The sequence below is a fragment of the Anopheles marshallii genome, chromosome 3 (genome assembly GCF_943734725.1).
Source record: "Anopheles marshallii chromosome 3, idAnoMarsDA_429_01, whole genome shotgun sequence".
Lineage (NCBI taxonomy): Eukaryota > Metazoa > Arthropoda > Insecta > Diptera > Culicidae > Anopheles > Anopheles marshallii.
In genome coordinates this window covers 5037267-5181445 of record NC_071327.1, presented here as the reverse complement: position 1 = coordinate 5181445, position 144179 = coordinate 5037267, and the positions used below count along the sequence as shown (strand labels likewise).

The window sequence follows — 144179 nt, the reverse complement described above, 5'->3', positions numbered from 1 at the left end:
AAAATCAATAATCATTTATAATCATTTTATACAAAAATAATTCCTTCAGGAGAAAATCAACTTAATTTTTTTTATTATCATCTGAAACGTAAAACTCTGTTCATCCATTAGCCACATTTGTCAAGTTTACGCTCCTATTACACCATCCCACCAGCATGCAACAAACTGTCTTTTGGTAGTAAAATAACCTCTCCGCGCATCTGCAAACCCAAGCCAACAGCAGCTGCCATGTGCTCAACAATGTGGCACAATGTGTACCTTATCTGTTGCTGCTCGTTGTAACTATTAGTGACGGTGCATTGATAAACTGAAGCATAAATTAATACGGCAAAACAAAAGCGACGCCGGTACGTCGTTTGGTTTTGCCGAAAGGTCTGCCTTTCGCTTATCTGCAACAGCCAAAAACAACGCTCGTAATGCGCAATGCGTCCTAATGATGGCCCGTGGCTAATGGAAACAATAAAAAAACAACCAACAGGAAAATAAAACCTTCTATATCCCCCATTACTATCCTTTCCTGGATGGTTGAGTACCATATGCTAAAATCCTTGCGTGTATGCCAAGGAACCACACATGAAGAAAATCATCACGATCAAGGAAGAAAGAAAGAGTGTGCGTGTTGGTCTAAGTGGCTATCGAGTTTCGGAGACGGGGAAAAACGACTCATCTAGCGATCGAACATTCTTTCGCTGTTGGAGAAATTGATACCCTTTTCCTGTCGGGCTCGATGTGACAATGGCATGCGCACTCGATTAGTAACGCCCTACATTTCTTCCTCGCTTTTTTTTGTCTTCGACTCACAGAACGATGAGTGGTTCGATCAAGCATTCAAAAACAAAGTACAAACCGACGTCATAACGGAAGGAAGAAAGCCAATCGACAGACACTCTATGAAAAAAAGGATATTCGAACCAAAAAAGATACGATAAGACGTAGAAGCGACAAACGGATCGTAGGACACACAGAGCGATGCTATTGGAACACACACATGCATGCAGCCCAACGAAAAGGACATAAATTACTCTATTACTTCAAGTGTTCGTTTGCGTCAGCAAAGGACCTGCGCTTGACGGCCAATCGACACGGCTATCGAGCGGCATCCATGAAAAGGGAAGTGCCGACTGACGAAGACTGTTTCTGAATGAAGTGACCCAGAACGGCGAAATGAAACATTGGGAGAATACCCGTAAAACCCTAATCCAACCCTGGCCGGCCAGTTAACGAGCGGGACACGCTTTTCACCGACAGTTTCGACCCATTTTTTTTTTAGTCCATTGGGTCCGAGAGCGTGATGATGTTTGGGTGATGTTTTAATTTACGAGAAACAAGAGACCGCGCCCGTACGCTCACGAATTGAGTTGCGTCCGTCTCAAGGATGCAACTCGTAAAAGCATTAGCCGAGTCTAATTGCCCTTTTCGAGTCTGCACTGTGTGGTCTCCTGTGCCCGGGCACTCCTTAGGCGCCATCCGCCTTACGGAGCGATTTTCTCCCGAAAAGGAATTACCGTGTTCCGAGGGCCCAGTGTAGCAATGTTGAACCATGGAACATGGCGCTCAAGCGGGGTGCTATCGGTGGAGAATATGTATCTAGAGAAAACACGCACACCACACACATACAGAACACCGCCGACACGCAAACGAGCGAGAAAACGGAAGCTACGAAAGTGACGAACGGTTCGTCGCTTACGGTTTTTGCTTGTTTTACACCAAACGGTGCACGGCACGCGATCACGCGATCAAGCGATCAACCTGGGATTAAGCTTTTTTTTTGTCGTTCTTACTTTTTGCACAACTGCAAACTGCACAGGCGGAAAGAAAATCGTATCTGTCGCCACGTACAATGTGCGATGTAGTGGTTGAAGCAGTTGCATTTTTAATTAACTGCCTTGCGCCACCACACATCCTGCTGGACGGACGGTTGACCGTACGGTGGCAAATTGCAGTCCCATAAATTCTTTACCCCATGTGCGCACGATTACCACAAAACGCACTTGTCGAAGGCACACTACGAACTACGAAATTAATAAAAGCTCCGTTAATTTTTTTTTCCTAACCCAAGCCGTAGAACTACTTGTGAACTGCTTCCCGGCACGGTATATGCTTTTGACATGTTTACGGCGTTCTATTTCATTTTTCTATGCGTGTGTGTGCGGTTTTTGCATTTTTGTTTAGATTAACACATGCGCACAAAAATAGCAAAACTCCGTCTCGGTGCTAAACATTTCAACCCCCTGGTCTGGGTGGTCAATTTGCAGGCGGGAATCGTGTGGGATAGTGAACACAAAATGGAGATCGACCTGTGCCTCATTACGCGGCTACTGCTCCAGGCTCCAGCGGTGAGCAGAAATAAAGTTGTCAAGTGGAACAACATTCGCCTTGAACATGGTACAAAACCCATGGTTTGCGATGCACGACGAGAAGATCGGGATTTTCATGTATTATTTCGACGTGTCAATGTGTTCTGGTGATGAAGCTTTTCCTTCCAATTTGGTACACAAGAGCATTCGCATTAAATAGGCATCCGTCATTTCGTTCGCTTTCCACCAGTACGAACTGTCTGTGTGCCGGGCGGAACAAACGCTATGCAATAGCAAAATGGCGCACTACACCGTAAGCTACGCTCGCAGACAGCTGTTTGATTTACGAGACGCCACGAGTTTTCCCTTGTACAATCGTCTCAGGCTGACAAAATGAAAATATTTCTCTATCGCTACCCTAATGGATGAAGCAATAATTAATAATACCCGGGTGTGTTAGAAAAAAACTTCTCTCCCAAAAGCTCCATTTTGTTGGTCCACAGATTCAAACAATAAACAAAACCGTCACGCCGATGATTTGACGGCAGCAATAATGTCCGCTATCAGACCACCAGTAGGAACGTCATCATTTTCTTGCTTGCTTCCGTCCAGATCAGCTTTATGTCCGTTGCTTCACATTCAATGCAGATACGACCGGCGACTATTTATACCAAAACATTTTACAGAAACAACTAATTAAGCATAATATTTATACAAACCAGCCCCACATCTTCTCCTGGAGGGGAGAGAAAATAATCATTTCCACTTACTCTAATCCCGTCAGGTGCTTCTTCCATGATTCAACTCCTTCCCAAAACACTTTGTACTCCTGCCGGTTGCGGGAGATTTAATGCTTTCCATCCATTTTTTTTGGGCAGGGTAGAGCCATCCATTCATTCTGCATACAAACAGAAGCATCCACTCGATCTGGGCGATCCTCTTCTTTCTTCCAGCTCACCTACCCACCCGCACCCGAACAGTCAGCGTAAATTAGATCTTATCTCTAATTTAATTCAATCTTCCTTCCATCAGCTAATTTTACTGGCATTTTTGGTTTTCTTCGCGATCTTCGGCAACTTCCATGTCCACTTCCCTTCAAAATCATGTCCCCCCTTCGAAACTAACAAACTTTCAAAACATTAAAAATGAAACGCATAAAACGCTCGGCAAGCGGTCGGTACTTTCTTATCAGTGGAAAAATAAGCTGCCATACACTGCGCCGGAGCTGGGTTGGGAACTAAATAGGTGCATACAGACAACCAAGACATACTGCTGCATAAAATGTACTGTTTATTAATAACATTATTATACGTACTGCTGGCAGCACAAAGTCGCGAAGGGGAACAAGAAAAAAGCACCGCAAGTATTAACCGAAACTAAACTGGAGGGAGAATTCATAATTTCTCAATTAGGAGAAGCTTCAGAATGGAGATATAAACGCATCATCCTATCGCGGCATGGGAGGCTCATGGTCGGGAGAAAAATGTGAGGGGTTGCAAACAAAACAGATAAATATATGCAAATATATAAGTGTAGCGCGTAGTGAGGAAACGTAAAATGCTTCTAAGCAATGTTTCGTTAATTTCCCACAGCACACAATATATCATTAGCCAATAAATGACAAAATGGATTCAGGTTTATTTTTCTGCTGGTTTTATGTGTGCTTTTTTTGTTATTATTAAGGCTTTTACGGATGAACTTCATCTTCACAATAATCAAGCCAATTGCTGTATGATTTTCCCAACTAAAAAATAAAAAAAGGCTTTACAGGAAAAAAAAGAAATGGACTTTGAAGTAGCAGACACTTGCAAAGCTTTCTAACATAATCGATGCGCCATCCGAAACGGTTCTAAATAGTATCCACTTCAATGTCACATGATTCTATTTAAATTGAATTTCTTTTCGATTTCTAGTAAAAAAATGGTTCAAATTTGGCTTCAATACTGTGACAAAGTGCTACAAGAGCTTTCAGTTTTTATTTTGTTAATGTACTAAATGGCTGACCATGTTCAGTGGATCATTTTTCATGAGCTCTACCCAAAACATGCAAATGTATTCGTCGCTCATTGCCCAGCCACCACAACGACGACGGGAAGAAGCTACTGTCCGGGTGATGTTTCCTGCTCGGGATGACTAATTGGGTTGTATTTCGCACATTTAATCTGCTGGCTGCCTTTAACGTACCGTAAATGCGAACCTGATTTGACAATCCCTGCAGCTCAGCCGCCATATAAAGATGATATCTTCCTCTCATAAAACTGTACGCCTTCCCATAGCTTTCCTCCGGGGGCGCTTCCATTTGTTTCGAATATCCGAGACGGAAAAAGCGATAGTTTGTAATAAAGACATAAATTATTTAAATATAAATCTCACAGCCAAACGATTTGCCTGCGAGGCAGATGCGAGGTGCGGGCCAACACGATGACAGCGACCCGGCTCGTAAATGGCTTTCCGCGAGCTTCATTTCTAATCGGAACATTTCGCTGTCAGCCAGCGCAACGATTTAGATCGTAATCCGGGGTAGAGCCATCCCCATGCTTCGGGAAGCCATAGCCATAGCCAAATGTTTGACCATTTAAGTCGAATCAAAACATTTCTCAACACATTCCTGGGCTCGGTGTGCGTGTGTGTATCGGTTTTGTTGTTATGTAGCACTACCTCTATCTCACCTTCTGAACTTCGGAAATCTGATAACTATAAATCAGACTAGGCGCGCAGCCGGGCAGCAATTATCGACGCTAAAAACCCATCCATGGTTAGGTCTCTTATCCTTTAGTTGTTTCGCTTCACTCGCAACACCTGGGATACCTGAGGATGGGTCCAAAATTGGGGACGCACGGTCAACGCAGTCACCTCAGGGGTCCACAAGCAAACCCCGGCCGGGCGGATGCGGATCATTAGTAGACCCGATTTTTATCTCACTCTAATTTGCTTTGCGTAGTAAATTTTTGATTCGAAGCTAAATTATATACCTCTTTCATGCCGAAATCGCTGGTCTGTGAGGCGCGCTAGAACTCATTCCCCCCAAATAAAGCACCTTCAGTTTCGAATCGATTCGATCGTTACACTCGGACTGTAGAGTTCAAGCAAGCTTCAAAGTCGAAATACCAGCAAAAAAACCTGCCCCGCTTTGCCTTCGCATGTAATTAATAAATCAAATCAATAAATCTAAACATTTATAAATATTTCATTAAACGTGTCAGAATGTTAAGATTCATAGCGATGGTTTGGACACGAAGCAAGGTGTGTATGAGGGCAAAGGTATTAACATTTTTACCCCCCGAATCGCTACACAACTAGCAAACGTATCGTATCGAATTGAGATAGCAAAAGGGTAAAGCATTGAAGTATGGATTGAAATGTTCACGAATTTCTTAGTTCAGTCTGCCACCTCCAGGTTTTTATTCCTGAACCATTACTAATGAAGATTCTTTTGTATAATCTTTCTCGTTTCTTTTACTGCTTTCAAAGTGTCTTAAAGAAACGAGAAATGCAAAGCCTAAATAGAGCCATGAAACGTTTCCAAAACACTCAAAACACCAACATCAAAACAACGCTCACTCTTTTCCATTCGCGTAAACAAAATCAAAACCACTCACTCGCTCCTTTGACGTGTTGCTCCGGCGCATTTGGGGTAAACAGAATTGACAGCTATAAATTTCCGGATTAGTTTCGCTTTGCGAGTCCCGGTGCGAGGTTTTGCCGTGCTCACACATTAACCTTACCGGTGCATGAACCGATCTCCCCCGAACGGTTCCCTCCCAGTGTGCGCGGCTTGTTGTGACTGGAGGTTTTACTAATTTAGATAATACATACCGATAAGGTTGAGACTTTGAAAGGTTTGCACCAAAAAAAAAAAGCAAACCGCAAAACTGAGCGTTGCCCGTTGGGTCCGAACGTGGTACAGCAGGTTTCTCCTTGGTGATAATTTATTTCGCTCCACGGAAAACAACATTGAAGACAAAAAAAAGCTACTTCAACTACTGTCGGGGCTACAAATTTATTTTGAGTCTTATAATTTTTGCAACGATATGGTTTCGTTTTGGACAACGGAAAACATTGCATGTTTAATTCTCGTTGGTGGTGTATAATGGTTTCCCCGATCGTGGGGGTTCGTCGCTTAAGGAGATTTGGATTTTTGCATGATTAATGCCACAAGAACGTATTATGGCAGAAGCTGGTTTAATTGGATTGGGAAAATAAACATGGCGCGCAAAACGCTGCAGTACGGTGATTGGTTACCTATTTGGTGATTAATAACGAACATTTTGTCATTTGTTGACAGAATGCTACAGTATTTTATTGTTAAAAATTGATGTGTAACATGGAAAAAAAACATTGAAACGGCCAGGTTGTATCGATTTATTTTACCACGTAGTCGGATAGCCGGTCCTAGCAAAGGGGGAACGGTCCGAATGGGATTTTTTCTCAATCCTGTCGAAGGAAGATCGGCGCCGTTACAACACACCACCGAACCGCGCCAAAAAGTTTACATTAGTGTATACACACTTACGCCATTTATCTCCCTAAGGAAAACAATAACTTTTAAAAAACAAGACCTACGTTTTGTAAAGCAGAGCTGGTCGGCAGTTTTGAGGTGAATGAAAAATATATATTCTTGTAGTGCTAGAGTTGCGTTCAAATAATTGTGGATAAACAAAAAATGAATTTGTTCCTAAAGCAGGTGTTGGAGTTTGCTGGCATTTAGTCCAGATTGAGTTGAAATTTTGAAAATAGCTCCTGAACAAGATTACAACTACGAAGCAAATAATTTCGGTCTTTGTTTTCTTTACTGAAACAGGGCTATTGCAAATGAATTAAAATTCATGAAGAGAAGAAATACGTTGAAAATAGAATTGCAAAAAAATGCATTTATTGTTATGATTTTCAGCTTCTTTATCAATACACACTAGTCAGTTTTTTGTACCATGCTGTACCATACTGCTCGTCCCGAGATGTTTAAACATTCTTGAACAGTCGTCGGTTATTGAACTAATCAAAAAAGAAAACAATCATTATATCACACCGGTTATGACTTTTGAAGAATGTAAGTAAAGTTATGCATATAAAAAAAAGATTTAATTTAGCAAACCATCAGCCGCCATAAAGCGTGTTTTATAGCATGCTTCTGTCCTTTATTTGCGCACCACACCGTGCCTTCAAATGATTTTCTATCCCGCTCTCTGCCCCTCTGGTAGCCACATTTCGAATGCCGCCAAAGTGAACCGTTCCGAGCTCATGTCTTATTCAAAATTATAATCCGAAACTGTTGAGAGTCTGAATGATCGCAGTAAATATCGTATTCTCTTCGGATTGCAGCTTGCAGCTAATGAGTCACCTTGCCCCGTACACTTTCCCGCCATGGTGGAATTTTCAACGCCATATCATCACCGCTGGCTGCAACCGAAACGAATCCGCACATACGCCTCGGTACCGAGAACGGTAGTACCTAATAGAAGATGGGCTTTGAGTCAAGTTGTTTGGCGGCGTATAATTTTGATATATGGACGTGTTCCTTCCCTTCCACGCCGTGTCACTGTCTGGGCGTGTTTTGCTTGCTCCCGTCTTGGCATGCAGATAAAATTTATCTCGGGAAGCGACAAGCGGCGGTTAGGTAGATAAAATCCTCCAAATCACATTTCGCACTCGCCATAAACACACTCACGCACGGGAACGCAAGACAAGACAGTGAAAGGCGAAATAAAACAGCTCATAAGCTTCATTAAGTAACCTCTACCGGTTCCGTTTGACCGTGCAGCGATGCAACGGTACGCAAATCTGGAAGGAGCGAAAACAACGAGAGCGTAAAATAACACAGCCACCACCGAACGCACCAGTTTACTGCCATAGACAACTTAATTGACCCAATCGAAGGCAGCACATCGTAATCACAACACTGCTAACCGCAACCAATTTGGCGGCGACGGGACAACCAAACGATATGCCGCCATATGCCCGCACGGGATCAAGTTGCGGAAGCTGATCAAACTAACGGCGTTGATCTTCGCTCTCCCGCCTCCCACCACCTTCAGCACTGTTTTTTTTTCTTCCCTTTTTCTGCTAAATATTTTCGAACCGGTTCGTCGCTTGCTCTAGTCCAACTCTTTCGTACCCGCACCCGGCGGTATGAGCGATCCCATTGGATTTTGGCACGGTCAGGAACCGTATCATGGAATAAAACATCGCAAGAAGGATTTTTGCTTCGTTGCCTCCAGTTTCACCATTTCGCTTCACGCTTAATTTAGTGAGCTCTTGTAAAGTTTGTACTTTATACCATATTTTCATCAATAAATAATGCGACGAAGCAAAACTCCAAAGAGCGGCTTCGAAAGTGCAGATAATTCAGTGACGCATCCTGCGGTTTTGTGGTGTCCCCCGATGGGACTACCTTACCGTACTGCATGTAGTTCGATGCATTCTGAGTCTTATGATGCATCTTCTCACCGGCTGTTGGGTGGCTGGTGGAAATGAGATTCGGAAAGGAGAGCTCACCGGGGGACGATAATCATGATCGCAGGCAGAAACAGCTTTATTAATCTCGCGAGAAACGGGACCTTCCCGTGTGCGACCGGTTACAACGGACGCACATTGAGGATTGGAACTTTGCCGGGCAATATTTGAAATACTGTGAATGTGAGTACTTTTTAAGTAAATGAGGATGATATTTTAAGTATCGCCATGAAAAATGTCAAAATCGCTCGTTGAAAAGAGCATTTAAATGAATTGTTATATATAACAAACTGGTATAAATGAAACATCAAATACAGAAAAAGGATTGATTAGAAATAAATAAAAAGCTAAAAGTTTCAGTAAGAGAGTATTAAATGGTAATAGTAACAGAAAAAAGGTAGAAATAGAAAGTTAATGATGGAATATTACGAAATTATTACAGTTTTGAATCGTAAGCATAGGAGTTTTAAAGGATATTCATGACGTTATTTTTCTACATTGATCAAAATTGGCCTTAATTTGTCAACGTGCCAAACGAAAACTGTCATCGAGTAGGATCAAGGAGACAGCAGAGATAAACTTCCAACCCAAAAAAATGTACCCCGATCGACATATCAAGCGACTCCAAAAGGAACGATCACCGTCGTCTAACATTGAGGCTTAATGGATTTATCTCAACCCTTAAACCGAACGCACCCGCTCACTCGTCCATAACTGCTTTATCAATCTTAGCCGCCACGTTATCGGCGATCAGACGGGATATAGGATTAACAAATTTATGAATTGTGTGAATATGTTTTGTCAGTTTCTCAGTTTATGTTCCACCACTCCGCCGGCCGCGAAACATCCCATTGACATGCACCCGACTGGCCGAACGCAACAAACCCATCCACTCATGCATCGTCCACTATACCACAGCAACAACGAGGCGATCGATCGAGTTGATCATACGTGTGGAGTTTTGGAATGGTTTTATTTTATTTTAATTCATCGCTTTTTATTTTTGTGCTGGTTGGCAGGTTCCGTTGTCTCATGGGTGCGTGAATATGTTGCCCGCGCTATGCTTTATCTCGTTTGCTCCTCTTGCCCTGAAGGTGGCATTCAATGTCGGTGTCTACATGTTTGGAGCACTTAGAGCTTTTGATCCGTGAGCGTTTTGACAGCTTCGGCAAACCTTTTTGGGGTCCCGCCGAAGATGGAACGAGACGGGACGGTGCAAACGAAACAAAACTCTCATACGAACTCGACCCGCATGCGAACCTTCCTTGCCTTCTGCGAAGCACGATGATGTTATTAGCTGTTTATATGGATGTCCACATTTACATACGCATTGACCCACACGACCATCGAGCAATGGAAATGGAAGAACGACGAAGCGGGCATACGGTAGGTCAGGTAGTGGGAAGTTGAAAAATTGGACAGCAATCGACGAGGAAACTCGGCAGGGGAACACTCGATCCATTTCCATTCCGATTCGATCCGGATCGCTACAGTTTAATACACCCGGTAATGGGTCATTTTTTAAGACATTTTATTTCCAACGTCCGGCGGCCCACCTTCCACCGTGACCCTTTCGCCATTGTTATCCTGCCCCCATCGTTCGGCAAACACAAAAGAGCAACATGCTTTTTGATGATCCAACAAATGGCTCCCGGGACACACAATAGATGACGGCGGACGTGCGGTCTCTTCGTGCGCTTTAATCCATCCCTCGGGTAACATTAAATTATGGAAAAATTAAATAAAAATAACAAAAAACCCGATCGACAACACGACGATCGAATCGATCGGTGCGATGCTGGCAGGTGTTGGGGAACGTTTGCCTTCAAAACAGTCCACCAATTTCACACCAGACGGTTGTGCTTTTGTTTTGCCTTTTATTTACGCTGATAGGGCGATTGGTGACGAAAGGAAAGCTATCATCCCACGGCTTTGAAACAAAAGACGCTACATTAAACTCCCGGTTCAAACGAAACGCAACGTCAGCGGATGAAACGGTTGCATCTGCATAGAAATTGCTCACAGCCGCGATAAGCTTCATCCGCCTGTCGTGGTCTCAATGTTCGCGAATGCTTCGCTTTGAAGTTTCTCGCGTATAAACACACACGCAGCAGAAGTAATAATCCACTTATCTTAGCACTGCAAACGGCGGCTGCAGACGAACCGGGTGCCGTTGTCTACCGGTAAATAAATAATACAATTAATTAATTGAATTCCATTTCAGCGTATCCGTGTACGTGCCCGGGCAAGGTGACTTTGCTTTAATAAACCCTTGCTGTTGTTGCCACTGTATTCATTTCTTATCAGCTGCCATTTGCTGTGACTGCTATCCGGGGGAAACATATCGCGTTAATAGTAGTAAAGCTGTCTCGTTGGGAAACTAGTGCGAAGATACGCACTGCAAGGGGTTCTTTGTGTGCGTATTCTTAAACCCCGCCACTTTTGTTGTTCCCGCCGCAAGATGTTCATAAAGTTCTGCCTGAACGGGGTTTACTTAGTATCACTCAATTAGTAAAGAACTGTATGCCAACAGTAATAAACTAAGCGATTTTATGTCGTTGCAGATAGTTGGATGATTTTTTGTTTTAAGAAAAAACATTTGCCCCTATTAAAAGGCCAAAGAGCAATACAAAAAACTTAATTTGTCTGATATGAACACTGTTCCAAACAAGCAAACAAGTTTGACATTAAATACTGTTTCATTCTCTATTATCATTCTATTGCAATTTTTGAAAAGTTTCACAGCAGTGTGACAAATTTGCAATGCAATTTTAAAAATCATTAAAGTCTGACTGTTCTGAAGGAATTAAATGTGTACCAAGCAACTTCTTGCTATTAATTTTCTTTTGTTGTATTTCTTTATTGTTAATCATTGTTATTTCATTCCTTTCGTTATGTTAAATATTTAATTTCTTACCATGTTTACAGAATAATAAGTAAAAATTTATTATCCTGAAAAATTTCCTTATTTTAAAAACTTATTCTATTCGAATGAAATATCAAGCGCTTTCTTTAAATCTTTTACAGTAAGCAACTATAAACTATTGCTTTAATATATACGCACATGTACTTAATTTCCTTTTTCAAAATAAAAGTTGAGTTTAAAATTTCCCCTTTGCTGAAATACTATAAAAAAAACTGGTGCGCTTTCTTCCATGCGTTCTCATGCGTGATTTTACCAGCCATATGAAATGCAAACTCACCACAGCGCCATCATTTATCCATATGGAGAATGATGGATTCCTGCCCCGAGGATAAGTTGCGCAAACAGATGCCCGGATGCTGTCCATTTTGGTTACCCTGTAGACCAAACATCGACGGCACGTTCCGCTTCCGTGGCAGAAACAAAGCTACAAAACAAACAGCAAGAACCAAACCACTGGCATTGAGCATTGAGAACAAAAACCCAAGCACAACGCCCATGCCGTCGGCAAAATTAAATTGAAACAAACGATGTGATAAGAATTATGCTTGCTTTTTCACGTTTCCACATCGCCACTGCTAAAGGGTGGAAGCTTGACGTACGTATGGGTGCCCTAAAAATGCTCTCAAGACCAAGCCATTTTTAAGAGGCGGGATCGTTTATGTTTTTTATTTATTCTCTGTGCATGCTCGCTGCTACCTTTTGCTTCGCCTGAAGGCTTCGGCTGTAATGGAAGGAAATGTTTTGTGTGTTTTCTTCGGTGCGGCAGAAAGGATGCACTCAGAAGATCACACGCATGGAAAGAATCCATTTTTAGTGAAACCACACCGTAAGGCGCCTCGTGAATGGGGTTAGTTTTAATTTCCACAAGGTTTTTATTATAACCCGAAAATGATCACCCACCGATCGGTGCGATCGGCGTTAGAAAAAAGAACAACCAAGTTGATCAAACAGAGCTTAGCATTGCTCACCAACAGCGTGTATTTCCAACCACCAGAACCATTTCAACCGATCCGTGGAAAACGGGTAGCGCACACTAGAAAACAAAGCAACCCAAAAATAATAAACCACACTGCAAAGGAAAAAAAAGGACATCGAGTAGCGGAGTGCGAAAGTAAACCACAATCCTTGCTTCTTTCAAATGCCGCGAACTGGAACGAATGTCTTGCAATATCGTTCGAATGAAGCTACACGGTTTTATTGTACACGACCTTCTGATCGAAAAGATCTATCCCAAAGGGATCATCTTTCTTCGTGTGGATGTGGGTGCTATGGAAAGGATATATTTTTCTTCGCAGTTCTCTGTTCGATATCGTTCAGGTGTGCAATTTTGTCTTGAATGGCATACACCCAATTTTTCTGTGTTTACCAATCTTCTATTCTTTCGCAAGATCACAATCGCACCCGATCAAACCGATACAAAAGAAAACACAATATCTCAGGAAGCTTCGGAGATCTTGTTCGTCTGTTTGCGTGTAGAATTGCCATGAGACTTCTGTTTTTGCAGAAGACAAAACATTTTGGGAGAACTAAAAAAGCACTCAACGACATATCGCTGCTCACCGCAAATCAACCGCGAATTTTGGTACAAAAGGGTCTAGAAATGGCACGATCCTAAGGATGTTGCTCGATTCGGATCGTCGCATATAAATAGAGCATCAAGATACAAGTGATCTCCGATAAAGGATAAAGTTTTCGAAAGGTCTTAGATGGCCTTTTGTGCTGTTTTTAAAAGCTCTTTTGCTAATGATAGCGATTATTAACGAAGAAAGCCTTTTATAACGTTCGAGTAAAAGTTATATCGCGCTATACTGTGTGTCTGTAAATAAAATAAACTCTAGTATTTATCGATCCTTCGCTAAAGCGCTGAGGCGTTTGCGAAATTTAGCACATTACTCATCTCGTCGCACGCCCCAATTCGCTACAGTTGCCCTAAAGAAAAACGATCGATGTAAATCACGTTCTAGCACCGACTACTGCTGCGGCACCAAATGGCAAACGGCGCCTTTTTGCCAGCCATTATTTATTCATTAGCTACAAACGCACTCACCACTTCGGGCGAAAGCTAGCTACTTAACAGCTTCTTTCTATGAGGCGTGTGCGTATGGTGGTGTGCCTGTTGGGGTTAATAACGGAGCCCCAGCGATGAAAAAGATCAGTTGCACACTGGTTGTCTGCGAGTAATTGCATTCGCCTGGAATTAACCTCGCATCCCAATCAGCCACCGAAACAAACCTTCTGGACACGTTCGCTCCGTTGACAGCTCATCTTTCTCCCGTTCGGTGAGGCTTTTCTCGCATCCCTTTTGCGTGCCAACCGAACCATTGAAGTCACCAACACGTTGCCTCTTTATTTACTTCCAATCGAAGCAACATATAAATAACAATGCCACTACGAACGCGTACGGGCTCTTTAACGTTCAAAAACCCTCCCGATCGGAAGCATGGTTAGTGTACACACCGCTGTACACCATTCTTCCCCGAACAAGTACACAAAAACAGGGAAACGCGAAAACTCGAAACAAGATAATTTAAATGTTTACACGCAAATTTACACCACATGTGTGTAGTTTGATTTGATTGGATTTTATTATTTATGCTTACCAACGCACACCAACGCACGCACCCAGCATTCGGTGTTTGGTAAGCGAACCACCCTTTGCCAACCCTTTTAACCCCTGAACCACCCCACACGCTGCACTCTTCTGTGATAAATCGTTTTAATGAGTTTTCATTATCCCCACGCTAGGGCCGTTGTGCGTTGGCGAGGTTCGTCGCTTGCGCGTTCACGGAATCACTACCGCAAACTCAACACGGGAAGCGCACCTTTCAACGGTGGTCACAGGTAGTCCAAATCCATGCGCCTTCTGTTCCTCGCGCTCGTAGCCAAAGTTCAACCAGATTGCCGCCAACATCCACAGTGCAGTGGAAAAAGTTCGTCTGTTTGGTGAAAATTGTTTCGTTCCCGTGGAGTATTTTTTTCTCAACCCTGTTGGTGATCAATATTTTAGCAGCAAAACACGCAAACTCCGTGCTCCATCTGTTGTCGAAACGGGAGAGGGAAAGTATGGAAAACTGTTTTAAAGGGAACAACGCAGCACGAGACGGAATCGTGTGGATTATGATGACAAGTGCATGAATTATAGCATATTTGAAAAAAATATCGTTACCCGCGCGGCACTTCGGTACGGTTTGTTGCTGGGAGTCACGTTCTCGTGGGGCTTCCAAACTCTAATGGTGTTGATGAAGAGTGGTTAGCAGTGAAGGAAAGTTATATCTTAATTGCGCACTCAGATTAATTCATGATGCTGACCCGGAAGAAAATTATTGAATGTCTCTTGAGGACACCGTTTTTGCATGCACGGATTGCTTTTGTTTTTCCTTTCTATATTTAAACTTTTTCAAGATACATTGCTTTGGTTCTTTACCTAATGTTGAATACTATTCAACTACAAAAATCATTATTAACTAAAATTGCATAACTTCAGAACAAATTAGGTTTTCTAGCACATGTTTGAAGAACTGAAATGAGCTTTTGAATGTGAGTAGATCAATGGTTACATAGTTCAAGATTAAAGGAATTGTAAAAATATTAAATATTCAATATATCTCAAGTGAAAGCCCTCGGCAATAGCAAATTGTTTTAATTGAACCTTCTTCTAACGAAGATCAGCAAACAAAGAATTACTCTCAATTTGAAATTAATACTCGCGCATTTAAAGCTGCATTAAATCGCTACATATTGCTTCAACGCATTCTTTTATAACACGATGTGTTCCACAATAAAACACCATCATCAATCTTTTCGTTGAACTACACAGGCTTTTTACAGCCAAGCCCGTTTCGAATTCCATCCGTTAATGATCCTACTCACGGGCCCGACCTCGCCCGCTAGTTCGCTTTCATTTCTCCCAAAATATTCGCGGCTTCTATTTCGCACCGCTCTATGCCCATCTAACTGGCTAACTGGCTTCCCATTACCCAGGGGGGCTGACGCTGACAGGTCGGTTGGCAAATAAAGTCATAAATCCGTTTCTGAGATCTCAATCAGTGGCCTATACCGATACGAATGCGCATAATCCTCTACCGGGTATGGTGCTCCAATCAATTCCAAACGGCGAGGGTGGCGCAAATACGGGGAAGGGACAGCAAAGCCTGCTACAATGTAATTCAGCAGCCAATTCGATTGCAGTCAACACGGGCTAGATGCTCGTAAATTTTCACCCATACGATGTCAAAATAATAACAAGCAACCAATAACGTGCGCCGTGCGCGATCGTAAAACCTTCCAATACTTTTTCAACCCACAGCGCTGGTTGTTTAGTTGGCAAGTGGAAAATACGTTCCTGCTGGAGACGAAGCAACAGCAGAGGGAAGGCTGTGAGGGTGGAGAGGGGTGAAAACATCAACGGGTTTAATCATACCTGGTACACATGCCCACAGTGCCCCGATACGATACGCGCGCCCGGACCGGGGTATCATAAAAACAAATCAAGCCATCGATCGCTCGCAATCGAAATAACTCCATTTACAACAATTTTTATTAGCACCGAAACGATCTGACGACTGATCGCGACTTCAAATTTTGCGCCGCTTTGTTTTTGTATTATTTTTTATATTGTCCGATTCCTTTTTCTTTGCCTTCCGACTTTAATCCTTCAGAATCCTTTCGCGGTGGAGCTGGCACCAGTCTGACAAGCGGGCACAACACTCGCAAACGGAAGCCGCACACACCACCGCTCCTTGATCACCCGTCCGCCGACTAGTAGAGTGAAAATTTATTTCGATTTACATAAAATAAATAACAATAAAATGGTAAAAAAAACCTTCCTTCTTTTAACGTATCAGCATTCCATCGGGTTGAGCTGGTTGAAGGCGTTACTTTGCAAACGATCGATCGTTCGGTGTCGAAGTGCGATTTTTCCACCATTCCATGTTTATAACACAATATTTCCGATTACCTTTCGTGTTTTTTTTGCTGTTTCTACTATTATTGTATATCGTGTGTGTATTTTTTTTTTCAATTCGAATATCGATTTCAATCCCTCGTTGATAATCGTACAGTAAATTCGACAGGAATGTAATGAATGCCCACGAATAGAACAAACTATAATTTGAAATGACCCTTTTAAGCCGATTTTCTAAGGATATTTACTACTAGCTAAAGCTGACATTTCTTCAGGTTTAGAATGCTAAACATACATTCTAAGCCAAGTTTCTTATTCATGATTAACGGTCAGGCGGGATTGCTATCTATGTCTTTTTAGTAATGAAAATATTCAGCCCACGCGTACTACAAAATAAAAAATACAATGTTATGTAATTCTCCCTTTATTAATTTTACAAAATATTTTCAAAAAACGAATCTTTTTTTTTAGTAGAGTGATAAATTAATCTTTTTACTTAATATCAAAAATAATATAATATTTTCTAAAACGCCAACCCAAATCAAAAGGTTGTTTACAAACATTAGTTCAGAAATTAAACCATATAACAGACTACATAACTTCACAATAGAAAATACTTTAATATCAAAAATTTTATTATCAATATGTGTACAGAACTTTCCGATTCACCTTACACATATGGATCATAATTATAACTACTTACCTCCGAGACTTCGGCCCCCAACGACTCTCATTGCGCCTTACTACATCACAAGCGTTGCATTCACTGCAAACTTGAACCATTCAACGATTTAATCCTTCTCCGCCCATCCCGCCCATCACCTTTCCCCATTCGATCGACAACCGATCGACAGCTTTCTGCGATCACGATCGTAACATCAGAAATTTTGCTACAAATTAAGAGGCGCGTTTGTGTAACTCAATACACTACCATTCCCTCCCGAGTGGTCATACTTTTTGCCATAATTCGAAGCACCTCTCCAACCACACACACACACCCTGCCGGTGTGCCCGTCTTATCTGGTATGTGGCAAATTGATATAAAATATATACGCTTTTTCTGTCTCAGAATCCTCAAACCCTGCGAGAATCATCCTTTCCACCAGGGACGGTGGTAGCAAAAATTGAAATGTTTTAATAATAAAATTGCAATTATAATCAAGCGTCAGCCACGCTGCCCCTCAAGCAAGTTGCTACCTGTTGCGAATTGCACCCAAAGCACTCGGCGTTCGGATGGAGTTTCGTAGGAAGCTCTCTGTTTTTATTATTCCTTCCTTCAATCAACTGCAACCGCAGCTGAACACCCCTTGGGGAGTTTCCCTGCTTTGCCCCTGCCACCATAGAACGGTCGGCCGCTTAAACGACGATGAGACGATTAAAGTTAATGCAGCCGCAAATGCTGGATGCAGATGAGATGTGACTTTGGAAGTAGCACTCTGCAGCAGAAGAGAATCAGACAAAAAAAAGAGAAACAACTTGCTGGAGCAAGCGGAACGCTCGGAAGACTCCGAGCGGGCTTATAAATGTTGTTGCCATTGTTGATGCTGTTGATTGCATTTATGCTGCACGGTTCCACCGTTCCGACCGTTTACCCTGTGCTAATCGTTTGGCGTTTCGCAATTGTGCCGCATGCCTTCCGATTACGGCTTGGAAGCGGCTTGAAACAAACTACTGCCACAGCTAATCGGTTCTCGGATGGGAGAAATAAACGGAAGCAACTGGAAAGATGCTTGCCACAGCTGAAGATTTTGTAAGAATTTTTGGAAGTTTTTTTTTACGAATATTTCTACGGGTGTAATTGAAGCAAATCATTATAGCGTCACCTTTATGCACCCTGAACACACTCTACAAGTGATAAACAGAATTCAAGCTCTAAGGCCAGAAGCAAGGTGTGAATACGTCCAGCGAGGGCCCTTTTGCGGTTTTGCGCCCCATTCGACACGAAAGCAAGAATTTCTTGGTAGGTGCCGCAATCGCTTCCTCGCCAACCTATGCAATGGGCTGGTTGTTGCATTAAGGAAATGGATTAATTTATTCCATCCTTTCAAAACTTCGCGGTGAAGCATGTCCGCGCTGTGAAGGTGAGCTTTGGGCTACACAAACTACCCCCACGCTTCGGGATCCCGTCCCGCTTCCAAAGATTCTCACCTCCTTGTGGCATGTTTTGCCACAACAAGGGCCGGCAGCATTGATCAACATCCTTCACCGTTCGGGGTAAGTCGAAGGTTGCGCGAAGCTGCGATTAATATTTTTCTCAGCTTACCCAATAAAAAGCTCCTCCGAATGCACCGGGAGCGGAATGCATCCGATTGAGTGTTTGGAGTTTGGGGAGTAAGATATAACAGAAAGCAGCAAGAAACACATCGCTCCTCCAACACGGCGGTTTCGGGTAAGTCGAGAGATCAAACCGCAACCGGGACATCGGCGGGCAAAGCGACAAAAGCGAAAACCGCCACCATGGTAATGGCACGATGACGAAAGGATGGAGTTGATAGTTTATGATGCATAGAAATTGTTTGAAATTACCACCTCCCGCAGCAACAACATTTGCGATCATTCGCGATCGTTCGGCCTGGTGCAATCAAAATGACCACATGCACGATTGCCGTGCCGTGTGCCTATTTGTGTGCTCGAGAACATGCTGGCCGAGAACAGCAGTAGAGATACACGAATAAATGTAGCTAATTTTCGGTCACACAGAGATCGGCAATCACATGTTTGTAACGGTCATTTCAAAGCGAGTTAAAATAGTTTTGAGTCAGAAAAACTTTAACCTGCCGGCGGGATCAATTTCAAAACAATTGAGAATAAAAACAATTAATTTCAATGATTGTTATAAACGCTTAACAATGAAGACCGATTTTCAACACATGTCACTGACGCTCAACGATAAAAGATTCCTTTTAGGTGGGTGAAAGAAAGGTACAATAAAAGAAGATCAATGTTGATATCGAAGCTAATGATTGATAGAAACATTCTTTTCCTTTGTTCCGATTTGAATAAGAACCTAGTGGAGCAAACTACGCAAGTGAGAAATGATGGATCAAATAAAAGTGAGCTTTTAACTGATGAAAAGCGTAACAATTATTCCTCTTCCGCAGGTGAAACAGGTAACTGTGCCATAATCGATAGAACCTTTTAAGGAGATTCTACCAAAGCAATGCATACAACATTTCTCGTATTAACGTGATATTATTATTAAACTTCCATTCCATTTCCATCCCAGCACACAAAGCTACAAGCACACGATTGCAGAAATTTCTACCCAATTTATTATCATCTGTTATCTCTATTTACATGTTTTTTTTCCCAGCGCTGTTCCAATCACGCATCACAATGTTTTTCTTCGCTTCGTTTTATGGCCACTCACGCAATCATCCTCACGTTGAAATACCATAGTATAGCTATTTCCCGGTAGCATTCCCCATTCTATTTTCCCCAACTTCTACAAAACTCCTTCCTCATCTCTTTACCAGCTTCCCAAGCCACCTCAACCAGGCTGGCAGAAGCTGGTTGCGGAGTGCGTAAAACGTGCCGCTGACGGGTGACGTTTATTAATCTGGAAGTTGATGCTGATTTCGTGAGCGTTATTTGATCACCTCGCGCGATGAAAGTTTACCTTCAAACGAAACCCCTTCCATCTCCCCGTACCAGGCACGGACGCGGCGAGGCGCATCTGTAAACGCGGTAAAAAGGGCAGCAAACAGAGCAACGGTGAGGAACCAACGTCACACGGTACACGGGTGTGCACAGCATCGGAAGGCATCAAAACCCGTCGGATGTCCCGCTGAGTGCCGCATTTTGTACTGCGAAGGTATTGCTGGCTCGGATAAATCATGCGCAGGCTTAAGCCGACAACAGAGCACCCGACGTCCTTTCCTGTGCCCTATGCCGTCCCGATCGGGCACTCGCTGCTGAGCTCCCGAAACAGCTCAATCGGTTATTTTTGGGACGAGAAGAGGAAGAGGTCGATCAGTCGGTCGGTCACGGTATGTTCCAAAGTTCCTGCCGACGTCAAATATTACTAAGCAAGGGTTGTCGAGAGCGTGGCGATGGGGAGCTCAAGTTTAAGAATCTTCCGGGACTGGGGCAAGTTTCTCGTTCGGTTCAGGTCTCCGTGATTGGTCATTCACGATGAAACTCTCCGCGAAATTCTCGAACAAGCGAACGAGATAATCAGCGAGATGACATTTTCATAGAAAGCCGTTGTTATAAAGATACTCACCATTATCTTGGATGGAAGAATTTATAAGTAGTTATGTTAAAAACTTTTACTTTATGGCCACATTAACTCTTCTTCTGCAAAATCATTTATAAATTATCTTGTTTTTAAATTCATAATTCCAATGACTTATCAATTCGTACTTTCATCGCACCCCGTGCCGGCCTCGGTGGGAGACAGATGAGGAATTTGGTTTTGCGGTTACCGTTCACCTGGTTAAACCATGGCTCCACAATCCCAAACACCCAACCCTCGGTCCCCAAGTAAAAGGGTTGTTTTGTTTTCAATTTCCATCTATTCCGATTAGATTATGGTTCCCGACGATGAGGCGATTTGACTACCAGCGGACCCGTCGCCCGACCCGGTGCCGTTGATGCCGACATTTTATCTAAATATTTTTATCTGTTTATAAGCTACAAGTTAATTTCCTTCCACCCGGGCACCCAAACCGGGAGAACGATGATCGCTTTCACGTGGTGCGAGTGATTTTGAGCCCAATTCCGTTTCGGGCTGTCGGTGTTTTTTTCTTTGCGCTGCAGGCCCCATAATCCGTGCCCGACCTTTGTTTCCACCCCGGACATCATTTGGACATCATATCTTTTTGTGTACGAATCGATCGTGCCATCGTGCCTTCTGACTTTATTTTCTCGCTTGCGAAGATAGCATTGCCGTGGTCGGATATAATCATAGAGCCCGTTAAGCATATCGCTCATTTACATATCCTTCGTGCAGTGTGCCCGCCCTTCCAGAAGTGTTTTCCGATTGGTGATATCTTTATCACACCGTAGTTTTATGGCAGTTGGGTTGTTACATTTTTCTGAACGGGAAAAGGAATCTGATAGATGTTATGCTGCTATTATATGGTATGTATACTGGATAGAGGTGAAGAATTATTAACGATCAATGAACCTTTGAGTGAGGTTAGAAGCATTGGTGATGTTTGGGAGATTTTTCAAAAATTACATTTTAATTTTATTTCATTTGCCTAGCTTCAAGTATAATTTACGTATTGAATAATTTAATATCATTATGTACAGACATTTCCACTAGTGTAAACACACAACAATCGATCACCGTACACACACAATCCATTACAAAACAAGAAATAGATTTACACACCTTTAACATTTTGCTAATATTATACTTTTCACCAGTTCTACTTGTTTGACTCACCTCAAAAACACAACTAACATGCTAACCACAATGTCTGCAAAACATGTTTTACACCCAAAACGGCCAAAATGACGCTCACCGATCGCACAATCCGCCCTGTAATCGGAACCAACTGTCCTCGTTACATACCATTTGCTACAAAACTGAAGAAAGGGAAAATTCTTTCCGCTCGTTGCATTTCTCCGATCTGATAACAGCAACATCTTCATTACGGCACATAGCACCCGAAAAAGGTCAAAATTTACCAAGAAGAATGGAAAAAAGCCATCCCGACGTAATAGGAGATTTATTTCGAAATCATGTTCCCGCTTCTCACTGGCTTTCCGCACTTTACGGATGCTTGGTACTTTGAAGGACTTTTTCCGACCTAAAATCCGGTAGCCGGCAAGCAGCTCACCATTCGGAAGGAGAAAGCAAAATATCAGATATCAAGCTATTGCGCCACGATGATTTTCCTTTTGGCTACAAATCAATCCTTTGCAAGGATGGAACAAGAATGGAACGAAAGCCGCCCATTACCACGATCTTAGATCTTCCGATGCCGGGTGTGTTGTTTTGTTTATCCTTTTCTCGATGTGGAATGTACTTTCAGGGCAACAACAAAAAAGGAGTCATCAGAATGCGTTATCTGCACCGAAAAAAAACCCGGTAGCTCCGGTACAAATAAGTAGCCCAGCTCTATCTACCGCGCTCGATTATCTGCTCTGATCGTGTTGAAGCTAATGCAAGGGATACAATGTTTGAGGGCAACGAGGACTTACGAGGGCCACCAACAAATCATAGTCCCTTATTGTGGTGGGAAACTCCTTCAAACAGCAGCTCATTGGTTCTTCCACAAGAATGTCATTTAGATTACGGGACCGAAACGGTCACCCATTACATTCCGCTGGATTGTGATTTGATGAGCACGTATGAGTCATCGCGAACAACCTGCGTGAAGGTGTTTTCCGTAGAACCCACACCTTAGGTAGCTGCGAGACCTCACGGCTAGTAGTAATTAATGTTCGAACCCATCAGACTAGCTCGAGATAGCAGCTTAACGGGTCACTTGGAATTAAGATGCTTTTGAAGCTTCTGGGTGGTAATGCTCTACAGGTGGTCAATGTGTGTTTTGGGACTTCTAGCAGTGAGGATATCTTCCAATATGAGTTATAAAAAATGTTCTTCGTGAATCACTTCAACTGTTTTTTTGGATATGATTCGTGAAAATCTCGCAACCTACTTAACATACTTTGAGCGCAGTGTTTCATTCTTCAGTTTTGTACCAGACCGTTCCAGAAGTCTCACTATTCAGCTATAGGTAAGACAAGGAAAAACTATTACTCACCAGGGTCTGTTAGGTTGGTCACTAGATGACAATAGTATCAAGCAACATCTATTAAAACTGATAGAACTCAACTGTATCAACTAAAACGTAAACTAAAATTAACCAAAAGTACAGAACATGAAAAAAAACACGTGCTCACAGTGCAAAGCACCTTGTAATGTAATACTTATTTTTGCCGCACACTTACAATAACGGTAAATCCTAGAAATCCTCCCAACTCACCCACCACAATACAGATCATTTAATTACAACACCGCACAGTGCAGTAGCGCAGCATAATTGCATGCCGCAGCAAACATTCAATTACCGATGCCGACGATCGGCGTCGTACTCATTTCACCTTATTCACCCGCTACCACAGAACGTTGTTCACACGGGTCTCAGCATAAACATACACAAATACCGCAAAAAAAGGGTGAGCCGCCTTGCCGTAATGTCAGAACATAACATTGTCTTCCTGTTGTACCGCCCACTGGAACACATCCAAACCACCGTCTTCCCCACCTTAACGCATGTTTGTTTGTGGATTCGTGCCAACGTCTTAGCGCCACCTTCACCCGGTCCGGTGCTTTGTGTGTGCTTTCGGCCGGCACAGTCACCATGGTCAGTGTTCGCTTGTGTGCCCGTGTTCTTAATTAGTCTATAATTTGTATCAGGGGAGGCCCCCATTTCCGACCGGTGTAACCGAAACTCGGTCGGAAGGGATCGAGGAAGAACCGTTCCACCCCACAAAACAAAACCATCCGACTCATCCTCGCTAATCTCTCGCCTCGATGCGAGGATTTCGCTCCGCTTCAGCATCGAAAAACGGGCCCAGTATGGTGTGGGGTGGGATACAAAACTAACGGACATGATAAACACCGGGACTGGCGAGTGAGTTGATATTTTCCCTCTCCCACACACACACACAGTGCACACGTTCGATCGACGGACGACTTCCCACTATTTTCCCGAGCCGATCAACGATCAAACGGTGCGCGATCGGCTCTCGATCGGACTATCGGATTGATTATTTTGTTGTAGCGTTGCTCCTGAATCATGTAAATTAATGACCATAAACCGAATGCAATTTAGTACAATCAGCCGCTCGAGAAAGGGAAAAGCGTCGACCGTGCGGTGTGAAGAAGTGAGCTCCAAATCCGAACCAGCGGACCGAAAGTGATTTGTATCATGCTTCATTAAAGGAGCAGTATTTCTTATTGATTAATATTGTGCCAGCTATCATCTAGATAAGAACTTTACGGCTCCATTTGAAATTCATAAAAATTTATTTAGAAGATAAATCAATGAAAAAACTAACTTTCCCTACAAACAAACCTAATTTCTTGCAAAGGTTTGTTTAATATCCAAGCTCCTTACGTCAAAACATGATCGATGTATTTTTGTATGATTAAAATTTTTCAAGATTCCGGAAACAACTGTCCGATCCGTCATCGAAATGTCACTCTTGCCCCATTGTATCTTACTGTTCCTTCATTTCCGTTCACCAAACAAACTCATCAACCGTAACCCACCGTGTATCGATAATGACATTCTGATCAAGGACATTCACATTGCCACCGCTCTTTAATCCTAATAAATTGATGTTTATTTTCTAGAACTGTTTCTACCGAGGAAGTTTACTGGATTGTTGGTACCAGCAACATATTGCACCTTTATTTGAACAAAGCTTAACTTTCGCCAACATGAAAGTCCGCTGATTAGTTTGTAGCTGGAAATTCACAGCAAAACGAGCCCATGGGAAGTAAAAGATTCTTCGCCTGACATTGGTACAATGTTTGACTTTCTGAAACTTGGTCCCCAGCTTTGGCAAATATGGCAAACAAAGAATATCACATCCACTGTGTTGTTTTATTTACTCACATCCCATTCCTTGTGTCCCATTCCCCTGCAAACTGCTCTACCCATCCATTCTGATCCTGCGACAAACCAACGATACCGTCCGAATCCAACAATCTGTTTGATCAACAAATTGTCAATAATTCGATCACCTCTCATCCGGTTGTTCCGGCAGTTGTAACCATTTATCATTATTATATTACCTTTTAATATTGATTCCGAACCGTCGGTTTTTTCCCTTTTGCACCTTTTCGGATTCGGTCACAGTTCACCGAATGGTAAGCCCACCTTTTTCCCGGTCTTAATACACGGTTTCAATGACAATTCGCTTACCGAGCTCGTATCCCTCGACCGCTATAGAGGCTAATTCCTTTTCTAGCACTCACTTTCGGTTAATCCCGGTGCTTGCTGTGCTGGTTTCGTGCTTGTGTTGTTTACCCCTTTTTCCATTTCCTGAGAGATAGAAAGAGAAGGAGAAACTAAATAGTCCCAGCTATAGGAAGCGAACCCTAGCAGAAGTCCCATCGCTGGAGACACCTTTTCGTTAAGTCCCCGTCATTACCTTTCCACAACGTGTGATGCTTCCACCCTTCCCGGTACGGTTTAACACGCTTTTAATTCTTGTTTCAAACTTGTTAAATGCTCCAGTTTTTTATCCCTCTCGTCAAACCATCGTACCATGAACGATCTCATAACGAGCTGGTATCGAGGAATTTAAATACTGTCTGGGGTCTTAAGAGCACACGCATACGATTGGTGCCTCTTTTTGGGCAACAGTTCCATTTTAAAAAGCGTAATAATTTAATAATCTCACTAACACTCGACACACATAGAGACCTCAAAAACACCTCCGGCTGTACTTCTTGCCATCTGCCTATAAAATTCGCTCAAAATAACCCTCCAACAACCTTCCAGCAGCGGAGTGCGAGTTCCAAAGCCAGCACCTCGGTGACCATAATCTGTACACCTAGAAAAACCCGACCTACTCGACAAAATTCCACCGCTTCAGGGGATGCTTAGCTGGTTAGCAGGCAACTAAGCCACCAACGGACGGGCTTGTGACGGTCTCAAGTGGTATTATCATGCTGTTCCACACCACCATCAGCAACACGCCCGGAGTTCCTGCAGGATACGGTTTAACCTTCACAGCATATCACCAGCGTAAGCACGTTAAAGCTCGCCAGAGTACATCACCATTCTTTCGTAACCCTCATTCTCAATTCTTGCCCTCTAACGAGCCTTGCCCAATACATCAAATGGGATTCGATTCTCAATTAGTTTTCTGCATCGTCGAATCTTAACGACACACGAGTGCATTCAAGTGCAACCTGCAGAACGCACCAGAGTTGGCTTAGTTACAGCAACATCAATGACATAAGACGACAGAAAAACTCGCACACATCCGGAATTATTACTCAAGATCTTCGGGAATTGGTGTTCCAGGAATACGTTGATGTCCTCAAGGCCCGCAGCTCATAATGTGCTAATCCAGTTTCAATGAGGGTGTTATGTTTACCTACCAATTGCTTACAATTGCCCTAATTTCTTCCACAAATTCAAAGACTCCCTAAAGAGACCTCAGATCAGCACTGTATATTGGGTTCGTGGCTTTGAGAAAAAGCTTCAACGAAAATGTATTCAAATGCAAGCAACAAACGTTGGCAGAGTGGTTACATTTGAAGCAATGCGGGTTGTTTATGGTTGAAGTTTTACCCAACACATTGCTGTTCTAATCTTTAAATCCTACCAACAGAGCAGAGTACTTGAATATTTCGATGATGTCAGTGAAAAAAAGGGCGCAATAAAAAGGTGACAATGGCTTCCGTTATTGCAAATTTAAGATTTAACGATAAAGTTATATAAATCTTTAGTCTATAATCTGCAATTGTCCTTTAAAATCCATATACAACCCAGCAGTATCTGCAAACGTGCTTTATTTACCCAAAACACTCACTCTTTTAAGTGAATAATCAAACACGAACAAGTTTACCATCCCACAACATAATGCTGCTTATGATTATTCTTAGCCGTCTTCATTACAACAGCTCACGAATCCAAACTTCTCCCGTGCGCAGACGGCTTGCGCTGCTTCACTTTCATGCGCCCGACAATATGCAGTTGACTGGTGAAAAAAAAAAACCCTAATACCCATTTACAGTAATATTTTCTACTCGCTAATACTATTCAAATTGCATGCCACATGTGAGCTCTGATTTCTTTCGCATACAGTGTGTGCAAACGAAAGAAGCGCGTGTTTACCGGCACAACATAACACACAAAGAAATGCAAGCAAAACCTTTGCGAGAAGATTGCACAAGGCAATTGCAAATAAGAGAAAACTAAAGAAAAAACACACCGTCTCATGACAAAAGCTTATTTATTTATGTGGAAATGTTGCTTTATGGTGAATGATCATGAAGCAAACGGGAGGTGTGTGTGTGGTGGACGGATGTGTACTGGAGCCCTTCATGCTTGCCCTCACGTACTTCTTCCTTCCTTCGCCACGGGTAAAAGCGATGACAAATGGCGTCGTGGACGGAGCGAAACCGCGACACCTTAGAATATGCAAGCAACACAGAGAAATAAAGAAAATAATGCAATCAAACCGGACCATCTCGATGCGGAGGATGGTCCGCACAAGCATGGCAAAAGGGAATAAAGGCGAACAAAAGCGAACGACTGACCGGCCCGAGGTTGGGCCACTTCCTTCACTCACCGTTCGGATTGGTGTTGTTGTGAGAGAAAATATTTTCATTTAAATTTACATACATTTCTTCTACCCTGCCCACCGTTACTGTTCTGTAACGCTTCGCGAACAGGAAGTCCTTCGTAACTCCGGCCGTGCATGCTAAGGCTCGCATTAATGAGGATTAGTGTACCGAAGGGCCTCCTGTTATTTTATCCATTCCACTGGCCGCATCATTCTCCTACCTTTTCTTACCAACAACCAAAACCACGCGAATGCGGTGGAGCATAAATTTATTGTGAATCGAAACATACACATGATGGCGCAAGTACCTTCACTATTGTGTTCCCGGTCGGACACCCAACCATTCCAACAAAGAAACCGTGGAATAACACTTCGCACATAAAAGATATTGATAAATAAACAAACAATAAAAATATGCAAATCAGTACCAACAGTCCCGGGTCGGAAGGTGGAACCCACAAAGGCACCCGTGACACGTGAAGTTACTGTTCGGCAAGGGGGCTCCTGTTTGGGAATCGTGCGTTTCGTACTTGACACGATTAGTTTTATGAACCCGAAAACTGTTAACACTTGCGACGAAACATGTCCTCCTTTCGAGGGTTGTAATGAGTAGAAATAGAACGCAAAATGAGTGGAACCGTCGAATGTTCTTTGGGTTTTTTTTAGTTCTTTTAAGGTACCTTGAATTACAAGGTTCGTTTCGCTTACCAAATTTAGTTTGTTACCATACATCATTCGCACCTTGGAGAGGTGTCATAATTTATTTGCTACATTAACACTAACACCACAGGGTATTATGGCCAACACTGGTACAACTGCGTCACAACAATAGAACTAGAAACGAAATAGAGCAGCTTTCTATCTTTATTATGACAAAACTACATCGCATTTGACGCCATTTTCTTGTCGGTGTTTCTGTTCCAATCGAGTTTTACCACGCGAAGGCGCGGTTTTCATTCCTCTTTCTTTTTGTCCTTATCTGCACTATGCTTAGTTTAGCAAGGACATGCAGAAACAAAACAAATTAATGTCAAGCAAAAAATGGAACAAAATAAGAGCAAAAGCAAGTAAAAATAAACGCGATTTTGATTTCATTTGTTATGGCCAACAAAACGTACCGAACAAAACATGGAGTTGGAGTGATGAAAAAAAAACACACAGAACAAAACACAACAAGCAAACAGTTTTGTCCACACCGGTCAAGCAGGTGAACGAAAAGAAGAAAAAAAAACACATCGAATTGTGCAAGCTGTTTAATTGTTGAAAAACCCGCGGACGAAATAAAACCCGACAAACGAATTAAAACGAAACCTACAACAAAGTGCGTACCGAAGTGGCAGTGTTGCCAGCCAGTATTGCCCATGTAACCTGTCCTCTTAATGTGCAGCCGAAACAAAGCAAACAAACTCGTGTTCCTCGATTTAGCCATTTTCTTTTCGCTTCCCAGCCGAATGCTGTCCATCTTAAGTCTCAGCGGAATACAAATATAAAACAAGGAAAGGAACAGAAATCCGTCAAAAGGGAAAACCTCAAGCAAATGACCAAACAACACACAGCACACGAAACCGGAAGTCGCACTGTTGTGGTGTGTTTCTTCTTTTGCTGCTTTTGCGCCTTATGATACAAATCAGGTGTTTGAAGTTTTTTATTATTGCACACGACAAACGCGAGGACATAAAATGGTTTCCTTTCTGTGTAGGAACAATCGACGATGTATTCCCGGTTTCGGGCTCGCTTTAATGAAGTGCAACTCACTCCATCCGTTAGCGGTCAGCTCGGTGCGGTCAGAGATACAGGAGCGTTTTGCTGCAGACCGGAACTTGCTGCCGGATGATGCTCGAATTAATTACTTCCTGCAGCACTTTGGTTATCAATGAAGGGGGGAAATTTGGCACACAAAGACCCAAGCAGAAGGATACCAACAGGATGGGATTTTTGTTCCTGCTTTTCTCCAACGAAACCGCACCGATTTTGTGTGGTTGAAACAGGGTTTTTTTCAACGATTTGCAGTACTATTTTTATGGGCAATTTTTCATTTTAATTTTGGTTGGAAAATTTTTAATGATCACATTGCAATCGACTCCTCCTATCGAATGTGTCATGTGCTTTCCACAAAAACCTTTGAAATCCCATTTATCCATGTGAAAAACGTAAAAAAAATGCGATAAAATCCACACAATGCAACACACTCGTTTACCGCACTGCCGAACATATCGATAGAATGCGCTTAACTTTCCTATCGTGTGCATCCACCAGCACAAGCACGTGGCCATGAAAAACGACCATTTCTTTTTTATATTTTCGTTACAAAACTAATAAAATTACCCGATAAATAAGCCATCAAATGCAGCAAAAGTGGTTACATGCTGGGGTCCAGTTTAGCAGCAGTTGTGAAGGGACATTTTGGTCCATTTTTGCTTTCGTTTTATTACCCAAAATTGAACCAACGTTTCAAACGGCACGGCGATAAGCGATGAACCCTGATTTACCGAATGAGGGAACCGGAGCCAGTAAACACGCCCGTTTTCAATCGCTCCCGTGCTTGTTGCAGTCATATTGCAACGGGAAACTTACGAGCCACACGTTCCGAAGCGCATCACCAAACAAACAGAACGAAATATTGCCAATTCTCGCCAATTCCCCCGATGTGCATGGTAACACATTTGTTATTGTTCGATTCTGGTTGTTCGAGTCACCAATGGCCTTCGGTTGCTGCAACTAACTTATCAACTTTACCAGACTATGCCTGTTCCCCTTGACTCAAAGCGAACTGGTCCCGTGTCTCCGTAAGCCCTCGAATTATGACACACCGTACCCAATACAACAACGGATTTGGGTGCTGCACAGCTTTTGGCTATGGAAATATTGTCCCGACAAGAACCAACGTTTACGGACCCTTCCGTGTTTCTATCTGTATGCGAGTTCTTATTTTCACGGGCTTCCTAAATTTCCCTCTCGCTCACCATCCACACACAACATCTCGGTGATTTTTCGAACCACCGCAGCACTAAACTCCGCACCTTCCATTTAACATCTTAATCCGGACGGGGAAGCTGTTTGATAATGGCCGCTTTATTCGCTACAGCTTCGTGGTTAACTGTTTGCCATTACGAAAGGACCTTTTCTTTCCATCCAGCGCAAGGGCCAATACAAACAACGGTACCACCACAAGCATCATAAATTACTATCATCATCATCGGGATTTGGGTGCGTTGTGACGTTGTCATCTCCCTGCCAAACGATGTACGATGCGCCGGATTTGCACACACCGTGTCACACATTTTGTGTGGAAAAAGATTGATTTTTTCCGTAATGGATGTTTCCCGGCTGGGTGTTTCACGTACCACAACAACAGGAAGCAATTGTACAAATATTGTCCTGCTCAGCCCCATTGCCAAAAGTGCATCTCGCTGCCCATCAGTCCCATCCAGGATATGCAAACCGTTACAAATTCGCGAAATTAATTTTTCCCGTTTTTCATCCTATTTCCTTTCTGGGTGATTCTCTTATTGTTTGGTTCCCGAGGGTCACGCTTACCTTGGTGGTTGGGTTGGGAATCTGTTACCCACTAGGCATGGTCCTACAGATGGTTTAGAGTCAGTTTTATGAAGGGATCTTAAGCGAAGGCTAGAACCCTGATCGTAACTAATGGCAGTTTAGCAAATGCTGTGCGGCACTAATTTTTTTTTTTGGCCTGATTTGCATGCAATTTGTATTTTTTGCAGATATAAATTTATACTTCAAATAGTTCTTATACACCAACAAATTGTGTATCATTTAATATTATGAGCAATTCTATAATTTTTCGATTCTTATTGCACAACTTGCCTAACTTCTCTAGAATTTCACCAAAATGTATGTTAACAAATTCGCAAAAATAAAAAAAGCTAATCGTTGGATTATCTCGTCCTAAAAAAAACTCTTTAAACCGTCAGTTTTCACATTGTAATTCTATGAAATTGAGCTTTTTCTCGCCTTATAAACCATGCGCAGCTCGTCAAAAAGGATAATCTTTAGATACAGCATCATCTAACAAGGAACTTCATTTTAACTGTACTTTGATACCACCCTTTGCGGTTCAATCAATATGTCAATATACAAAACACCAGACAGCTTCCTTTCGCGTGAATCCTTCCACTCATTACAAACACTCGCCGTAAACCGACCATATGATATCTTCATTATTTATACACATCAAAACTATACGCACCCTAGCCTAGCCACACAATTCAAAAGGACTCTACCACTATAACGGCAGAATAAAGCCCCTCTAAATCACACCAAACGATCATCGTTTTCGATCGACCTTTAGCAACAATCGACACGGGTTTTCTCGGGTAAACGATTAATCATTTGCACCGGCGTAGCGATGCACCGCTTTTTCTCTCCTGCGTTGACAACCCAGAACAAGAGGATCGCAACCAACAGTCTGTGAACATGTGTGTGTCCGGTGGCCAATTCGGTAGCCATTGTTTCCGGCCACAGTGCCGGGTGGAACTTTGTGGTATCTCTCCGTGTAACACACTCCGTACCGCTTTCGTCGATGCTATTTGTTTCGCTTCGTTGTTTCACCTCGTGGTATGCATTTAGGTTTGCTTTATTCCGCTCTATATCTTGAGCTTTTGTTCCACATTGGTGGACGGCTGCAAGCCGGCACTGGATAAAGGTGTGCTGCCTGACGAGGAGACCGTTCCGATGGGCTATAATGTTGATACAAAATGGCGCAGCATGACCTCGGGGCAATCGGGGTTTTGAGTGCAGCCCATCAGTAGCAAGGCGACAACAGCAGCTGCTTCCGAAAGGCGAGCGAAGCGAACGAAAGAAAATCTTAGTTTAAATTAACCTTTCTGGGAAAACTTAGTTGAGAAGGTTATTATTGATTTTATTGTTGTCAACTTTAAGAACATAGCGAAGCGATTAAGTATGACAGTAATATTAAGTTTAAGTAATATTTAAAACATTTTTGTGAATCGTATATTTTTAAAGATCTTTTTTCTTCATCTTTTTTCTTAGATTTATGTCTTAAGGCAACCAATAAGATAAATTTCATAATCTTTTCAACTATGAACAACCAGTTAACCTAAATACCTAAAGACCTAAGTCAACAAGTACTCTGTTGATTTTTCATATTAACATCTCACTAGTCGCTATCAGCAGCTTAATCTTTGCTCAAATTATCTAATCGTATTGCCATAACCTATTCTAGGACACACCTTCCAAACGGTAGCTTCTGTTGATTTAGGCACTTCACAGCTGCCACAACCATAGTTTCCAATTTTCCGCTCTATTGCCAAAGATTTCAAGTCTCTTACCGGTCTTTATGGTTGCATGGTCTTTTAGGATACTTCAACTAACCTGCTCTACTCCTTGGCAAAAAGAGCCTCCTTCCGGCTTAACGTCCAGTAGTGATCAAAGCTTCTTGCGTTAATGAAGCTCTAATTTTTATCACACGTGAACCACACCGCTTGGGTAAAGTTGAGCAACGTGGCTAACTGGGTTACGGAAGCCCGACAAAATAACAGACCATTGCGTACCGCAGTTGGGAAGTATGAGTAATTATCTAATTATTTGCAACTACGTAGCTACTCTTGGGGCAAATCCTTGGTAACAGCAATGATCTTTCACTGCTCCTAATCTTCTACCGTACCATCCGTAAATTATCGTTCTTTCGACGCGTTGAAGCTCATCTTTCACTGGGTCGTGGTAGGTAGAATGGCTTGGGTAACTACTGGTAACTACTGGTCAATTATCAGCTTATCTCAAGTGGCTTGCTGACTGGTCACTTGAATGAGCAGAGCAAAAGGCGCAATGGTTTGACGGAGAGCACAAAAAAAAACCGCACACTCACTCCTCACGAAACAGGACATCTTCACTGACCACATTCAGAAGCAAAGTATCATGTTTGCTCCTGAACCGAACCAGTGCCTTATCGGTGCAATACGATCTAAATCCGTTCCACGAAGGCACTGCTACAATTCCGTTTCCTATCTGCAAATCTTGCACCCAAGATGATCTAGAAAAACACGTTAATTATGGACGGTTGCTACCGTCCACGTTTAATGATCCGTTTTCCACCTTCACCAGGGATTAGTTGGCGCAAAAATAACATCAAACCGAATCCTATTGGCACTCCGCAAAAAGGGAAAACAAAAGCACCAAAAGATCCAGTCGTAAATTGAGCATCTTCATGTACAGTATGGACACTGCCACGAGTCCTTTTCAAGCCGCGGTTTCGGTTGGGTTTTTTTATTTGCTTCTTAGCGTTCATTGGCACCGCGCAACTGCCATTAAAGTGCAGCATAGTGCGTAGTTTGCGCATGTAATTTTATCCTCCAAGATGCTTCGCATAATGGGAAAATTGAATAATTGAGTCGGAGCTTCCTTTTCATATCCTTCACTACGTTCGGTTTTATTGCGCTGTGCTTTATGCTTTATGCTTTGTGGCACAAAAACTAAGCAGCCTTTTGTCGTGTAAATGCTTCAATAAATACACGAGCACACATTTTGCTTGTCTAGCCGGGTCCGTTGTGCGGATGCGTCAAAACAGTTCGCAGCTAAGCTGCCGGTACGCTACAAACGAATTCGCACACAAAACCTCTGCTGGACACCGTGCTTAAATGGGTTGTCTTGATGGGCACAACTGATCCAGCGCCAAACAGAGCAGTTTATTGAGGCAAGCGAAACCGAACGAAACCTGATCCGCACTGGCCAATAGATTTAGGAACGGGTTCGTCGTTTGTGTCTGCGATTTGCGTTGCTGTCACCAGTTTGCTCTGCTTCCATAAAGGGGATATAAACAAGTAAGATAAAGCCTGCGTGAAAATAAGCAACACCAAACAAACTAAGCCGCCTGGGAACGATCGTTTGTGGGATTCGTGTAGAGAACATTTAAAATGAAAAAAGTATTGCTTTGAGATGTGATTTTTATTGTTCGAGCACTTCAGTTATTGAAGATTCGATGACAAATAGCATAAAAATGTCATCATATGAAATTGTATTGCGTCATGTTTCATTACGTGCTCTCTTCGCCACGGCTTATTGTTGCCCATCACACCCCATAACTATATGGTTACATTTTCACAACCTAGTTCCGAAACACCACAGGACCACTTCCTTATTTTGCTCTGTTGTCATACACACTAATTTTCGGCACATTCTTCTCACCGTTTGCTTCCGTCAACGGATCCGATACACGCTGTACGCTGCTGAGGCACAGTGTGACATCAACATGATATCATAATTTGTCCATCCTTCTGCCGCAAACATCCAGCCCGATGGTAATTTTACCTCCTCAATTATGCTCCCTTGTGTGGAAAATGGACCTGACGACAAAAAAAAACGAAGCACGAAACAATCCACCAAAGGTCGCACAATGGCTACCCACCGATTACCCCCAGGGCTTGTTCTCTCAGTTTTCCGTCCAGAATAGTGTGGAGTTGTTGTGGTATGTCAGCTCCCTGCACTGCACACCGTAATGCTCAATTTATGCTCCCGGCTGTAGGTCCGCCACCAAACACCGCGGCTGGTTGTAATTTCAAACCGCAAAACATTGTGACTACGTTGCCGCAAACTTACCCGCCTGTGTTCCCGAAAATCGCCCAAGGGCATCGGGTCTTCTTGCAGTAACCACCATCGGAACAGCGGACCGACAAGCTGGAGGTAAAATCTGTCATCATTTTGTTTGCTACATTCCATTCATTAGCTGATAACTGTTTTCCGACACCGGTTAGAACCTGAACCCGCCATTCCCGACACATTGCATCCTACATTGCGCCAGATGAGCTGAAACTCGAGTGAAGTGCGTGTACGGATTTGCGGAAATTCTTGAGAAATACCCCATTGGAAATTAGAAGCTATACAAACAAAGATGCCATCCCGCAAACACTCACCCTGGTGAGATTATCCCAAACTTCCTGGCCACAATTGTGTGACCTGCTGTTGAGCACCCGGAAGATATCGTACGGCGCAACATCGTCCTGATGCTTATCAGCGTAAGCAAACGTCCGCAAATCGGGGGAATCTGGATCGACTTCGTAAATGGATCGTGAACGAGCAGTCAGCTCGGTGATGATTATCTCACGGACCATAACCACACAACATACCACGCCACGGCACGTTTTTCCATTTCGAGCTGCTTATTGAACATTCATTGCAGTTCCATATCCCATTCGCACAGATTTGCACGTGTCAAGAAGGGAAGTTCTGACTGCTTTCACACAGTGCTGACTTTTGCAAATGATCTATCGCCCTTGCTAGCGCGTTCACGCGTCATGTTATACGATAGAGAGCTGATGCACAAATAACAATAAATGGTAAGATATCGAGCAATGTTCTGCTGTGAATGCAGGAACGGTTACTGATGGAAAATCAATAACCTACAATGCTATGAAAAGCTTGGCAGGGATTGGCATTGGACAACTAGATACACTCGTTAGCAATACGTCTCTGAATATTTTTAACATGTCAGAAACTCTAAAAAATTTATGCTTTTATTATACATTTAACAAGAATTTTGAACTTAACGTTAATTGGCCTTCAAATACATTATTGTCTCAGATTCCTTCCAAACTGCTCATAAAGATTTCAAAGATTCTACCGTTTAACAAGAACTCACCTCCGCTTCAACTCCCCATCGATCAACACAAGATCGATGGAGATACTGAAAGCATGCCATTCAATAAACAAACAACCGACACGGAACGTACATCGGAATGAAATCGATCAACCGACAAAACATGCCCACAATAAACTCTCCACTTGTGCATCACCAAGAAGCCAGACTGATCACTTCTTTGATCATCACACACCATGACGTGGAGGACCTTCCGCGAATGTTTTCGGCACAAGCTCGTCCACCACCGAACAGGCTCCAGGCACACTTTTCTCTCGTTTGCGTACATGCAGACGATTTGACTCGAGGATCGATCGTGTCTCCGGGGTACGTAAGAAAGGCACAGTTTGATATCTGTTCACATTCATCATCCTCACCAAACACTGGTCAGTACTGGTACTGTGACCTTGCAGACTGTGAGACCCCGGTGCCTCCGTACCCTATATGGTGTGACCAGCCAATATCAGCATCCCATGTACAGCCAGCATAACGGGCATGGTGGCTAAGATGATTCCCGATAACTACCAGTTAACTCCATACGTGTGTCTGTCTCGTTGTGCTGGTCGTTGATGGACGTATCAGTTCTGGAAACAATGAAAAGCGTCAGAACTTACAGCACAGGGAATGAAGTCTCCCGCGGGATATCATGTGGCGTTCTTAACCCACAACGAGCACCTCGAACCAAGGCAAGTTGTGTTAAAGGCGATCTTTTAGAGAGAAAAAAGATCCTCAGCCATAAACCTGATACACCCAACCACGCACCTAGCGCTGTGGAATTCGTTGGAGAAGACACGACGACAGTGTCCTAATATGACCCCTATGAATGAAGGATTCATCATCCGGCTGTCAAAACTATCCATTGTTTTGTCTCTTTCCTTCAATCAGCATTCTTTGGAGGATCATCTTCACATGCTCGTCTTCATAGAGATTAAGAAGTCTCGAGCAAAATGAAGCTGTTCTTTTCCTACTGCACGATGTCACCTCACATCAGGCGGTCCCTCTGCACACCGCTGTTTGCCGTTCACCAGCCTTTGCAGTAACTGTGTGTTCCCACTTTCACCTAAATAAACATGAAATTTGGCAAAAAAAAAGCAGAAGCATCACCACCAGCAGCAGCTCCCGGAGATGACCCATGGCTTTTGTTTACCCAACCTCCCGCTGCTCATCACTGCCTTCTCAACTATCTTTAGCATCCTCTCGGCACATTTTAACACGTCGAGGGACCTGCGTCCCGGTGGTTGTAAATTCGCTCCGTTGACATCTCGCCCGTCAAACGCGTGATCGTTCCAGGAGTAACAGTGATAACGAAAATTGTTTTTAACATGGAATTGCGATGGTGCATGCAAATTGGTGTTTCAGGTTGGTACTCCAGGGTGCAATGTACAACCGGGTGGGCTCTAGATTTTTTTTCGAAAGTTCACAGGACAATTACAACTCACCATGGGAGGAATTCGACTTCCGACTGTGAGGGCGTGTGGCCAAACGTTTCAAAACTTCTAGAAAGTTGTAAACCTTGTGCAGAGAAAGTTTATTTCTAGCAGACCACTGTTTGTTCAACAATGTTGTTTGTGAATACTCTGTTGGACAAACAAAAGCAGTAAAACATTACTGCTTTTGTTGAACTTTGAATTCTACACAAGAATGTCCAAAATAAATATTTTTACAGTTTAAATTTCAAACTAAAATGAAAATCATAATCGTATCGTGTGAAATTTCTATAGAATTACATATCATTGTAGTGCTCTAGATTGTACATTACAAATTCCCACCGAGAAGGTACGTTAATGAAATTTGAATCCATTTGCTTGTTATCTTTGATTAGATTTGCATCTGAAATCCGTACCAGCTAGAACCGGATAAACAATGGTACACATAAATCAGAAACAATTACTATAAACTTGTTGTGCTGCGCACATGGGGTGCCAGCGTCCTTCGAAACCTTACCAAGTAAGGATATCTCATCGTACTACATGCAATTTTTATTTACGATCGAACTGATGTAATACGATCTCTTTCGGGAGAAAATAACAACAACGGACATCAAGCGAAACCAGTAGCAGCATGTGTGAGGATTTTATTGGCATCGAACAATTGATACATGAAGTCCATTCAATATATTTTTTTCCTAGAGCAACTTTATCAATTGCACAGATCATGTACATTGTTCTTTAGAAGTGAACCCTCCCGTAAATGCTTTAAATAAAACAGTAACGTCCATCTCCATATGGCGAAAAAATATTAAAATAGAATAGATTTGTTGTATAAAGTATATAACAGTAAAACAAAAGCATTAAAATATTTTTTAAAGTGCATGAAAGATCAAGTACAAGATAAACGATGCTTCAAAAAAGAGCTCTCTGTCTTGGAGATGCTGGGTATCGATCCCAGTACCTCTCACATGCTAAGCGAGCGCTCTACCATCTGAGCTACATCCCCGGCTGCGAAGGGAGGTGTTACAACGTGTTAAGTTTATCCTTGACAAGGATTACACTGCCATTACCTTTTATTAAAAGAAATTCAAACGACATGGGGTATTTTATCATTTGTATGACCCAACTGGTATGTGAAGCAAAATTTTGATTTTAATTTTACTCTTATTTTACAATAAAATTCCTACTTTACCACAGTATTATTGTCCTCCTGGTTTCCCCTATCCCATTCAAACACCTAAAGACACAATCCAAGCGTTCCCTTATTCCGTTGCAAACATCAACATTAGCAGATTGTTTCATGGTCACGGTGCCCTAACCATTTGCCCTTGGATTATCGGCCAGATAAAACTAGCCCCGATTGAAACCCGATATCCGTCCAATTGTTTGTTTTCTGTCCACTCGGCTACCAAATCCCGTGGCAACCCCTCATTTTCGTCACCATAAATTTAACATCACGAGGAAAAACGTTACCTTTACGTTACCAATCCAAAAAATTAAAACTCTGCGAGGGAAAACGGAAACACAAAAACCCGTCATTCGTAATCAGCTACTTTGTATCAAAATTTATATTTATTATTCTAACAACCGTCCAACAATTGCCTCACTCTAATGTCAACAAGGGAAAGATAAGGGATGGTCCTAGTTGCTGAGTTTGATTTGTTATTTTTTTCTTCCCGGCTTTGCATTACATCCAATATCAACCGAAAAATTACGAAATTTTGTTACAATGTCACCAGGACACACAGTTGCTTGCTGTTGTATGACACACACACACCCATCGTATAACCCGGAAAACTCGTTCCGGAAGCACCGTACGGCCAAACGGTTCCGGTATAGAGATGGCGCCGCCATCACGCATCATGCGGCACGTTTGCTTTGTAGTCGAGCTTCACCGGGAAGAGCCTTTGCCGCCACAGTTGGGTGACACAATTCGGCAAAACATGAAAGCGCAGCAGTTCGGAACGCATCAAGAGCGCGCGCGACATCCGATCACGATCGGATAGTAATCGTACCGAAAGTATCACATTTCTATTTTCCGTTCGCTGCTGGGAAGAGAGAAATTCTTTCAAGACAATCCGTTCGCAATCCGATGCCCGTAGTTCTACGCTTTACGCTGCCTGCAAGGACGAGTAGAAAAATAGCAATGAAGCGAACTAGGGGGAAAAATCAAGGCGTTGTATTTTAAACCGATGTTTTGTATCATACATTCGAGTTTAATTTGATACTTTACTGTTTTTTTTTATTTGGTTTACTTTCTATTTAAACTTCAAAGCAGAAAATATGTTCATCTTATCATCACAATCTTCGCAATGTAAAGATCTTTTTTACTATTTTATTGCATTATTTTCAGATCAAGAATCGTCAATATTTGTGCCAGCTTGTTTCCCTTCTTAAAGTTTATTGATTCTATAAGATTTTTGATCATTCTTCATTACAAGAAAACGAGATTTATTTCTACCAAAATTCTTTACTATCAAAATTTTCCAATGCTTCATCAACCACAGGGTTCGGTGTTCCACGTAAACGTTGCAACCGATCGTTTTATTGCCCCCAATCAAGTGTGATTGGCCTGCAGGCTTTTGCAGAACACTCCTGAACGCCTGTAGCATAATCCACACGTATAGGACACACGTCGCAGCATGATACAAAATGCGTAGGTGTCTGTTGTCGTGTAAGTCCTTCCGGTCCGCATCTCCGGCCTGCCACCGGTGTGAGGTTTTATGGTGGGGTCACTTGCATCCCAGGAGAAACCCCAATCAAACAAACAATCGATCGTTCCCTGAACGCACTGTTACAGCGTATACACGAGAGAATGCAACTAAAGAGCGATCCCAAATACGTTCCAATCTGTCCAACAATTCCAATCCTTAGAATATCCATAAACAACACATATTTGTTCAGATGAATTCCTGAATTCCCTGGACAATGGTGCAAAATGCCGTGTTTTATGAGCGGTTGCAAAGGAGAAAAACACAATCCGGGAACACGCCAAAGGAGAACCCAACGAATTCTCACCTCACCTATCCGGTTGTTGTATTGTTACCCAACAGTCTAACCGATGTGCATCAAACAGACTCAGGTGCGTCACCTTCCGTTGCCATGGTAATTTTACAGTGTAAAGCGTGTTTTAAGCACCAGCATGATGTAATGTAGCTTAAAGCGTTCTTTCTGAAAAGAAATGCTTCTAAGGATGGAATGGAAACGTGTTTTCTACATGAACGATCATCTGTCATTTGAACAAACAAACACACGTAAACAAATTCCATGCATACGGTGCAGATTATGAATGGTCTTTCTACAAATAACGTCAAACATAAAACACATTCCACGCTAAACAGCTTGAGATATGCACTGTGACGTATTAAGCTCTTTCTGGTCCATTCTCGAAAGAGCCTAAACTACGCTCTGTGTTCAAACTTTTCTCCCATGACTTAAGATGAGAAAAAGAAGGTCAAAAACACATCATCTCCTCAATCATTTGATTGCAAGCACTAGCGCGCAACACAAAATCCACACAACAAACGGATAGTTCTTTCCGTCGCAAGAAAAATGATGATTGAAACATCAAACACGCTCAGCTCACCTTACGCTCGCATCGTTATTTTTCACGCAACCGGTCGTGTGTGTTGTCCGAACCGAGCGAACCCGATGTCGTTGTTGACGAAATGAGAAATTGAAATAAAAACGCCATATATTATGACATATCGCTATTGTTCAGTTTAATATTTATGATGTGTAATTTATCTTGCACTCCTCCCCATCACCACCCTCCCGCACATCAACGCCTTCCTGAACAAAAAAAAAGCGCTTAAGGGTGCGGGCGAGCGCACAGATTTGTTGTTCCGCTCCTTATTTTCTCGCACCTTTTTCCTGGGCTCGAAGTTGACGGCATGACTTTTATTGATAAGTGCGCGCGGTGTCGTTCGTCTCGTCTCGATGACGTCTCCGTTTGGTTTGTTTGTCTTCTTGGCAACCAGTTTGATGGGAAGAAAGAAAACGAATCCCTCTGTTCATGGTTCCCAAGGAGCGCACAGCGTGATCTCCGTTCTTCGCTCGAGATGCAAGAATAGACGCGCAATGCAACAGGTTGCTATGGAGACCAACGCAGAGCGATAGCTTGCTCTATGGGAATGTATCAACTCAGTTCATAGCCGATTCAGTTGATTTATGGTGGACGGTGTGTAATTAGATTTTCCACCCAAGGTATTCAGCTGGGAATTATGATTCCGAGCTGAAGGAGATAAATAAAACTCCAGAAGCAGACCGTTTGGAACGAATCATTATACTTTCACGACCTAAAGCTCATCTCTATTTTGTGAATGTTTCTTCGATCATCAAATTTATCAATCGCATTCATTGTCGGTTGTAAAATGAAATCTTCTATTATAAAGCATCCTACTGCAATAAGCGTCTTAAATTGGTTTCAGATATAATTCAATTTCTCAAGATAGTTTAGAATAAATTATTAATGTATTTCTAAAATAAATTTTATGCATGCATTTTATATTATACCAATTCCACAAAAAATAACATTGTCCTATAATTATTTAAATACATTTGTACTGCAGCACGTGTTTTAAGTAGGAAAGATATTCAATCATTCGTCTGTCACGCTTTGCGAATAGAAATCATCCAACCATTCCAACTCATCCGCACAATGCTAAACCTTTGAAATGCATTCATATGCCTGCAGCAAACAAGATACATCGGTAGCATTCTGACCCGCCTAAACCGTTTTGTGTTTGCGTCAAGAAACACAAGACGACGAACCAATCATCTCGTGCTCAATCATGTGTCTCAACAAATCAGTTCCTTTTCAATTCGCTCTCATTGCACACTGCCACGGAGAATCAAAAAAACCACAAGAACCACCGACCGATCGGAAGCTGCCTGCCGATTGAACCTCACCTTAAATGCAGATGTTGGTAGAAGTATGCATTTGCATTTGCCCATCCGTCAACCGACGATACGTCTCGATCATCATCCATGTTTCTTGCTTTTTGATTTAAATCACCCTGTTCGATCCGACCGGACGCCTCCCTGCGGTGTAAACGGATCCTGTTTTGCAAGCCACGACGGACAGGCTACGAAAACCGGTGTATTTTCTAAAATGGAAGGACAAAACAAACGCGAACTACAACAAATTCGCCCACCAGATGAAGGTACCCGAGTGGCCGCACTGTGCAATGCATCAATCGAACTCATTCACTCCCTGCAACTCCTAACGGTGACAAGCATACAAATAGCTTAGAGAAATGTGTCATCGAATCCACTAATGCACTGTGAAATGGAACGGATCAAATCGGTCAAATCGGACAGCAGGATGTGTACCTCTTGCAAGGATTCTGCTAAGTCTTCTCTAACAAGTGAGACATCTTCCTGTTTTTTGCACATCGCAGAGCGTGAAGATGTATCACGAATCCCTCGGGATGGGACCTAGCACCGCACAGCATAGATGGACATCTCAACATGGACGCCTGTCTCATCGGTTTACCAGGGTTGAATTCTCGGTAGCAACGAATTGTTTACCTGTCATGTCAATGCAAATTACCACCGATGCACAAGACACGATGATTGAGTGCCTTTGGGGGCATTTGCAAAACGGGCAACGCAAAACGATTCCGGAATGTCGATTTGCCGACCATTTAGAATGGATTTACATTCATGATATAAGATGTGTTTTTTTTCTTCTAGATTATTGTCATCAATATTGAAAAACATAAATATAAAATGTTGCTTTCAACGTGAACGAGAACGTGAAGCAGAACATTAAAAAGAAACAACTACTTTCGTACAAGCAATTCATTTAAAGCTCGCTTTTAATATCCTTTTCATCAATCCTCAATGCTCCGCAAACCTTCATCATCCTGTTTCATTCATCCCATAACGTGTTCGAGCTCGTTCGCGGGGTATCAAATTTTCTTGTGATCTTCGGCGTCGGCGGCGCATTCATTGATCATACGCGATTGGCATTTATTTTTGGGGCTTAAATTAAATGAATTTATCTGAAAATTATTTTTTTAATGACTAAACTTAATTAAATAAGCAATTTCTGTTGCAGCAAACAATCTTCAAGAAAGAAAACACTCATTAAATTAATTTGTATTAAGTTCCACAGAAATTAAACCAACATATTTGAGTGAAAAAGTGAACAAAGAATCTAAATTATCAAAAGGAACTGTTCTTTGTTCAGTTTGAAATCCCATCCGCACGACACAACACCTGAGAATCAAAAATTGTTTCCATCCTTGCCGGCGCCATCATGAAAGCAAAAACCGCGCCGCCATCGTCGGTAATTATCAATATTTTCACAACAACGTAAACCCATTCAAAGGTACATTTCGGTACCGTGTCCCCGCACCAATCGGTCCGAACGCTTTCGGCACAGCTGTACCTTCCAATTCAATCTCGGCCGCGTAAAGAAAGCAGCAAACTTTGCCCTAACCGCCAAACAACACAGGCCGGACTGTAGTGTAAGAAGCAATTGTTCAACCAGTCCCGCGGTCAGCCTTCTGTGTTTCGCTGCCGAAAAACCGCTCACTAATTTGTGGAGCAAATGTTGGCCTCTCCGGGTCCCGGTTGATCGGCAATGATCCGTTGGGGGATGCTACCAATCGCACCTCACACCCGGATCGATCACCCATCTCCCACCCGCTGTATCGATTTCTCATCCCGTGGTTTACAATTCATTCATTCGTTCGGTGGTCGAAAAAAAACCCCCCATCACAATGGAGCGATACAAAGGGCGAAAAATTACTACGAACGTGAAGCAGGAAGAGAGCAAACGTTTGCCTTATGCCGGTTGCACGTAGCAGGGCACCGCGATATAACAGAAAATTACACACCGAAAGTGTTATACGCCATTTTCAAAACATTAATGCCATATAACAACAAAAAGATGCTGAAGCAAAACAACCGCAACCACTGTTTGTAAGTGAGATGCGGCGGGTGAGTGGGAAAGAGAGAAGGGAAGCCGAAGATTTGCAAGTAAACCGAGTGAACATAGTGAAGCAACCGTGGGTGCGTACGGTGGAGATCAGTTGCTGACAATCTGTAATCAAGCACTATCTGCCGCCATTGCCGCCATGATCCGCGCTAGAAAGTAAGCTGTACGCCCACTGAACAACTTTTGGACGGGTAGGTCTGCGATGGGACAGGCAGACAATGGGTTGGGGGTGCCGGTGGTGTGCCTGGTACGCCCGGAGGAGACCGTTGACCGTTGGCAACCCCACCGGTGGACTGCCGTTTGCCGAGATGGTTCATTAAGTAATGGATCTTATGATTAGGACCAACGAAAGCCACCGTTGCAGGCCGCGAGTTGCCAATAAGTCCACAAACAGCTACCCGCAGCAGTGCCCATCAACTGCTCCCTTTTCATCAATGAAGTTTAAATTCCGTGTTGTGAAAGGGGTTGCGAGTTCGGGCCGATATCGGGCGAAGAAGAAAAGGAAAATCTGTTTTTCCTCTGTGTCCCCCACCGGTGTCGTACTTGAAACCGTTTCGATACCGTACCATTCGAAACACGGGGCACACTATCACGGGGTGTGTTGTAAGCATTTGAAAGTTTGTAATAAATATAGCTCACTTCGCTTGCTTCATTTGCGACGAATGATTAGCATGATGTTAAGTTTACTCTAAATTAGTACACCTCCACCATTGGATTGCGTCGCTTTCCCGATGGAAGGTTTCCCTCCATCTCATCCGTACAGTCGGACTGGCGATTTGGGATAATTGTTGAAAGTTTCTCCGACCGGTCGACTAATGATAGTGAGTTATGACACCGTTCTTCACTCTCAGCGTCTGGCTGAATCGTGTGTTGGTAGGGAAAATGTCTCCGTCTCTAGACACCGCTCGCCCTACCTGCACGGATCGGATCGAAATAGGCAAATTAAAACGTTCGATTGATACAACAATTATCCGACAGGCTTGCATAAACATCGAAACGTTATGAGTGTTTCGGCGGTAGTTTTTTTTTTGCGTTCCCTCCATGTAACCCCATGCATTATACATGGTTATTATTTAGCCACTAATTTGCCAACACCTTTGGCGTTAGGTCACACGGTGTGATTATTTTGCAGTTTCTAATTCAACATCTGGGAGGTGGCGGAACGATAGATTTATATCATTACCGTTCAGCCGGCTCTATTTCGACAGCTCTTAAAGGACAAATTGGACTAATAGCGCGTTGACATGATGGGGTCAGCAAATTGCAACTGAAAAAGTACAATTTGGGTTATGGTGTGCAATGGAACCAACTGGAAATTTTGAATTCAAAACAATTATTTTGGTTTAACAAAATCTCTGGTATGAATTTTCGTGTAATTCTATCACATTTTCGAACAGTTTTTTATACAAATGAATGAAATAAACTGTTAGGACAATAAAGAATATAGTTATTTATCTAAAACTCAAAGTATGAATAAATACATCACTCATTTTGAACAAACAAACTCCAAGCCACATAACAATTCAAGCAATTTTTCCTTCATTAAGACTCCCAACCGAGATGCATGTTGCATCTACTTATGGCCATACGTGCAGTTTTATTTTGAAGATTTCCCATACTTGCAATTTCCGCTTCTATTCCTTTAACAATTACTGCTCAAACATCCATGCGCAACGTTAAAACATGGATATGGATCACTTAAGACGTGGGTAAAAAAAACACACACAACAAATTCCCAGTCCGCGAGACCTTCAATCGATCGATCCTTCGATTGGTGGTGTTCGATTTCTGTTCCCAGGAAACTACTCATCCACGACCTCCCACCGGTTCCCGACGATTAGTCGTACCCCAATAAAAACCACTTAAGCGTTCCGACTCGTCAACGCGACATACCGCACTCCGAGCTACATCAACTAATCACAACGCGCGAAAGGTCCTCGCTCACCTTAACGACGGAAATCTCGAACGTGGCCCGGATTTGAATAGGGCGCTCGGGTTTTCCCAGCTCTCGCTCACTGCTTTTCATCGATGGGTGGCCCCCCATCGTGTCGGCGACTTCTTTTTTTTCTGCTCGTAAGACGACGGAAGACTTTCCCCGTGGTCCCGCGGTGAAGGGTTTATGGACCGATTGCACAGCAGGGACACCCTCTTCCGGTGATCCTTGATTTCTTCATTTTTTTTTGTCCGCTGCCCGACATTGTGTGTAGTGTTCAAGTGTTGACAAAACCAATTGACTTCTCAACGACACGCTCCGGTCCACGGTGTGATACTGGACGGTGAACGCTTTAAAGTCATTCCTGCACGGGGTTTTACTCGCCATTGTGATGCACTCTTTACCTGCTGTCTCAAGAGAGATCTTAAGCACAAGCTTCTTCGATAAATCATTGGAAAATATTATTGATTTGTTTATTTTATTTTGTCTTTAGTTCATCTTAAAGCACAAAATCTTTTTTTTTCTACTCTAGCGTCACGCAAAACACCCCACGATTAGTTGCAATTTTGAGGAACTCACGTCACAATCCACGTCACCCCGGCACGACTATAATTAACCGATCACAAGTGAACGCGCAAAAGGGAAGCAACATTCGACGTTGGTTGCGCCTTCACGATACGCGTTGAATTTAATTTTGAACATCAAATTATTTATTCAAAAAAAGGAACTGGTAGTAAACCATATAATTTACCGATGGTTTTTCAAGATGGTGTGTGTGTGTGTGTGTGTGGATAAAATTATAATTTTAACCTTTCTTTGCTACACCTTTCTCCGACTTATGCCCGATATCCTTTCTCTCGGCTAAATCGAACGACCATACCCAGAGCAAACCACCCTGACGTGTGTATTTGCCGCTCTAAAACTCCTTCCGGCATTCTCCTGGTTGGGTTAGCCACCCGAATCGTTCTTGAGTTTTGGAGGACTCCCCTTCCCCAAAAACCAACCGACCCGGAAGGAGACAAAAAATCAGCCCGATAACTTACCAAACAATAGCAACATACTTCACTGCGGTCGGCTTGGCTCTTTCCAACTGTTGGCTTCCCAGTTTTCAACTCTCCAAGTTTTAGGTGGCTACCAAACAAAAGACGCCGCCAACCACGATTCTATCGAACGGATTTCGTAGCCACAAGAATAGAGTGGACTAGCTTCCGAATGGAGCAAACATCAAAAAAGGTGTTTATTTATGCACCCAACCGGATGGCGGCGACGCCACGAACAATAGCCACCAGTGATGGACGTTAGGTAGAAAACGGCAGGAATTGCAACCGCGTCCTATGCCATACAGTGTAGGAAGGCGGACTCGATCGCACAAGACACTCGTGCCCAAGCTGCTACTCAAACCAGCACCGACGAAGCCAAAACTAAAGTGGACAGTCACAGTGTGCCAGAAGCACCCAGACGCTCCCGTGGGACTTGCCGACTTACCAGCGGCGACGGGCAACCCGGTCGGACCCCGTAAACCTTAGCGCCTTTTGACTCTTTTGACTTTGTACCGCGATCAGGGACGGTGGAAAAGGCGCTCCGTCATCTTGTTTAATTCGCACCTGTACTTATCTATGATTTTTCCTAAAGTTTTGTTTACCTAAACGTGTTATTAGTCTGATACGTGGTTTTTGTTTTCTGTTGTCAGCGGTGGTAGCGGCCAAAGGCTTTCTTTGAGGTGTTGTTTTCGCATTGTTTTTGTACGTGTGTGAACACGCAGCGCACGCAGCTGCAATCAATGTGTTAAAAGTAGAAGCTGAATCGGGTATCGGTAGCTTTGATGTTTCAGTTCTACATTGAACAGTAGTTTGTTGTACAATAGTACATGTGAAGGTGTTGTATTTATATTCGCGTAAAACTCATGAGAAAAAAATTATAATACGCTGACTCAACTGATCGCAAAACGTAATGTCGTCAGCATGATTAGAAATTCGTGGAGGGTAAATTCTTCATCAAGGACTTCATCGACTGTATTAGTATATCTATGTCATTTCTGAGTCTGCATTAATCTCTTTGATGATCAAGCAATTGATGATCATACAACATTCAATTCCTCGTCCTCTGGTGTATTAGACCAATAGCCGCATCACAGAAGGACGGGACCCTTGGAACAGATCGATTGTCTTGTTCTCTTTCTCCCGGGAGGAACTACATTTTGAACGGAGAGAATAGACTAGGATACATGTTTAAAAATACAAGGTTCTACATGTTAGTATAAATTAAGGGCAATGCCTCTGGTGGACAGAATCGCCTGTTAAATGAATGATACATATAGGATCATCTTGCTGGGAGATGACCAACAAAATGAGAACTTCAATGCAATGTGGGGTGAACGAAACCCACACATCTTGGAGCAGTTTTACAATATCAACAGACTTACCATCAGTTTCGGGGCAGACATTTTAATCCCATCTAGGACATTCACAATCGTCTAATACTTACCATCATCGATTAGGATTCAAACCGATTTCGAGCACTCTTCGTTTTATTGTCATCAAGAAACTCCACAAACAGCTTCACAATCAGCTAATTTGAACGTTTCAAAACTGCTTTTCAAACTGCTTCCTATTCATCTTCGGCATATTCGGGCATGGCCGTGATCTTCCCGGAGTCAAAAGCGTATGTGCGTGTCTTCCGCCATCGCTCCCGAAAACAGGAACCGAACAAACGCACGAAGGGGAAAGCGAGCGTTACAGAATTAAAACATTATTGTGCGACAGTCGCACATAAATCAAGTGCCATAATTCGATTAAAGTCGACCCACCCCGTATCACGAGGGTTTCGCACCCGTACGTCGAAGGATTCCACCAATTCCGGTTCGGTTCATTCGCTCGTGTACCGATCACTTTTCGATACCGATGCAGATGGATGGTTTTCCGAACGTGGAACCCCTTTTTCGGCAACGAAGCTGAGTTCCCCGGGGCCGGGGCTTTACGGGTGAGGTCGCATTGAAACGTTGCAGTAACGTGTAATTGACGGCTGCGGAAGCAACATTACGGAATTAGGATGGCAAGCAACCCCTCACGATGGAACAGTTTCAGGACACCCCGGGAATGGCGAACGGAAGAGAAACTCCTCTATTTTACACCACTTAGGGAAGGGCTACACTGTCATCCCGTTGCTCGCGTTTTCCCCTCGATGGATTACAACACGGAAGAGTCCCTCCGCTGTAACAACACGTCGGATGCAGGGAAGTAGCATGTTTTCCGTTTTTGACAGCGACAACTTTCAATATTGATATTGAACAAATTTCAACCAGGCACCATTGCCGGTCGTTCACGCAAAAATCGCTTCGTTTCTTTCCGCGCGTCATTTGAAGACAATTAATTATTTACCCGTGCAATCCGCGCGGCATATTAGAACGATAAATTTCAACTTTGAATGTATTTAAATGTGCTTTGGAAAGATAACACATTGTACCGATTGGTTCGTCTTAATATCACTTTTGCATGCTGCGGAACATCAATGGTTGAACACCCCGACCTGAAACTACAACAACAGACACAATCGAAATGACACCCGTGTCATATGGTCTGGATGACTTCTAAAAGCGATACAAACTGTCCATCACATCCATCAACCCATGACCAACGCACTTTTTCTCATCCTTTGCCGTAAACAATCGTACGTGTGCTGTAGATGAGAAGAGGGTTTTTTGTTATATTTCGCGTTTCGTTCCCATTTATTACAACAAAAAAATGGTGCCGAGGGCCTGCCCATTCACCGGTGACACACCGGACACATAACGCATCTAAAAATACAGCCAATAAAGCGAACGAATAAACGACTACAAGGGACAGAAAGCTGTTGGGAAGGAAAAAAAACCCCTTTCCAAGCTGTTTCTATCCACAGAAATTGAAAAGAATTAAAGTTTCCGTTCCCGTCTGTCAACCAGAACGGATCGCGAGCACTTCAAACCAAACAAATATTCATAAATGGTTCCAGCGAGATTGAACCGCCCGGAACAAAACTAAATCCTTTTGCAAAGACACCAAAACGCGTTTGACGCGCTCAACGCCGATGCTTGCTTGCTTCCCATGGAACGTACCGATCGGGCAAAGGTGCAAAACAGTTGCTTTTGAATTCATTACCGTGTTGAAAACAACATGCATCAAATGTGCCATCCATCTTCTCACTCCTGCTGCCATCCAGGTACGCCGAAAGGATGCAGATTTATGGCAGCAACAGCAGCAAAAAAAAAAAACAAGGATAAAGTAAAGCTAATAAGTGTGAAAATGCGGACACGCTCGGTTTCACTTGTAAAGGCGCTAGAAAATTGGATAGCGGGTACCTACAGGGCAAAAAAGGTAGGAGTAACACTCGCACTATTTTACTTAAACCATTAACAGGAACCACTCGAGAACAAGCTCCTTTTTTCCTTCTCGTTTCATCCAAATGAATAGTAAGTGCGATCAGAGTGTTGGTTTTTTCTTACTTTCCCAGGTGACGAAGCTTTTCCAGGTGAATGCAGAATTTATTTGAAGCGTGTGTGAATATTGGTGAGCATCACCACTGAATGTCCTTGAGCCTACAAATTAGTTTCCTGCGTTTTACAAAAGTCCTTTGCATATAGATAAATTTCTATATTTTTATTCTCTTGAAAATCCCATCTGATATAGCTCCAAACATATAACAAGAGCATACAGTTTATTATGCTCTCAATATGCTCTCTTAAAGAGCCGCATTACACAATTTTAAATCTCTCATAAATTCGATTAACAAAACCGCAAACGCAATTATACATTCGAATTAATTATTTTTGAACCACATTTTACCACTTATCAAGCAGCACTTTCGTACTCGTACGTGATGAAATCCAACCAATCTCTTCAACCATGATGAGGAACTCGAAAAGTTACTCAAAAGAACGAATTAGCGATCAAGTTCCTACATTCCGGCGCGCTATTCGATACACATAAAAAATTTCAACGTTAAGTATAATAATGTCCTAACGCGCTACATTTCTTCTATGTCAAAATGCTCGCCGCGTTTCAGATGCACCTGAAAATCCGACCAGTATATCGCCATCGGGGATTGGCGGCATTTGGAAGCAACTCGTACAGGTTTGTGATGAAGAAAACAAAACATACTGGACACACGCACACAATATCAAACGAGGCCGGTTAACAATATTAATGAAAAGTCAATAAATTATCTTCCTTCCTTTGCGGCAATAATCGTTTGATCTTTGGAGCCTTTGGCACGAAATAGGCAAAACCTCCAGCGTCACTTTCTACGGTTTTTCTCTCTCCGCTTCTCAAAGCATCGGTCATGCTGGCTTCTTGTTAACAAATCACATGCGAGAACTATTTCATTTTGTTTCTTCTATTTCTCACCGTACAAATGAACCGATCATGTCGGACGGAAATGAATGAAACAGCGAATGATAAATGCAACGACACACCAACAACTACGCAAAGCGGAGATACAACTCAAACGGGAATAATACGGGAAAAAGTTGACAAACAAAACTTTAAACCGATCACACTTTTGAACATGTCTCGCTTAACAATGATTACCGTACGAGTGCCGAATGTTGGCCGAGACCTTTTGGCGACGTAGAAGAACATGAGAAGTGAACGAAAATACACACTCGTCTTAGCCGAGAACTATTAAAATGACAAATCCTTCGGTGCGTTGAAATGCATCCAATTTTTCTCTCCGGTTTTGCTCGTGAATCCTTAGTCTCGTCGGTTCCAGCTTTCCATCCTCACCACTCTGTATAGTGAGATCGCGATCTGTGCGAGGTGAATTCAAACACTCACCGCGGTGAGACATGAAGGTGAGCAGTGAAACAGCATCTCTCACGCTACCTGGCGCTGACGGCGTATCCTTCTGTCGGCAAAGTAAAATGCTTTCCTTCAGAAGCCTTTCACTCGTTCTCTATTTTTTCGATCCCGCTTTTGATCCTCGAGCGGTATTTCTATGCCTTTCATCGCACACGCATCTCACTCGCAGTCGAATGCCTTTTCCCAAATGCCGACCAACAAAATCGAATTGTTCTCGTGAAAATAATAGAAATGGGACACTGCGTTGTCGGTAGATTTTTTTTTTATTTCGTTCTGGTTTACACTTTAAAGCGGATAAAACAGAGCACTGGAGAAATTGAGACCTTTAGGAACTTGTGCTTAGCAGGCACGTCTTCTCGAACGGATTGTTGTCCCTGAAAAGTCACATTTGGCGGCATCTTTGACGCGATCTGCACCGGCACAATAAACAACGATAAACTATCGCCGTCCATCCCGGGCACAGGTCCTTTTTCGGAACGTACGCTAAATGCAGTGGCAGGTTACGAGGTCACACGTCAAGGAGAATAGTTTGTTGTTTGTTTAGCATTAGAACATTTCATCCACAAGCAAACCGTGCTGAGAGCAATGAAGATATGAAGGAAATCAAAATGAATGAATTAATATTCCAAACCATTCCTTGGACGATGTTGAAAATGGGATAAATGACTCATCGTAAAATGTTTGTCCTTTGATTCAGCTGTTAGGGTGTGTCGATGACTTTTATGTTTGGCTGAATGTTTGAGCTACATCAATCTGACCTTGGGTGAAATTATATCCAGAACCTTTCCCACGCTCCGGATTGTCAATGGATTCGGAAAAGCTGTGAATGAAGCTGCAAACCACAATGAGCCAAACTCATTCATACGTTATCGTGAGATAAAACTCAGACACAAGGTTCTGAAAAAGAAAGTGCTCTTTTATAAATTAGTCCTTAATTTACGATAAACCTTTATTCATCACATCCCTAGAGGGCCTCCCATTGACATCGTTTTTTAAATCTTTTCCTTGGAGGGTAGCTTAACAAATCGTAAGCGCAAGATCGTTGATTAGACTCGATTCAACACAAAGCAACTCCATCGCTTTAAATTGCACTCATTATTAAAACATGAGTTCCAACTGTTGCCAAACTTCCCATTCATACTCATCTTCATCACATTCATCACCGTTGCTCTACACCCCTGTAAGCACCCAAGTAGGAAAACCCGGCCCGAAACGATAATGAAATGGATTTCGAATGAAATGCTACACAGTTTGTCATCATCAGCAGTGCGTGCGCAGGCAGCAGTGTGTGGTAGGCAAATATTTATCGTTCCTAATCCACCTCCCTACTCAATCGCACTTCGGCAACACCTCATATTTCATTCCCTTTCTGCAGCGCAAACAACAACAGATGCATCTCATCACCATCACCATCCCATGGACAACATGAAACTTGTCCTTCGACTAAACCAGTTAGCAGGCTCGACACTAAGGCCTACACGCACTACAAACTCCGCGCCAACAAGCACGTGGTTCGGTGTGAATGCGTAGTGATTGGATCGGGCCGCGGTTAGAAATAGGCCGTGTTCGCACCAAACACAAACAGCCACAGCCGTGCAGCCATTTAAATATGCAAATTAATCCTCTGAACCGCCATTTATCGCAGTTGTCAAACAAAGCGAATGTTCGTCCAACGGAAGGGCCTGTGTGTATACGGTCTGTTTGATGTTTTTGGTATGGCCTCTGTTTCCTTTTTATGTGCACAGCTTTCGGCAGGATGCACTGCCAACGGAACGCACATATATGCAAAGTAGTGTCATTTTGTTTTTTTGCCGAGGGCCAAACACCCGATCGATCGTACAAACGGGTATGATAATGTATGCACCGCTGATCCCTTTCGCTGATTGATGACATTGCGCAGGAATGTGTGCCAACAACTGTAACATTCGGTGTCCAAATCAGTGCATTTACGAGGAAGGAAAATGATAAAACCATATTTAACGATCAATCATATCAGTAGGTGATATGGTGGTATAACTTGAGTATCATAATTAAGATAGAAAAATAAACAATGTTTCATCAATCAATCAATTACGATTTAGTTCGATTATATTGATTTAAAATCTGGATGAAAGATGCTTACTTTTGCTTAAAACGAGATATTTCAACCACTGATGCCTCTATTCCATCATGCTTTTATAGTATATAACATCGTATACCTTCCATACAAATCACATCAGCGAGAGCAGCCATCCAAAACCAGTTCCAGCTTAAAACCCCCGTACGACTGGTAATATTTACAAACGAATTTGTTCCACCCTGGTGTCTTTACATCTGCATTAACGCAACACCCTATGTTTTAGGGACCAAAAAAAAACCCAACCTAACTCTTATCCCGTAACTCTTCCCCCATTTTGAATGTGTTAGCCGTGTGCAATCTTTTGTATCGAATTTATCGCGGCCATTAAACAAACGAAAACATTCACCCAAAACAACCATACGACACGACGGCGATGATGACGATGACGGCGACAACTTGAAGAACTAGTTCCCGTGCATTGAATGGAAGGATTTCCTTATGCGTACTTTTTTTTCATTTCCATCTAAATCTCTGTAAACTGTCAAACTCTGGCCGACTTTCGGGAGTACGGAGGAAAAATCCCGTCCCGTCCCTTTCCACCGTTGCGATAGAGATCGTGCCGATAGTGCACAGGGGTACCTCCCGGTTGTAATTCGCTAATGAAGAGGTTAGGATTTTTTGTTGGTTGACATTGAAGATTCCCCCTTTTTTGCTTCTGGTTAGGCCAGCAAGAGAGTAAGAGATCTAGACGGCTCTTTGTGTCGGCCCTAGGGAGTCGGCAACAACTGTTGTAACGGCTAATGGAAAGAGTTGCGAATAGCCTACTGTTCACAGTGGTGTCCAAATTTTGTGACAAAGTTATTTTGTAGTTTTGGGAAACCAAGATTTTTTATTTATAGTATGATGAGTTTATGATACTTTTTTCGTTGGTTGCATGCATTATTTTTCATGATCAACAAAATCATCAAAAATGGTACTTTGTTATTCTTTATATTTGCTTAGTATATCATTCCTCTCTAAATCTTCCATTCTTCTTTATCAAAATACATAAAATGTTTGGTAGAAATTGTGATAAAATATAATTGTATTATAAAATTTAAAAAAAAAAGCATAAAGCCTTTTTTTGTTCTTCACTGTTTTTGAATCTTAGCAACAGGCTACAACAGTAGCGCTAATAAAACCAACACCAGCCGGTAAACAATCTGTGCTTATCCTCCTTGCGTCCTCATAAACCCGATAACATAGCGAGCCCGATGTCCTTGTTCGTTAGTGACAAACGCTCATACCATCAACATGACGTGGCAACGACTGCAACTGAAAGAAGAAAGGAACAACAAGAATCCACCAAAAACGCGTCGTACTAACGCGTGAAAAATCTCAACCCACCCAGTGGAAATCGCAAACCCCTTTTATTCTGCTCTACGCACAGAACATTAGGCAACAACACACACGCACAAGAAACAACTACATAAATAAATACGAGTCTCGCCCGTAGTTTGCTCGGCCGGAATGCAAACGATTTACAGCCGTAACTGATTCCATCGTGAATAAACATAAATAAACAAGCGCGAGCGCAGCGTGCAGTGGATTTCCGTTTTTTTAAATTTATTTTGTTGCATTTTTTTTTCTTTATTTTGTTACCATTCTTGTTTTCCTCTGTTGTTTGATAGATGTGTTTTAATGGGATTTAGTTTTGTTTTACTGGGGTTGTTTGATTCGAGAAGAGTGCCAGAAATATGGCCGACAGTAGCACCAAAGATGGCGGCTCAATGGCGATGAAATAGTTCGTTTAGGAAGAAAATGTGATTTTTAAAACCATGTCTTCACCATTTGTTTTTGTTTTACATCTTTCTTATTCAAAACATCAGAACATTTAATAAAAATATTCACTTACAAATCAGAGCTTCTGCAGTTCATACTCCCATACGAATGATTCTCTGTAATCCCTGAAGTTTTCTTCTGAATAGAAATTGTTTGCAAATGGCTTTTCGCCTACCAAACAAACAGTTTCCTGTAGGCTAGTTGACAAATGGAACCTTTTCTACAAAAATGCGTATGATCCTCAACAGCTTCCCCCATAGAAAGATCACCCAATTTTACCTTATTTCCCATAAGCAAGTCCACATGCCTGATTCGGCAAACAATACCGGTACCGTTTGTGGAATGAAAACAACCGAAACAATGATCCAATTACTCGTTGTCCATGGTAGGTCCGACAAACTGTTCCTGTAGATCACATACGTGGCTGGCTGTATTTACCAGAACGGAACCAAATTTCTTCGGGACTATTGATCCTGGCACCTCTTGACTTCCCACTGGCTCGCTTCACAGGGATATTGATTGTCCTGTTTTACTTCTTTTTTGTGTTTCAAACCTTCCAAAACGATTCGTCCCGCAAACAGTTGCAGAAAAAGAAAATACGCAAATCGGATTATCGTGCCTTTCGAGTCGAGGGTTATAGTTGACCAATAGATCTAGGCAAATTCACATCTTTTCTGTTTTTTGCGTTAATTGTTTTTCTCTCCGATTTTCTTTGCAACTGTTTCCATACGGCAACAAAGGTATGTTGGCCGGATTACCGGTCCTTGAAGCATGCTGGCGACAGTAACCGTAATTGTCATCGCTCAGACCGCTGATAAATCAGCAACTCCGGAATAGACTCCGAAACGCCGAAATGAGATCGATTTCTCGCAACGCACCGTACAACCGTACAAGAGCAGCGCAAAGTTCCACATTCCATGTTAATCGTCGCCACGTAAACGGCCCCGTTGTGTACCATTTCCATCCGCTAAATCAAACATCAAACTCGATGGAAAGCGCAAAAAAGATCAAAGACCACCGAAACCGACGACGCTGGACAACGGTCTTTGGCAGAATAAATGTAGGATATCGATACGGAAACACGGTTCGCACACATACTGGAGCACATAAATGCGATAAATATACCATCACCCGTTCGGTGTGTCCTCAATTCACTCCCATCGATCCTGCTGCAAAGAAGGGGTGAAAGGTGATGACGAGGCTGGTAGCGAGGAGAACAATTTTCGAACAATCTGCAATACCCCCGAATTGACTTCTTTCTTCTCCAATGTGGTCCCCATTTTTTTTATTGGTGTGTCACATAGTACATTCGAGCGCCATTTTGTAGACCACTGCGGTGTACACTTAAAGTTTTAACCAACGGTTCGATGGCTTACGGCTGTATCGACGCAACAAATCGATCATCGGTCGATCAACAGTCAAAGATGTAGTGTTCGCGAAGCGCAAATGCTACGGCGTACGGTGCAGACAGTGAAAAGAAAACGAGGGAGGGAGTGAATTATCCAACCTCCCCACAAAAAAAAACCAAACCCCCCAATCGTAAGGAAGAGATTTTCCATCCCCTCCAGTGCTATTTACGGGGTAGCTTAATGTATTGTTTTTTTTTTCCTGTGGTTTCTTTTTCCCAACTTTCGGCTTTCCTTTTAAACATTAAAGACGCTTACACGCGCGCTTACACCATCTTTCATCCGTCCGCTAAACCCCGTTAAACACTTCATTATCCGGCGAATTGGTCGTGTCTGTTGTATCGAAGAAAGGGCGATGCTATGGGGACGCACATTTCTTTGCCCATGTATTTGCCGGTTTTTATTGTTTAGTTATTTTTCTTTATGTATGAAAGTTGTAAAAATATGGAATTATTTTAAAAAAAATTATTATATCAGTTTTTACAACCATGCGTTTTCAAGTATACAATTATTGATGACTTACAAATTATGAAAAATTATGGATTTTATGAATTAAATTATACAGTGACTACAAACATTTTTATAAAAATTATAAGAACATTCTTACAATAAACTATGTTTTCTAATTTTGTCATTTATTAAAAATTTCCATCTTTTTTTTACGTTCCCATACTGTACACACAAATGGCACACACTACAGGTGTTGCGCTAGGTAAAACAAAGCGAATCAAAAACATAAATAAATGATCACCGATAAAGATCATCGTCCCGGTTGGTGCGATGAGGTTGAATGGATGCGCGATTTCGTTATAGCAATTTTCCATTCACTCCCCACTATGTTATCCACATTTTTATGCGCCCATTCCGGGTCGTCTAGATCGTTGCAGCGGCTCAAACATTACCATAAACGATACCGAAAATGCGATCGATCTGTACGATTTCCGATTGTTCCGCGCTCAACAAACCTGGCGGCTAGTTTTGATCCGCTTCCTCTTTATCAGTGCCGCTTCGCGAGAACGCTTCGCTTCGGGGTGTTTCACAACAATTTGTTGCGACTTAGAGAACGATTGTTACGATAATGAACCGCACCATCGCCAACCACATCGCCCGTTCTCTTTATCCTGGTTGTCTCTTTTCGGGGTGTTTGGGGGATGTTTTATTTTTTCTTCCCTCTACCACTCATTCCGGTTGATTTGTTTCCCGATCTGGTTGCGGCTAGCGGGATTAAGTCTACTTTAGTAGCAGCTGTTTCAAACTGTCCCACTGATAGGCATCTATTCAAAATATTTCCCTTCTCCTCTCTCCTGCCTGCCGCAGCCTCCTTCCACTCATGAAATTTCCTCCCCACACGAGAATCACCTGTTGATCATCAACCGAAAGGATGTGGATCTTCCGCTCGTGTAAAATAAAAGTTATCGTCACCCAAATTGGCTCCACTCGCATTGTGGTGCAAAATAGGATTAAGCGATAGGGATTTTTAACTGAGAGGCATCCACTCACCCCCAATCAGCTCGTGCTGTGATATCACAATTTAGTGTCTGCCTTAACGGTCGGTCACATATGCGCATTCCATTGTTGCGGCGGCAAGGAAGATGCAAACGATCGTTTGAAGGGGAGAAAAACATGCGATTAGGCGGCTTGTCGTCGCATCAAAGGTTGATGGAAAAAAAATCACATTATGTTATTAAACATAAGAACGATTGTTCACGTATAATTTAGAGCGTGTTTAAACGATCTCGGCGTCAACTTGTCGGTGTCTTTGACCGTATCAAAACACTGTGACTAGCGGGGATAATTTCTTAATTAGAATTTTGCTACAAATTTTCTAAATTTATTTTACTTGTTAAACTATTTTGCATTTTGTTTAAACTTTATATTTATTCTTCTTTTCTTTATTTTTCTTCTTCTGTTCGCCATGCACAAAAAGATGGAAGTTTGAGGCTCCATGTCCAAAATGTGCCCCATTGTGCAACGTTCCGTTTAAAAAAACTACCCCTCCTTTTCTCATGCCTTTAAGCCAATCAGAGAGCGTCTGCATTGCCTCTTGCATCCCGCTCTCTCACGCAACAACAACGAATTTACAGGGTTTGAACAACAATCCGATTTGTTCGCTATTCAAAAAACTCAAATAAACATCTAAAAATGCCAGGCATTGAAACAACTTTAGCTTTGATCTTCTTAAATAGAACATATTAGAACTTTGAATGCAACCTTCAAACATATTCACATATTTTATGTGTCTTTGTTTGATAAAATCAGTGATAACAGAAGCATTGGCCGATAATAAATTTAAATTATAATTAGAATAAATAAATGTGTGATTTAGATATGGACAATAATACGATAATGAAGTCAAAATATCTCAATTAAATCTAATTTTTCATTTTTAAGGTATTTTAATTATTTTTAGTAAGTTTAAGCTATTACTCAATTTCATTCCTAAACAGCAACGAAGCTGCACCGAACATGGCGTTCTACGAGTTGATTTCTTTGATTCGTCAAATATTATATCAAACAATTGGCAACCCACATCAAACACATATAGACAAAATATAAAAGGCTCACCGATGAAAACGATTGCTGACTTGACCAACGTGGCACAAGAATCACGTCATGCATCATCCTGCGATCGGTCTTCCCGTGCCCGATCCACAAAGAACAAGTCACTTTCTTTTTAGACACCATACCTCATACAAGTGATTGGCCAGATCCCGGACAAATCCCGACTTACAATTAAAAATTGTCCCCCAAAAAGAAAACGCACATTATTAACACCCGACAGCTGGCCAGTTGCAGTTGTGTAGCGCGAGTCACCGAAGTGCAGCATCTTGCGCTTGTGGCGTGCCGCACAATCGATGCATTCACCACAACTGGAAGCGATAGCATTGAAAAGATGCTGTAACACACAACTGATACCATTTGGCCCGGCCTGGCGGCAGCTAGAAAATAGCATCAAAGCTTAATAGAGAGCCAAAAACCACACGAGGACATCTTCTTTCGGGGAAGAAATTGACTTCTTTTTGTCCTTCGCGGTGGGATTGCTTGAAGCAAGACATCAAAGTGTCGGCCGAACCGATCGGAAGCTGCCATAAGGGACCGTTCGAATGTATTGCGCACGCATGATCACAAACACCACACAATTGTGACACAACGAATTGTCCTTGCGTTGAATGTGTCGTCTTGCTTTTAACAACATAGAGGGTAACAGTTTCACAAATGGATTCCGCTTCACGTCGGGGACGATCGAGGATGGTGAAGCAAAGAAGCACACTATTAGCACCTTATTGTTCAAGGTGTTGTTGTATTTGGATTGATTTTCTTGAATCTCGCTAAAGGCCGCCTTCGGAAGGCAAAAAAAGGTGACGATTTCTGGCACAACAACCATCAGCAAGATGATGAGGATGTTTGTGTTTAAATCACGTGCAGATGCTGCTGATCTCACCCGATCGATTCACAGTTGGATGATCTCGTTAGGTTGCCCAACAACAGCCATCATTAGATGGGATCATATTTTATTCAATTTCTAAAACTTTTTCCTCTCCCATGCATGGAGTTCGTTTGGACCATTTTTCGCTTGGTTGTTTCGTGTCGCTCCTATCGCAAACAAACCACCACGCACCGAAATGATCGCTTTCGCCCGGAACAAACCGTCCTGAAAAAAAGCACATAAGGGACGGTGAGCAAAAACAAATCGATCGATTAATTATGATTTACGGTGCGAAACATTAATCAAGCGAGCGGTTTAATTCACGATTCCCGCACCTAACGGGGCTACAAGATGGACCCACTTTGTCGGTGTCATTTGTGCGTGCAGGGTTAGAAGGATCACCAGAGCGATCGTGTGATAATTTCGGCTTGTTTTAGTTTCTTCCGCGACGGTTTGAGCCCGTCATCCTTTCGTTCAGTTTTGCCTCAAACGAGCCGCAGACATTTTAGCCTTCCCACAACATCTGGAGCCTCACAAACAAACAGTTCGTTTCTTTTTTATTTGGGCCTCCAACCTTTCATCCGCTCAGATGCACGCAGGTTGGTACGGTGCGGAATATTTGAAAACAACTCGAAAATATTGTGATTCAAATTGTAATAACAGAGCGCTACTATTTGGGGCCACAATCGTGATCAACTCCTACAAAAATCGGGATCGTCCTTTTCAAACTCTAACCGGGATAAAGTTGTAAGAAAGTACCGCGGCTATTCGTTTTATTCTTTCTTCAAACGCTGAATCGCTGCTCCTCCCTCGAGTATATGCTCTGCAGTACGGAACCACTGAATCAAGGCAAGTATTTTCATTTCATTATTCAATTACGACACAGGAAGCACAAGCATCCGTCCCTGGGGCGGGAAAGGATTCATTCGTACAGTCGTATGTTCGAATTAACCTCACCATCGGCATCCAGCGGCAATTGTGCGAGAATAAAACATCGGCTGTACCGGCCAGAACCACCGGCACGGTGTGAAAGTGTCAAGTTTACCAAAGCAAAAGGCCGCCCCTGCATGTAAGCCCTCTTCCTTCTACTACCCTTTAAACTCGTGCAGGTTCTGGTCCAGGTCCCAGTTGAACTTTCTAATTCCCTCCTTTTTAATCCTTTTTCATGGTTCGGTTTTTTTCGGTGTAGGGATATTTTCTGAAGCAAAAGATGGGGCAAATTTTGTTGGTAAAGAATCGCACGTCATATTGTAGAACCAAAGAAGAGAAGAACGTTGGCACACGAATTAACCCTTCAACAATGCCTACGCACCGTGCTGTTTTTTTCACGTGTCAATGTTATTCGATACATACAGCACATGGAGTTATATTAAAAAAACACATTGAGGAAGGTAGAGCAAATGTCTGCAAATATGTTTGTCCAATTAGGTCAATTTAACGCTACAAAGGGTGATAAAATTTTTACAATCAACATACTTCATGCTCCGCATGTAAGACAAGATGTAGTGGAATATTGAGCTAACCAAAAAACTAAAACAAATGCTTCTGAAATCTAATATTTTCTCAATCTCAAAAGAGGATTGTAATAATAAGCGTTAATTTATAACGGTTTGGTAATTAAAGGAAAAAAATGTTTCATAATTGTGCAGCTTTACATAAAACGAGACGAAATAACAAATTTATGAAAACCGACGAATGCTTAATCGAAATAAGCTTAACGAGTGAGCTTTTGAAAAGCCGTTTAAAGTTTAAATTTTCAATTTCGAATCGGCGATGTTTCAGTCCTGCTGGAAATGTTGCTTCGTGCTGAGTTTTTGGCTTCCTGTATTCGATCCTGGTTGTTTTATTTAGTTTCATAAATTTTCAAAGTAATGAAAAACTGTTGAAGAATCAATCTGTATCATATTTAAAATAATTTATTTCGTAATTCAAACGCATAAATTGCATGGGAAACGAAGCGTTTCTGCTATTCGTCGCCAAACCAAGGTTAATAATCAAGGTAGGCCGACCCACATTTTTATCATAGATCAAAAATTTTAAACACGCGCAAAACTTCCGAATGCGATTCTAGCAGCCTGTACAGAAAAAATGATAGTGGGGAAAAACTCCCAGAATATGTTGTTTGAAAGTCACCACCAGTAAAAATTTGTCTTAATGCATAATTACACAACTGTCAAAATCGATCGAACACAGAAACGCTTCAGCACCTCGTTCTACTCACCTTGGCTTTTGCAATAAACGTCATCCGCGTCGGAAGAAAATGTGTGTGTTTATTTTCCGCTATTTTGAAGAGTTTCTTGTGTGCATTTTTCAACTTCCGTAAAAATTACGAGCTCGGTCGGCTTGTCCATCGAATCGGGCGGCAAAAGTGCGCGTGGAAACGTTCAGCATAGGCTCTAAACGCCACCGTACGTGCGTACAATCGGAAACATTTACCCAGCGGGGTTCACGTTCCAGCACGCCGCGTTTGCCTTCAACACGGGGTTCGATTTCCACCATCATCGTCAAGCATCATCTGGCGGCGTTGTTGTGTGTGCGTTGCTGATGAGCCATCAGTTTTGTTCAATTTTTGCAACCCTGGATTATCCTTTTTTGTCCCGTGTCGTGTCTGGTGGTGTTAGCCAAGGACGTTGGGTGAATTGTGTGTTTTGTGCGATTACTGCTCGCCGCGCTTGTAGTGGGCTGTGTTCGCCATACTTTTCTTCGCATTAATGGCTACGTGCATTGGTGTGCAAATGTTATGATCGTGTGTTTGCTTTGCCGTGTCGCGAGATCGTGCGTGCGTATGACAGTAAAATCGGTTCGGTGTGCTGCAAAATAAGGGCATAATATTTTCGGATGTTCCACTGGCGTTGACAGTACCGGAAGAAAAAGGGCAAATCGTATCATCTATTTGTTCCTCCGCAAGCAACCACAAAAGAAAGGAAGAACCCAACGCCATTGTTCTTACGACCCAGCGGCAGCACCACAGAGGGTGAGCTGGTTGGCTGATTTGTATTGGGAAAGTAATCTCGCAGAACATAACCGCTTGTGGTGCGTTTCGCGAAGGTAAGTAAAGCGCGAAGGTCGCCGTCGTGGTAGCTATTTTGCGTTCGCTTTTAGTTCACCGTTCGTTGCGTGCATGTTCTCCTTGTAATGTAGTTTTGGTTCTTTTTTTCGTAGCGCATTTTTTTTTTGCTTCGCTTTGCCTCTTTTCACGCGGTTTATGAATGAACGCTGCGTGAGCGATCTGAGAGCGAATGAGAGAGAGAGGCCCAACGGTGAGAATGAGAATGATGACGAGAAAAACCATGAGTACGCGATTTTGGCTTCGCAAACACGTGAATTCTACGATGTTTCAAAAATATCGAACACCAAACACGCATGTCGGTCTGGACATATCAACAAATCGCGTAACCATTTCATGTTGCTTGTCCCGAGCTCTGGGTGTATCGTTTTCGTGTAAACGGAATAATGCTTGATTTAATGCCCGTTTTAAGTACTGATACGAACGAAATACGAGTCGTCAGATTTCACTCCTATCAGTATGGATATATTCGCTAAATGTGGGATTTAGATATCAACAAAAATAGCACGTCTCTGTTTCCATGAAACTCGTCCTACATGTGTAAAGAGAGCAATGTAGACCGTTCATAAGACTAGGACCACGTGGTAGCAAAACGCGGGGGTGGTCTTTACACGACAAGTCCGGTACCAAATTCCATCCGGATTCTTCCCAGTACTTTACTTTCCCGAAGCGGGTTACTACAGTCAAGAAGAGTCGACAATGAATGACAGGCTATGGTTTGTCTAAAAATAAAAGCCTAAAGATCCAGATCGTTGCTAAAATGATCCCTTCGTTTCATCTGGATATTGAAGTAATCGACGGAACAGTGAGGAAGTAGCTGGAAAACAGGCCTGTTTAGAGTAAACCACATACGGATGATGTATCCAATAATATCTTAGGCCAACATGGAGACACAGTTGAGCTCTGAAGTTAAAAAACAAACAGCAAAACCAAATGTTAACATTTATGGCTATGGTTGCCGTTGCCAAAAAAAACAACATTTCCTGAAAACTTACTAAACATAGTATTCAATGGATCTTTATCGTATTTTGTCGTAGTTATTTTAAGTTTTTTTTTATTTACCAATATTTATTCGTTATTTACGTTATTCTTGAAACACACACACACAAATAATCTTCTTTCGAGGTTCTGAGTTGTATCTCTACTTAATACAATGTCTTGTAGACCATAGTCAAACCTTCAAAAGGTTCACGTGTCAATGATTCAACCAAAATTCTTGAGAAGCTATCATACATTCGCTAATGCACAAAAGTACGAAGGGGGAAACTTGCCGACAGTCACGAACAGTGGACGCAATATTCGTCTTCAATGTTAACTCATCTCACCGGAGATCGTGCAAGAAAATAGGTAAAAAATTCTCCAACCTACGCGATTCTTAACCCACAAAAGTTGTTTTCCTGAGTGCCGATCTTTTGGGTGATCTAATGCCGTTGGAATGGAATTGGTCAGGCACACAGCCGCCGGGTGAACATTTTGTTTCGTGCTTTTCTCTTTTGAATTTTCCACCGGACATACCATGCCAATGTGCGCACACAACGTTCAGATTATGACCGTCACAAACAATCTCCCCATCCCGAGCCAAACTACTTCCGAACGAACGAATGGCGCGGCAAGCCAATCGGCGGATGGAACCACATTCGCGAGCTCCCTCCTGGCGTGGGATGATGCTTAAGAGCAGGAAAAATGTCTCCTGTTATTGAAAAGTGTGTTTTCTTCGAATTTTCCTTTTTTTACCATTATGGCCGCACAAAGAGTTTGTTAATCTAATGCAACAATACGTAATTGGCGCGGTAGAACACGGTAGGAATGCTCTTTGTGGCTTTCGGCTGTATAGGAAAGTGGCTTTTACTAAATTTACAACACCGAACCACACGATCAAGCTTGATCGCGATATGATCGCATTCGAGTGGTGCGAACGCTTGAAAGTTACCCCTTGTTTATGTAATGCCGCATACACACGTTTGTTTATAGATTTTGGGCTTTGTTTGGGGCTAACCTTGGCATCGGCGTAAGGAACGCAAGGAACGTATCTACGACGGTTTTAATTGCATCGATTGCTTTCGGTTGCGGCGCACCGTGAGTGCATTTCGGGCACAGGCGCGCGTGAAACCACACAGTGCGTGATCCTTATCCGTTCTGTAATGTGTGCGATCCGCACAAACCGATTTTATTGTTGAGTTAATGTTTTAAGAGATGTTTAAGTAGCCTAGTTTAGGTGTTTAATATTTAGTATTTTTTTATGTAATTTGGTTTCTCCCTATAGAGGCCTTTCTCAATAAATATCAAATTGTTATTAAAAATATTTTTCTTTTAGAATTTAGAGCACGTTTTGAAAGTAGTTAAACAATATTTTATGAATATATTTTCCCTCTCGGAAGTGTTCGCCGCCGTTTTGTTGAAGAAACTCGGCACACCACACCCCGCGTATACCGTTTCCCATCGGAGTACATTTTTCCGGGTCGGTTCTTTCACCCCAAAACCAGTGTCGACCCCGATATTTCGTCTGCAGCACCGTGCTGTGCCGATCGGTGGTAGCGTATTTTGTTTGCAGCTTGTTTGGTTACCATTACGCGCGGGCGATGACACCCCGCCCGACGAGTCCTTGCTGTGCCGGACGAACAACGATTCAATCGTTTCCGTTTTCGCTCCTTGCGGACCTTTTCCGATTGGGTTTCTGTTTTGCGCCGCTAGTCACGGTTCCCTTGGCACCTACACTCGACACTTATATCATCCGTCAATTGTTTTCCTTTTTTTTTTTGGGGGTTTCCTCTTGTGCCTCACTTGGCGCCGGTTAGATCAAAATTGTCACTTATTTCCGGAGTGTGCGTATCCCGCAACCTACCCCGTGGTCGTGAAGCTTCGCCGGCAAATAGGAAATAAAATGTAACCCGAACGAACAACCGCTACTGGCAACACTTTAAAGGAGGAATTCTCTACCAACTGCCATCCGCCGCCTCCCCACACACTAGGATGGGGGGGAGAGAGGGGAAAAAATGCTTTTCAAATTAGCATCAACCCCTTTCCACCCAGTGATCGCGCCAGGGGACAAGGGTGGAGGTTTGGCGTAGGTGACGCGCGAAACGCAAGGTGCACCAGCCAAACGCGCTTGCGACCAGGATGAAAGGCAGACGTTCGCAGTCAGTCTCGCCGTGGTCGTCGTGATAGTCGCAGGTCGGTCGCGCTCGTTTTTCACTCGGGAAGGAAGTGTGTAGCAGCTACAGTAGCTTCATACCAAAACTGCACCACGGTTTTTCAAACGTTTGAAGAATGCTTGAAGTGCGTCCCTTTGGAGGACACTCGCAGTAAGGGATAGTGAAGCCCTGCAAGGGGACAATCTTTTAAAACCCCTTTTTTGCGTATGAGTAATTAAATTACTTCTGTGACGTGAAGTGTATAAGCTCGGGAGAAGCATGATAGTGCGATATCGTTAGGAGCAATGTGTGTTCAGATTTGTGAAATTTTAATGTATTACAACGAGCACCTATGAACAAAGGTGATAACAGTAGTGTACAAAAGTCCTTATCCGAGAGTTTCCCCTGTACATTCAAACTCAATTTGAAGTTCACATCGCACAGTGTGGGTAAAGATCACCGGCAGTTGTGTCACGTGTGAAATAGTGTCACAATATTAAATCCTATCCTTGTCCCAAATCTCGTCCCACTTGTCTGGACTGTCTACCCCGCCTCGACCTCTCCGAAAACGGGAAGCGTGAAAATCTTTCAACGCCCCAGCCATAAGCAAAACGCGAAATAAACCACACAGAAGTAACAAAAAATCCAGAGGCGTGAAACGATGGCTTGTCACGCAAATCTGTCCTGCGTTTGCACCTACGTAAGTATATGAGGCGAAACTGTGTCCAAGCGGTGCCCGCAAATCCTTTAAGCGCAAAGAGTGTGTAAGTTTCTTTTGGTGGTTTGTTTGTTGGAGTTGGCGTTGGCGTAAACGAAAGACCCTGCCCTATCCCTAGCCGATCGTGCTTGGTGTGGCGGGAAGTAAATATCTTTGGCGTGCTTGCCCTTTTATTTCCGGACGGGTGCCCTAGAATTCCCTTTATATTGTGTTTTCCCCACTGAGCATAATATAACCAGGGAGAAGGGAAACTAAAATGCGCGGCACCCAAACATTCAAGCAGACATTCGGGTCGGAAGCTCCTTCAAGCACTTCTTCAACAAATTGAGTAGAACACCTTCGTGCCTCCGTTCTGTTCACAATACTCGATGGATAAACGAAAAAAAAACAGGGTGCACTTCTAATTTGTCGTGAAAAAATTGTTTAAAACAATTACTGCAACTATTTGCGTCGACTGCCTTGGTCGACTGCAATGCAGTTTATAAATGGTTGTGTTCCTGATGAACCGCGGTTCGACTTTTGTAAGTCGGAAAACAAAGCGCAAGGCGCTCCTTACCCACGTGTGCATAATAACAAACAAATACAAACCCCAAGGGGTGAACCTCCCTCATCCGATTTAGAACCGATTTCGATTCGTATGTTTGCTTTGTGCGTGTTTGGTTCTCTCCGGTTAAATATAAAGCCCTGCAGTACACGTGGCACATCAAAGTCGGGCGGTATATAAATTCACCCTCATTTCCCAAAGCCACCGTGAATGATATTATTAGTTTCGCAGCCATATTTTACGCTTTGATGGGCCTGGGCTTTGTGCGTCCCGCAGAAGGTGTACTAACTGTATGGGGATGGAAGTGAGTGCGCCGGTGCGCTGCTACCGGGCGTACGAACCTCATCAACTTATCAATCAAAATAAAACTTGGGTGTTGCGTTACGGTTATGGGTGTAATCGAAGGTAATAGATTTAAAAGAGATGAAACATTTGTTTTCTTACCAAAACAACAAAATGGTAAATCTCCCCGTTGAACTTGCGTGGAATGTTGCCCAAATGCGATTGGATTGGTTCGTGAAGGTGAACAACCTGTGTTAGACCGTACAGGGAAATACAACCCATAACCAGACGATAACGAAACGATATAGACCAGACCAGACGGCAAAACGATTACGTTCGACGGGGGCCGCTTTGAAAAACGAACCACTGCACGTTAAATCTGCCAATCAACACCATCGATGAATATTGAGCAGGACATTTCAAGTACCCTTACCGCTCTACTACAGCAGAGCACTTCCTGAATCCACTCCAAAGCGCAATATTGTGTGATCCTTTTTTTTTTGGTTGAAAGGTTCTTCTTCCATTTTTTTTATTTTTGCAAGTTAAAGGACCGAAATGGTGTGTGGAGTGAACGGGGTAAAGTTGCTAAAGTGTGGATGCTCCAATCGCGCGAGCGTTGGAAATTGCAAAGGAATTTGAGGAAGAAAAAAAACCTCCACTAATAATCAGCCATCAAAAAGGGAAACATTTGGCAACGGGCAGAAAAGAAAGAGTATGAGTTTATTACGTGCAAAAGAGGTCACATTTTATGCCACCTGCCAATACACACGGTGGAGTTCCCGGTGGGTCTAACCCGCACCAGTCGAATTGCCACCGATACCCCGCCGATCCACCGACAACCGGTTTTATGTTGATGAAGGTTTCTGTTTTTTAGCGGATTTATGTTTCTTTTTTTTGCTTTGCTTTGCTTCCGTTTTAGTATCGTCTAGCCCGGTCTAGGAAATAGACCTTTTGAACTATCTGCATGAAACGTGGGGCCTTGTTTCGCCTGAAATGACAACGATTCTTTGGAACGGCAGTAGTAAAATGAGCCACCACTGTACACACAAGACACGGATAGTCAACGATGGGCTGCAGCATAATAAAGCGAGCGAGAGCATAAAAACGAATGACACCACGTGAAGGATTCTCTCCGGTGGCCGCAGCAAGCACAGGATTACGAGCGGCAACGATGAACAAACACTGTAATGATGGCGTTTTTTTATGAAGTTTCACTGCTCTGGCTGGATTACGGCACCAGAAGCACGGTGATAGCTTAATAGCTGTTCTTCATCGTGCTAAAAGGGCCGCAAAATGGCTAACGCGAACGGAAGTTGGTAGCGCAAAATCCGTGCTATCAGCCCTCCCCCCCTCTGACCGAGCGCAAACTGCTGCACTTGACGCCTCGGGTGATTTGTTGATTTGCTACCATCACCACCACCATTACTAGGATTGCCGCGTGTCCCGGAACCAGATTGCGTAAAGAAGAGACTCTGTTCGTTCTCTTTTACCGCTCCTTGCCAAATAGTTCCACCTAATTTTGATTCCATGAGAGGAGGGTAGGGAGGATTGGGGACGAAATTGGGTCACCATCGTGTAACGATCCACATTCCAACATTACGGCACGGCATGATCCGTGGATGGAAGGTTCAGTACCTGATATAATTGACAGGCCTTACTTTCGAACTCTCGTGTAAGAACTCTTTCCAAACATTAAAAGCACACATCCGGAAGTAAGAATGGAAGCCATACGATGGAGCACGTAACATTTGAACCACCGGACCTAGCTGCCGGAAGATGTCAGCTCCAGCGCAGCACTGCTTATCCACGAATGTTTGGTGAAATGCAACACCATCCTAACCGTGGTGGCAATTACCACATAAAACGCACCACAAGTTCGGTGGGTTTGTACACCCACACCCCAAAGGCGTATAAACTTAATCCCAAATCGATAATGGTCGATGTGCAGAAGCATATAAAGTTGCGGCCCCCGAACAAGCATACGAGATGGTACAACATGCGCTTCAAGCGCGCACTATTCACTAATCGAATCGGCAGCACACATTGTAACTGTGCAATCGTATCTTGCCGCAACCCGAACGGGTGTGTTCGTGTGCCAAATGCAGCAGTATCGCATTTTTATTGAGCACTCGAAATATGCATTGGCGCAGTACTAAATTACTGTGTCGTGTCATGTCCCCCCCCTTTCGTCCGAGGGGATTTCTGTTTCAGCCCCGCAGCCATTGCAGCCTGCAGACGGTCCTTTACACACCGTCTGTTCTGATCCTTTCCATCGCGTTTTCCCTTCGGATGCTCTTTTGCCATGTTGCGACGGGCGCCAACCCCATGCGTCCACTTTCACGTGCATTCATCGGATGCCGCGTGTGTTAACTGTGCGCGCGCTCAAAGGCCTAGATTTGTGTTCTTTTTGGTGTTGCGATGAACAAAAAAGAACGGAAGAAACGGAGCATCAATTGGGCAAATTCGCACAAGCAAAGGTGATTCTTTGCGGTACAGAATTCAGTACACGAAGTCATCAAAGAGGGCCGAGAGCGAAATGTTCTTCTCTGGAGCTTGTACGACGCGATTATCTCCTTTTGGTTGTGTATCATTTGCAGACGGGTTTCCTTGCTTTCTAGTGCCGTGAGCGTGTAAAGTGAACGTTTTCTATACTTTGCGATGTAGTGAAGTTTACACATTCTAAACGTGATACTTGAACGACTACTACGAGCAGAAAATGTTGCTTTGTGCTGTAAGTGTGACATAAACAGAGACTGCTTTGCTATTTTGCTTTACTGTTCCTCAGTGAACTCAAAATGCTCGTGCTCTCATCATAACAAACCACACGCACACACGGTTGGCGGAAATCCAATTACTCACGGGCTAAATCCAACCAAAGCCTAGTGTAAATGGCCATATGCGCTTCATTATGCTGTTAAAACGTCCTAGGGGATTTTGAATATAGCTCTCTTACCTCACCATTTGCCAGCTGTATGCAGTGAGCTTCTATCGTTCTATAAATGGTACCTAGTATATGTTATCCTTTCAGGAATGAAGTTCACTAGTGAAAAAACACCCGTTTTCCCGGTACAGTAATTGCTGCAGTGTAGCTACTAATGTGTATGCATTACTAACGATTATGAATGGATGGAGACAGTCAGTGATGTTAGTAAGATTTATGTGACCAATTCATTCGAATATGAAGTAATGATAACAGCTAACATAATTTTAGTAAAATAACAAAAATACCTTTAATACCTTAAAGAAGTGAAATACATCTGCATAGCCAAGGAGACTTGTCTAAGAGCATTGTGTTCTGATCGAAATATTATCTAATTTAAACAACTTCTACTTTTTGTAATATGAACTACTTTCCTACCACCTCGTAAATCTCTTTCCACCTTTCATGCAGGACAATGTCGATGGTTTTGATCTACGCATACACAAATAGTGCTCAGACTTCTCCATGCGACCCTGTTTTCTATTGCCATTGTAACATACCCACGCAATTCAAGTTGAAGATCGTTTGAAGATCGTTCCACCGCAACTTCCAGCGAAGTCAAAGATAGCTCACAACAGAAATGAAGTCATTCCGCACCAGGCGTCTCCATGCTTCGGAGGACCGAAATAAAATAAAAACACATTTTTCACCTAACCTACTGGGTTGTTAGGTTGCTCGACTCTTCCACTCGCCAACCCCCTCCACTTGTGGAATGTGTCGTGCTGAAAATGATTCTTAATTAATCACAAACACGCAGAACGCAGATCCCGTTGGAATGAAAATGGACGATTATTGCCACACGATCGCGTAGGCGCGTAGGTTTGGTTTGTTTGTTGTATGTTCCATCCGTTTTGTTTTTTTTGTTTTTTCATTTCTCATGGTAAATAAAGCAATATAGCGGCTTTGGGGCTTGGAATGGATGGACCATTTTTTCCCGTAATTTTGTTTCCCGCCCCGTTGTTGTGTTTGTTAAAAGTGATTTTTCTTTGGCTTTCTTTTTATTGGAACATGTCCGACAGTACGAGGTGAGAATTAATCAATGGCTGTATGTTTACATATATTTTTAGTTGCACTGTTTAGGATATACTTGATCACGGCAACAAACTTCTGTTGTAATTTTTTCACCTGTGTTCTGATGGAAATTTCTATAAAGCCTGTTGTTTACTGCAACAAGGAATAAACACACATCAGGCGAGCTGACAAACGTACATATTAATTCCACAAATTTTATACTATTCTTTACGCTCGTTTCAATGGGAAGCATTTTTTTGTATTTATAACCGCCAAAAAATCAAAAGATGAAGAATCGCGTTAATGATGCACGGCGCAGCGTGTCATTAAAATGTTTGCCTTTAGTGCTTCTGCCAGTGATTTCAAAGAGATCTCGTCATCCTGTCACGGGGAAACAGATAGCCCTTCTTCAACTTTCGCACACTGTCGTGTTTCGTCACCTTTCTATCTTTTCACTTCAGTGTCGCTTCAGTTCGCCGATGCGTTATGCCGATTGGAATTCGAGCTACGCGAGAAGAAGAAAAAGCGCTAACCATCCGTGTACCTCGATGCCGTTTAACCTTGAAATTAAATCACTTCCATGTATATCCAGTGGCAGTGAAGTGGAGTGGAGTGGATCGCGTACAAAACCTACCCCCACCGGGCGGACACTCACGGAGCGGCAACGTTAGACGAAAGACAAGTGTCACCAAGTCGGCGAGGTGCGAGCGTATAACGCGGTCAATGTCGATGGCGCGGCGCGACAGTGTGTCATTCCGCTCGCGCAAACCTGCTGCTTACTCAAACAAGTGCGGGCGGGCGCGCTCGTTCTGTGTATGTTTCGCATTGTACAGGGTGGAAGGGTTGTTGAGAGATAAATCGTAATTCGACCAACCGCCTCCTAAATGGTCTCTTCTGGCTGGCTGCACAAAACGATCGAAAGCGGATCGTGTTCAAAGGGGTGAGGAGCCAAATTTGTAAAAACCCGGTCATTCGATCTCGGGGCAGTTTGCTTTTAACAACATGAATGAGGTACCGTGTTGTGGATGTGATGAAACAGTCCAACAAAAGCATTCGCAGGCATGAATCACAACTTATTCGGTTAGTGTTCATTAGCGAAACACGAGATGATTACAAAGATTGTCTTATCGCCATCGTTGAAAGGGTCCTGATGGAATAGAGCTAATCTTTAATAGAAGTAGTGGATCAAAATTGCAAGACTGAAATTTTAAAGATCAGACTATGCGCATTTCGAATAACATATGTATGTAAAAATGTAATTTTAAAGTGTTAAGTTTAGTCAAACTTTTGCAATATTGCAACACGAACATACCTTCAGATGATCGCGCTAAAATCTCTCAGCTGAACATTGTTGGCGGTGACGTATATTCACAACGTACCCCGATCCCAAACGGCAGCTGTCAATTAGTGAGATATTGAACACGCGGTCGCTTGATCCGAAATGGTTCTCCCAAAGGCGCGAAAAGAGTCTCCCGCGAAGCGTGTGGCCAGCAGAGAATGCGTGAGTGACCCTTAACTACCTTGTTATTTTTTGTGCGTGTTGGCAAGTTATGCAAAATCCTTCAATATATCGTCGAAGTCTCGATTGGTCGCGTAGAACTCTAACCCAGCTGTGAGGAACGCAGAGGGGTCCAAACCTCCAGGACGGGTTTCACTCGTGTGTATGTGTCGTTTTGTTATTCTACTGAGCTCTTCCTGTTGGCGGGGGTCTCTGTTTAGCAAATAAAGAACCGTGCTACCGCGTGTATTGCAAGTGTCAAAACGCAGAAAAGACTGTTTCGTCATCACGCTGCGATAGCCGAAAATGTGAACACGCGAGCGTTATTGTATCTCGTGGCTGTGTGTAGAGGAAGGAACTCAAACATATTTCCCCGTTCCAGTCATCATAGTTGGCTGTTGTACGCAGTGAAGTACCGTGCTACCTGTCTAATACGCTTGTACCACTCAGCTATTTGCAGTGTCAGGGTCAGACACTTCCGCCTGCCATTCGCATCGTTTTGAACTGCGCCGTCCATCACACACTCATCCGCGGCCAGAGAAACCAGCGAAACAAGTGAGAGAAACGTGTGAGAGGTTGCTTATTTTTTCAATAATCGTTCAGTTATGTATACCATAGCAGCTACGCGAGTTACACATTTACTTTGGAGGGAAACACACACGGGGTGGCGAGCAAAACAAGATAAGAGAGTCATGCGCTCAGCGCGATTCCTCTCCAAAGCCGGTTAAGTGTGAGGCCGCGCCGGTATTGCGCGGTAAGACCACGCAGTAGCAAACGTTCACCACGCGCCACTAAGGGTGCGGACTCGCGGATCGTGTGTGTTTTGATGTGTGGTGGGTCAGGTCAAAGCATCCGTCAAACCAAGACCGCGTGGTTCCGCGTGGACAACAGCAGCATCCGCTTTGTTGCAGCTTTGTTTGCACTGTTGTGCGTGGGTTATTGTGGCCACTGTCCACCACGACCACCCTAATCGTAACGGTCCCAAGTGGCGGTGTAACGGCAGATCTTCATCACCTTGCTTCGTCCGCATTACGGCAGGTCACAGTTGGTAGACGACGCGCCGGCGTGAAGCTGATCTCCTTGGTCTTCTCGTGGTTAGCGCTACGTGAACTCTTTCGGGGGTGGTTACGCGAAACCGACCAAGGGCCGAATTTTTGCACCGAATAACAGAGCGGTTCGATAATATGGTCGAAAGCATTCTTAAAATACTCGTCACGCTGCTGTACTCCTGCTGTGCATGGTTGCTGCAAAGTGTAATAAATGAAATAATTGTTTTTTTTTCTGTACTCTCATTATATGCTTGTGCTACGAAATTCGTTCATTTATGCCGTACCTGTTGTTGGATGGGACACGTAGTAATTGTTTGTGTTTGATACATTTTTAGATTACAACGAAGTTTGCCACCATAATGGACTTTAAACAAAACGGGTCAGCTGGATCATCACAACAGCAGCCGCAACAGCAACAATCTCACGTTGGTGGTGTCCTGTACGGTAGCGATGCTCGCAACGGAAATGCATCTGTACGTCTACAATCGTTAAAGCAACACCAACCGCTACCCATGGCGACGGGAACGAATGGCACCTTAACCGGGAACCCATCGTCCAGTGCACCACCACCATTGCGCCGCAGATGTCGCAGTGAAAGTCTTCCAATGGCACCGCTGCTGTACGGTACCACTGATCAGCCTCCACAACCAGGCATTGGTCGATCGAAAAAGGTTCTCCAAGGCCAATCGCACCAACCTAGTCTAAGTCATCATAAGCAAAAGTTCGCTGGTACCGGTAGCACATCGATGGCTCTGCACGATCATCCGGTTTCGAGCACACCGGGCGGTCTGTACATCGAATCGTTCTCCCTGCAGCAACAACCTCATCACGGCCATCGCCGTGTACTGCCCCTACCGACCCACGATCTACTGCCGACGATCGCAACGAATTCTTCCCACGGCATCGCCACCAACAACGGTCAGCAGCAGTCGAAGGAAAATGTCGCACAAAATCATCTGTTTGGCGGTGGTGTTAATGCGAAGGATGTGTACATGAGCGAGCTGGATGGGTTGCGAAAGGATCGCCGAAATGGTGGTTACTACGTGCCAAACGAGTGGCAGCTCGAGTCCCGGTTCGCCCGCAATCTTGAGGCCAACTTTGCAACCCGTGCGACCATCCTGGAGCGCAGCGGACGGAAGCTACGGGCTCGAAGCGAATCGGAACCGCAGGAATTTCTTTACCACAGTGCCCACAGAAATGGTGGCTTTAGTGCCGGTAGCAGCAGTTTACTGACGGGCCAGCGGACATCCTTTTCCGGGCAGCAGCAACGACACAGTCGAGATGTAAGTATGATATGATATGTGCGAGAGACGCTTGGAAGCGATTAATTCATATAGTTAGCGCGGATTTACATCTTTCCTTACTGTCGAGTACCCAAGCACTTTTCTTGGATTCGAGCACTTTTCGAGTACCCGAGCACTTTCTTGCACCCGATCAACTGACACGTTAGAAAACTAACAATAGGCGTTCGAGTGAATTCCGGGAACGCTACCAAGGTGTGCTAATCACGAATTTTGCCGTGCGTAGGTCTGTGATTCAGTCGAAAGGAAGCAGTAATGCGAAGCGTGTGCATTAAAATGGTGAAAATTAAGTCGAATTTACAGCACAGTTAACAGTGAACGATAGTTTATATGTTTTTTCTCTATATCTAACACATATTACTCTTTTGTTTGCAGAACACACTGAAAAGAACACGCGATACTATCTCGCCAACGCTCGAAGCAGACGAATCATTCGATATGCTTACCGGAGAGGATCAGCATCGAGCGGGTGGAAGTGGATCTTTATCCTCATCGGCAGCCGTAAACTGTCAGAAAGATTCACCTCCTTCCAAAATGGTGAATGCAACAGAAGAGATGGATGTTTGCACGGATCATGCATTATCATCCGGAAGGATCGCAGGATCCACCGTACAGCGTAATAAATCTTCCAAAGGTTTGTCGGGCGTAGCCGCTGTTCAGTTACGTTCGTCCAAAGTAACTGTGCGCGCAAATCGTGTTGGAATCAACAGGCTAAAGCCGAAACTAGCAAGTACACTAACCAGCACGGGTGTAGTTGGCACGGCGGTAGCTTCGGATACAAGCCGAAAGTCAGCATCCCCACAACCACAAGCGCAGAAAGGATCTACATCTTCGTCCATCATCGGCATCGTGCATAACACGGGAAGTTCTTCGCCAACTCCGTCCGGTGTTTCCATCGGTACGAGCGGTGGAGAATCAGTTCATACGCAGGATCTCGACGCCGAAACGATCGATCAGTCCGATGCGGGTGACGATGATGACGATCTGGACGACGAGTGTAACGGGGAAGATGATGATCTCGATGATGAGATCGCCATTAGTGGCGACGAGGTGCTGGATGACTCGTTGACCGATTCGGAAGACAATTATCGGTCGTATCTGGCGGCGGCCTATCAGAAGCCAAAGTCACACTCGGGTTCACCGTCGCCTTCGCTCGGTAACAAAACACCGGTCGTTACGTCTATTGGCAGCGTGCTCGGTGGCTGTGCTCCGGAAGGTCCGTTGGCACCCAGTTTATTCCCATATGTTCCGCCATATCTTACGTTTGCGACACACGACGAGAAAGGGCCACCGATGCCACCCTCCATCCACAAGGTGTTAAAGTGGAAGCTAACGCTAATTACGCCGATTGTAGTCCGCAAGGTGCTGCAAAACAGTGGTTTTCGTTTGTTGAAAAGTAAGTGGCGTATAGTTGTTTGTTTCCGTCTCGTAGAGATTCTCATCATAGATTTATTATACATTTCGTTTCATTTTCTCTTTTCATGGCAGAAACGAACGATTGGGTTGGAATTTGGGGCAGACATATGAAGAGTACGCTGTTTAAAACGTTACGACCGTATCAAAAGTTTAACCATCTGCCGGGAAGCTTCCAAATCGGGCGGAAGGATCGCATGTGGCGAAATTTGCAAACGCAGATGAACCGCCACGGGAAGAAGGAGTTCGGTTTCATGCCTCGTACCTACATCATACCTCAGGATTTGAAGATGTTGCGGCAGTTGTGGCCCCGGTACAATCAGCGCAACTGCAAGTGGATTATTAAACCGCCAGCGTCGGCCCGTGGAACGGGCATTAAGGTGGTGAATCGTTGGTCCCAGATCCCCAAACGGAAGCCATTGATTGTTCAACGGTACATCGAGCGCCCGTTGCTGATTAACGGCAGCAAGTTCGATCTGCGGTTGTACGTGCTGGTAACTTCGATGAACCCGCTCCGCGTGTACATGCACACGGACGGTTTGGCACGGTTCGCGTCAGTAAAGTACAGCGAAAAGTCGGAAACGCTGAACGATCGTTACATGCATTTAACGAACTACAGTATTAACAAACTGTCGAACAACTACAGCCAGAACGAGGATGCCGACGCGTGCCAGGGTCATAAATGGACGATCAAGTCGCTTTGGAGCTACTTTGCCGACCAAGGCATTAATGTTGATCGGCTGTGGAGTGCGTTACGTAATCTGGTCCTTCGGACAGTCCTTGCCGGCGAGTGTTCCATACACGCGATGTCGAAGGTGAATGTGGGAAGCAAATACAATTGCTACGAACTGTTTGGCATCGATGTACTGCTCGATTCCGAGCTTGTGCCGTGGTTGCTGGAGGTGAATATTTCACCCTCACTCCACTCGGCATCATCGCTGGATCTTTGTGTTAAGGGACCGCTCGTAAAGGCACTATTTAACACCGTTATGTATCAGGTAATAGAAAATTGTTCAATTTGGTTTATGCGCAGAGTTATTGACCATTTAAAATGCTTATTTTATGCTCAGGTTCCTCCCAGAATACCAATGGCTGAACAGAAAGAGATACTGAAAGAACAGGGGCTGGAAGGACCGCTCTGTTTCGATAAGCGTATCTACACGACCGGATTGTCGAAGACCGAAAGACTGAAACATAATCAATTCATCCAGAAAGACTTGTGCCGGGAAGATGTATGCTTAACTTCAAGCTGAACTCCTGAGCCGTGAACTAATATTGTTGTTTGTATTATATTCCTCCAGTACCTTAATTCAATATTAGAAGAATTGACACCTGATGATGTGCGATGCCTGCTGCTAACGGAGGACGAACTAGCTCGCAGTGCTCCACTGGAAAGGATTCTTCCAGCACCGAACAGTTATCGATACATTGGGTTTACCGAACATCCTCGGTACTACAATCGTTTGCTAGATGCTTGGGAGCATCGGTACAGCCAGAATCGTTCGGAAGGAATTGCCCTGTTACAGTCACTATGTGAACGAAAAGTGCATCTACAGGTACCTCCCAGCACGCTAAAGAAGGTAAGTGCTGTTAAAAAGAATCCAACACTATTCCTACTCTATGCTCCCGGGGAAGTATCTGGTGGTCAGCATATAAATTATTGACAATCAAAAACAAAATTTCCTTTTAAGCCTTCCAAACAGACCAGATACTTTTCCGATGATGTTAAATCGTAAATGCATACATGCCAACATATTTACAAATTCCACAACACAACAATGCCAAAGTATATTGAAGTAACAAAGACAAACAATCACGTACGCTCAGTGCAAGAGCCTCTCCATACACATACCATTGGGCAGCTAATCCAGACACATTAGCCAGCACAAGCACTACACATACATGTGAAGCACTACTATTTTTACTGAAATGATGCAACATCGGTTTACCACCTCTAGCATAAGATCCAACATCTAAAATATGATGTACATCTGCTTCCTTGCATCGCTCTGCAGTGACACTCTGAATTATAGACTTTCAGACACACCACCCTCATACATACCTTTCTTTCTCATTGTTGTAAAGATTCTTTACACGACGTTATGTCGACTTATTGCTCATACACAATTTCTCTATTTTATACTAGTTCTTGAGGTATCTTTCTGTAACATTCCACTGTTTACTCTTGTTGCGTTTAATTTTTCTCTTTCAAAGATATCTTGTTATACTTCACTGTTTATTATATTCTCTTACACAAACATGTACATATGGAAAACAAACCAGTTACACTCCACTTCTCTCAATGCTTTCTCTCTTTCCTTGCTCCTTTACTCTATACCGAACACTATAGTACATTGTACTAAAATTGTTAAAATCAAACGAAATCAATCAATCGAAATTACTACTTTTACTAAACCTTTCTTTTTCTCTCACTGAATCCTATCGATTAATGGGGTCTTCCACCTTCTCTGCTCTTGTTGGCGACGAATCGAATGTTTTTTGCTATTGTTGCACTGTGACTGCGATTATCGATTAACCGATGCGCAAACTTATTAATAAAATGGCTAAATGTTTTACAACCTGCAAAAACGATAAAAAAAACGTCATATGCTCGATCGATCGAAACCATATGTCACAAAATATGAGCACAGGATATTTGGTCAGCATTCCGAGCTGCGTACTGGCGTTGTCGAACGATACAGGGTCGTAAGTGTGACATCAACTTTTTTTTTCTAGGTTGCTTTTGATTTTTGGCATCTTTTGTTGAATTGTTTTTTTATTTTTTGTTTTGTTACGATTTTTCTCTTTTGTTTCAAAATTGTTTCACTCCTCGTATGCCTTATTATTTTGTGCTCCGCGAACATTTTTGCGTTGTTATTGTTCCACCTGTTTCGGTTTTGTTTTCCATTAAAATGGATTTGCTTTAACAAACGTTATCGTTATTCTTTCATTTGCTTCGTCCAACATTTTGAAACTATTTTTTTGACAACCAAATGATGTGTTATAACTGTCGAATTAAATTGTTCCCGCCCTAGGAAGCGTAGTGTTGCGTTATATAATTCTTGTTTTCATATATATTTGAAACTTGTTTGAATTGAAATAGACGCCCGAAGTTTTTCCAATAATATTGGCAAGCTTACGTTTGCCAATGTTTCTATATTTATTAATTGTTGATTTAAGATAGATTATTGCTAGTATGAATGAATTGCCAAGAGATTAAACATTTTAGTGTGGAGTTCGAGATGAAAGTAAAGCATTTCAATTATTCAATAATGTATGCTGATATGGTATTTAGCGACACCAGGGAATAGTATTTAGTTCATCTGGTAATCTTCTTTAGCTGTTTTACTATCTTGTTCCTCTTTAGTCCTCAAATAATGCGCTAGCTTACATGGAATCGATAACCTTTTCCTTACAAAAATAATTTTATATTAAACTCCAACAGTTTACACTGCTGCAGCATCTAGGTTCGCCGAAACAATAACATTTTCATTATGTACAATTTCAAAAACAAAGCTTTGTTTTGTTACGTTTGATCATTATCTTTATTTGTTGTTCATCTATTGTCAGTCCATCTATATGATTATGAATCCTTCGGTCTACTGAAGCCTTACTGTTGATGAACGATTTTTTTTTTCTTTTTATCTGAATTGCATTTCTACAATCAATCTGCTCCTATAGGCGATCGAAGATATCATCGAATCGATCAATAATGGTGGTAACAATATTTGGGGTGTTCCAAATCCCTACTGAGATGTTTCCCGACTTCATCCCATACCACCCTCTAGAAACTGTGATGGGATCTCCGTTTTCTATGTCGTTATGTTTCCTATTTTTGAATAATCCTCGCAACACAGTACTAGATCGACCCCTCGCCTCTTCCGATTACAAACAATATTTCCTTTTGTCCTTCCCGAGAATATCTGCTCGACCAGGTAATATCGATCGTGTAATGTTAGCCATTGGTAGATGCAATGAATAATACCCGAATAGCCAATACATGGATGTCTCTAATGTACCATCATTTTGTCTTAATCTGTTTTGTTCCGTTTACATTCTCTGGTAATCGTTCGAAAACGTTAGAAACCTTCGATAAAAATAGTGTTTATCGATTAGTATTATATAAGTTACTCGGCGGAATCCGATAGAAAGTTTAAATATGGTTCGTTACTTGATAGTTGCGTAGCAATTTGGATCTTTTCCTAGATTTTCACATTTAGCCTTATTCAGTTTATAGTGCAGTTAACTATATTCATTCCTTGGTTAGGAAGACAAAAATTACGAATGCTTTTTGAGCAGATACGAACATTAGTTCTGTTGAAGTGTGGTAATGGTAATGTGGAACAATAACAAGGTAATGCTTTTGTCCAAAATCTAAACGAAGTGCGCTTGTTCTAAACAAAACATTTTCAACACGTACTTAATCGTTTTTGGACCGATGCTTTTATCATTCAACATATCCATAATTTAACGTCGTTCGATCCTGGACTGGACACACCAGTTCCAGTTTTGAATCTTGACTGGACTAAGCCCTACTCATACATACGGATGTAGTTCTGAAAGTTTAGTTCAAAATCGGTTGCAGTTGTCAATAAAAATAATAAGTTAGTTAATAGTTAAATTTTCAATTACTCTTAAATCTGTCTATAACATGTCACGTTCGGCTTTTAACTATAGAGTAAGAAAGATTAGGGATTTTGGAACGGCCTGGAGGTGTATTGCTAGCGGCGCCGATTTTCACATGACTGGACCGGTCCAAAATCCGATCCGGACCAAACCTCCTTACGTAGAACGGTGACTATCCGGCTACGGGTAAATTAACGTCAAAGAAAGCCAGAAATGGCAGGCCTGGACCTCTCTTAAGGTTGTTGTGCCGTTAAAGAAGAAGAAAGAAGTAAGAAAGATTGCTCAAACAACAAATGGGCAATTATTTTTGTACTGTGTAGTTAGTTAAAAATGTATTGTTAATAATCGTTTGTTGTTGCACATACCTTACTTCAACAGAAAAGCTGTATAGTTTCTTCTTGTGTCCTTCATTCTTCATCTACCAAACTCCTGAAACTTAGCGATCGTAGCTTTCTTCTTCTAACATAATGCCTCACATTAAATATGTCTCATTGCGTTCCGATCATATCGTTATCCATGTCATAGATCGAACTCCCGACAAACCTAATTGATCGATGTTGTGAACATATTCTAAGTGGTGGTTACTTTTCCCTAACTAGCGCACCTATTCACCGACCCATCAGTCGCTCCTATTCTCTTACTAGTGAATTTGAAATATGTCATATCATCGTACTACCCATCATGCTAGGACTGTTTGTGTCCTTTTTGTCATTAAACTGTTGTTGATATAATTAAAACAAACTGTCGGCAAATTGTAACGCTCATCCGTAGTTCACTTTTAGCGGATGTCGTATGCTCATGTTCTAATATGGTTTCCGTTTTCCCTTTTCTTTCTCTTTTTTGCTCCTCCCATTCCCCTCTGGGACTATCCATATTGACAGGACTGCAACAATAAACCACAAACGGATAGTACAAACAGCGAGAACGGTTCTCAGGACAGTGGTGTTCATACGGATCAAACCAGCCTGTCAGAGCTACCATCGCAAGAGTCCTCCTCCATGTATCAGTCGCAGGAATCGATCGACCAATTGCCTGAGGATACGCCACGCCGCAAGGCTACCACCACCAATGGCACGACCGAACCAACAATGAATGATGATTCTATCGTTGTCACAGCTCAGCCCATTGTAATCCGTGCCATCTACCCGCCAGGCAGTGATAACCTGCTGACTACGCAAACCATCGAGGTACCGGTCACGGTCGGCACAACTGCAGACCAAGCCCGTATGACTGATACGACGACAAGCGGAGATGATTCTCAAGCAGCACCGGGCGTGCTAGACGATAGTGACAACATTCGGCTGGAAGACAAAATTAAACTTATCCTAGATGACGCGTTGCTGCTGAAGCAACAAGAATGTGGAGGTGATACGGAGAATACGATCATAGTGCAGGAATAGTACTACCAGAGCGCGTAGTAACGATGGTGTTAATGTTGGTAGCAGATTCGTTGGTGTTTTTCCTTAAGTTCGTTAGAACTATTTTTGCATGCTTGTTAAACTACATGATGTGTTCAAAAGTAATAGGCTCACCGTTTACCTCTGTTGGTTTTTCTTTGGTACGCGTAGTGCAGATACACGATTCATGTGAACGGTATCCTTTCTTTGATGATAGCAGAAGAAAAGCTTTGTGATTTGGACTGTGGAACGCGTCTTCTCGCAGCATGAATCTGCCTATAAACTTAATAAATGATTCTGCTAAACGAATATAAACAACAAACAAAACATAAAATTTTCGTTGAAAGCGTAGAGTGATTCAAACAATGAACGAAACAAAATGGGGGTAACAATTTGAACACGGTGTCCATTTACGTTAGGCATCCGTGCAAACAAATCTGATTAGGCTAAATAAAATCGTAAAATAATGCACTCTTGATAAGTGCATCACCATAATGTGTTGAATAATGCGTGTAGCGGAAAAACGACAAAGCTAGTTAAAAATACACGGAATAAGTAAATTGCCCGAAAGCAAGGAAAAGTTACAATTAAAGTCTTTACAGCATGCATGGAACGGGTGACATTTTTATCGCGTGGTACAACGCTTGCTAGTGGTTCAAGGAATTGCGCGTGTTTGGTGTTAGACCGTCATGCAAAATGTAGGTACGAGAGGTAGGTTCAGTTGCAAAACAAAACGCATAATCGTAAGCCAACAAAGTAAAGACACGGAATGTAAAACTTGATTTATGTGGTAAGTGATTGAAAACATGATAAAAGCAAGAAAATGTCCTTTTTCTTCTACTGTGATGAATCCGAATAAAATGCTGGTCGATTGTATACTCAGCTGTACTTTTAGGCTTGGATAATAGAAATATTTTAGTAGCAAATTAGTGGTCCACAGCACTGTCTTGTATCATGTATCAACCGGACTAATCCTGCTAGTAAACGGCCGTCAACAGATCATATAAGTTAAAGACAACCGCTCTGCTAATTTGGTTAGAATTTGGTCAATATCTAATTTATCTACAAATCGAGACGATTCTGATCCTGTTGATCCATTAGTAAGCTACTTGACAACAGACCCGTAACGATGTTTATGCGTTCAATATAAGCCACGATCTGGACAATGACCCATATAAATTAACTCCCAAGGATTCCATTTCCACCTGCAACAGAAACGGAACCGAACGAAAGCATGAGAAGTGTGTTTAACCAAATTTATTTCCTTCTTACAGATCATAATAATCAAACAGATATGCGCTCCGAAAAAGTAATGCCAGTCAACTTTTATTTGGTAAAACGTAACAAGACCCGTAATGTTAACACAATGCGCATATTCTTGATGTTCCACCAGGTGAGTAAGCTTATATAAATATGTTTTAACTGCCCGAGACGAGAGCCGCATATTACAAACAAACCCCTTCATTTATACTAATCTGCTGAAGAAACGTTTTCCTTATTGCGCGTCTTTCTTGTGCTGGCCAGTGCAGTTTTCTTAACACTCGCTTGCTTTGTGGTACTATTCTTCATCCGTAACATTTTGTTCTCATCCGCACATTTGTTCGTAATCACCGCCCGCACATGGCTTTCGTCTATGGTAAACTTTTGCCTAATGAACTGTATAACATCAGACACTATTTTCGGATCAAGCCGTCCCTTGACCGGTTTATCCGCGAGTGAAAGATGCGACGGGCAGGGTCTTCCGCTAAGCGAGTGCGTTGCCAACACGTCCCGTGGGATTACTGCCTGCAATAACTTACGCGTGGCATACTTGTAACTCACCCACTTGATGTTCTCGAGCACGGTGCTACACACCATTGTGTTGTTGCTACCAATCGCTACCAACCTTGTGCTGGGCACAGGTGTAACATTTTTCCCTGTTTTTTGGTTGTTGTTCCTTTCATTTTCCTGCCCGGAATCGTCCCAGTCGTTATTTATCAATTCGTTTACCGTCGGTGTTGAGTTTGATGAGCGGGTTTGGTTCGTACTTAAGCCAACGGGTTCATCGTGATTTTCGTCCACCAACATGGAAGACTGTGAGGTTACTTCCGACGATTTGTCCATGGAGTGGGATGTGGAGCTACTTCTGGCGGAGTGATCATGTGTTTGCATTCCGGTGTTGTTCGAAGACGTCCAGCTTTGGTTACTGTTGCCGGCCTGCTGTTCTTCTGCTAAGGCGCCCTCATGCGTTTTCCATTGTTGATCGGAGTCGGTTAAGCTGTTGATCACAAAATGATCATTGTTGGAGGTCTCGTAGGAGTCTATTACCATGGCATTTGTACCCACACCAGGTTCAGATGAATATTGTTCCACAACCTCCGCAATCAATATATTGGACGATGAAGACTGTGCAGTTTGCGATTCGGGATTTGTCTTCGACGAATTGGTGTGGAACGTTTCAGCTATATGTTTTTGAACGTTCCGTAGCATTCCATGTTGCTCGGAAATCTTCTCCTGAAGTTCGTGCAAAAGTTTCCGATTGTATTCACTCTCCATCCGATATCCCTTTTGCTCCGCCATAACGCTCTCGAGGTACGACAAAATACGCACGAAGTTTGCGTCGTAAGATGCAGTTACATCCGCTGATACACCGGTGGTTTGTGTTTGCTGATCAAAGGTCATTGGTGGCGCCTGTTTAGCTGCAGCATCGCTTCGTGTGAATCGTGCCCCCACTGGCATAAGCGGTGGCAATACCTTCTGGTAGGAAATGTCGTCATTAAATGAATGTCTAGTTTCTTCTTTCACAGCTCGCTGAACGCACGCAGATGACACCCTGACTTCCATTTCCTTCACCGAGCTAGATGAACCAGAATCGCAACGCTGGCGTTTAGTGCTCGTGATCTGTAATATCGTAAGGTTTTGTTAAAATGCCATACTCCAGCTTCAGGTTCAGGTGTAAGAGGTTAATCTTACATTTTCCGGCGACGTTGGAATTGTATTCTGCTGCGATTGCATTGCAACAGTCTGCGACGCCCTGCCATATTGCTTTAGTGTTGGCATTCCCAGCTTTCGATAAGACTGTGTCTGTGGGACTGATTTATCAATTAAATTGTTGGCGGCCATCATTCTCAGTTCGTGCAGCTCCGTTTCGAGAAATTGTTTATCCTCTGTAAAGAAGCAAATCAACACCATAACATAAATCAGTTTCATAAACCACACTTTTGTTAAACTGCTTAGAATAACTTCAAAATAGTAACCTGATATGATCACGATCGTTGCTGGCATAATGTATCTGCCCCGTAGCACGTGAATTAGTTTCCCGGTGTATAGCGCCGTGTCTCTCGTTTGTTGGCCACCTTCCTCATCTGACCGATTGGTTTCTCGTGAAATTTCAACGATCTGCGATGAGTCTATCACGGTGTACGAATTCGGTTCCTCGTTTGAAGTTTCCCATTCGATCAAAGCCCAACAAGGCGATGATTTTGCACGCTTTAACGATTCCGCGTTCAGCGGTTGCAGGGTGGAAGGTTGCGAATGGTGGTGCTGATATGTGGATACGGCCCGAGTCTCGACTGGAACACAGCTAGATGTGACGATTGTACCACTCGAATCAACGGATTCAACAAAACTTCCCGTATTAGAATGAACCACATTGGAACACGTACTGACGCTCCTTGATTGTTCCCTTTCACCGTTGTACGAAGAATTTGATAGTTCCATCGATTGACTTGATGCGTTAATTGTATGCTGCTTTTCAGATTCCACCGCATCGTAAGGGTAACTTTTTATCGAATAAAACGACAATACATCGCCGGATGGTGTGGCGTGGTTTGAATTCGATGTCGATTTAAGACCAGAATGATGGTTTTCCATGTCCATAAGCCACGTGAAAGTTCCTGGTATTTCTCACTTCACGCCAGCCAAACTAAGAATAATCTGTAGGTTCATCAGAACAATTGTTTTATTGTTACGAGCCCTGCAGATTGCACTTTATAGAGACAGCTGCAGATATATGTCTCTCTCTCTCTCTTTCTCTGCAAAAGTCCTTGATGGGTAACATATGATCATGAAGGGCTACAAAACAAAAAATCTCAGTTGGAATCCTTCAGGAATTGGTAGGGAGAGCGTAGCGGCCAGGTAGAAATAAAATACCTTGAGATCTTGGGTTTCAAGCGAAGGGTAGAAAATAAAAACAGAGGGGTCTGAAATTCTCTTTCCTTTATTCCTTTACAACGCTTTCGTACAGCAGCAAATGCAGTAAGAATCGTACAGGAATTTTAATATTCAGGACGCTAGTTCCAGGTATCCATGTGCGGCACCTCGAATCCTTCGCTTTCAATACAATGGGTAGCAGGACCCTATTGGAAACATAAATTACCTGAACTTTTTTTTTCTTAACGCCCTTTCTTACGAATCCCAATCATACCCGTGATTTCAGTTTATTTTCATGGCTCTATAGAGGAGTGTATGAGAAGCGAGAATAATATTTTCTCATTGGCGAATACGTTAACTGCCAAAAGGTTGTAAAAGATGTCCAAGAAACGATTTTAGTAAATACTAGTGAAACCCTCGTTTGTACGCCAATATAACTTTCAATGCATTTTTTCATCGAAGATCATCATTGTTATACCAGTTGTAATACTTGGGAATTTGAACGTCCATAACTAACGAGTTAAGCTTAAGATGTATGTTTAAAATTATTCTCGGTTTAATAACAATCAATGCTCGGGGGCTAACTATGTACAGTATTTGTGTGCAATTATATTGCAGCGGCAGAATACATCAGAAAACTCTTCAACAGTTCTTTCGCCTCATCTAATATCATTTACTATACTTTGCGACCACTTCCTTCAGAAGAGCTTGCTGTGAGTGGGTCAGATCCTGCCTTTGGCATAGCTCATCGCGGACAGCCGTTAGCGATTCGATATCCTTTGCCTGGCAGGAAACGACCAGTGACTGCAGAAGAAACACAAGATCATCCGGCAGCCGTGCTCGGTCGGGACTCGATTCTCGTTGACCACCGTCACCGATGGTTGAGTACCGTTCGATAAATTTGTGATCGTAACGCACAGACGGTGGCAGTTGCAGCAAACATAGCAGAAGCAGCCGAGATATTTCGATCCGTTTCATCACGTCCTGGTAGAGCGATTCACACTTTCGCTCGGTAACATCGTCGTAAATTTCCGACAATTTCTCGAATGCACCGACATAATCACGTGCCGTTAGATTTTCCTCTGCCGACTGTTCCAGATCCCAAATCCGATGGCACGGTGAGCTGAAGTCGCTCGTCAGTTCCACGTTCGGATGGATTTCCTTCAGCTCTCTGATGATGGCCGCCCCAATAACCGATTTGTCCGGCAGCCGGGAAAGCGCCTGTGTGTAGCATCGAAAGGCCCCTTCGTGATATGCATGCGAGATGTTCGCGACTCGCATTCGCTCCTGCTTATCGTGAGCGGTACGGAAGGATCGTGCGGCTCGGAGCAGGGCATCTACCTCACCCATATCGTTGCCGATAAGTTTCTCACATTTGCTCTGGCCGATGTAACATTTTGCTGCGTATTCTGGTTGGAATGCTTCGTTAAAGCTGTTAGCTAGCGCACCAAACTCATCCGACACTTCCGATACACTTGGTCCAAAGCGTCTGAAACGAAGAAAACGAGGTGTTCGTAGCATTATGCTGAAAACTGTTGGTAGACCACTTACTTAATTAAAACGCGCTGTATTTTCTTCAGCTTATTGCATGTCGTTTTGTACTGATAAATCAATTCGGAGCTAGTCATTTTAGTGCTCTGAAATGACCCGATTCGACCAAATTATTCACTCGTCCTCGTAAATCTGATTGTTTTTTGTTTGCTTTTTTTTCTCACCATTTCGATGTAAACAAACTGCTGTCATAGGATTTGCCGAAGCAAAACAGAAACGTGCCGAAATTTGGGTGCTCTCCAGCAGAAGTGAAAATATTTGAGTAAATTTATGTAAGTATGTCTTTCAGAGTGTTCCTTTACATTCGAGGAGAAAAAGGTTGCTCAAAAGTATTGCAATTGAAAGTTCAAGACCATTTCACAACAATATCCAGCTCTGCTAAGTACCATCATTGTTTATGCAATCTCTTCCATCAGACTGTTGTTCCACGGGAACACCGATCAGACTAAAATGCGGCACGTGAAGTTCATCGCTCGCACCGTTCTTGTGCAAAATAGCAACGTTGAGGAAGCTTGCCGCGTGCTGAATCGCATTCTTGGTAAAGAGGAGATTTTCGATCAATTCCGGCGTACTCGGTATTACGAAAAGCCATTCCAGGTACGTACCATCCTCAAGACTGAAATCTCGCCTTGAAAAGTTTGTTCTGATATGATTGTTTGTTCTTTATTTCAGACTCGACGACGCATTAACTTTGAACGTTGCAAATCCATTTACAATGAGGATATGAATCGTAAAATTCAGTTTGTGCTCCGAAAGAATAGGGTAGAACCTTTCCCTGGATGTAATTAATCAGTTTTAGAGTACGCAAATATATTTGCTATAGTCTGAAGATTGTTATTATCTTATCCGGCAAAAAAAGAAATTGAGACTAGCATGAATTAAAAGTATAAAAGTATGTATTATAGGGTAATTATTTCGACCATTGCTCATTACTCTGAGAACCTTTCTTATTGCAAACGGAAACAAAATTAGAGATGCTCTTTGGATAATGATAGATTGCTTATTTCCTCTGTGAAAGGTATGCATAACCTAATTAATAAGATCGTAATTGCGGATACGCATCAGAAAATTTGGAAAATTTGGGATTTCCCGGATAAAAGGTATCGAAGTATCGAAGTAAGTATCGAAGTGCGTACCATATACGTTTCACGAAGTTCAGACCTCGACACTCTAAACCCATGCGTCCCGGGGCGATGTCGACTGTCAAACAGATGACACGACAATGTGAGAGCGAGCGAGCAACACACAAAAAGGAGTCAACTTTTCTGGGATCGCAAGAAGCGAAAATTCCGCATAATTCTGCTGTGCTATCGTGGAGTTTTCGCAGCAGAAGTAAAGAAAAGTCGGAATATTAGGTGCACTGTATTGTTCACTGTGCGTGCACCAACGATCCATTTATCCGGTGCCTCGTGTGTCATTCGGGGTTGGATGTAACGCGTTCCCGGGGTAGTTTCCCCTGCGTGATAATTAAAAGAGCTGTGCCGTTTTGGGAAGAATCCTCCCGGTATCGACCAACGAAAGGCCGCGTAGGAGTTTACCAATCGGCGAAAAGGGAGTTCCTCCGAAACGGTGCTATTTCCTAGCCGGATCTTGGCTGCATTGTGTCTGCCGCAAGAAGGCGATTTTTATCGTATCTTTCACGCGCGTGTGTATGCGTCAGTGCATGTGTGCACATGTGAAGTTTGTATATGTGTGTGTGCGTTGGTTCGGTTGTGCGTAAGTTAAAAAAGTGTATCGAGAAGGCAGTGTCGAAAGCGGGTCGCACAGTGTCGTCGTCCTCCTAGCTTCCTCCCACGGGGGCTACAGTAGCAGTTTCTTGCAACAGCGGCACAACATCGGTTTTTCGAGGCAAAGTGAATTTATAATTAATTTGTTTGTGTATCGGAAGCGGACGGTGTAAACGACAACACCCGTTGACGCCGACGATCGTGAGATCACGCAAAAGGAGTGGCAAAACAAGCAACAGAAAACCGCCGAATTAAGAAGCACAACTGGACCGCGAAGTGAACCAGAAGTCGTCACTCGTTTTGGTGCCCAACATCTCTGCTAGAGAAGAAAAATATCCAAGCTAACTTGACGTAACCCGGGCAAAGGCACTTTGCCAGTTGGATGAGCAAAAATGATTCTGCTGGAGATCAACAACAGAATTGTGGAGGAAACGCTTACAGTGAAGTTCAAAAATGCAATCGCAGGGTGAGTAATCGGCACCATAAAAAGGCTATCATCACGTCATCGGTGTTCGGGGGAGTTACGGACTCCTCCTAAAGAATCCCCCATTCGTACTGGAAGTATTTAATAACTGATCTAGAAATATGGATGTTAAATTCATGTGGTTTGTTTTCTAGCTCGAATGCTACTGATCGTTCTAAAAACGAAGCATTATGCGTGGACATAAATGGAAACTTGACACATCGTTAAACGTGTAACCAGAAGCATGAGTTTTCTGAGGCACCAGAAGAGGCATACGGCTCCTTTCGAAACCTGTAACGGCGGCACGTTCATCGTTTTTGCTCGCCGGAGGTCGGTTTTTGCTTGTATAAACATACTCGAGCCAACACCCAGGGATGTGACCACGTTATCGCGTGCGCTTATCGGCGCAATTTTGGTCCGCTTAAGTCCATACATATACACACTAACCCACCGTAAATGTTTTGGGGGAGATTATTAATGCTCCGGTTATCTTTTTTTTTATTTTATGGATGTTCGCCGACCACCCAAAGTAGAAACAAGGTTAAAGTATTTTCTATTGGAATTTTATTGCATTAAGCAAATTCAAACCTTCGGGCATTCTGGAAAAGTTTACATGAAGTTGCAGATCTTTAGTAACACTGAAGCACTGGGAGTTTACATTCATGAGTACGATGCATTCTAAACATAGAGTATAAAGTTTTTATGTTGGAAAATGGATATTGAGTTCTGATGGCGTGTATGTATACATAGCATTAGCTGTATGCGCAATCGTTATTGATTTTGTGTCGAATCACATATAGTCTTATCTTACAACTTCGCAATTTCCGTTATCGTTGAAGTGGTGTCTCCTGCGTTGAACCCCCTTACTTGAACAAAATAGTCTCATATGAGTGTTTTTTTAGGCTTTATTTTAACCAGTACAGGAACGATAAGTCAGCAATATTTTTCGTTAAATTTGTACGAAGCAATAATCGGCACTGTTCTTGTTGAGCGGCGCCCCAATTATGGGGCAATGCGCTGGCCGGGCTCATGCAATAAACAAACAAAAGGGAACGTTTAATGCGCTAGTGTGTATACACTCAGTAAAACACGTTGCATTTGTTGTACGGTGAATTTTACCATTTGTAATAAACAAAAACTCTCAAGATAAATTTCTTTCTGCTGCATAATATGTTATATGAATCACCTTTAAACTTACAAGTAAAAGATTAGTCACTCTGCCTGCAATGGCCATATAACAGGGCCTTTCCCCACGTACGAATGTGAATCTTTACTTCGAGTCTGTTTCTTATCATGCAACTTCCTTATACTGATGCATTTTTCTTTCCTTTTACTCTCAATTGCAGCAACAAGGCGGAATCCATCGATGTGACGGTAGCGGACTTCGACGGAGTATTATTTCACATTTCCAACATAAATGGTGACAAAACGAAAGTGCGAGTACGTATTCCAATGCTTCGTACGGATAGACAATTGAGACAAAAAAGTAAATCAATGGAATGATGAAGAAGGGACGGAATCATTCCCATTATCCAATTGATTATCTGGCAAAGCAGTGGTGACGGTTTCAGTTCAATGAAGGTCCTAGCAATACGGAAACGGAACAGATACAAGGGCTTATGCCAAGAAACGATGTAAAAACGATGTCAACCCATGGTTGCTCAACAAAACTTGTCGTCTTATCAATATTATCATTGTTCCGTTTTGTTCTTTTCTGTCCTGACCGTTGCATGTAACCGGAATGGCTTTTTTATCGTTTTTTTTTTTATTTCCCTTTCAACAATTTCTCCACCTATAGACGAGCATATCGCTAAAGTTCTACAAGCAACTGCAGGAACATGGTGCCGATGAGCTGCTAAAGCGCGAATATGGCGATCTGCTAGTTGCGCCCGAAGACGGCTACAACGTGTCGGTGCTGGTCGATCTGGAAAACATTCCGGAAAATTGGGAAGAAACGGTACGAAAGATCGGACTGCTGAAGCGAAACTGTTTCGCGTCTGTGTTCGAGAAGTATTTCGACTTTCAGTCGCAGGGTGAAGGGGAAGGCGAAGGACAAAAACGAGCAGTGATCAACTATCGGAATGATGAAACTATGTAAGTTTGTGACAGAATGGGTGGATGAAACAATTTGGAATCGTGCCATCCTTTTGTGTCTATAAATCGCTTCGTGTATTAAAGTTTATAGCCTATGTTTTGTCCGCGGTCGTGAAAATTGGAGACACTTTAATGTTTTTTGAAGTTTTTCTTTATGGCTTTTCGTAGCATAATAAGAAAGTACGAACCTATTATTAAAACGATTTTATTCCTTACTTCGTAGGTATGTTGAAGCCAAGCCGGATCGCGTAACGGTCGTGTTTAGTACGATATTCCGTGACGAGGATGACGTAGTGTTAGGTAAAGTATTCATGCAGGAGCTGCGTGAAGGCCGAAGAGCTTCACACACAGCGCCACAAGTATTATTCTCCCATCGGGAGCCACCACTGGAGCTGGCCAATACGGGTGCAAGAGTCGGTGAAAACATAGGCTACGTTACGTTCGGTAAGCATCGTCTGAGACATTTGACCCCGTTTCGGCGAGGGTGTGTGTTTGTGTGTGTGTGTACGAGAAGACATTAAATTTATCAATATTGTTTCGTCTCTGTTTGTTGCCTGCTTGCAGTACTATTCCCAAGGCACACCGCGAAAGAAACGCGCGATAATACGATCAATTTAATTCACATGTTCCGTGATTATTTGCATTATCATATTAAGGTACGTTCAAAGACTTCATCGGACCAATTGTTTTTGATGATGTGTGGTGTGATATGTGTTCGTCTGATATTTGGTATTCGGTTGTTTTTTTTAACGCAGTGTTCGAAAGCTTACATCCACTCCCGAATGCGTGCAAAGACGTCGGAATTTTTAAAGGTGCTCAACCGCGCTCGGCCGGAGCCAAAAATTACGGAAAAGAAAACAATAACGTAAGAAGTTATTAATTGCCTGAAACTTTGTTGGAGATCTTTGGCTAAAACATTGTCTCATTATCTTTCTTCTTTTAGCGGTCGAACATTTATCAGAAAAGAATGATTGTGGAACATGCCGGACGTCTAGTTGTTAAATGTGTAAGTATTCAAACGAACCTAATAAAATGGAAAAGTGTAAGAGAAATCTGAAGGCAATGGAAAAAAAGAAGGAAAATAAAAAATTGCAAATATTATGCGAAGGTAAACATGAATTCAAGGATGAATTTACGCTCCTTGGTTCATACGGTTTTCAAGTTCCAATGAGAATGTTAGAATGGGGAGTTCAACAAGCTGAAGTGGAACATTTAGACACAAAAATAAAATCTGCAACATGAGTAGAATGTTCCAGAGATGGTCTCAACTTTCTAACTGGAACTCGAAAACCTCCCTGCATTAGGCATTTCCGTTCCGTGAAAATTCGTAACACAACAAACCTCTAGTGGTAGTAGGTTCTTTTGACTGTGAGTCACGGTAGAGAAGAGTCTGTGTCCTCGTACATGGTAAAATGGCCAATGAATAGAAATTGCAAAATCTTTGAAAGGTGCAAAGCATAACATCAACCACTGTAGCTGTTTGAGGTAAAGCAGGAGTCCGCACTACGCCAATACACATTCGACACATTTGATAGCAAAAATAAAAAAAAATAGTTGAAAATATACTCTATCGAAACGTACAGAGACACAAACATATACACAGTCAGTAACATTCATTCTTAATCGACGCTGCCAATGTAAACAAATACAAGTGTAAAAAAATTAGGAATCACTGTCGTTTACCCGTGGTCAAACACGGGAAATGAAGCAAAATTTATGACATTAAAAAAAGAGGAAAGTAAGCACTAACAAGGCTTTCGAAAACACAAAACAATGGTTCAATTTGAGGAAAGGAGCAAAGGGAGCTACTAGTAAGGTGGTAAGAAATTTACTACTAAGCTAAATATAACTAATTTTATATAAGAAGAAATATCGTAGGAAGAAGAAAAGAGCCCAGCCCAGCATAATGCGATATATGAAGGAACAAACAGGTTCTAGCTGGCATTTGTATTAGTGTATTACACCCGGCTAAAGGATCACCGTTTGGATGTGTCTTGTGTGTAACACGCCTGTGTATGAATGGAAGTCATATGTTTTTAAATTAACGATCAAACGGTGAGATCTTGGAGATTTGCATACTTTCAGGTGTTGTACACCCATGATATTCCTGGGGAAGATCACGTCGAAGGCGGGGGTTTAATGCATTTATGCCAACGCATTTACTAACAGCAATGCACGCTCCTAATGCACCTTTACACAACAGGTCATATTTAGGACTTAAAATGCATGTGTACGATTGTTCGTGCTGTGAAGGATGGAAGAAAAAATCCCTCGAAACAGTGCTGGCAAAACAAACGCAAACAAAAATCGCACAAACGAAACGAATCAAACCGTTAACCATGCTTGGAGTTAGGTTCCGTTGTGTGATTTAATGCAGCAAACACATAACACTAATCAATTTACTAATCAATTGCGTACCGAGATCAAAAGAAGATAGCTGTTACATGCCGGTCACGACAGAAGGAGACGAAGGATCGTTTATTACAAAACCGTTCCATCTTTGAATGCTAAGAATGGGGAGGACGAACAAAGTCGTTTAAAATGAAAAGAAAATCTAGCATATTATAAGGAATTCACCCTCACCCCCGGGTATGAGGTGAGCTAAACCGAAGTAATTGTCTTCGGGAAAGGGAAGTGAAGCGGAATGAATGCAATACTAATTAATGAACGAGTTGTGGTATGCAAGCGCTGTTGTAAAGCAAACTCTGTGTGTCTGTGTGGACATAGATTGTTTTCCTCATCAAATTTTACCAAACTACACAAGAAACGTTGTTTACTATTAACTACTACTGCTAATATTATTATTATTAGTAGCCTTTAGTGCGACAAAATGCAAAAATCGCCAGGAAAAACAAACATGACTAAACACAGGTGTCAGAACGGAGAATTAATACTAGGAAAGAGCGAGTTATGAAACTACGAGTTAGTTAAGCAATGGATCCTCATTAAAGGTAGTGTTCGTTCTCTGGTGGGAGATTCAGGGTGGATTGGAGTGCCCATTTTTACCGAGTTCTACCTTATTACCCTCCTCCTTCACGGGATCGAGCTTCTGACGATCGGGTGATCGGGTCGATCGTATTCTTCCAGTTGTTTGTAGTGTTGTAGAGTGAAACGATGAAAGCGTTCATAAATGAGGTAGCGATGGGTGGGTGTAATTGCGGTTTAGCAACCGATGGCAACATACCGGGCGGAACATAACTATGAGTGAAAGCTGATGTGCATTTATTAATTCTGGACAAGCAGCAAACAACTAAAATCTATTCTTTTCTTTTCATCATTCCGGTTTCCGATATGTAGTAGAATGCAAACGATCGCAAAAGAGCCGAACTCTTTTAAAGGGTAAGATATGGGCGATCCTCCTGTGTGTGTGTGTGTGTGTGTGTGCTCGCAAGACGCCAAATGCATGAACCACGTACAGTAAATGTGTAAAGACCGGTAAAATCCTTCATTGTAAAATAGCTTTCCATTATAGCTAGCTAGCGAGAAAGAACGCGATTATAAATTGATTACAATAGTGTTCGGACACATGTTTCTCCCGTTTCTGTTTGGTAAAGTACGCGCGAAAACATTCTTCAAATTCTTAATAAAAGTTGGAGAAAGAAAGGATATGATCGTGACAAGGAATCGTGTATGTGGATTGGATGGTGACAGTCGATGAGCAACAAACGCACCCTTAATGTCACCGCGGCAAACAAACTCGTAAATACACGACGCACCGTATCTGCGCCAATCTGTTGGTTAGCTCAAACCAATGCTTAGGAAAAAAGGAACTGTTTTATTACCCAGGTGGATAAATCAATGGAGTCCCTAGTATAGAATATGTGTTCCCCGATCCGTCGGAGTGTAACCGAGTCACGACAGGTTAGAATTAGGGAAAGGAAGAATTAAAATTTAAAATGCGACAAAACACAGAGCTCCAAAAATGCATTGAAAAAAAAGGCAACAATCTTCAATAAAACCGAAATCAGCTAACGAGAACCTGTTTTGGGGTGGGGGCTAGATAATGGAAATTGGACATGTGTGCGGCTGCAATGAAGCGAAAGAAATAAGGGGTTGTAAGGAAGCGTGCGGGTATGATTAAATCGTATCACTATGCGATGATGTACTGCGAATGCACTCGACCTTTTACCACCGGAAGTCATCACTTAACGAACGCGTCCATATCATTTACATCATTTACCGCACAGTGCCTGTAAACCGCGAAGGCTCATGGAGCGCGTGTTCACTTCCTGTTGAACCCATCGTGATGATCTAAACATGTTTCTAAAAGCGAAACTGTTAAGATGGGGAAGGCCCAACAGGGTCAGGTCACATCCGACAGAGACAGAGGGTGCGGCTGTGGCGATGGTTGTAATAAAGCAAGCAGCAGGTGGGACACTCCTTAATTCTACACCACGTTGGCAAAGTATGCGTAAAAGCGAAGACACACCCTGTTTGGCAGGGCAAGAAAAGGATATGAAATGAATGAAGGCATTGACTAGACAGGACTAGACCAAATGCTCCGTGGTACACCCACGATGAAACGGAAAAGGATTCAACAGAGGGAAACACGCTTCCTAAGCGAAACAGTTGTATCCCTCAAGGCGACCCGTGCGGAGTGATAAGCTGCGTTCGTGTAAAGGCGTTTGTCTAATCTTGCATTCTAAATTGCTGGATTGACCACTTGTTTGTCGAATTTGTGAAATTTGCTTTGAAGAAACTCTCCTCTGAAGGACCGACGAAAGATGGGTGATGAAATGAGTGTGGAGCAGGAAGCGGAAGCAATTCTCGAGGCGGAAACGAGCTTCGGGATGCGTGTGTGGCATCTGCTGTTTCTATCCTGCGGATCCGTGCTTGGTGTCGTCATCATGCTGTGCTGCTGCATACGGTTCCGCATTCCCCGCACCAAGCAGGACATCGAGGCGGACTACCATCGGAAGAAGCTGACGCGAAAGTTCCGCGAGCGGTTGGACTGCATGAACAATGCCGATATCGACGAGATGGATCTGATCAAAGCGCTCGAGCGTGTCCGGGAGGACTATGTGGCGGAACAGGAGAAAGTGGCGAGCAAGGAAGCGGCCGAAAACAAGGATAATCAAGCAATTGTTACTGTTTGTGATAATGTCTAAAGCGTGCGTGCGATAATACGAACGCCACGAAAATTAATTACACTATCGGCTATAATAATTGATTGGTTTTATGCGTGGTGTGACTGTATTGATATTGGATCTCTGTTTTGAATTGAAGCTCTGTGATGCTTCATTGTGGTGAATATTAACTACAACAATGAATCTGTTGAAAGTTGAACTATTATCAAAAACTGTTTGAACATTCATAGTGAAAATAAAAAATTTAAAATTGAATAAAAAGAGAAAACCTGTTTACTGTTTCTAACCCCTTCAATGTACATGTAAATGATGTGTTGAAAAGCGTTAAACGGAAAAATAATTCACAATAAAGTTCCGTCCACTTCGATAAACTGATAATCTACCTATTTCATGGCCCTCTTTAGAATGCACAATTTGACTACTTACAAGGTAATTTGGCTGCATAAATTTATGCATGCGGCATAAAAATATTAAACCTATTCCAATATTAAACTCTACCCAAAGACGGTTATTAAATGGTTCATCTGGCTGGTGTTCTGTTTTTGATTTGTGTGTTGGAAAGCACATTTTACGAACTCCTATGACTGTTTTGTAATTTCCTTCTAACGTTCATTTTAAATGCAGCGCACGGATAATCGAACCACCCGGATCTGACAGCATTTGGTAAACGGGACTCGACTGTATTTGACAGCTGTACCTCCAGCAAAAAAGTTTTTTATTCATTCGCCTTCTTCCACACGAAGCGAAAAATTGTACAGTGGATAAAAACATTCCATCGACTCCATTTGTGAAGTTCACCTGTTTGCTCTAGTGTGAAGAATATTCCAACCAAAAAGCGTTCCACCCAATCGTGAAGGTTTCTGTGCGTGCTCAATACCGCGAATACAATCGACATTACCGATTCCATCCAATTTCTTACACTTCCCATATCGGTCTTCTCTGCAGGCGGTGGGTGCAGCAACAATTTCACAACAAAAGGCGGCGGTCAAGTTTTTCCAGAGTTTTCAGACACACGCACACATACGAGCGCGCGGACGCAATCGTTTGGCAGTGCAATTCCAGACGAGAAAATAAAACGCAAAAATGGTTGTCATCGCCAAATCGTCGGCTAAGAAGGGTGAAAAGTCCATTCTTCCCCTGGTGCACCCACAACCGGATGCCACCCCGACCGCTCCGGCCGTAAGTAGAGAAACCCCCGTATTATCACCGTATTATCAACATTAGTCACTAGGAGACGCAATTGTTATTTTTTTGTCATTATTATTCATCTCCCTTCGGAAAAATATCATGCTTCTGGCACACGCACCTGTACAGTGTGTAGACATTGGCATTGAAAATTGCTCGCTATTTTTGTTTTCGATTGTCGTCTAGCTGAAAAAGATGCCTCACAATAGTGAAGAAGTGGTGGTGAACGTACCGCCGTTCCGTTCCGTGCTATGCGCACGAGCATAGTTCTTCTTCCTTGTTGCCCAATCACACTACCGAATGGGGCAGACAGGTGAATCGATGAGAAATCGAGCGTGTAAACATTCCGAAACATCAGCACAGTAGTATCGCATTGCAAGCATTGACCCTGGGAAGGTAAAAGATGCATACGCGATTACCCATTCGCCGTCATGGCAGTGGGGGTTGTGCGTGGTGCACATTACACTTTGGTGTGCTATCAATCGAAATTGCCACTGGCTACTTTGCTCTGTCGTCAGCACAAAGGAAAGTGCGATGATGAATGTTCGCTTCGGGAAAGGGTAACCACGGGAACGACAATTGCCTGAAATGGCTGAGCCCAGGTTGAAGTATTTTGAGTATTTTATCGTATGATTGCAACGTGTCATCTTGGTAGATAACACCACATTTAACTTGGTGAATTTGTAAAGGTGAAACGTTAATGTAATATCTTCTTTGCAGGTAATAATTATCATCCGGGTGTTCTGTTTTGATACTTTAGATACCAAATGAAGCAGTTCTAAGAAGGAAATCAATTGAGGTGAAAGTCAAAAGGCACGCAGCAAAGAGCGCATTGAAAACTTTTCCATTTCCACGACGCAATTGCGACGTGATATTATTGCTTTCAACTTGAAGAGAGACTCAGTACCGACGCGCCAAGTGCCCGGTGTGTACACCGGCATGTGAAGGTTGCGTGTCCCTCGCGAAGGGGTTTGAGATATCGTTTTCTTTCGTTTCGTTTGTTGGTATTATTTTCGGGGTTCATTTTCCACACTCTGTATGCTTTTTTATGCTCTTAACTCGGCACCCGGCCTCCTACGATTATCATGATATAGCGTGTACACGCTTCTGGTGAGCTTGCGAGTCGCACTTGAAGCAAACCCTGTGTCCGCTCTTCATAATGGCGATGCGTGCTCAGGTTTAGAAACAGAAGCACAGACGCACAGCCCCCGGAAGAAGGTGGGAAAATAAAATATCATTAATTATTATCCATCTTCAAGCTACAACCACCCCGTAACTAGCGATTATTATAGAAGTACCGGAAGCGTGCAGTGTCCATTTTACGGTAATCGAGGCTGCAGAGTGAAAATTTTGCTTTTTGTGCACGTCTGTTATTGTTATCATTCGTACGTTGTCCACATGGACAAGAAACGATTCGTCAAACAATTGTAAGTTTCCGTTTATAAAATGCTTTGCAACTTCCAACCGGCTTAGGAAGGGAGAACGTGAGGAACGTGTGGAAACTGTCGAGATTTAGCCGGTCACGAAACGTTAGCAGAATTACTACTGTACTGTAGTACTGAATTGCTGTATCTTTGTCTTAACTCTTGGCATATTTATCCAGCAATTGTATATCTTATTCCCCCCCGAGGATGATAACAGTATCATCACCATTATTTATATTTTATTTCCATTGGGGGTGAATGCATCATCGTACTTTGGTGGCAGAGAATAGTTGTGTATCATGTGTCTCTAACGTACACAGTCCACAGACAACCGGGATCGGCTTCTTGTAATCTTTGGCTGGTATGGACCACATTCTACTTAGTGGTGGTGAGCAATAGATCTTATCATTTGCGCCTTATCTTAACCCACACCCGGTAAAGTATAGATTATTTGGAATCTAAATGAACTGTGAAGACTGATTTAATTTGGAGAATCATTGATAAAAGACTAAACCCAAATGCTTTGGTGATTCAGCGCGTTACAGAGCTGTCTAACGCTTCGTTAACGCTAACGTTACAGAGGTTCGTTCAAATCAAATATCTTGAACGCCATATACTATATCTTGGCCGAATAATACCATGGCTTAATCTGAATAATGACCGTTGTTCTTTACTAGACCTCCAACCGCTCAACTACATGCGACAAGTTTCCCAAGCTCTATTTATTGTCGAGATATTTCCCAATGAAAATGACGCACCATATTTATTTAGACACATATGTTGATACGCCCCTCACTGTGCTCTCACAACTAGAAACACATCATGACTTTCAGAACGCCAGCAGAGAATACGCAACTAATGCTCCATTCATAGGCATGTGCAAAACATTTAACAGAGAAATTTAGCATAGGCTGTAAGTATTAAGTCCCATCGAGAAAATAACAGATACAAAGACCCTGTTTCAAGTACAATAATTAGTTTTTATTTTCATTTCGTTTTTTATATCATTTCGTGCTTCTCGATTCCGAGTTACACGGCGACTCCATTAGTGGACCGAGCTGAATAATTGCTGAAGATTTCAGGGTTAGTATCTCCCATTACTAACGTCCTTCGTGTCCGTCACATTAGTGGCGTCAGGATGGGCTAAGTAGGGGTTGATGTCTCTGCGTTCCCGCTATTGACCCCCTTTGGCGTATGGCGCAGTATGATGCAACCCACCGGCCACATTTGAATTCTTCCGTAGCGGAATGTTTGGGTTATATTTTCTCTTCTGATGTAACTCATCAGCATCTTCTGCTTAGCCTGCTTTTAGCGCAGCGGGTTTTGTCGCAGTAACGGTGACGGTATCCATGTAGATGTAGCTCGTCAACGTGGGCGTTATGGTGACGCGCTTTGTAACGCGCTGATCGAAGGCTATCACTGATTTGGTACGGACGGCTGCTGACGTGGCACCACTGGTAATGGGAGCGGGGGTGACCTTGGTTACCGTATGCTCTTTTGTTAGCGTAACCGGATCTAAGGTTTTGGTCACTGTGACGAAAACCGTATCCTGGGCCGGTGGTCTTTTCGGTGGTAGAAGATCCTCCGGCAGGACGAAATTACTTCGTACACGTTGTTCGGCCGGTTGCTGGTGGCCGGAAAATGGTGGCAAATAATCGTTGCTCGGAGCTGGCACGGGAAGGTATTCGTTGTTTAGCGGGGGTGGAGCACAGGACGCTGTGACGGTGGTCGTTTCGGTGAGTGTACGGGTCGCACGGATCGTTTCCGTGTGGGTAAGATAAGTGGCGGATGTTTCCGTTTGCGTGCGGAATTGTGTGTTCACTTGCGTTGATGTGAGCGTACGGTAGGAAGTTTCCGTCAGATAGGAGACATCCGTCACCGGCGGCGCGTAGCTCGTGGAGATGTACGTACTGTAGTAGGTGGTTGGAAACAGCTCCGTCACCGTGCAGGTGGACGTCGCCGTGACTGTATCGGTGCGATATTCCACCAAAGGATAACGCTCGGTAACGTACTCTATCCTCACGACGGGACTGGTGATCGTTTCGATTCTAGCGATCGTACTAGTAACGGAAGAAGTTTTCGTTACCGCAGGCAACGAGATTCGCTCGGTGTGTGTGGTCGTGTGGTAGTTGGTTTGGGTTTCTATCGCTCGATGTATCTCGGTGGAGGTAGTCGGCACAATCAACGTCGTGGTGACGGTTGTTGGTTGCTTGATATACGTTACGATCGTTTCCGTGACGTTTATCCTGACGGGTACGGTAATAATCGTGGCCGACGCTGTACAGGCGGGCACCGGTTGGTCCGCCAGCGGACAGCTTGGGGTGGTGTAATCATATCCATCGAAGGAAGGTGTTGGGGTCGGTTTGGGGTATGTGTATCCATCGAAAGATGCACCAGACACAGACGGCAGATAGTTGGGCGATATTGAGCAAAACACAGCCGCGCACAGAAGCACTCGACGCAACAGTTGCCGATGGTGGTCCCGTCTCGAATCGATTGTCACGCCGCTTAACATGATTAGTTATTGATGATCCTATTTTTAATGACACTAGACGGCGTTGGCGTTAAATTAGATTTCCTTCTCCTGTCCTATCACCACATTTATGCAGGAAGCATTAATCGATTTTCTGTTCGATTCTCACATATACACAGCTTCACATGCGTCACTGTTTCACATCTATCCAGAGAATTGAGATGGTGTTTTTAACACTTTATTTCATGCTGTGAAGTCATGAAATATTCGCTTCAGAAAGGTGCCCATCCATTCACACGCCCCGATACAAACTCGTTCACAACCTTTGACCAACTAATCGGACACCCGTTTGATTGCGGTCGTTTTATTGAATTGGTTGACACGTTCAAGAAAGAGGGTGCCATCCCTCCCCATATCCACCTGTCTTCCCGCCTAGGACGCTCTCAAATCTAGCGAAGAAGATTCGCAACGATGGCAAACATCCAGTGAAGTGTTTGGAATCCGCCTTCGTCCCACGCCAACCGGTCGGTGTTGGCCTTACCATATAAAGCTGACGGACAGCGTCAGTGGCGTCGTCTTCGTCGTCCGTGGTTTGAATTAGGAACATCGGTGCGACATGGCATGCAGCCACGGACCATCTGTCCGTCCGTTCGTCCCACCAACACTGTCAACTATATCGAAACATCGGAACTAATGTGTCGGCCACGGAAAGTGGCGTGCTTTTTGGTGTTTGCAAGCATAACAAACTGTCCACTGCTTGTGCGGATTTTAGCTTAAAGCAACATCCAAATGAGTGAACGTTTCGTGGGTGTGCACTGTGCACATAATACTGAAGCAGCAGCTTTTACGGTGCATGTGCGTGTGGCTCACCTCCTATACGATCGCGCATTACTAAGCGCCGACTGATCGGGCGCACGAGAGAAGAAGGTATGATAGCGCTTATTTGGGAACCTGTCAAGATCAAGTTCATTCGGAGCAAGTTCGCTCGATTAGGGAACTCTCTTTCCGACACAGCATAGCTCACGCATGTCAACGTACCCCCACCTGTATCGAAATCTACCTGATGGACACAATGACATAAGAGCTTTTTTCGAGTTTCTAGCGGTGGCGTGGGTGACGCAGCTTAATCTTGCGAATCTGGATGCGTTCTTTTGGATGGATTGAAATTTTATTTCATGCAAATGCTTCGCTTTCCACTTTAGTCGATCGACAAACATTTCGATACTTCTGTTTACTTATGCCTTTTAAAATGAATGTGATTTTTTCGGGAGTTCTGATCATTCAACAGACTATTGACCGACTGGTGGAGGCTTATATTTCCCCAATTGCATTCTGAATTCCTTTCATACGTTAAGATAATGTGTTGTAACTAGTTGGAGCGCTATGTGTCACTAGCGTTAGATCATCACATGAAATAGTTTGCGAGGGTGTTGTGGAAAGAGACTGACCGTGCATATGTAATTTGGCCTAAAACCTATCCATTCCTCGATGTAATGTAACGATTTCCGACAGCTGATAAAAGACGACAGATCAAGCATTTGTAATTAGGATTTGTTGTGTGAGGTGGGCCTGGACAGGCACCATAGGCAGAAGGAGACAACACGACCGACAATAGTTCGCGTAAAACGAAACGCCAAACAATGACCTTTTCGATAACTTAATAACGTTACAGGAGGATGGCAACAACTCGACCGCATCGAACATCATTCTGCTACGCCGTGGTCGGCAACTGAAGCCGGCTACCGCGGCGATCCTACTGCTGGTGGCACTGTTGGGCTTTTCCATCGGTACAATCGGCGGTCTGTTCTATTACCGCCAGTATGCGCAGGCCCGGAACCATATGCGCTACCATGGCTTCTGCAAGATCCCGTACGATGCGAGCAACTTCGAATCGCTGTACCGCTCGATGAATGCTGACCGTGACATGGAGATCCTGCGCCAGTTCAACATGTTCCAGATGCCGAAAGCCCTGAACCAGGATGCTTCCACGGATGATTCGCAGTCGACCGAGAATGGATCGAACGGAAGCGACAACAACGAGGAGTTCTTCCGTGAAGAGTTCGAGCTGGGACTGTCGGACGACGAGAACTACTCGAAGATCGATGTGCCGGTGTTCCGTGGCCAGCGTCCGGCCCGGTTCCTGCACGATTTCACCTTTAACCAGTCGGGTATCATCGATAGTGCGGCTCGCCGTTGCTTCATCATGCCGCTCGATCGTGAAACGGTGCTGCCACCGCAGTCGTTGCGCGATCTGGTCATGAAGATGCAGCTCGGCTACTACAACATCGATACGAGCGTGCTGAAGAAAACGATGCGTGTCGTCATGCCGGAGCTGACCGATTTTACCGATGTTTCGCCGCGCGTCACCAAAGAGTGCGTTGACATGAAGATCTACCAGCTGGAGAAGATCGTCAGCGGAGGTAAGCATTTTGTCGGAAACCGTTTTGGTTTTTCTTTGGGGAATATTAACTCGTGCTTTTGTTTTAGTTTACAAGCGTTCGACCGACATCCAGGAGCGCGCCAAGTTTGCCGAGTTCGGTGGAAACCACATTTCACTCATCGACATCGCAAATCTCGATGAGCTGAACTAGAATAGCAGCAGTAGTAGCAGCAGCAGCAGCACCGGGTACGCATGGTAGTGCCGAACACAGAATGATAGGAACTAACGGGTGGTTTGATGCGGGTGGATGTAGGTTCCGGTACGGTTTGCTACAAACTGGCCTCTGTTCCTGGAAGGCACCGTGTTTTTGTTTTTCCACAAGGTTTTATTATTAAGTAAATGGCTGATTAAGTCAAGTATTAGGGCGACCGGTTTCGGCTGCAACGGTGGGTAATGCTACGTTTTCGAATGTACGGTGGGTTTTAGGGCAGAAGGAGGAGGAGAGATTGGAGTGAAAGGATGAGTAGGATGAGAACAGGAATGTGTTAAAAGGAAAACAATATAGCTAATAACTCTACGGTATGATGCAACAACCATTTTCTCTCACTTTCCCATTTACATCCACCTGAGCGATTATGTGAATGGTCTTGTTCTAAACGTTCAATTAAACCCTTTTGAAAAGAATAATATAGATTGTCCAGAATTTGGGGCGTATCCGTTGTCCGGCTACGGGTAAACAAAGTTAAAGAAAGCCAGAAATGGCAGGCCTAGACCTCTCGGGGTTGTTGTGCCGACAAAGGAAAGTCCCGAATTTAGACACACTATGGTGCACACACATCTTCCCCTTTTCGGAAGTTTGTTTTTCTCTCGGAACTGCCCCAAAAAAAATCGTTTTGGATGTTTGTCGTGGACTTTGTTTCCCTCTAGAAAACTATTGGTTTGTTGGATTTTGCGGGTTTTATTTTGTTGTTGCTTCAGCATGGGATAACATTTCATGTTTTTATATTTTTGTCTTACTCTAGTTATTGTCACATATCCGTTAAAGTCGTACAGCATTCTGTTGCAAACATTCGTTTTTATTCGACTAAGTTGTTTTGGTAGAAGTAGCAGCTTCGAACTAACCTTACTCACGTTTTCACTTTCTTTTCAACGTAAACGAAACATTCACACCTGTTAACCAACCCTCTTTCTGATGTTACAATAACGATATAGATCCGCCTTCACACCCTATTCCATTCCCGTCCGTGTTGTAGTTCGTTTCCACGCAGACCGGTTGACAATTTTATACATTTTGTATACCCCCCCCCCCCCCTAATGCACAAAATGTGATTATCTCGTTTGGATATCCGCTCTTTCCCGGTTCCCTTAACTGCTAGAGTAGTTCACTTTCAGATCAACCAGTATCGAACGACAGACACCACATTCCTTGCCATCTGGTACCATCTGAAATAATCGCATAAACAACCTGTGCTGTAGTATGTGCATGTGTCTGTGTAGTGTGGTAAATTCCGGCAATAGAGAGAATATATTGAGCTTTTTTTTTGTAACTGCAGACAAATGTTAGAAGTTTTTTCTTACCACTCTAAACACAAAGCAAACCCTTTCTACAAGAGCGCGAATAAGAGAGACGGAGAAATAGAGAGTACATTATTTTGCAGAAGCAAACAACAACAAAGAAAAAAGACAGACGCATAAGAGAAGACGGAATACAACAATGGGCAAGAAATAATTATGTTTATTGGAATTGTAAAGAATAAAACACTATTAGTAAATAGGAGTGTGTGGTGTATACGAGTTGCGCGTTGCTGTAAATGAGAAAGTTAAAGTACATGTATTGAGTCCCTAACAAAGGCGGATGTCAGTGCCATCTATTGTATCAAGCGGTGTTCTCCACATCCAGAGTATTCTTCTAGATAGTCACAAGGGGCCACCCACCATGTGCATAGAACATTCAAAGCTTCGAATTTTATCTTCAGAGAATTGTGTTTCATCCAGCAGAATTATTTGTTAATAGACCTGTTCTCGCTGCTGCTATTGCTTCCCTGACTGACTGGCCACGCTGGTGTACGTCTGTCTTGTCGGATGGAAAGGTATGAACGCCATTACTCAATTTGAATCTGCTTCCGTTCTGTGGGCGATCATCAAAAATCCTTACGGGTCTGATTCTGATGAGCAAAGGTGTCCGATACGACATGCCGTTGAATTTTACCTAAAAATATCGGATGTTTGGCGAAAAGAAGCTCAACAACATTTACCATTGTAGTAGAAATCCGTTGTTGCTTCTTTATTCATATTTGTATGTATATAATCGTACGCATGTGTACGTATGGGGTTGTGTATAATGATCTAGCAGGATTAAATGTGATCCCATTCGATAGGATCGGACCATTCGGCTGGAGGTGTTGGTAAAACCGGTTAAATTTGCGCTAGCTAAAAACAACGATCTCTAACGATCTTTCTTTGCAGTCGATCGAGAATCGTATGGGAGATTGGATCTCGACGGGGCGGGGGAGGGGGGACCACTAGTAACAAGAAAGTTTCTAGATTCGGTTTGCTTTGTTTTTTTACACACGACAACCGGTCTTTGCTTACAATCTACGTTCAGTCTTATGAGGGGGTTTTGCCGGTTTCGTAGCACCTTTCCCGAAACGTTTCCCGTATCTCGTGTCGCCCGGTTTATCGTCCTTCCCATCCTATATTGCTCGATGCGATTCTGTTTTCTGTGAATTTAGTTTCCTTTTTGTGTTTTCTATTGTTTTATCCGCTTCTCGCCATGAAGCCAATGCAATGTGGAAATGCGTAACATAAGTGTTCGTGTTTCATGTTTTGGCTGGCAGCAGCTATCGAAGACAGTGCGTCATGTGTGTTTAAGTGGCTGTTTTGTTGGCAGTTTTATGGTTTTTTTTTAATGTAATAGAACACTCCTGCATTACACTGGCGACGGGTGCAATGTAATTAATGTGAACAAAAACCATCTCTTTTTACTTAACTTTTCATTTTGATAGTTTTTTTTTCCTTCCCTTTTTGTCATTTCCTACTATACACATTTCACTAGAAAGAATAGTATCGCTAATCAAGAGGTACTTTGGACTGATTATCCGCCGAGTGTGTGTGGATATATCGTTGTTTTTTCTTCTTCTTTTTTTACTATTTACATTTACATTGCCTTTGGTTCGTGGTAGACCGTCGTCTGATGTATGTTTTTTTTTTCTTTGTTTTGGTTCCTCCGTTTGGGGCCAAATATTCACGTTTTCCCTATTTTACTAATTAGGTTAAATTTTGCCTCATGTAGTTCTTGCACGCACGGCTGGTTGGTAAAGACTAAATTGATGAATAAACATTATAATCACATTGTCCCCTACTCTCAATTTGTCTAGCAAGTGAATTAATGAAAGCAAAACCACTTTTTGCATTTGCTTATTATGCTATTAGAAATATATTCGATATTTGCTATCGCTACTGCTCATCAGCAGTAGCTTTTTATTTACTTTTCCCTCCTTTTCTCTCTCTCTTTCTTTTTCTATTGCGATTATGTAGTTTCTTTGAGTTGTTAGAAAAATTTGGCTATCATTATCAGCAAGTACTAGAATTATTATCGTTTCCGGTGTTAGTGTATGTGCTTTTTACCCTCTTCTTATAAAACGGTTTTCTCATCTTGTTTGTTTGTTGCTATCTTTTTTTCGACGCACATACGTTCTAACATGGTTTTGTTTTCATTCGTGGAAAGCTAATTAGCAAATGTGTTTTTTTGTTTCTTTACTAGATTGCAAGGTTTGACACCCTTGGCAGAAACTGATCTCCGTTCTTTTAACATTGTTTTCTTTTTTGTTTTCAATTTTAAACTATTTACACCATCACAGTGACGGGTTGGGGAATGGAATCTTTCCCTACGAAACATAACGTGGCAATAATTTTTGCTATTATGGTTCAGTTTCTGTTAAAGCAAATTAAATGGTTTACTATCACTGTCTCGTTTCCTCGTTTCGGGTTACGATGTATGTTGGTTATTTAATCCCATGCCAAGCCTTCTCGTGCTTATCCAATCATCATCAAGGTTGGTACTTTGTGGTTGAATATTTTCGTTTTTTTCTTCCTCTTGTGCTGTACGGAGTTTATGTTATTTTCCTATTTCGGCTGCTCACCTTCTTGGACGGTATTGTTTAGTTTGTACTGGTATTGAGATTATGCTCACTAATCGGTTGATTTGCCAATCGTTTGAATTGTCTGTGTTGGATGTGTTTGCTTTCCGCCTGAAACTCGGCTGTCCGATGTTTTAAAAAACAAATTATCTACCCCTCGCTATTGGCTACTATTGCTACTATCACTATTACCACCAAAACGCATGTAACGCTTCTCTGAGGTAACCTCTACATTTCCCCTGGTTAGCAGTGTTAATTCCCGTTGGCAGACCTTATTGCGCAGTGATCGGTAACCTTTTGTTTGTTTTTATCGATCAGATATTTTTTTTATCATTTAAAACTATCGCTTAACGCCAATTTCTGTTACATGATAGGAACATCGTGCCTCATTATTAAATCGCCCTCGCGCTCGTCACTTTAAAGCTTTTTTTTATAAAAGGATAATTTTGGTTTTTTCTCGTTATTGTAGTTCTGTCTTTAGGTCCGGACTTGCTTTATTCCGTTTGTCGCTTTGCGTGTCCAGTTTCGTGATATTGGGCGGGTTCCGCCGACTCTGGTCTGGTTCGACCGCATGCTATAAAATGGTCGTGCTAGTGCTGCGTGTGTTTACGATCATGGTTCCACCGCTCATGCCGAGCACCGAACCGGTAGGCGACTGGGGAGAACTGGTACCACCACCTGCATCACCACCCCCGCTAGTGCTACCCATCGCCCCCAGGGAGGTGGTACAGTGGAGTGCGGCAGTAGGTGCAACGGTTCTACCCGCGCTACCCGTTACGATCGTTGTACCACCGATCGTTACCGTTTTGCTCTTGCCAAAGCCAAACATAGGCACGTAACGCAGCAGACTGTTGTTGCTCTTGGTAACCTCCGTGTCCCGCTGCAACAGTGGTTCGATCGGGTTGTACACGTTCAGATGGTTGGCCGACGTGGTCTGCCGTTGTTGCTGGGTCGAACCGACCGAGAGCTGCCGTCTCGCCGAAGGTTCGTCCTCGAAATCTTCCAACGGGGGCATCGGATTGACGGTGGTAAAATCGGTCGCTACGTTCAGATCGTTCAGGTTGATCGCGCGCTGCCTGCGCTGGGCACCTCCGGTCGACATGATACTGACGTTATTATACCCGTTGTTTAGATCGTTCATCGGTTGCGTACCGACGAGCAGATCGGCAGTCGGTTGTGAGTCATCCTTGTACTTGCGAAGTCCTGGCAACAGCTCGAACTGGTCACTATCCGTGTCCACCATCTCCACAGAAGCGAGTGGCACGTCCAGACAGGGGTTAAGCAATCGCGGATAGTTCGAGATGAACTCCGACACCTCCGAGGCGTTTGGACGCTTCTTGTAGTCCTGGTTCCAGCACGCCTTCATGAGACCCTCGAGCTGGGGCTTCACACCGGTCGGAATCGTAAGCATGTTGCCATTCTTCAGATACTCCAGCACCTGATTGTTGGTAAGACCCTGGAAGGGGAACGAGCCGAACGTGATTATCTCGTACAGCAGCACACCGTACGACCACACGTCTGAGGCGGGTGTAAAGAAACCCAATGCTAGCGATTCCGGCGCCATCCATCTGACCGGTAACATTCCCTTCCGGTTGAACCGATAGTAATCGTTCTCGAACGTTGGTCGCGCCATACCGAAGTCACCCAGCTTGACGACACGCTGCGCATTAACCATACAATTCCGACAGGCTACATCCCGATGGACGTACTTCTGCTCGGCCAGATACGACAGTGCCCTCGACACATCCAGCGCCATCATCGTGAGCCGTTTGTTGGAGATGTCCGAGTCTTCCGACTGCTTGCTGTTTACCAGATGTCGACGGGCTAGCAGATACGTCTTCAGATCACCGTACAGCATAAACTCCATGATCGTGTAGACCGGTTCCGATTGCAGACAGACCCCCAGTAACCGGACGATGTTGTTGTGGTCAAAGCGCTTCATCGCTTCCGCCTCAGACAGGAAATCAACCTTATCCTCTGTGGTAGATCCCACCTTGAGCGTCTTCACGGCAACCGCTGTCCAGCCTTCGTCTTCGATCTGTGCCTCCCCACCGTACACCGTGCCGAACGCTCCCTCGCCCAACCGTCGGTTGATCACGACACGATCCTTCGGAATTTCCCACTTGTCAAGCGTATTGAACGGTATGGCCGACGGCGACAGCAAATCGATACCGAGCTTCTGCAGGTACTTGGCAGACGTCTTCATCTTCCGGTCGTACCGTTCCTTCCAGAAGAGGAATGACGCTACCGAGAGGATCAAGATGCTGATTATCGACACCATTGAGATGACGATCAGCGTCACATTGTCACAGTCGATACCGAAGATGCGTACGAAACTTTCGAACGCACACACGATTGCACCATCGTCCGGGGCTCGGCCATCCCGCGTCATCCACAGGATGGCGGACTCGTTCAGCGTTAGCTCGCCCCCAGTCAGCTGATATTCGGCGGATATGTTGGGCGTAAAGTGTCCGACGATGTTTGCCGTCCCATTCACGAACTGCAACACATTGATTATCGTGTACCGTGAGCCAGCCTCGTTAAACCGGATTCTACCCGATACGCCCTGGAAATCGGTCGCCCGGATCAGCTGCATCAGCCGCTTCGTGGTATGCGCCGAGTGTAGATTGCTGATGTAAGATGGATCTTCGCGCAGAAGTCGATCGAAGGCGAGGGCATACACCCAGACAGCATCGTACGCGTAACCGGCGTAATCTGACGCGGTGTATCCCATCATGGACAGATTCTGCGTATACTTTTGCTTCCACTCGCGTACCGTTGAACCGTCCACATCCAGCCGACTGTCATCGTCGGCGTAAGGTGCATGCGATAGCGAGAAATGACCGTTCATGGCACGCAGTAGATCACTGTTGGTGCATCCGCGGGTATTATTGCTTGGTGGTACACCGCCACCGCCATTCTCGCCGGGCGCTCCGTGCACCTCCGCGCTCAGGTTCCACACGTTGGACAGCCAGATGGGCAGGAACCAGATGTAACCATTTTCGGCTGTCATCTGTGGACGATAGTCGGATAGAAGAGCATTAGATGAGAATATGTGAATAGTAGAGTTTGTTTAAACAGTTCAAAATTAGATCAACATGATCATTAGATCAATTAGATTAGATAAATTAGATAAATTAGGTCAACATTCACTAGCTAATGGAAATATCGTAACATTTCAAATAAGGTGTATTTTTACAGCCACCAAAAATGTCCAAACCAAACTGATTCAACCTCAAAGAAAAGGACTATGTCCAAATTTAAATATTCATTTATTGTCTACCGGATTTAAGGTCTGAGCTGCCGGTCTCGAATCACCAAGCCTCAAGCATGTGGATTACTTTTAAAGGTTGCAGATCTAAGCAGTCGGACCGGAACAAACCGACCGTACAAGATGTGCGGATATATATCTTACTTAATGCATTTAGATTGCCAATGTTAGCAATAGCTAATCGCTCGTGTGAATGTGAAAGACAAAACCCCGCAAGCATTGTTCCGTGCAGAAGTTGCTTTTTTCAGCCCATATTAGTATGTATCGCACAAATGTTTCTCGGTGTGTTGTACGAAATTGCACGTTCACACTTCGACGGTACCATTGTTGCACGTACATTTGTTAGACAAACGGGCAAGAACAAAAAGGCAACCCGGCACCACCACCGGTACCGCAAACAAACAATTAGCACGTGCACGGTGCAGCCATAAAGTGGCAAAAGTAGGAAACGCCAATGGTGGTCTAAAGACCAAGCAGTCCACTAAAGTCTGGTCGACTTCACTCAACCAAACGCTACAAATCAAACAAGAGTCAACATGGACATAAATATTTACCCACTGTCATCCGCAGCATTTGTGTGTGTCAATCTACCTTGCATGAGGTTTGTCCGCGTCCCTTCGTCCCGTCGTTCGATCTAGTCGGACAACTTGTGAAGAATTTGATGATCGCTTGTAATAATTGACATACGTTTGGAGATGCTTTACTATTGTTCAATGCACAAAAGAAGAGGACCATCCTCAACTTATTCTTCATTTTACCATATCAAATACCTCAACTCCATAAAACGTGCAACAATGTATGCGACGGATCATGTTCCGAAATTACACGACCAACGTGTCCCATTCACACAACTACCATTTACACCCGAAACGGTCTATTTGTTTAACTGCCATCGACGTCATCGTGCCGCTTGACCGTATCGTAACGCGCTGAACGTAACACCAGTGTGTCAAGTAGCAAGAAACATGACTCGGGGTATGGAATTGGAAGCTATCCAATTCCACCAGTCCCGGGCTATTCCGGTGAGTTTCCCCGTTTGCGCATGAGACGGCGCCAACTGTGACCATCTCCTACACACGGTGACGTTGTTCCCACTACCGGTAACACCCCCACCCAGTGCTGAGCGCATAAAATCGATAGCGGAATCCGTTTGCTTGACCTGCAACGTGCCTGCGTTCGGTTCGTGTTGCTGTTTAATTTCTTTTCGCCACATTGCCACACGTTCTTGGGCTGCATCAGTGACAACACACCGTGTGTGGTGTCTGCCGTGCCGTGATAAAATGTGTCTCGAATGAACAATCGAGAACAGGCAATGGCTATAGTAAGAACTTCATCAAGACACTGGACACCGGTCTCCCGAAAAGTGCACCCGAAAATACTGCATCAACAAAACAGATTGCAGGTTGCAATTTACACTTAATTCGCTTGTCCCAGCAAAGGCGCAACACCTCGCTGGATTGTGTCCGATTTCCGGTTGTGAGAACGAAATTGGATAATGAGGACAACACGCCAAGAGGCACAGACGAAAACGACCAGTCATCAACACTTTCCGTAGCCCTCCTGCCCTCCTGGGGGGCTCAGGGTTTTGATGGTATGCAGATTTTTTGTTTTGACTTTCCAACTTCGCGTTGCCAGCCCTCCAAGAAACACTTCTCCGAGGGTTTCTTTAGGCGCTACTTGTTTGTGAAGCCTTTTATTGATGATGGTGCAAGTTTGAGGCTGAAAGGAATGGAAAATTATCTACAAAAAAAAAAAAATAGGAAGAAATCTGAATCGTGCCATTTGAAGCGCCACTCGGCATGTAAACAACTTCGCAAGGTGATCCAACAGGTTTCATGCCGGCCGGCTCTTTTTTCTCTAAAAGCAAGCGGCCAGAGGAATGGCTACCTTCTTGCCGAAGGAAATTATATAATCAAAGTGTTGGATTAATGTGGACAGTTCAATTCGTACACTGTCAGGGATAATTGTGATTAATTGCACAAAAAAGCATGGCCTTTTTTGGGAGAACGTATTGTAAGTTGAGATTCACCAAAAAGGCCAAAAGCTTGTAAGAACCGGACCCTTTCAACGATCAGGTCCCATCATTTTGGATGTTTGACAAACGAAAATACCTATCGACTACCACGTGCATTAAGGATAAAGCGACCGTCTTTACGATGAACAACGTTAGATTTCTGAAGAGGACGTCGGGGCCAACTCTTTCTCTCACATACACACAAAACCATACACAACCCTGTGCACAAAAAAGGGTCTGCACCGTATGAATATTCAAGCGAAAACAATCAACCTCAATCTATTCGCACGGTCGGAGTCAACCAAAGTCGGTCGGCTGGGTGGCAAAGGGACGCGCTCGAGCATTTGAATATTAAAGGGTGAAAAAGGTGAACCACTCCCAGCCCCAGCCTGCGGCTACACTCTTCAAGCACCACTCTAACTAACAACTTTTACTTTTCTTTAAATCCATTTGAGGAAGTTGTTTACAGAGGTCGTTCATTCTGTAATTTGCTGGATGGATCATTCAAGCCCACGGATCTCGCCAAACCACTTACCTCCAATTTGTACGCCTCGCACATTATCACCTGGGCCACCTTATCGTCCACATCGGCGATGATGATTTTAGCATTCTTTGACTTTAAATCGGACAAATACTGGAAAAAAAAATCATAAAAAACCACGTGAATGATGATGCTGGATGCAACTACTGCCTCATTGGCTGAGGCATCTTTTCTTCTTACTCGATTCATTTCGTTATCCGTACGATCCGTGCGTGGAAATTTCTTGTTCGATATCAGTTCTATGGAGTTTTCCTTCAGCAGTGTTTCCATGTACGAGATGTACTCGGTCGCCTTCTGGCCGTCCTCCGTCAGTGCGGCAACCCGATGCCAGTTGAGGCGGGGTAGTAACTGCGCGTACACGTGCTCGTACTGGCGGTTTTCTCCAATCGTTCGGAAGAAGTACGGATACTTTTCGCGATCGGACAAAAACGCTCCTTCGGCCGAGTAGGAGATGACCGCCATACGGAAATGTTTCGACACACCTGTAACACAAGCCAAAGGGAAAGGTTATCCAAGCCCGTGGGAACGGTGATGGGAGATCGTCACAGAAACTTACCGGCAATAGGTTCGACCGTTTCGCTACAGGCAGGACCCAAGATACCGATCATCCGTCGCTGCTGGATGTAGTAGCTGATGAATGATTTCATAACCGTGTCCGCCCGACATTGGCCGTCGTTCTGCTGCACCGTCAGCCGGTAGTTTGCGAGTATGGTGTGGTTCTGGTTGATGTCCCCTTGAGCCATCAGTGCGGCCGGTGCGATACCCAGGTACGTCAGGCCCATCCCCGACAGCGGAAAAATACCACCGACAAACACCTCTTCCTGCGGTGTCGGTGGTTTCCACCCTACCCAAACCTGCTGCTGGGCCAGCACCCAATCGCACGCTATTTGATCGTAGTACCTGGTCACCCCCAACTGGTCGGCGTCAGCTTCTTCGCGGGCTCGCAAGATCCGGTCCTCGTACCTATCGTACAGGTCGAACATTTGCTGCATGTGCTCATCCTTGAAATGGAGCATCAGGAGCGAATTGAAGGCGTAGTCCGCTTCCTCGAACTTCTTGCCGTAGTACTTGAGCAGCGGCGTCATCTCGTACTTGCACCCGGTATCATTGCTAGCAATCATATCTTCGCACCGTGGCATCATGACCGGAACGTACTCCTCCGTCCGCCTGCTGATCACCTCCGACGGTGTCCAGTGGAACACGAGGAATTTCTTTGCATTCTTCCGATCCGTCCGGTACACCTCCATCAGCCGACGTATCGCGAGCCGCAGTTTATCGCCCAACCAGATCACCTTCAGCTGGAAGTCCATCTCCAGGATGTGCTTCACGATGAAATGGGTGTCGTCGTAGTGTGGAGCCAGCACCAGGGCACACTTGCGACCCTCGGTACAGTGGCTGGGAATGTACATACCGTACTCGTCACAGTCGTTGCCACACTTGTGCTCGGCGTACCGGTAGATCAAACTGAGCACGGTCTCGGGGATGTCAAACTTCTTGATGAGATCGTAGTACCGGTGATCGTTCTGATCCTCCTGGAACATTGTGTAGATGAGCGGTTTGGGAAGGGCATCCTCTTTGCGGATGAGCGCTTTCGGAATGAAGAGACCGAATCGGCCCGGGTTCGTAAGAGCCCCCGCTTCCCGTATGTCGTCCGGGATGTAATGGTAGTCCGACAGTAACCACACCTCTAGATCGATCGTGGGTGTTGGCCATTGATTTCCAGGGCTGCAAAGACAGTGGAAAGTGCGAAGAAGACCACACATTAGCAGAAGCCGTGACAGATGCTACCAGCTTCATTTCCTTTCACACCACAACAGAGAACATAATAGGGGGATCTTCATTTCGCGGAACAACGAAATAAAGCAAATCAAAACAACTCGAATCAAAACAAGCTCGTTCCATGTAGGTCTGCGGAGTGCTATGCAAGAACGCTTGCCTTTCATCGTTACTGTGCTCTGGTAGAGCAAGGTAACGCAGACCGTGCCGGATATGTCGCGACAAAGCCATGTCGCTCGAGAAGGCAGGTAGGCAGTTGTATGAACAGGTTGTTCTGTACGTCCTCACAAACCTGTCAACGCGCGCTCGAGGTCTATTGACACAGATGAACTTGTCTGATGAAAATTCTAACATGGAGGACGGGACAATCTGTTGAGGATGTGAGTTCTTCGAGACCTTCTGTTCAGGGGTGCTGAAGGACAGAACAATGACAAATGGTACGATTGTTGGAATTCTTTTTTCTATCGTTTTTTTTTATCAATCTCGATCCTCAAAGTGTCTCTGTGTCTGATGCTACCCACAGTCAACTGTAGAGTACTGACCAGTCAGCATGACTCAAAGTTCGGGTCGTTACAATCTGAGACAGAAATTAACTCTGGAGGTTTCCCTTCGATGGCACTAACTTCACCTTGGCAATCAATCAATATCTGTTTTTTTTTTCGTGTTAGGTTACCGTGGAAGGCATTGAATTTCTGTTGACAGTCAAATTTGTCAATAACCGCGGATCTTACCCGACACTGGATCTGTTTGTTCGTTCCGTTTTCTCTGATATCACACACCGGCTGCACGATCCTGCAATTATGAAATGTGACGGATCACGGATGTTAAGATATATAACCGCTACGTCTAGTAAAAAAGTGAACATACACTCACGCCCCTCATCAGGGTGGCTGAAGCGAGATACTTTTCATCAACGGTCAACTTTTTTCCATAGTCCGTGACATTTGGAAGAATGGCTTGCTTTTGGGATGGTTTTATTACACTTCCGTCTAAACAACCGATGAACGTGATCGCCATTCGAAAACAACACTTTGTGCAGCGTGGAAGGGTGCCTTTCGATGGAGGTTCATGTCGCTCCCGAATATTTCGAATATTGCAAGTCTTTTTTTTTTTAGTTTTTCAATTCATCTGCTCGACCATTCTGCGAAATTCTAGGGACATTCAGGGATTCTGGCTAGATCCCAAATTCTCGGAAAAAAGGTTCCATCCAACAGTGATCGTTATCAAATATGTGTCTTCTTGTGCGTTCCTGTACGGGTTTTTTGTTCGCGTTTGGCAATGTTTTACTTTCGACTTCTTTTCCGCAAAACTATAAGCCACTTGTATAGAATTAATTAACCGCAAGGTATCTGCGGCGTGTGCATGTGTGTCGCTAATTATATCTTGCCCAGCAAACCGATAATACAGCAACACTTTAGATTTAGCCATAATTAAAATCTAACCACTCGTTTGCTGCCGAATTAGAGCACGGCAGGTTTTCACGAGCATCCGCCTATTTATCCTCCAAGCTCACCGCCTTATTATAGGCCTGCCCGAACGCCGTAAAGTGACGCTATATCTAATTATTGTAATTAATAGACAGGCCGTGACCAGCATTTTGCAACGCCTGCCGTCCGGTGGTTGCTGCAAGTGTTTGCGCCTGCCGTCGCCTGGACGGGTCGCCCAAACTTTGGGTGCCGAAAAATCGGACACTAATCCGGCTGTCATTAGTGGTGGAGCTTTCGGTGGGTGGCGGAACGCATGGAGTCATATCCGCGCGTCCGATGCCGGTGAAAATTCGCACCAGATCATCGATAATGGACGAGTGGCCTGGCGAGGTTTTGCTGTGCGCTTTTTTATAAGCCCATGAAAAGCCTGGAACGGATTGATGGTGATGGTTCGGTGCGTAAGACGTCGGAGTACGTCTCGGGCAAATAGGTTTATTAAGCTCAACGGTGCTAAAAACTTTAGTGCATTAAGTTGTGACTTTGATTTCATCCCCTTTTTTGGTAGTTCTTTTCAGTAAACAGCCACCGCCTTTTCCACATGGATATCACTGACCTCACGAAACAGGATTAACCGTAAGCTACTGGCGGGGCATTTTAATTTAAAGCGCGATAACACACAACGTTATAACACTTCTCATTAAACTGTTCTCCTTCAGTTTTCTTTAGAAGTCAGATTAGTTTCATCACTCATTTCTTGGGCCTTGTACCACGATTAAAAAAAACTCATTTCAAGCTCAATGCCGGTACCTTTAAGCTTCGCTCTTTATCGCCTCGTCGCACTCATTACTGCCCTGTTTCGGTTGCATCGTGGTGCAGTTTTGCGTACAAGGCTCACACAAAACCTTTATCCCATCCATCATGTCGGCCTTGTCCGGAGCTTAATGGCGGTAAAGTCTGTGGTTGCAGACGCACAGCAGCACCAACAACAAAAACACGACCACCTCCCGTATTTCAACCGTCCCTCCCCAAGCTAAAGTCAGTCCGCGTACAGAAGTGCACCACAAAAAAATGAAGAGCAAAAAAAAAAATACTACAAACCGTAAACAGAAAACGCAAATACGCAACAGACAACGCTTGCAAACGGTTGTTCGCACACGTTCCCGAAATACGGAACCCGTGAATTGTTGTCTAGTCATAAGGAACGAACCTTCCGTTTCTTACCGTAGTAACGCACGGTAAACCCAACCAGACATGGGATTTGTGGCGAAATGATATTATACACACATAAATATGCTTCTTGATATTTTTTTTTGCTGTACCAATGAGGGGCTTTTGTTTTTAGATTGCCTTCGCTGTTAATTGTTGTCCGCCGGTTCTATTTTTTACCGTCACCAACACCACCCGCCACCACCTGGGAGGTGCGGCTGTCCGTCCCCTTTTCCCCCGTCATCAGTCTCTTTGACAAAACTACCGAAATTAAATATATACGATTTGCCATCAGGAAATTTATGACCATTTCCACCCAATTCCTCGTTTGCCCTCCCGTGGTCCAGTGTGGTTCGGCCGGTAAGCCATTCGAACGATTCACTGTGCTGAGGTCAACAAGCGAATATTGTGTTCCAAGCAAAAAACACAGGAACCCGAAAAAAACCCTCTGTTAAAATGTACCCTCTTAAAACTCGCCCCCTAATGGGTCGAACCGGAGTTAATGTTAAGGGAACGATCCACTTTTTCATACTACAACCAAATGTCACTGAACCTGCCCGGACCACCACCGCGTGTTGTGTGTATGCGATGAGGGATTTGCGATACAATATCGAAATAAAGCATCTTAAGTGAACGACCAAAAACCTTCAATTAATGGCCACATATAATTCGACTCAGGTAGTGATACGGTTGGCTTCTGTCATAGGAATTACTAATCACATTGTATCTTTTGAGGCGACATTTGTAAGGTTCTACACCCAGACTTTGTAGTCGATTGATGTGATTTCCTTTTGAATGAATTTAAAATAATAAGAACAAGCTTCACCCGAATTGGTCATGCGCGGGGAGATATGTTTAATCAGTACACCTACCTTGATAGATGCTCCATGGTGCAGAACTGCCGCATCCGTTCGGTTTCCGTCAAGGGAAGTTCATCCTGAATTTCGATCAGCCTTACATGCCGATATCCAAGCACCTCGCGTAGAAAGATCGCGTAAATGCGTGACAAAATCTGGTGCGTGTAGCGGTGCGACACCTGCAGCGAGATCGAGTCGTTCAGATTGGAGGACGCAAACCGTGGCGTTAGGTTTTCTGTAACGAGTGATGGTGCGAAAGATGGATAGAGGTGAGATATAGGGTCCAAAGAAACACGCCCGAGTTGTACACTAGGGTAAGTTATGGTGGTGAGTAGAATCCGGCTGTGACAAAGTCATGAATTGCGAGAGTGTAAAATACGCACGCACGTCTACGGGTTTTGGGGATAAAATTAGATCTGATGACCTTGGGATTGGGATGTTGTGGTAGCGATTCGCATGTTTACAGCCAACGTTAGTTGGTTAGTTTTCGCATGGAAGATCGATCGTAAGTGCATACGGTGGTCATTCCACTTTCAAATACTGCCAAGTTCCTGTTTGCTGCTTCCGCGAAAAAGACGCGCGTGCGAAAGGGTCACACATGAATGTTTATCCGATGTTTTGCACAATTCTGTTCTGGCGTTTCGATTTGCTCCGATCTGCTCCACAGCGATCCGTTGATTATGATTAGTGTGGTAATTTAATTAGAAGTATACTAAGTGGTGGAGAAACCTTTTCTTTGAAAGGTCAGAATGAAAATAAACAAAATTATCTGTAAAACAGTCACTGTATTTGTGTAGATAAATTTAAAAAAATTAACTAAAAAAAACCTAGTTTGACGCATAATGTATACCTCCGGAAGGTCCCACCAATCGAATAAGTAACAATTCTCAATTCTACCTGTTACAAGAAGAAAATACACAATGAATGCATTTCTAGACAAATTTATTAAACAACACATGCGACTAAAACAGAAGATTCATGAGAGTAAAAATTTTAACAGTTGTTCCAACCTGTTCCAACAGTGTGTACTGTTGTATAAAGCATTTAAAATTATTAACCCAATACAATGTTCCATGTACAACAGACAGGTTTGACAACCCTGTGTTTGGACCCATAAACATGTAAATTAAAACCCATAAAAATGCCTTTTTTCTCTGCTTTGTGCTTTTCAAAAAGCATTTCGTCACATGAAGGGAAATAGCGACGCAAAATAGATGAAACTCTGTGTTAAATTATTTATTTCTTCCGGTTTGGAATGTTTCTGTTTCCGGAGCGATATTCTTCTTTTCTTTCCGATATTCTCCGCCTCTTTCTGTCGCTTTCCTTTCTAAAACGTCCAAAACAAACCAAACCTCCGACATTTGTTGTGTGATGCTCGCGGAGATTTTCCCAAGAGAAGCCCTCCGCGTCTACAGAGAACCAAAACTAATCCGGAAAGAGCACTGGAAAAAAGAACTGACATGCAAAAACAAAAGAGATCGCACACAAACCGTTCGTTGGCGTTTTCCGCCCTTATTTTGAATATTCGCCCTAGACCGCAATCGCGGGGCACGCAGGGCCACAAAAAAGTGAATGCCATACCTATCACCATGGATTTATGTTTCCAAATATTGGGTTTTGAGAGTAATGGCCCCAGGGGGCTTTGTAAAAAAAGATCAAAAGCAAAGTAGAGACAGGGAGGACGGTATCAGTCATACGTCGGAAGGCAAAAAAAAAAAAATAGATCGCGACATCTTAAGCGCGAAATGGTGTAAACAGCAAAACCCCCAAAGGGATAACGGTCACTTCTTCCGCCGTTTTCGTGCCTTTCCCGCTTGCCGTGCCGTGTGCGTATATGTTGTTTTCGTTTCTTACTTTATCTCTTGTTGCGAACGCCACAGACTAGCGTCAAACTTTTGACCGAAAAACACAACACAACCATTCGCAACGACAATAGCGCCAAGGATGCTGGGAGAGAAATGGCCGTTACAAACACACAAAAAACAACAACCATGACCAGTTCTTCCCTGCTGCAAACAGATTCATCGTCTGGCCCTAGCACGCAAGAACATCATCATCCACATCTGTGGGAATTATTTGTCAGGAAATTCAGCCGCAGCGTGTTCGGCCAGATACGAGTGCGATACAGAACGACGATACGGAAAGCAAAAGTCACAGCCGGTACGCGAATAGAATCGTTTCGCGGGTGTAAGCTATTCGGTCCGAAGTGGCGGCGGGGGGGAGGACGAAAATAAATGGCGAGTCTGTAAGTGGCACTAGCGTTTTAAGACTATTGGCCGCATTGGATTGCTGTCTTCTTCTGCGAGTTAGAAAGAAGTATTTACGCTGCCACCAATGTGGTTTCGGGGTGGGTGGCCGTGCACCATCCGGTGGCAAGATGTAGTAAGAATGTGAAATTGTTACAATAATTTGATAAGCGCGCTGGGGCAAATCTGGGTCCAAGCTAGAAACCCATCCACACCACACACACACGCAGCCAGAGATGGTGCCGAGCTGTTGAGGTTCCATTGCTTTGGCAAAGCCGGCCCATCTTAGGGACGCTAATATTATCGTACACCGAAGAACTCCCCGAGGGCGTTCAGACTAAGGTAGCAGCATAATTACTGTATGTCTAACCGTTCGTCACGAATCCCGCCCCATTTCTCCCTTCCTTTTCAGCGCCTTTTCAACACCCAAAACTTCGACCACGGTCAAACGATTAGGCTGTCAACTGGAGCGTTTCCATTGCTGCACCGTGGGCCGTAGACGATTCTACCCATTATTGCGTGAGGAGATCATCCAGCCGTGTCATTCCGCTAATCCGCAATCGGAAAACGACCAAACGGTGAGGGTCTCGGCAATCGTCATTCTCCTGCCGGTGGCTAAATTTCGGCAAAAGTTCGAGGCGAGGTACACGCTCGGCTGAAGTTGTAAAACGGAACTGTTGGGAGAATCTGCCCGCCGGGGTCCGTTTTGTGGACTTGAGCTATCCAGAAAAGGTTCGATGGGATAGGGTGCAGTGGGTTATAAAAATTAAACAGCACTTACTACTAAATGTGAATGGCTTAGGGTATCATTTCTAGTACTTTGCCTATTTTCCAACAGATGGCTCTGATGGTGAATGGTAAATTTGGAAAACAATCTCGACGACTAAAATTTTATGAGCTGTTTTCAATTGAAAAACAATGGCGAAAAACAATTGTAAAAATGTTGCTTTTGCCACAGAAAGTAGTGAAATATTGTTTAAACATGAAACAAAACTAGAATATCCTTGGAGAAAGAGCTATTTAAATAAAACGCCTCTCGATTTCGGAGATAAAATAATCCAATAAAAATAATCTTTATCTGCTTCGTAAAGGTGCTAAATACTTCAACTTCACCTAAACGTTTATAGTAGTTCATAAAAAGCAACGTTTCGCATTAAAGAGTCATTTGCAGGACCGGTCAAACGGTGCACGTCCGTTACGGGTGAAACGGAGCGGCCCCGAATACAGGAGCGGGATCAAAGACAAATGACTCACGGCCCATTGACCACACCGTACAGACACATTTACGAGCCGGTTGTGGATTATTTAACACATTTTAGAAAGGACCGTCTGGCGGTCTGGGCTGCGATGCGAGAAAAAGGAAGACACCGGCGCACGAAGCGACGGAACAATAACGCAAGGAAACGAAAGTCAAATGATAGTGGCAAAGTTGATAGCGAACCGACTAAACCAGCTGATGACAACAGCAAAAGCAAGCAACAACAACAACAACAACAGCGCGTGTCAATGGTCATCGGAGTAGATAGCTGCTTTCGGATGAATTTCATCACATCCAACCCGCAACAACGTCATCGACAGTTCGTTTCGTCGCTTTCAACAGTTTCCAAACTAGACCTTCTCGTAAAAAAATTAAATATGATGCTTCTGCAAGAAAGTGAGCGCGTGGGGTGGAAAAGTGATACAAAAAAATAATTCCACCCCTCCACACACTCTCTCCTGTCCCTGCCGCCTGCTGACGAAGGATAAAGAGACGCCGGAATTTGCGTAGTCTGTCTATTTATTTATGCCGTCTAGCTGTCGTTTGAGCGATTAACATAATTTTTTTTATGATCACTGCTAATTTTACCGCTGTCCCTCCTTGGCGTTTGGCGTCCAACCGGCGGCCAGCGCCTGGGTAATCAGTCTAATTTGAATGGTGGTCGCTCGGTGTTGCGATAACGGGTGCGCGCTGTAAGTGGGTGGTACAGCAGCAAGAAGGCAAACCGAATTTCACAAGCACAAAAATGTGTAAACCACCGTCGAAGTTTCATGAACAAAACCAAACTTCTAGACTGGTTTTTGTTGTGATGCACGGTACAGGAGAATATCATGGCAGCGGATTGTTTTTAATTTAATTTTACACAGCTTGCCGAAAGAAGAAAAAACCACGAATTCATTCAATAAACGAAAACACTAAAATAGCTTCAAAACACGCAGAAAATATCCCACACAGAATCACACTTTCGCACGAGATAATAGGCGAATGACGTGAACCAGTCTGTCGCCGTCTCCTCCCAAGAGAAAGTGGATGATCTTTACTTTTCCCACCAAAGCAAGAATGTTCGTGCCCAACGTCCGGCCAGGTGTTCGAATTAAAGACGATTTTCCGTTGGCTTTTTTTTTTAATTAACATCTCGATCAGCTGTGCCGCAAAACAGCGACACTCAATATATGTATCCAAAATCCGCCCTCTTATCCGCTAATCGAATCACTTTTATATGGCCACTTTCGCGCATCGTTCAGCGGAGGCAGAAGCCGAACCTCGCAGCAAACAGCAAAACCCATCGTAAGCAAATTAGCATATCCACGGAACGGGCCAGTTTTGTCAACCGACCGACCAGGCAAACAAACAAAACAAACAGCACCCTCCCACCCAAAAACAACCGGTCGGGACCATCCCCGTGCCACCGGATCGGAACTGGAGACAAACAATAATAATCATTAAAATGCCAACGCCCCAAAAATGTGCCGGCCCGGTCTATCGTTTACTGTGGGCTTTTGCTTTCCCGATTGATACCATATTTTATGATTATTGCGCGCTGTCGGTTTTGTAAACCACTCGCAAAATTGGACGGCTGTTAGCATGTGAAACCAGCGAAAGCAAATGATCTTGCATATTACGAGCGTCAGTGTGTCTTTTGCTCTGCAATTTTCCTTCGACGATCGATATCGATAGGGCATTATGTTAGGGTGAATTAGAATTAATTTTTAATTACAGTGTTTTATGCATGTTTGTGGATGCATAATATCTTTCAAGCAAACCTAAATATAACGTGATGCCGTTAATACGTGAAGAGATGCGTAATGTTTTGTTGCTAGAACTCATTCAAGCAAAGCTTACGACGCATTAGCCCGTATATGCTAGCCACCAAACAAGGTCTAATGAATTGTTTCCCGATGCCAAAAACAGTTTCATAACATCCGGCTCCTTATTGGTTATGTGCAGTTTCTTCTGGAAGTTGATGACAATTCAATTGAACAAGAAGGTACTTCATTCCAAGTCGATACAATCATATATCTCACAATGTCACAGTTATAGCTTTAGCTATTTCTTTTTCTTCAAATTTCATCAGACATCACTCATCTACTACTTTGACTTAATTTACCCGTAACTAGATAGTCAGTCCTGCGTACGGGAGATTGCTCCGGATGGGATTCTGTCGAGGTCCTTCCGTGTGAAAACCGGTGCCACTAACAAATACACCACCAAACCGCCGCAGAATTAATCAATAAAATGGAAGTTAATTACTATTTCCGCTTCAATTCTACTACTAGTAATATACATTACGACTATTTCCGCATAAATCCTATTACTCGCCTTAACTTAGACGCGTCCTGTCGGTCCTGATGGGTGTTGCCCAATGCAAAAAAACCCAGCCAGTCTAAGATTGAGTGAAGACGCACGTCTTTAATATTGAGAAGCCAGTGTTGTTCATTGTTGATGTTATCCAAATCGTGCCGGTTTTGAGTGTGTGTGCTTGAGAGTGTTTATTTGTTTGTGTAAGGTTTTGTTGTGCATTTATGGTGTGAGGTTCTTATAACGCATATTTGTTTACTTTCGGTGTGTTTGGGTTTTGCTTTACGCCGTTGTTAGTGTTTTCCTTTGATGATGAGAGAGATTAACAATGGCATCGAAGCTGTATGAAACATTGATGGACATGGTCATCTTCTACGCATTTTGTTGTTACATAAAAATAAAGTGACTGTACAACCCGGGATAAAAGCACACGAAGAAAAAGGTTGCGTACATCAGAGAAAGAATATCTTTAAATGCCGTTTGTTTCGGAGTTGTTTGGTTTAAAATAGTAGAGGTGGCGCAATTCTTATGTATGAAGGTGAGAAGATGCGATGATATATTCTTCATCTAGATTCTAGACTGATCATATATTACAGGTACCCAGGTACAGTTGAACTTAGGACTTCAATTCATCGTCCGTTAAATCATCTTTACTCTTCCACGCAAAGGATTCCCTCTAGCCTGTTACAGACGCTTTTATGAAGCATCCTAACGGACAATGTTTTATCGCTATTCGAACTCACACTCACTCACTGCCGCGGCCACAGTGCTGCTTAACTGCAAGCGCTTCAAAATATCACTTTATCATTCCAACCAGGAACAAACAAAAATCCTTTATCCGGCCCCGCTTTACATTGTAACTTGCCATATTTTAATCGTCCGCTTCGTGGCCCCATTCCAAACGATCGCATTTTGCTCCTCAATCACGTACAACACATTTATATTCCAATTTAAGTTTTAAAAAACAAAACATTCATGGCGCATCCTGCTCACAGCCTGCACCCATTCCCCCTTCTCGAAAGATTACCCACCCCGAACAAGAAACCCCATTAACTGCGGTATTATAATTCATTTTTATTGAGTGTCTCCGCACACACGCTGGTAAGGCTCGTGCCCGGGCTCCGTTAACGTTCTCCCGCGTTCAGAGGTTATTGGCGCCGTTGGTAGAAGTTCGCTTAACAACAATTACAATTTGCCGCCCAATACCGGGTTGCCTTTATCGTCCGCTGGCCATGGCTGGCTGGTTTTGTCACAATTCAACCAGCCTCGGCCTGGGTAATCCTTTGACGTCTGTTTTCCGATTTTATTGCTCTACGGACGAACGAGATTACGCGCTCTATGCATGGGAAACCATTACATCGTAAATCGCTGTTCAATTTATGTTCAAGACATAGTCACAGGCGCAATGCAATCGGAGTGACAAATCACAGATTGTTCTTCCGTATGCGCAAAATATGTAGCCATAAGGGGGTTGCGCTTTGTCTGGCAACACGCCAAAAACCTATGAGCTCGTGTGGTATGTTGTCGTTTTTTGCTATAAAGAGTTTCCGCGAGCCCAGCATTTCTTTGGGAGAGTGCAAGTGAGAATGGTGTGTTGTAAATGGCTGCCAGAGTAGGGTAGAGAATGAGAGGGATGTTAGAATATTCTTACAGAATCTGTTTCAATTCCGCCGATTTCCACCACCATTCTCACACCCAGCTGTTTCTCTGTGTGAGTGTTGTGGATGTAATTTCCATACAGATGCTTAAACATTTCCCTTGCTTGGACACCACAGTACGTCGACTTCTGCGTTTTGGTGTGCTTCAGCATGTCCTTGCCGGCGGTTTGGCCATATGAAAAATACGCGATGCGTAATTTCAAAAGCAATACACACATACGGAAAGGAACTCACTGGTACGGAAACATTTCTTTGCATTAGAGCTAATATTGCTTTCCGTAAGCTTCTCATCTCGTTTCTGTTTCCTTTGTGACAGTCCCATAAAATCGGCTGAAAAGAGCAAACTCGCACCGAATTCGAATTATAGAAACATAAACAGTACCATCTAATTACGTCGCTATAGATCCATATGAGTGGAATTAGCTTCCCTGCCGGGTGCCCTAATTGGCGCCCTGTCCCATCCACAAGCGCAAAGAAATGTAATTGAAAAGGAGCCCCACGACGTTGGCTCATAAATTATTTCATTGCGATCGTAAAATATGCTGCGCGTATTTGCTGCCAGCAACTGTTGTTGCGTATGCAAGACTCTCCCGGATGAGGCCCGACACACAAACACGCATGCGGCCGGTTTGTATTTCAACGGTCAAGCCATGCCGGCACGCCGACTACGGTGGAAGTTGTTTCAAAGAGTTGTTTTATTTTCGTGTGCGCCCTAATGCTTACGGAGGGGTGAGTAGGAAGAACAAACTCGGAACCGGAGAACCTTCCCAACCCCGGAAGTGCTCAAAAGGTACTTGAAAAGGTAATGCGAGAGTTGGGTTTTTTTTTGTTACGAGGGAAAATGTCTGCTCCGGCCAATGTCGAGCGCAGATTTGGACTAGTGGCGACGCAATAGATAGGCGACCGAGACTAAACCGAGTCCTCCTGAAGCAACGTGATAAGGATTGGGGTTCGGTGGTAGACGGTGACCTTGAGATGAGTAGAAACGGGAAAATGGGATAAAATCGGGTAATGGGAAACGAACCGCCATTATTCAACGTGCTCACCGAGCGGTGCCTGGTGCCCACCTGAGAGTAAAGGGGAGATGAAGGAACCAAAAAAAGGTATCTGTGTACAGTTTATTCGCTTTTTCGTCCTTACCGATAGCTACACAAATTGCACATGTATTAGGCCATCAATATTTAGACAGCATGAGGGATAAACGTCATCTTAGGAAGGCATACTGAGGAGCCACCGAAAATGCAGGGTTACTTGAAAAGACAAGGTGCCAAAAGACGGGTTTTGTTGGGTTATTTTTCTTTGTTACAGACATATCAAAACATGAGAACACTGAGGATATCCTTAACGAAAAAAATACTGAAAAAGTATTAACTGAGATGCATAACGCTCAGAAGTATTTAATATTTGACTTCAGGAGCACCATTTGGTCACAGATTTCGAAAAATAAATTCCGAATCTTATCTAATGTCTGAGATTTGACCAAACATAATAGATGTTTCCTGAATGTAGTCAGAATACCAAAATTCCATACGGAAACGCTATAATGAAGCAGCAGTGGAATGATCAGTGGTCTATTTTTTTTTTAACTCAGTCTAGCTCCAATTTTTGGATCTCGGTTAGGGACTAGGGACTAATCAGTGCTTGCGAAGATAGAAGCAAGCACCCACTAGAATGGTATTATTTTATCTTCAGCTTAGACCATTTTAGACCCATGGTGAGATTGGACATTATTCTTAGAAGTTAGAAGCACTATTTAAATGACACATTCTTGCCAAAACTCTACACTGTATGCATTTTATTTTTCTCTTTTACAGCTTGTTTAATTGTCAATACCAGCTAGGTAATGACTGTTTCATTTCAATTGTCCAAAGTTTCATAGCATAGCTGACAAAAATGATTAATGCATCCTTGCAAATGGTAAACGGTTAACCACTTCCACCTCAAAAACCCCTGTAAATTAATGGACGCTCCAGTAGCCGAGCAGCAAAGTTGGTCCCTTTTGGTCCCTTTTGGCACTTTTTTTCGTCCTTTCTCGTACTCGGAAACGCCGGAAAGTGCCGTCAGAGGTAGTACGCGGTAAAGGACGAAACTCTCCACGGAAGGCTATGCCGGCGGAACGTGAAAGCACTACCGAAAATGCGTAACTGGTGATGCGCAATGGAGCAAAATCAACCAAAAACCAGCGCTCCACCAGTCGCAGTGGCGAACGAACGAAATGGAAACGCATGGTGGAAAGCAAAACGAGCGCTTTTCCGACCACCGGGAACACCCCCAAAAAAACCCCATCTCCGTTGCGATGTCCGTTGCCTCACAGAGCTGACAGCCACAGCTAACGCACAGGCCTGCATCCAGCAAACGGTTGAATATGAAGCTTTCCTTTTTGCGTCAATTTTCATTCCAATGGCATAAAAAACACACACACACACACAACACAAAAACGGAACCGAAAGACGACAAATGAAATGCGACGGTTTTTGGTGAAGTGCGCCTTTTCGCGCCTTCCGGCCGGCGGAGGCGGTACAGTAAAAAGACAGGACGAGCGTGTTGATTTTGCTTTTTAAAATGCTGTAAGCGAGCCAGAATGGATGGCTGCAAACAGTAAGCAGGAACTAGACCAAATTTGGGCAGAGTTTTGTGTGGGTATTTGGGTGTAGGTTTTTCTTTTCCGGCTGTTGACCTTTAACGTCCGAATGGAACGGAAGAGCAGGGAAGAAGCGACAGTGCTTTGAAGCAAACTTTCAAGCGTATAAGGATTCTTTTTGTTTCCGTTCCTTGCTGTTCAAACATTCCATCGCATTCAATGGCCTCAAAAGGTAGCCTTAAGGTAAATCCCAAAACACTGCACACGTAACGCTCGACAAGCGAATGGCAACGATGGTCCACCGGGTCCGCCGGGTCCACCGATCGATGAAGGTATGTACGCAACAAACAGCAGGGGCTTCTGGGTGCCGCGTGCCAAAATTTCGATACTGCGTAATAACGTGCGTTGGCAGGAGGGGGCAAGAGAAGAGACTGGGTTAAACCCACCCAAGGACAGAGCCTGAGAACCGAACGACAAAAAAGTGAAGTATCAAGGGAAGTACTTTTTCTTTGATTTTCTTTCGCCCAGCTTTGCTTCAGCAGTATGCCTTACGGTGAAGTCGGTTTGTCAGTCGCCACCATCACGAAGGTACAGTGTATCATGTTTGACGAATGCTTCTCGTTGTTTCTTATGACACAGTAGCGTGGCCTTTCGTTTGTATGGTTAAGGAGCAAACGATTTATTTAAATGTGAAAAATGATTTTCCCACCGGGAAAAAAAGGTGTGCTGTCGGCAAAGCTATCGCAACCAAATGGCGTCCACAAATTGTCTCCTTCGTTTCCCTGCCATTTGTCCCCTTTGCTTTTGGGTCCGGTCGTGGCAATGGCACGCCGCTTCTGTTTGGGTTAGATTTTTATCAACCAGCAGTAAATTGTTTAAGGATGCAAAAGTTGGCTCAAATCCAACCACATCCTTGGCCTCCGGGTCCGAAACCTACCCAGGGGTTTCCAAATATGGTGAAAATGAATGTCCTTTTGGGGTTGCCGAAGCGGTGGGTAGAATTTGGGTGTTTGGGATGATGCTGTACACACCCATACACACAAATTTATGCATATCACATTCAAACAAGCCCCGGAAAGGAGCGTAGAGATAGAGACAGACACAGCACACGAAAGGGTACGGTTTGTTGTCGCTTGAAGACACTCCACGATGTCCCGGAGCAAGCTTTGATAAAGCTTTTTTTATCGCCCGCTGACACATTTCATCTTTTCCGTCCGGAATACCGGTATGTTACATTAGGACAAGCCAACAGAAAAAGCCATCCCAGTACTGGTGATACTGCCATCACGATAAAACATTTTTGCGTGTAGATGATTTTTTGTTGTTTACCGTCTGTGTTATCAATTTTCCATGGCCCTTCTTTTTTACTGAGACAGTTTTATTTAACCTCACCATACGCGAAATGGAGAAAATAATGAACGGCGGTCGCATACTGAATCGATCCGTTGCTACCGTCCGGGTTCGATAAAAAGACAGCCAGTTTTAAGTACGCAATATTAGCATTCCATGCTCGCAAGGATCGCATTACATTAAACGTTCCAGATTAGCGGGCTCATTTAAGATCGAAAATGGCGACACAGGCACACGCGGGACAAGGGTTCCGGTTGGTTATTTAGCGATATTAAAATTCGTCCCACCGCGTTGGCTACAGCTGGGAAAAGTGCGAATTTGGAGGATTTTTGATGAGAAATGATATTATGCCTGCATGTAGGAATACTAATAAATAGCTTGAAAGTATTTCTGGAACATCTACCCAAAAAAAAATAAAGGAAGTTATATGACAAATAAAGCAAAATCGATCTACGAGAGAGGTTAGATTGAGTTTAACAACGCCTTTTTCGAAACAGAAACGAAAAATAACCAACATAACACGTTGTATAAACTCCTAGGTTATTCGCCGAAAAACCCTGTAATTATCCAACTTTACACAGCTATTTGATACCTCATAACAATTCTAAACCATTTCCTACCAGATGAAAACTAATTATCAATCAATTCTAATTAGATTAATAGCAATCGGCCTCAAGCATCTCACGTCTTCAACGTTTCCATAGAACCAAAGCCCGAGAGCCCGGTTTAATAAATCATCGCATTCGCAATCAGTGCTTCATTATGCTGAAACGGCTCATTCCCATCCAGCCCTGGTACACGTTTAGATGGAACAACTTTAACGCCGAACGATGGTGTACTGCTGCTTACCAAACGGCTCCATCGTGATAAGGATAAAACGCTCTCGGTGTGCTGTTCCCGGCGTTTTCCAAATGGTACAAATCAAATAGAACCTCCGAAAAGCGCGCCCTGTCAGCCATCGTACGGGCCACAACACCCGGTATCGTTTTACAAACCACCGTTCCCCGTTCATCAACGCTGCGCGAGTTGCTCGAGTGCTGGAGAAAATAAAAGCAATCTTTGCGTCTTTGATCGGGGTGCCTGTTATACCTGTAAGCCTAGTAAGTGTTGGCGCAGTTTTGCTGCGAAATTTATTTACCTCGTAAATGTCCGAATGATGAATTGCGGAAAAATATCACCAATCGACACGGGTCGGTCCCACAAATCGGCACTTTGTTTTATTTAGTTTTTATTTCCAAACAAACATTTTCCCACCGCCCTTCAAGCGGACGAGATCGGGTGGGCTTTTTCTCGGCGGATCAAATCGCGAGTAACCAATTCTTTCAGCCAATCGTAAAATTGAATTAAAATCACTATACATCTCAGCCACCATCCGATGCCGATGGTGCCGAACCGAACGCGTAAGGTTACGAGCGTCATTTCTCTAAGTGGACTTGATGGCCGAAACTAGTCAGAAGGTAAATGGAAAGTGTATAAAACACAGCGAACAAATTAGACGATGAAGCTGTCAAAACATATTAGCTCGGGACGCGTATCGGTGTGGAAGAAAAATCATCTTTGCGTGTGGGAAAGAGAAACGCGCTTGGTCCAGCCAGTTAAATTTAACACTCCGTTCGGCTGGAACTGGTTACTACGGATTGTTTTGGAAGCTATCAACAGCAGCAACACCAACACCCGGAAACATATCTGCTGCCGCGCCCCGTTCGTGGGACGGCCGACTCCGATTCCGCACGGATGGAATGATAGCAGCTCATAAAATAGTCATTTTTCACACCGATTTCATCGTGGCCCCGAACGCGTACCGTGGCGCCGAAAGTCAAGTCGTCAAGCGTCAAAACTCTCGTGTCATCTGTCAGCCTGCCACTCGGCTCTCCGAAACATGCCAACCCGAACCACCGGACCGGTAATTGTTGATTGATGACCGTTGAGGCATTGCTGCGTTCAGGCCCGACGCTTCTTCACGGTAGCTTGGCGAACAGGCAAAATCGACACAAAAAAAAAAAGCAGCAACGAAACTTCTCACCACCTAATCAGCTAGATACGCATGTTTATTGGCTACATCATGTCAAACACCATTACCGGACGGGTGAGTGACTTGTCCGACTGGTGGTGCAAACTTTTGCCGAGCGATAAAGTCATACATGGCACGCTTGTGCACCATGCAGTTACTTCGATAGGTAGAGTTTTACTGATGAGAATGCAATATCTGGCAATGTAAGGTAATTGTTCACATTTATGTAGTTTTCATAATAAGCTCGTAGCGTCAAATCAATCATTTCTACATGGTTTTGCTCTCAAGAAAGAATTCCAGCGAGATTTTGAAGTTGGTAATCGATGAAGATTACTACTTGATCCTCGACCCTAGAGAGTGCTATTGGTGATCTTGGAGTGCGACTTTGATGACTTGACTTGTATGTCATGAAGATAAGGATCTTTGGAATGTAACAGTCTCTTTAAGTTAGGTGAACTTGACTATGCAGATCTGATTTGACTCTCGACGTCGACTGTGTGATGCCAGGTGCGATGAAGAGCATATTCCACAGTTTGTCCTTTCCAACAGACTCAAAAGCCAATTTTCGTATACAATATTGGAAAATTACTTGAACAATGGAAACCAATAAAGCAAGGTGTAATCAAATACACGTTACAATTCTATTCGCACCTATAAACATCCTTCTGCTTTAATAATCGCACGTCGGATGTTTATGTTAATTTCAAGTGAAGAATTGTGCTGAATCACAATGGGCGGTATTTGGGTGGCGGGTGGAAATTAATAAAGAACTGTCACCCACCATGACACACTGCTTCTGCGGGAAGCTGTCCTATCATTCGCTTCCATCGAACGTAAAGTAAATAAAGTGTAGTGTAGCCCGACATGGAGGAAGCTCGATAGCGCGTGACTTTCGCAACAGGAAAACCATTAGGAGTGGCACACCACCGCACCACGTGTGGTCACGTCGTTACGATGTTCATCATGCCTGGTGGATTGCCACCGTGCGGTGCATGAGAAATGGGACACCGTAAAATTGTTCCGTTCATAAATCATCATTTCGAAGGTGGACGGTGCAATAAACGCCGACGGCCCGAGACGCCGTCAGTCGGTCGGGGCTCATTCGGAACGTGTCGATCGGTTTCCGTTCGGAAACAGGTCCTTCCGTGGTTCCGATAGCAGTTGACCGTGAAAGTATCGTCATGGTAGGTAATGATAGGACGTTTATTATTTACTGGTGATTGGTACATAAAAAGAAGACTAGAAACAATAATTAGTAATGGAAACACATTAAACAGTCGTAACGTCCTGTTATCAGTAGAGGCCATACTGATCTAATTCTCATACCGTGTTGTTTTCATTTCCATTATCACGCATCTTCCCACTCCCTTGACCGCATTCGTGTTTAGTGTGCAGCCCGATGGTCACGTCATAACAATTGATCCCACCATCCGGAGATCCGGCTTTGGAGGCACAAACAAACCAGATTGCCGGCGAGCCGGATATCATTTGTTCATGCCGATGAAAACCATACGCATTGCATGGTGTGTTTCTCGTCCCGATGACGCCAATGCAAACTATTTCCGCAAACTGCAATGAAGTGCATCTGGCGCAGCAGAGGAGAAGCAAGTACACGTGCGGACAAACGTTCGTCCATCATGGTTATCGTTTGGACGTTATTGTTCATAAAAAACCGCTTGCAGCTGTCTGGAAATAGTTGGTAATGTGGTTTTCTCTTCGGCGAAATGTGATCATGGCGTAATGGGCCAGGCTGGGTGATAGTTTTCATCCCATCGCTGATAGAGCGACACATTTACTATTGACGCATATTGCGTACGAATGATGCGGAATTTCCTAGGAGCTGTTATCATGCCGTCCTTCAATGCAGCAAAATGCAATGTGAACGAGCACGATGATAAGATGAGGGAAAATACGAGCTATCTTCATCGCTCGCTACGCTTAGAAATTGTGTCATCACGCTCCCTGACTTCCTTGCGTCAAAATATGGTTTAAAACTCCATCAGTATTTCATCCCCCACAGGAAGAGGCGGCTGTCTCGCAGTCACATTCGCTCCGGATTCACTCTAGCGCATATTTATTGACGGATTGATGGTGCGCCAAACGTTTTCATCCGTCAGCATTACGGAAGCAGTTTAAATTTATTGCTTTATTGCTGCTTGCGGAACGTTGAAAATCCCACAAACCACGGATGTGTGGAGCTCTGTTTGTAGCTAAAATATCAGCAAAAATACATCACAAAACAGTCCAAAAACAGGAAACAGGGGGACGCCGCCTAACGGCCAAACCACCAACACACACACCGAGAAATGTAAAAAAATCGATCGACTCGCGTGTAGTTACGCAGTTCGCCCCACAGTTTGACTTTTACGCACAGCTGAAGTGTGGCCGAAATTTAATCTTTATCCACTTCGGCCTACTTTTGAGCGGGAGGCGCAACATTCCAAACCACTTATAGCGTTTTTTGGAGAGGGGAACCGTTTTTTACGCCTTTGGGGTGTGTATGTGTTTTTTATAGGAATTTCCCGATCGTTGTCCGATACGTTGTTGATTAGCTTGGGTAGCGTTGGTAGCGGGAACGCAAAAAGAAGTTTGATCGAAAAGCCTACAGGGATATAAAGTTGGGATCGAGTCAGCCAACCAATACATCAAACTCATCGATCGTTATGCAAACGTTCCCATTCCCGAAAGGTAGGTGGGGTGATTGGAACGAAACCTAATTCCAACGTCAAACCCACACATTGCGGCATTTTAAACTCTCTAATTAGCCACAAAAATGTTCAATCGAAACCCTTCTTTGCCATCAATTTTATTAACTGGTCGGCTCGGAGCTGTAAAATTTCAATTTTCGGTTCCAATCTTTTGATCAAAACTTGAACCTGATTTTGCTGCTTTTCGATCTCCAGATTCCGCAACATCTCCAGCTGATCATTATCATTTTGTTCCTCAAGAAATCAACCGCTTTTGCCAACTAGATGAAGGAATGCGCGGCAACCCCTAATTTATATGCATACGAATGGGAATTCCAATCGACTGTCGGGGAATCAGAGTGACAAACAGCGGTACAACATGTGAAGGGGACCTATTTTCGAAAATAGAGTCTCCACCCAACCAACCCAACAAACAACCAATCTTCTAAAATTGGGAAATAAAACAAAAATTACATCGAACATCGTTACCGTCGTAACATCACTCGATCGACTCTCCCATACACACAGTAACCCGAAGAAGCAGAAGCCTTTCGTTTACAAAACCATTCATCGTTGCGTTGGGTGGTTCGTTGGGAGAGCGCTAAAAGAAGGGGAAGCAAGACATCCACCCGTATCGTGTGGCGCGGTTGTCGCTGTCGGTTAAGAAACAGGTGATTTTTGGGAAGCAAATGAATTATGCAAACGATGTCAACGACATTTTGTTTTTGCATAAATATATGCTTCGAGGGGGAGGCGTCCTTTCCCTTTTCCGGGCAGCAAAAGGGTAGAGCAGTTCTGGCGTATGATATTTCACCAAAAAACAAAAAAACAATGCAATAAATTATCCCATTCCCATGCTTTTAGCCGTGCCACGGACACATTACTCTCTCCAGCTGAGGAGAGAGAGACAACAAAACAATTATGAAGGAATCGGAATTAATTCCAGCACAGTTTGAAATCGATCTTCAACTTGGGGGGGTCTATGGTTTGATGGAAGGTAGCGATCGGGATGGAAATTAATCAACGAAGAATAAACACGTACAAAGTGGCCACCAAAAAAAAGGGGCACCCTCAAATTATTTGGACATGCTTTGACATTCATTCACACATTTACCTTTTGCCGATGCCGGGAAACATTCGTACTCGTACTGCTCCAGTGATTTGATCACGCTGCCGAACGGAAGCTCACAGAAAACGGTCTCCGGTATTGTGCTGGCGTACAGCAGCAGCAGCACAAATGTCTGAAAACGCATTGCCAGCGTCATCTTTGGCGGGAATATTTTGAGATGCTTTAAGAGAGCTTTCATCTGTCGAGTTTGTGCAGCAATTGCTCGCTGTAATTCGCCTTTAACCGTAATAACGCTGGCCACTAATTTCGCTTCGTTTCGTTCGTGGAGAGCATTCTGAAAGGAAAACAGAATTGATAAAATATTTGTTAGATATTAAAATTACAACAAAGAAGCTTAACTAGAGGATACATCGGATAAATGCTGATTAGTTTAAGTACCATCATCAACGGAACTTCCCATGTTTAGTAAACCATGAAACCATTGCCACAGCAGGCCAATCGATCAATTCTCCTATTCAGAGGCAAAGTAGAAAAGTTCAAATATGTTGCACAACGTTACGACCCGCATCAACGTCACTGCCCATCATCGTTCCATTACCTGTTCACCTTTAGACCACAATGCTTCTATCGCTATAAAACACACACGCGCACTACTTGTGACGTGCCCGCCTGGAATAGAATACCCAAAAAAGTCTTTCAACCTCTTGATCATCATCTTATTATGCTTTATCTGTTTCCTTTCGAGTGCTTTCCAATTCGATATCGATCGATCTACAATTACGATGGGATGTATTATGCTATCGCTTGGAAATAACACTCCACACACACACACACAGAAAACCATCCAGTCGATACACGCGGGTAGGCATTAGACATTAACTTTCGAAGTGGTTTATAAGAAAAAAAAAGTTCACCAAACAACGACGCACCAAGCGCACGATTACGACCCACACCGCAGAACAGTTCATCCAATTAGACTGTGCATGATTTATAAAGCTTTTAAAACGATCACATGAGCATATTAGCGTCCTACACAGCAGCTCGCGTGCTTACTCATATTTACGGAAGTGTGTCTCATATATCGCAACCGAAACGCGCCGTGTGCTACGCGCTTGAGCATCCCGTCCGCTGGCTTACAAAGTAGAAATTTTAATTGGCATGTCGACATTAGCCTTGCCAGGGAGCATTTGTCGCATTTGGCCGCTCGGGGCGCTAAACAGACTCGCACCACGCTCTTCCTGCGTCACCCGAGTCTATTTAGGGAAGCCCGGCTTGGTTCGGATTTCGTACCGTCTACCGTAGTATGATGGTGGGTAACATTTCATCAAGGGCTGTCCTGCTGCTTTATGTTGCACAAGCGCTAACAAACTTTTCCTCTCGTTGCATAGACGCTAGCGTCGAGGTTTGTTCACCTCGGTTTGGAGACGCGCGCACATACACCCGCACGCCGTGCGCACGTGTGCTAATGCAGTGGGTGGATTTTGACAATGATTGGACGCGTCGGTGTGTGCTGGAAAGCCAAAACCGCAAACCAGGCTCAGCAGATTAGGGCCGGCGAGTGTCGTATCTTGCTTGTTCTTATTCGCTGTCGTTTTCGTTGTCGGAAGTACAGATGTGTGCGGTGCCGTACATGCCAAACGCAAGATGACAGCTAGTTCACACGCCCCTATGGAAAACGATAATGGTATTTATGGGGTGGTTGGGATGATGAGGTGGGACGAGAAAAAAAGAACCCTCCCACTACCGAGAATATTCAATGGAAGGTGTACCAGCGCATAAAAGGGTATAAATAAAGCCAAATGGAGAAACACGTGTTCGATGGAGACGCCAGGTCAGTCATGCCGGTGTGGTTGAAATACTTTCGCTCCGTATTTATAGTTTGCCGTTAGCACGAACGAAATAAATAGAGTTCCAATAAAAAGGGCATTTCTAGTGGATGGCGAAATTGGTAGCCATTCCAGGAACTCCAAAGGTCCCTAAATAAATAGAAACGAACTACGCCATGGGAGCTACGTAATTAAGCGGAGTGAAATGTTTTGTGTCACCCAGGGACGGTGATTTGGCGTGTGATTGTATGTCAAAGCGTTCACTCGGACCGCTCTTAATTAACCAACCGAATCAAAACCGGCATGTTTTTGCGCCCGTAATGCGATTGAATTGATGTTTGTTACCCGCCTTTGATGCGTACGTCTAAGAAAGGTTGTCTCGTTAGTTGATAGGTAGGATGATAGTGCTTTGAAACAAAGAGAGCGACGAGAATGGAACGGAAGCACATCTATTTCGATAGAAATATATTTTCGCTTATTGAGTTTGATTCTGCGAAGAGCGGCCATTGCATATTCTTTCGTCCACGAAGATTGCAATAATAATCAATTTCGGTATCTTTCATCATAGTTCCTTTTCATTTCCCGAAATTCGAAGGCAATTCTAGGAACGAGTTAAAAGACGCAATACATCAACAACTAATTAATGTCTCACAGCAAGCCTAAGGTAAGCTTACAGTTCACATTTTCATAGTGGCAATAAAATAATTTCCCAGTCAATGTAACGCACCAAACTTAGACATCCACTGTTTAAAGCTTTTAAACAGCATGATTATCAAAAATACTCCTCTCCGGATGCGAAGTGTTGCTGCTTTGTACAACAAACAAAACGATAAGACAGAGAGTAAATTATGGAATACCGAAGCCTCATTTTCCACAACGCTGACTTTGGGAATTCCATCGCCAAACCGAGCGCGCAAGCGATCGGTGATAATTAGCAATGATTAATGAATGTCATTTGAGCTGCTTCTTCGGGAGAATGACGGTGGATTAACGTGTGCCGCTTGAGCAAAGCTTAAGCACCATGGGAGCCCGAGGGAAGCTAGTAATTAGAGGTAAACGGATTGGAATTGCAAATCGCGCCGTAGGTACGGGCTCTCGAGCTCGGAAGGTTAATTGTACACACGCGTGTATGCGGGGTATGAGAATGTAGCATTAACGCACCATAGACTAGTGGCTGGCGGAGGATGCTATGAGAAGTTTATTTAACTTCACAATAAAAAAAATGTTGGCCAATTTGTATCGTGTAGAAACGCGACGGAAGAATAAGCTATAACGCGGCGTATAAATCTATCCGGAAGAGGATTGTGATATATGGCGATTGGATGTAATAGCTTTCCATTTGCTGGTATCATTTGGTGAGTTCAAAACATTGTTAAATGATTTTCGGCGAAATAAAGAGAGAGGCAGAGAGAGAGAGAGATAGAAAGAGAAATATGGCGCTAGCCCACCACAGCCGGAAGTGGAAGTGGTTTTATTGTGTTTTACGATACGCGCGCTGATGTTGTAACCTCCTTAAAGCCCGTACGATGAAATGCCTCATTTTTGGACCATAACCCTCCACGCACGCACACAAACGCACTCAGGTGTGCGTGGGTTAAAGGGGCACGAACGGTGAATAGAATTTTACGATTTCCAGTCACGACCGAGGGTCCCAAAAGGGATTCCAGGACGCTTTTGTGCATTAATAAACAATATGCCAGTTGCGCAGGCCGTGCGTTTGTTTCGTTTGCTTTCTGTCTGTGCTCTGGACGTCACGTTTTTGCTGGTGACGTTCTCCGTTCAACTCCTTTCCGTTGTTTAGGTTTCCGAGTCCCTAAACGGTTCGTGTTGTTGTTTTCGTGCCCCTTTGGTGCTAATGTGGTCCAGAAAGGTGATGTGTCTTGCTTGGACGTCACACTTGGAGGCGTTCGCCAAACCAAACCCAAGAAAATAATTGCTACAAAGCGCCCGATAACCATCTGGCTGACCTTTGGCGGCACATCAAGTTGTTGATAGGAAAGTGTTATTTTCTAAACCAACACTCACTTCGAAGTTGTCGGTGGTTTTAATCAATTCCGGGAAAATCGGCCCCCGGCACCCAAGCTAATCAGGCGTAAACAGAGTGTTTCCCCGAGTGAGGAAAGCTTCAATGTACATCGGAAAGCTTTGATCGATCGTGTTGATCTTCGTGGGTGGGTGCGCTCAGTCCACGCCCAAAGCTAACTCTGCTGTCAACGGCGTGATCAGATTGAAAATAGCAAACTGATACGCGCCCGTTTGTTGTTCTAGTGATTGCGTATTGTTTTTGCCAGCTAATGCCAAATACACCCTCGTGTCGCGTATTGCGCGTCGTTGAATTGCGTTGCACGATGATTCGCACCGTATTGGGGCGGACTATTGTCGGATGTTTATCAAATTGATTGGAAAGGTTGGCTATTTGCCGGACTTCTTCGTGAACCAACTTTCGGACATTGCAAACTTTGTGCAAATTTGAAGTACCCAAATCATATTTCCTCTGTCCTGCACACGGTATGGTAATAGCTTCAATTAACATAACCTTGACCCCACCGGGGGGACGCGGTTAAATGTTTGCAAAATGCGAACCGAACCGAATGAATGAACTGGGGTGGGACTTTCAATTTCAGCGCGTTCGGTTTTGTCATACCATCACCACCACCACCGATACCGATTGACATTCCGACCTCTTTAACTCAATCAGCCATCATAAACGTACGCATGCCGGAAAACGGGCCGGACCCACCGGCAAGCGAACCATTGTTCCATTTATTAGCCGATGTGTTTGTCCTTTCCCTCAACCAACCAGGGCAAGAACCTTTACTGCGCTCGAGTGAAAATCGAACGGCCAACCACGGCCATCCGAATGGTCTGGTAGGTAGTATCTTCACGTGTGTGTCCACACCTCCAACAACGCACCAACCTAAGGTGAATGATTATTTCTGTTTAGCCGGCAAGCGTTCAATTTATTGCTAGTATGTGCGTATCCAATTGGACAAGCGCGACGCGAAGAAAAACAAAAAAACACCCGCGATTCGGACACCATTCAACACCCGCCCTGAGGAATGCGTGTACGTCCCCGGTTGCAGAGCAAAATAAATTTTAATCAAACTGAAATAACCAT

General features: G+C 43.5%; 8 protein-coding genes and 1 non-coding gene across 9 annotated transcripts; 5 read left to right on the top strand and 4 right to left on the bottom strand.

The window, feature by feature from the left end:
* Positions 1–38821: 38821 nt before the first annotated feature.
* Positions 38822–38894, bottom strand: Trnaa-agc (transfer RNA alanine (anticodon AGC)). The gene has a single exon. It is a non-coding gene; the product is annotated as a tRNA-Ala (tRNA).
* A 36835-nt stretch (positions 38895–75729) lies between these two features.
* LOC128715798 (uncharacterized) lies at positions 75730–84348 on the top strand. Its single transcript, XM_053810715.1, has 7 exons — positions 75730–75798; positions 75930–76877; positions 77271–78291; positions 78384–79306; positions 79379–79540; positions 79610–79888; positions 83816–84348. Exons 1-7 carry the CDS (start codon positions 75730–75732, stop codon positions 84332–84334), a joined length of 3921 nt encoding a protein of 1306 aa, XP_053666690.1. The 3' UTR covers positions 84335–84348.
* A 1453-nt stretch (positions 84349–85801) lies between these two features.
* Positions 85802–88183, bottom strand: LOC128716277 (uncharacterized). Its single transcript, XM_053811198.1, has 3 exons — positions 87568–88183; positions 87284–87477; positions 85802–87211 (listed from the first exon to the last, which is right to left on the bottom strand). Exons 1-3 carry the CDS (start codon positions 88181–88183, stop codon positions 85802–85804), a joined length of 2220 nt encoding a protein of 739 aa, XP_053667173.1.
* A 948-nt stretch (positions 88184–89131) lies between these two features.
* Positions 89132–90090, bottom strand: LOC128714645 (uncharacterized). The gene is made up of 2 exons (XM_053809520.1): positions 90014–90090; positions 89132–89951 (listed from the first exon to the last, which is right to left on the bottom strand). Exons 1-2 carry the CDS (start codon positions 90088–90090, stop codon positions 89132–89134), a joined length of 897 nt encoding a protein of 298 aa, XP_053665495.1.
* A 320-nt stretch (positions 90091–90410) lies between these two features.
* On the top strand, positions 90411–90802 carry LOC128713648 (28S ribosomal protein S21, mitochondrial). Its single transcript, XM_053808510.1, has 2 exons — positions 90411–90610; positions 90686–90802. The coding sequence occupies exons 1-2, from the start codon at positions 90464–90466 to the stop codon at positions 90800–90802; spliced, it is 264 nt and encodes an 87-aa protein (XP_053664485.1). The 5' UTR covers positions 90411–90463.
* A 1330-nt stretch (positions 90803–92132) lies between these two features.
* LOC128711212 (probable actin-related protein 2/3 complex subunit 2) lies at positions 92133–95268 on the top strand. The gene is made up of 7 exons (XM_053806078.1): positions 92133–92206; positions 93550–93643; positions 94002–94297; positions 94521–94741; positions 94862–94953; positions 95053–95162; positions 95241–95268. The coding sequence occupies exons 1-7, from the start codon at positions 92133–92135 to the stop codon at positions 95266–95268; spliced, it is 915 nt and encodes a 304-aa protein (XP_053662053.1).
* Positions 95269–99021: 3753 nt separating this feature from the next.
* Positions 99022–99405, top strand: LOC128714627 (uncharacterized). Its single transcript, XM_053809501.1, has one exon. The coding sequence runs from the start codon at positions 99022–99024 to the stop codon at positions 99403–99405; it is 384 nt and encodes a 127-aa protein (XP_053665476.1).
* Positions 99406–100467: 1062 nt separating this feature from the next.
* On the top strand, positions 100468–107057 carry LOC128711738 (uncharacterized). Its single transcript, XM_053806623.1, has 3 exons — positions 100468–100563; positions 106139–106886; positions 106954–107057. The coding sequence occupies exons 1-3, from the start codon at positions 100468–100470 to the stop codon at positions 107055–107057; spliced, it is 948 nt and encodes a 315-aa protein (XP_053662598.1).
* Positions 107058–111559: 4502 nt separating this feature from the next.
* Positions 111560–139482, bottom strand: LOC128710814 (uncharacterized). The gene is made up of 6 exons (XM_053805667.1): positions 139281–139482; positions 122093–122312; positions 117368–118536; positions 116992–117293; positions 116806–116904; positions 111560–113998 (listed from the first exon to the last, which is right to left on the bottom strand). The coding sequence occupies exons 1-6, from the start codon at positions 139471–139473 to the stop codon at positions 111560–111562; spliced, it is 4422 nt and encodes a 1473-aa protein (XP_053661642.1). The 5' UTR covers positions 139474–139482.
* Positions 139483–144179: the final 4697 nt, after the last annotated feature.

Excerpts from the sequence above, each read along its gene's own strand:
- LOC128715798 (XM_053810715.1), top strand. The coding sequence starts at position 75,730 with ATGGTCGAAAGCATTCTTAAAATACTCGTCACGCTGCTGTACTCCTGC. Across the intron at positions 76,878-77,270 it reads AGCAACGACACAGTCGAGAT|AACACACTGAAAAGAACACG; the intron begins GTAAGTATGATA and ends TTTTGTTTGCAG. Across the intron at positions 78,292-78,383 it reads TGGTTTTCGTTTGTTGAAAA|AAACGAACGATTGGGTTGGA; the intron begins GTAAGTGGCGTA and ends TTTTCATGGCAG.
- LOC128716277 (XM_053811198.1), bottom strand. The coding sequence starts at position 88,183 with ATGGAAAACCATCATTCTGGTCTTAAATCGACATCGAATTCAAACCAC. Across the intron at positions 87,478-87,567 it reads AACGATCGTGATCATATCAG|AGGATAAACAATTTCTCGAA; the intron begins GTTACTATTTTG and ends GCTTCTTTACAG. Across the intron at positions 87,212-87,283 it reads TTCCAACGTCGCCGGAAAAT|ATCACGAGCACTAAACGCCA; the intron begins GTAAGATTAACC and ends ACGATATTACAG.
- LOC128714645 (XM_053809520.1), bottom strand. The coding sequence starts at position 90,090 with ATGACTAGCTCCGAATTGATTTATCAGTACAAAACGACATGCAATAAG. Across the intron at positions 89,952-90,013 it reads ATACAGCGCGTTTTAATTAA|ACGCTTTGGACCAAGTGTAT; the intron begins GTAAGTGGTCTA and ends TCTTCGTTTCAG.
- LOC128713648 (XM_053808510.1), top strand. The coding sequence starts at position 90,464 with ATGCGGCACGTGAAGTTCATCGCTCGCACCGTTCTTGTGCAAAATAGC. Across the intron at positions 90,611-90,685 it reads ATTACGAAAAGCCATTCCAG|ACTCGACGACGCATTAACTT; the intron begins GTACGTACCATC and ends TCTTTATTTCAG.
- LOC128711212 (XM_053806078.1), top strand. The coding sequence starts at position 92,133 with ATGATTCTGCTGGAGATCAACAACAGAATTGTGGAGGAAACGCTTACA. Across the intron at positions 93,644-94,001 it reads GTGACAAAACGAAAGTGCGA|ACGAGCATATCGCTAAAGTT; the intron begins GTACGTATTCCA and ends CTCCACCTATAG. Across the intron at positions 94,954-95,052 it reads ATTTGCATTATCATATTAAG|TGTTCGAAAGCTTACATCCA; the intron begins GTACGTTCAAAG and ends TTTTTAACGCAG.
- LOC128714627 (XM_053809501.1), top strand. The coding sequence starts at position 99,022 with ATGGGTGATGAAATGAGTGTGGAGCAGGAAGCGGAAGCAATTCTCGAG.
- LOC128711738 (XM_053806623.1), top strand. The coding sequence starts at position 100,468 with ATGGTTGTCATCGCCAAATCGTCGGCTAAGAAGGGTGAAAAGTCCATT. Across the intron at positions 100,564-106,138 it reads CCACCCCGACCGCTCCGGCC|GAGGATGGCAACAACTCGAC; the intron begins GTAAGTAGAGAA and ends ATAACGTTACAG. Across the intron at positions 106,887-106,953 it reads GGAGAAGATCGTCAGCGGAG|TTTACAAGCGTTCGACCGAC; the intron begins GTAAGCATTTTG and ends CTTTTGTTTTAG.
- LOC128710814 (XM_053805667.1), bottom strand. The coding sequence starts at position 139,473 with ATGAAAGCTCTCTTAAAGCATCTCAAAATATTCCCGCCAAAGATGACG. Across the intron at positions 122,313-139,280 it reads TTTCCCGGCATCGGCAAAAG|AAAACCTAACGCCACGGTTT; the intron begins GTAAATGTGTGA and ends CACTCGTTACAG. Across the intron at positions 116,905-116,991 it reads CGGATAACGAAATGAATCGA|TATTTGTCCGATTTAAAGTC; the intron begins GTAAGAAGAAAA and ends TTTTTTTTCCAG.